The sequence below is a fragment of the Anastrepha obliqua genome, chromosome 1 (genome assembly GCF_027943255.1).
Source record: "Anastrepha obliqua isolate idAnaObli1 chromosome 1, idAnaObli1_1.0, whole genome shotgun sequence".
NCBI classification, from domain to species: Eukaryota; Metazoa; Arthropoda; class Insecta; order Diptera; family Tephritidae; genus Anastrepha; species Anastrepha obliqua.
In genome coordinates, this window is record NC_072892.1 from 41,112,824 (window position 1) to 41,238,411 (window position 125,588).

The 125,588-nt window shown below is 36.0% G+C and overlaps 1 protein-coding gene across 1 annotated transcript; it reads right to left on the reverse strand.

The window, feature by feature from the left end:
* Positions 1-941: 941 nt before the first annotated feature.
* Positions 942-109,837, reverse strand: LOC129248976 (uncharacterized). Its single transcript, XM_054888605.1, has 10 exons — positions 109,788-109,837; positions 106,278-106,459; positions 78,062-78,123; positions 57,023-57,112; positions 36,438-36,686; positions 13,388-13,572; positions 13,138-13,244; positions 10,085-10,238; positions 3,563-5,256; positions 942-1,467 (listed from the first exon to the last, which is right to left on the reverse strand). Exons 1-10 carry the CDS (start codon positions 109,835-109,837, stop codon positions 1,451-1,453), a joined length of 2,790 nt encoding a protein of 929 aa, XP_054744580.1. The 3' UTR covers positions 942-1,450.
* Positions 109,838-125,588: the final 15,751 nt, after the last annotated feature.

Below are 125,588 nucleotides of genomic sequence, written 5' to 3' on the forward strand. Positions count from 1 at the left end.
TTCTCATAATAGTAGTATACAATTACATAACTGTTCACTGCTTTCTTGAGATAAATAATTTATAATTACTTTTAATTATATAATTTATAGGGATATTATAAAAATGTAAAATATATATCATCATTCTCTTAAAAATAGCTACATTTTCTTAAAAATATATGGAAAAATCATGCACACGTACTTGTGTGCACACGCACACATCCGTATGCAGCTAACCGTAGATGTATGGAAGTACTAAGTAAATACATTTATGACATCGTAAAAAGACTACACACAAATTCGTCTCCATTAACACTTAAAGAAAATATTTATTTTCAAGTTTATAGCTTTCGGCATTTATTACTGCTTCACTTCTTATCGCCTAACTAAAATATTTTTCAGCTAACAAATACACAAACATACCCACATACTTACAAATGTATTATAAAATTGCACTAATTTTCAATTTTTTTATCTAATCTAAATTTAAATTGCAAAAATACTAAATTAGTGTTGTAATAAAGAGAAAAAAAGATATATGTATATTTATAGATATATATTACAAAGTAAACAATTCAAAAGTAAGTACCAAAGCTAAAAATAAATTAGTTCCATCTAAATGGCGCACAATAAAATCAGAGATATTTGCAAAAAGCGAGCTCAGCGCACAACGCAACAGCTTAGCGTTAGTACTTGACGATACTTTCAGATCGTCTTAGCGCTTGTAGTCAAATCACATACACCTCACACACACACGCCTATATATACATACACACATATACATATGTATTTGCATTGTTCGCCAACAGCCATTCACTTACCCACCCGCGTTTGACTTGCTAACGTTATTATAACAAAATAATTGGCAATAAAAATTTATTTACACTTTCATTATACCTACACACATATACATATATACGAGTACATACATGTATGCACATACATTACCTACAGTTATTACAAAAGTCTACGTTTCCAGCAACTCTTAAAAAACAGTAAATGCGCTGTTCTTGACACTTTGACGCTTTAACGCTTCGACGCTTCATATTTTGCTACTCCTTAAATTTTGCTTAGTTCGAGTATTCGTATTTGCTAATAGTATTATATGGTTATTAAAATTAACAGTTACATGTTTTGCCATCATTTACTAATACTTTTATAAGCTTGGCGTTAATTCTGTGGGTGTTTCCTACATTGGTTTTAGGCGTTGAATGTGATTTTGATTAAGTTGCTTCCAATTGTTGTTGTTTTATATTTTTTGTTCTTTATATTCTCATAAAATTTATGACAGCTTTACCATTAATTTTTATGGATTACAAAAAAGGAGAGATTTGAATAAATAAAGCCTTGATTTTGCTTAATTTTACTTTTATTAGTTAATGCTGTTATTATAACTGGATTAGATTAATTTCATTCGCTTGTGAGCTGCCGAACCCAATACCTGTATTGAATTCATCTTACTTCGACTGATTTACTTGCGTGGTGATTCTGAAAGTGAAGCAAATATAAGGTTTATTAAATTTTAGTTCGTTTTATGATTTTAAAAAATAAATTTTTTAATGTAAAAGGTCTCTTAAACTAAGCGCCTAGATGTTATTTTAAGAGAAATATGTAAAAATTTAGATTCTTTCCGGTTTCACTATTTTTATTCAAAATACGGCTCTTAAGAATCGTATGTGAAAAATCACATCACTGAAATGTCTACCATGAGAACGTCTGCTGGTAAAATCCGCCAAACAGGCGATTCATGAATGCCTAATTGTTGAAAACTTCGAGATATCGATGTTGCAGGTTGTACAGAAACACTTTGCGCTATAGCAGCAAAATTTTCAACAGAATATCGAGTTCCTGGTCTGCCGCTCATTTTTCTTTCCTCAGTTTCTTGAAATTTTTTTACTAACCTTTGAACTGTCGATTTTTCGGACGATTATTTATACCAAAAAAATCACGAATTTTGCGATATGTTGTTATTAAAGATCGGCCATCGTCTAGGAATCATTCATTACTGACATCAAGCAGTCACTTTTGAAAAACACTATTAAAAATGTATGCGTACGAGTATAATTTTTTAATGATAGAATCTGGGCAACATTTGACATGTTAGATTAGGTTGGGTTGTGGCGATTCTCCACTAGGGCACACACTCAGTCTACTAGTTCTGGAGAACTTGGTCTTATCTTTCTGGTGGCACAGAAGGCGCAAAATCGTCCCCCTCAACTAGGAAGCTTTAGCAGAAATCATGTATCTACGTGCCCGCGCTCGTCGGGCGATTCTGCACGCTAACTTTTGTTCGCTATTCTAACAAATTTCTTTAAAATAAGTAGCTCATATACATGCAAAAGTATTCCTCCGCTATTGTCTGTGTACTCATTAGTCAGTTTGGTGGCGATGGCGCAATGACCAGGAACCTACGTTACTTTTAATGGCTACTTGCAGGTTTTCGACTGCTTTGTGAGGGATTTTATCGCCGCCTGGCTGTCAGTGAAAATTTATACTTCATTACTTCAATTACTGCCATTAATTCAGTCTGAAAAACATTGCAGTAGTCGGGGAGCCAAGAGCTGAAAGAGATTGCCAGATGTTCGGAATATATGTAGTATACAGCAGTTGATTGAATTTTTTTCTATTTATTTAAAAATTTCGACATTTTAGGAACCAAAAGCAAGAAAAAAATGCTTTGCTTAGCTATCAAATAAATTGACCACAGCCAGTTGGAACTTGTCAAACTTAAGGACGGTTAGATATTTGCTGGTGATAAGCAACTTTTTATAAGCATAAATTGTTAAAGCAGCTGTCAAGTGTAAGCTGCCATTAGTCAAAATTGAGAACGATACGATTTCTCTTTAATACAAATAATTTCTTCCAGGCTTAAACTGTTAAGGTAGCTATTAGCCTACAACTATCAGTGACCAAAATTGAGGATAAAGAGGAGTCTGTGCGGCTAGAGAAATTCGGGCACCCAAATCCAGATTGTAGGTATCTTAAACATGCTTGAACACATTTTGAGTTATTCGCTACTGATCGAAGAGCATTGATTGCAGCCCAACTGCTTAAAAATAAATGGAGGGGTGGCCGATTATGTTTACACCTTTGCCGCCATGCCAAATGCATACGATTAGCTCTCAGCTTGAAAAATGCTGTTGATAGACCATTATTTAAGTTCATGGGAAGATTGCGATCTTCCAACCGCCTATAATGAAACCAGATTCCTTTCCAGGAAGTGAGCGTTGTCTGTTCTATTTGAGACAGAGGCATGAAGAATACTCGAAAATTAAGTATTTTGATACATTTCTGGATACTGTCACCTTTGCGTCTTGTAGTGAAATTGTCACTGAAGCTTGAAGGATAATTAATGATATCCAATCTATGCTACAAATCCAACAGTAGCGTAAGTTTTAGGTGGCTACTTTTCCTAGGGATCCAGTCAATTATGAAGCTCATGAAATCTCTCAGCTGTGCTAAAAGTGTTCGTCTTTTGAACATTTCCACTGAAATTGTTTTTGCCTTCTGGAGATGGCGCTATGCGATTACTACTGAGAATCTCCGCATCCTAACTTTATTCACTATTTACAAAAATACTCACCTTTTCGTGCCGCAACCTCCGGTGATTTCGTTTTCGCGTTCCCCGCATCTCTTCCACTCGTTACGCTAATAGCCTGTTGCATTGTGTCACCAGCACTGCTACTTGAAAGACTCAGCAAACGATGACCATGCGAGGCTAGATGTTGACTCAGATGTTGATGATGTTCCGATGGCGTGGCATTAGTAGGCCAATGCAATGAATGTTGCACTGCCGAGTGAGGATGATGAGTGACTACAAGAGGTACGCCATCGGGTGGCGTAATGCATGCAACATACGGATCTGCGACAGGTACCAAGGGATCAGACATCCATTCGAAAGAGAAGGCTGGACCCAAGGTTTGTAAGCCACTGCAATTGGTACCAAGTGGGCCGCTAGGGGGCGCACTTGTGGGTGTAGGTGGTGTGGTGGTGATGCAAGGACTTAGTTCCTGTTGCGTTGATGACGAACTGTCAAGTGAAAGCTTCTGTGCTGATTCCGACCAGGGTGGGCTGGGATTCCATTGATCGATAAAATCAGGTGGATCATTAGGTAATGATTTTTGTATAAAACGTGGGCGTGTAGGCACAACGGTAGCGAAGATTACAGAGGCATGTGACTCGGCCGGTGCAGAGATGAGCGAATGTGAATGCGAATGCAGGTGATAGGGTGTGTCGATTTCAGTTACTGTTGTAGGCGTTTCATCTGTGGCTTCGTCTGGAAGATAAAGTGGTTCCAGCTTGCCGATGGCACGACGCTTTGTTGGCGGTGAATTGAGACGTTGATGATGTGATGAGTTCGCACTACCATTTGAATTAATGTTGGAACCATTATTGTGGTTCAAATTGTGGGTGCTGTTGTGATTATTATTGGAGTTATTATGATTAGTGTTAGCATTGTTACTGCTGTTATGACTGCCGCTAGTGGTGTTGTTGGTGTGTGTGATATAGTGTGGGGTAGCGGCATTATGACTGGAGACAGAACTGTTGGCGCTACTGCAACGCATTTGCCCATCCGGTTGACCGTTCGCTGGAGAGCGCGCGCCATTCAGGCCAATCACAACTGCGGCACCGCTAGGTACTTGACTATAATCAACCGGTTCCAGACCGAGTCGATGGTGATAGATGTACTGACCGACGGATGTACCATTGATCATACCCGCATTCGTTGCATTTGTCATCGCCAATGTACCATTGCTTTGCAAGTGTTGTTGCGTCTGTTGACCACTCAAATGTGGCGCCGGAGAGCCTTCCGCGCTGCCGCCACTGCCACTTCCCACACTCATGCTACCACCGCTTGTCGCGCCAGCAGGCGTATGATATGTCCCATACGACGCCATGTGATGGTACTGATGATGCGGATGTTGGTGGGAATGCGGATGCGTGTGCTGATGTGGATGCAGGTGTTGGTGGTGTGGATGATGAACATGTGGATGTGATTGATGCGGATGCAAAGCGGTCGCATAACCAGCTGAAGGGGTAGCCGGAAGTGTGGCAGTTGTGGCGGCGGCGGCGGCTCCCGTGTGATGATGTGAATGCGGATGCGCTGCATGGTGCGCGTGATGATGATAGTAGACCGCAGCCGCGGCGGCGGCAGCCGGTGTTGTAGGTGGCACACGTGTAGGCGCATCGAAAGCGAGTCCAAATTGTATCTTCGATTGCACCGAATAGTAGTGGTAGAGCCACGAATTGGCAAGCATAACCGAAGCTTCGCGCTCGCTATTGATTGAAGTGGCGGGCAGTGTGGTGGAACGCGCGGAGAGAATGTAATTTTATTTTAGGTGGATTGCAAATTGGTGTTGGTGGTGTTGAGTGAGCAAATTGGCATCGCATAGTGGTGTGAAAAATGAAAGAAAAAAATTTGATTGCTTAGTTGGTACTATTTGGGTCTAAAAATAAATATTAGTTGCAGTTGGTTGTGTGGGTCGGCGAAGACGTGATGATTGCGTGAGAAACGGAAATGAGAAATAGAAATTGGTGCAATCGTCAACGACGTGATTTTATTAGTGCCGGTAAGAAAGGGAATAATAAGTAAAATAAAAATTGATGAGGGAAGATGCATAACAAGTAAAGAAGTAAAATTTTAGGTGCTACCATGCATCTCATACCCAACGCTTATTATGATATATTCTATTGCTTCCGGAAATATATCTATATATGCGGTTTTCGAAGATTTTTGTACATACGCCTCTCGGGATAGATATAGCGTCAGTCAGTTTTAAAGAAATGTACTAAATATCTTTTAGCGTACGTCTTGCGGTTTGGACCGTTATACACATTTTTTCACCACCTCCTAACAGTAGATTGTTTTTTATGAGGAATTGCTAATATTTTATTAAAAGATGAGAAGCTTTATCGCATAGTAGTGCTCGACTGCAGTAAAAAAAAAATTCCTTCTTGCCGAGGATTAGTGAATTTAGGAAAATTAATTATGATAATTAATCTGTGAAGAAAGAATTCATATTGTTGATCTTAAATACCAAAATACCTGAGATTTATTCACTAGCTCTTTTATTAACTTTTTTACAAGCATAAAATTTTAGTTGGTAGCCTTGCAGAGACCTACATAGTGGCAATGGAATGATATTTATGTGATCCAATCGGCTCTTATGAGAGAACATGGCAGCTTGGGGCTATGGGCAAAGTCTTCTATCACTATCTTACTGTTTTTTTATCACACTGAGCGCTCAAAATGAAGGACCACTGTGAGATTGCGAGGAAACTTCTGTTAAATCGACAAAATGGCACTTAGTTCAGCACTCACATCGAAACCAGACCACAACCACATGCACGGATTCTGGCCGACTTCTCCATTAATTGCAACTCTAGAATCTGACGTTTTAATAATTCTGCTGAGCCAGTGGAGCATTTTCAGTGGCTGTGGGAAATGTATAAGCACTTTTTGCAATTATGGAGCGACGAATATCTGGACTCCGTGCAGACTAGAAATAAGTGACAAGGATATATGTATATATATATATATATATTCATTGTCCAATGAAAGAACTTGCCACTTTCACATTGTCTGTTCGGAGGCGTTTCGGGGTTGCGCTTTGCTGATGTAGCGTGAAATGCCACATTTATGACTGTAGATGGGTTTTGCACTCCGGCACTACTAAAGCTTTCATCTTTCTGGAACAGGACTTCGAACCTAATTTTAAACCAGCCAGGATGCCTAGTTTCCTAAAATTTTGTGTATAAGTGCTTCATCTGAATCACAGTGTTTATGTTGTTCCTCGATATTCCTCTATATCCAACAGCAGGTACCGCATCGAATACATTCGGAGCTAGAGCGTTTGCCGTCGTCAAAGTGAAAAAGTCCAAAGATCTTCCCCAGAATATTTCTCTAACACTCCTCTAACACTGAGGCATACCTCATCGGATGATGTGGTTAGTCCAAAGTAGCAATTGCTGGCTAGAAATATTCTATTTGAAGACTGACATTGTATCGGTGTTTATGCTGGTTCCTAGATAAACGAAGTCTCTTACAACCCTTGTTTTGGGCTTCTACCACCTCGATAACCGAGTGCACCGTCTGTTTGTTTGATGACAGTTGATACTTCATCTCGCCTTCTTTATCCAATTCGGAAAAGGCAGAACTAACAGCGCGGTTGTGAAAGCCGATGATGTCAAAATTATTTTGTATACGCCAACAATTGTGCGTGCTTATAAAATATGGTGCATGAGCGATTAATCTCTGTGGCACGTTCTCGGCATGCGGTGAAAGGAGTGAAATGAAAGAGAGTCATCCTGTCTGAAACCTCATTTGGTATCGAAAGGCTCGGACAGGTTCTTCTTAATTCCGATGGCTGTGCGAGTATTTTTTTTTTGTCGGAACAGACTAGCAAGTACAGCTCAAACACAATTAAGTCTATTGTACTGCACTCGGATTCCCTTTTTAATTTTCTTTTAATCTACTTGACCTCCGAAGAAATTTGTGTAGATCTTGTGGTGCCAAGGAGCCAAGGTGGTGGCTTATTAACACATTAGTACCAAAGGCTTGAGGACCTGATACGAGCGAAGGCTGGGCAGACACACAGGAAGTGGTCCGCCGTCTCATCCCCTAGTCTACATGCTGGGCTGCTGGTATTACCAAGCAGAGACATCGCTGCTTATGAACAACTTCCCTTCATGCTGTCGAAAGCGGCTTTAAAGTCGACAAAAAGATGTTCTGGTTCGGTTTTCCTTTCATGCGTATTTTTCAGGACCTGGTGTATTGTGAATAGCTGGTCAATTGTCGACTTTTCAAGTATAAAGCCACATTGATAATGTCAAATATATTGAATTGTCATTTTTACTTAGATATGGAATAAAGCGGTTTTGTAATTTGATATCCACGTTTTTTACTAAAAACGCTTGGCGCCTCCTAGAATATTCTGCCACTTCATTAAATTTTGGAACGCTTTCTTTTAGAAGTAGTTTCAGTTTTTAATCATGGATAAGTGCAGATAATTCTGCGACCATGAATATCGCAGCCAACAAGTCCGAAATCAACCATTATACATTTCATGCGGCTATCGTTTAACTTCTGCAAGAGGAAACCCAGCTTATAAAGCTTAGAGAAGTGAGCGTCAGCAAGACTGATCAGCGTTTCGATTCTGCTAAATTCCATTTTGAACGCCTGCTTACCAAACATGAAGAGCTTATAAGATGGTTGGCCTTTTGAGACTCTTCTTTTCACTAAAGTTGTATGGGAGCACCTAATTAGTTTTGAAACTTGCGATCCGATACATGTAAGGGCCAAATACTTTTCATTAGTGGAAAAAAACCTGCCGTAGCTTCCGTTGGTCATTGTGCAAGAAAATAAGTTATAATAAATAAGCAGATCGCAGCATTATTTTATAAGGTGGTTGAACATTGGTTTGGATATGGTTGGGTTAAACTCGGTAAGACTAAGTGAGGTTAGGGTAAGTACTATAATCTAACTTCTAAACCAATTCTACATCACACCTTAGCTATAAATGGAAATTAATTTAAGTTATGCCATGTTTGAGATTAGTTTTCCGCAGTTTTCGAATGAAATAATTACTAAATAGCGGAGTTTTTCAAAATCTGGTATAGGTGTGTTCAAAAAGTATTGCGAGTTTTGTGTTGTTTTCAAAAATTATTTATTTATTCATTAATATCTATTTTGTCCCCTTCAAAGTAGTCCCCATGAGATATTATGCACTTGTGCCAACGTTTTTTTCGAAGCAATTCAAAAAATCATTTTTTTTTATCTTGTTCAGCCCCACCTTCGATTCCTTCTCGTATCTCGTCAATCTTAGCATAGCGTTGTCCTTTCATGGGTCTCTTCAGTTTCGGGAACAAGAAAAAGTCACAGGGGGCCAGATCTGGGGAATACGGTGGCTGTGGCATCATTAGTGTGTTGTTTTTGGCCAAAAAGTCGCGCACAAGCAACGATGTGTTAGCAGGAGCGTTATCGTGATGCAAGAGCCAATTTTTGTTCTTCCACAAATCCAGGCGTTTCTGGCGGATTGCTTCGCGCAAATTGCGCATAACCTGCAAGTAATATTCCTTATTGACCGTTTTACCCTGTGGCAAGAACTTATGATGCACAACGCCCCTGCAATCGAAGTAAACGGTAAGCAAACTTTTACATTCGAACGAACTTGGCGCGCTTCTTTCGGTCTTGGTTCGTGCGACAGCTTCCAATAAGATGAGTGAGCTTTGGTTCCACGTCATAACCTAAAACCCACGATTCGTCATCAGTTATGACCCTCTGGAGCAAATGTGGGTCGTCGCGGACAGAGTCCAACATCTCATTAACAATGTTCATGCGATGCTGCTTTTGGTCGAAATTGAGCAGTTTTGTTACGAATTTTGCGTTGACCGGTCTCATGTAAAAATCATTGAAAAAAATCGGAGGGCACGAACAAATCGATATGTTTAGGTCCTCAGCAACTTCTCTAACGGTGATTCGACGATTGGCCAATACCATTTTCTTCACTTTATCAATTTTTTCGTCTGTTGTTGAAGTGCTCGGGCGTCTGGCACGCCGGCACGATTTTCGTCGTTCACATATTCTCGGCCTTCTGAGAACAATTTGTGCCCCCAATAAACGTTGCTTTGGTCCAAAGTAGTTTCTCCGTATGACACAGTCAACATTCGGAATGCAGCCGCGCACTTAATTTCGTTCTTCACACAAAATTTGAAACAGGTTCTTTGATCCATCATTTTGAATAGGTAAAAATCGAGGACGAGCCGAAACTCGTGCAAGCAAAGCAGCTGTCAACAATTAACTGAACATTCAAAATGGCCGAACTCGTCAGCATGAGTGAAAGACATGAGCACCAACATATCGCCACAAAAAAAAACTCAAAACTCGCAATACGCTTTGAACACACCTCGTATATTCGCGCTATAGAAATAGTTGTATTTACAAGATATAGAGTTATAGACATGCATTGGGTATGTACATGGTGATGGTGCATTTTCAAATAAAGATTCGACTAAGCGAAAACAAATTTATGAAGAACATGTAAAAAATACTTATTTTTTTAATAAATTAAAGGTATTGAATTTACATAATTAAGTGGTCACTTACTTTAAAACCTGGTTTGTGCATACAATAACCGGCTGCTGGTTTGTGTCTTGGCTATCCCGCACTTGCAACACCACATGCACCCAAATGAAATCGCCTTGTCGCCGTTGCATGCGAACCAACAATATACAAGAGCGATCCTGCTCCGATTGAGTTACTAAAATTGAAAGTAATAGGGAAAATAGTAATTTTAATGAATGTCATGAATTTCTAAAATATTTTAATTAATTTGGCAAAATTCTCTAACTTTGAGTCATTTTTTACTCACTGATTTCTTTTAGTATCTATGCGTCAACATACATGTAAATACAGTGAAACCTCTCCTAACGGGCACCTCTTAGCCAGACGAAAAAAATTTGACACTAAAACCTTTATTGAGCGGACGCAATACATTTCGTAAAAGAAGCTTGGGCAAAAAAGAAGGTGCAAATGGAATCCATAGAGAACTGTTTTCAAAAAGGAGGGGTTGACAAAAATATATGTAACTGTGTCAAGTGAATTTGCGCTCGAAGGTGACTCACCCTAGCAACGCTGGCTTCGTTATTTAAGTTATAAAAAATCCTTTGGGAATCTAATCCAAATCCAAGTTGATTGGCGGTAAGTGTCCGCTCAAGGGAGGTTTCACTTTATGTAGTTCCGGTTAAAAGAGTTGTGACATTTAACGAAGAAAAGCTTTCTTCTGACAATCCATGTATGAATTTTAGAAAGAAAAGATTATTTCTTGCTCGCTGACCGAGTGGTTGGCTAAATTGCTGGGCCAGAAGAAGTTAAGTTTGTCAAAAGTCGAATGATTCGGGGTTCTTTTACTATCACCCTTTCCATGGATTCTTCATAAATAATTGACGAAAGTTTTAATACCTAAAATAAGTTGAATGAAAAAATAATTTTTTGATACTCGCAGTTGATCGGAACTTCTAAGATGACTCTGAGTTATGCCAAAATGCAGAGGTGCGTTATTTACGTTCGAGGATCCCAGCACTCAGCTTTTGACTAGGAAGTTCACTCAATTTAAGTCTAATAGAAGAAGTTCATAAGCCCGTTTTGATGTGTTTCCACAAATGGAGGGACCTACAGTTTTATGCCGTCTCGGAACGGCAGATGGTTTTATGAGAGGCTTTTTCATTTTGCATTGGGGGCAGATACATGTCAACCGATACGGCAAAGACACGTACATACATAGAGGTCTTCAATTAAGGAAGGTGGATGCTGGAATTAAATAAACCCGAAAAAATATCTCAGACAATAGCAGACCCACCCAAATCCTCTTGGTACTACACAATCGGCATTTCACGTCTACAACGAAAAGATCTTCCCGGTTTCCAACGGGTTCGCAAGGAGATAAATGTGATTAATATTCAAAAACAAAAATTGTGTACTTAAAAAAAAGTAAAAAGTTTTATCAACTAGGAATTGCAAAAACATGAACCTGTTATGAATCGATTGTGAATAGCTTGATTTAGGAACTTATACTCATTATCTCTGACAGACATAGACTCGGAACTAGTGCAGGGTGAGTAAACTTCAGTACATATTATCTATGATGCCTGCGTCTGGAATCGGAGCAAAAGCAGGAGAGAAACAAGAAGCAAGTCATTTTCATAACTCTTGATATCAAAGCAGCGTTTGATCATGCCTGGTGGCCAGCACTTCTGAACCTACCAGGAAATAAACGCCTTCGAATATAAAGGGTGGCGCAAAATTAATCGGGCGCCGCAAAATTAACCATTCAACTTTTTACTAAAAAAAAAAAATTATTTTGAATGACGGAAATCTTTATTTTGACCCTTACGTGCTCCATTGCTTGTCTGTTTGTATGTTGCAGCTGTCTAGCTCACAAGTGTCAAATATGATTGCCGTAGGACGATATTTGCAAATATTATAAATATTTCCATAATTGATTAATTTTGCGCCACCTGTTATATAAATCCATAAGAAATTACTTGCAGACCGATATGTCTCGTTAAACTACGCCGAAGCCAGCTCCTCCAAAATCATGACAAGAGGTTGCCTTCAAGGTTCAGTGTGTGGTCCAACTTTCTGGAACTTAATTATGGATGAACTGCTTTTAAGACTACTGCCTGAACTATGAGAATTTCAAGCTTTCGCCGACAATATCCTCCTCACAGTTAGTACCAAGTCATTACGGGAATTCGAAACATGCGCTAACGACGGTCTGCGACAAGTATACAAATGTGAAACTGGCGACTGTGGAACATCTTTTAATATTCGCCTCCATGGAGACTGGGAGTCACATAAGTTTACCCTTCAAATTTAATGTAGGCTCAATTGAAGCTGAAAACGCTTAAACTGTGCTTCTTTTAAGAAGGATCGAAGCAATCCTACGCCGTTGATTACATCAATTCATCAACACCTTCATTACCTTCATCAAAAACATTTTACCAATTTTTTCTGGGTAAGATCTCATATTGTAATCGAAGGCAATGAAGTCGCAGATCAACAGGAAAAATATGCTAGAAATCAGCACTCTGATTTGTAGTGCCCCCACTGAGCTACGCCAAGTGTCATATTCAGTCAGAAGTGTTTAAAGAGTGGCAATGGGAATATTAAGAAGAGAAGGTGTTCTTTCCTAGCGTTGCGAACGCACGACAATATATAAAAAAATTGGTACTTCCTTCGAGCTGATCTAAATCATCACTGGGCATAATTTTAATGAAACATTAATCGTTTCAAGATCATCATTGACGATCATTGTTCATGCAATTCACTCTTCGTACAAACAATGATAAATCTTCTCACGGACTGCCCTGAGCGCTCGAGAGCGATACAAAACATTCTATGTACAATACGATGTCCCGCCCTTTGACATAAAGGCTGTCACAACCACTTCAGAATTTTCAAACTATGTCAAATATATTGTTAATATTAACTTTTCTATTGTATTGTAACTTTAATGTGTTTGCTTTAACTTATATTAACATTGTGTCCAATGTGACTTGAATCCCTTTGCAAGCCTTGCATTTTTTCACTCAAATTATGTACAAATTTAGGCTTTAACGTGTCTGAGACAAGTTTTCCTCAGTATATTGGATACTTACTCAGCCTATGTTTACTTTGCGCCTCACGTAAGTTCTCCGAGTGCAGTAGATTGTACCACGAGAGGCCGTGTATATCACTTTTGTTGTAACCTAAATGAAATTCGCCACTGTAAAGTAAAATGGGAAATACGGACAGAATTAGTAAAAACGCAAAAAAAGAGTTTAATAAATAAAAAAACAAAAGTCCAATCATTTTATGTCATTACGGTTAGTAAATAATGTGCAACACTACTGCGCATGCGCTACTCACTTTTTATCGATATGCGCGATTTTCATATCCATTGAATGGATGGTGGTAAAAACATTGGTGGCGCCCTGCACCACACATTCGCGCGTCTCGGGCATGGCAATGGGCGTGCATGTGGCCAAAAAGACCGGCTCGTTGCGACTGCAGAGCGGCAAAAATGACAGATAATGACCCTGAACTAGCACAACCTGCAAGAGAAGCAAAACAAAATATAGCAACACAAAAATGAAAAATAAATATATTTGGATAATAAATCGAAAGCAAAGTGCCAAAGTAAACAAAGTCGAACAAAATTGCATTTAAAAATTATAATACAAGAAATATTGCAATTAAAATAAATAAAAAATAAAATGGATCTGATCGTAAACGAGTGTTGATTTTTTCATGCTGCCGAAGCATTTCATTAAAAAGCCACTAAAAAGTAATTTTGTATACTTCTTAAGCATATATGCGTGCGTGTGTGTGTGTGCATTGTAATTCTATATCTCTATGTACGATTTTATGCAACACACCCTTCCTGTGGCACAAGTGAATGTGTGCGAATGCGAATGTGAATGTCCGCGCCAAAATACACAGTTGGTGGCTTTTTGTTCGGCGGCTTGGCCGCCTGCCAGTTTCCGTCGATAGTTCATAATTCAAATTTGTTTGGCGGTTTTTAATTTTTGTGAATTACAGCAGAACGAATTACATTGAATTTATGTGCCTTTAACTTGGCAAATCCAATTTTTTACTTGCGTCTTTCTTGCATGAATTGCGTTTTAAGCTTACAAGAAAAAAATTTAAATTAAAAACAAATGTGTTAGATAGCAAGTGCAAAGCCTTTTAGAATTTGCGGTTTAGGGTCATGGCTGTACTCAGATTCAATTTTTTTCCAATGGACTTGGAACTGTAAACATTTTAGTTAACAGAAATAGATATAAATAATCATTTTCAAAAGATTTCTTGACTTAAGCGATCTTTTTGCTTCAATACTTACATAAATAAGTATGTCTTTCTTTAAATCTGAATATTTTGTGTTTTTGTGTTCCTTACAAAGGTCTTACTCATTGGTAGAATGACTTTATAATTTAAGGTGAAACAGGAGAAGATTGCTCAAAATTCATTCAAACCTAATTTATTTTTTTATTAATTATGTGGAGAAGAGCTTCTCAAACTACATTGGGGAAACTTTTTGTGAGTTGCAAAATAATGATTGTCTAAATTCCGGAACTAATCTCGAGATTCCGGGAATGCAATAATGAGACCCCAAAAATTCCGGGATCGTAACGATCCAAAAAATTACATCTCTAGTAACTAAAGGGTTTTCCAATAACAGGTGCTATTTTGAATAGCCCGCTATTTCGGTAGATGTCACTTTTGAAGCTGTCATTTTTTGATATTTGACAATTAGAAACTACGTCATTAATAAAAATGGAACGATACACGCTTAAACAACGCTTTCAAATTATTAAAATTCACTATAAAAATGGTGAAAATTTGGTAGAGACGGTTCGTAAAACTGGAACATTTTAGGGTCATCGTGAAGTAACTTGTCGGACCGAAATACAGATTTTGGTGAAAAAATTCGAGCTGTTGGGACAAGTTAGTGGTGTGAAGAATAAAACCCGTGCACGTTGCTCAAGAACATCAAGAACAGCAGAAAATATTGCTGTTGTAGCCGAAAGTGTTGAAGATAATATAGTTTGTCCAGGTTTGTCCATTCCTCGTCGTTCTTTGGAATTAGGCATTCCACAAACGTCATTACACCGTATTTTGCATTAAGATTTGGGGTTTTAGGCTTATAAAGACCAGTTAACACAAGAACTCAAGCCGGCCGATCATCAAGAACGTCGTCTCTTAGCTGATTGGGTCGTTGAAATGCAGAAAATGATCCGGAATTCCATCGAAAAATCATCTTGAGTGATGAGTCCGTCAACAAGCAAAATTGTCGGATCTGGGGCTTAGAAAATCCAAGAGCTATTATTGAAAAGCCTCTATATCCTCAACGTGTGACTGTTAGGTGCGGCTTACGGTCCGGCGGGATCATTTGATTTTACTTTTTCGGAAATGAAGATGGAGCAGCAGTCCATTCAGGATTGCGCTATCAAGAGATGATTAACGCTTTTTGTGATTTTTTTATTGATCTGGACAATGTTTATTTTCAACTGGACGGCGCTGCGTGCCACACAAGCAACGAAACCATTAATCTTTTATCAAAATAACACTTCTTATTGGAAAACCCTTTACATGTACGTGTACTTATATACATATAGAGGTTGAAAAAAATGAGCACCTGATTTATACACAATGAGTAAAGTATCGTTGATGTTTTCGATACGCATCAAATAGCAACCAAAGCATCACTAAAAAATGTGATGCAATATTTGTACAAGTAAAAATGAAAAATGAGAAAATGAATGAAAAGATAAAATGTTCCAAAACGTCAACAGGGTTGCAAGGCATAATTTTATAAAGTATCAATATTTTATGGTAGTAGTCCCTTTCCGCAGCCCGTAGAATACACAAAATTGAGCAAAACTTAGAAAACAAGTGTGTTCTTTTAGTTACATATTAACACAATACATCGGTTTGTATGTGTTTGGTTGTATCGACACAATGCTGCCATTGATATTTTTGCATAGACACTTTTTCATACATACATCCGCGTTATCAGTTACCATTTCTATGGTTAAGTTTGAAGGGCCGGCGTTGATTTTGAATAAAATACATTTTTTGTAGGAAATTATTATCATTTCTCTTTATTATGATAATATTGGTATGGTTCAATTACGTATGGAACAAAATATCGGCCAAATTTCCGTCGCAGCCTCGGCGGCACACCTCCAAAAACCACCAAATGCAAATAGTTCCTTATCTAAAGGGTGGTTAAGTTTCAAGAGCCGGTGTTGTTTTGAATAAAATACAATTTTTTTAGGAAATTATTGTAATTTTCATTATGGAACAAAATATCGGCCAAATGTTCGCCGCGGCCTCGGCGGCACACCTCAATTCGATGGTCCAAATTTTCGAAGAGGCTGAGCCATAATTGAGGTTCTATGCCCTTAATGTGCCGAATTATCTTATCCTTCAACTCAAAGAAAGAAGTCCAACGGTGTCGTTGACGTTTAGGTGTGGTTCACATGCAACATCGGCCCTTGAAATTTAACCTCCCTTTATAATAAACCAAAGCCAAAAACCAACAAATGCAAATAGTTCATTTATCTATAATTAACATTATTAAACACTGTTTTTAAGTTATTTTAACAAAAATTAAAATTTTTCCAAGTTTATTTTGTAAATGATTTCGAAATGTACTGTTTGGCAACGCTGTGTGATGAGAGAGCAATCAACTGACACGATTCTACGGAAACTATCCAAAACCCTACGATAAAATCTACGATACTACGGAACGGAAGGATGGTGAGAATTCATTTAAATGGGGCTCTCATTAGTTTCATCGTATCATCTGACATGGACCTGTGTTTACGTTGGTGACTGTGAGCACCATTATTACTGATACAATGTAGACATACGGTATTAATGCAATTGGTGCGATACTTTTATATTGTGTACATACGTTTTGGAAAACGCCCTATATTTATTAATTAATACGTAGTTGGACTAACATTTGCTTGCCGAAAAACAGCAATTCTGGTCACATTAGATTTGTGGAGTAATTAGAATAAAACATTTTCCAATTATTGCTCTGTATTATCTGAACATTTCTGCTATGATGCAAGAGGTGGAAATCTGCTTCTAATTCTCTGCTTTAAAATTACCAAAAACGGTTCAGTAATGTGAAGATCTGGCGATTGTGCTGGCCGGAGTAGGCGTATATATTTTTATGCTTTTCGAACCAAGACCGAACATTTTTGGCTCTGTGTATGGATGCATTATCATAATGGATGATGGCAATACTTGACAACTGTATGTATGTTAGTCAAATAAGCATTTCATTATTGAATTGGCGGAGATATCCCGTGATGTAGATGAGGGTGGCAGTGAAAAATATGAAAAAGCCACCCAAAACTTAACGACGTCTCCCGCATGCTTGACTGTAGGAAGCAGGCGGTCTAGACTGTAGCCTTTTTCTCCATGCCAACAGCCGGGTTGTTAGTCAGAAACAAAGTGAACGATCCAATTGTCAAGCGCCCAGGTTTTATGCTTATGGCATCTTTTCTTTCACATCTCAGCGTTTGTGTCTATTATGAGAGTTTTTATATTTCAGTCCTTATGTGAATGTAAATTTGTTATCTATGAAGTTGGAATTAGCTGAGTATAAGACCGACGTAGTCCTAATAAGCAGCAGAAAGATAGTAGAAACTATAAATGTAAATGTTGGGACTATAACTATTAGTTCAAAACCCGCTATTAAATACCTAGGAGTGATGATTGACAGCCGTTTAAACTTCAAAACGAATCTGGAATATGCTGCAAAGAAGGCATCGAGTGTGCAGTCCTGTCTATCGCGAATAATGCCAAACAACGACGGACCTAGCCACAGCAAAAGAATCCTATATAGCAGGCTTGTCAGCTCGGTTCTCTTATATGCACCGATCTGGGATGACGCACTGAACATAAGTAGCTACACAAAAAAACTGATAGCCGTCTATCGGCTAAGCGCTTTGAGGACTGTCTGCGACTTCCGTACAATTTCGGACGATGCTTCCTTCGTTATAGCCGGTCTAGTCCCCGTAGACATTTTGGCAAAAGAAATGCAGAGAGTGTATTTAAGGCTATCCGAGCCCGACGGTAGAGCAAGTCGTAAAAATATTCCAGAAGAAGAAAGGCGTCGTTCGATCGTCCACTGGCAAGACCGGTGGAACAGATCATCGAAAGATAAATGGAGGCATGGGCTAGTACCCATTCTTACGACGTGGTTAGAAAGGAACCATGGGGGAAAAACTCCCATCCAACCCAATTACTTTCAGGGCACGGGGTGTTTCGAAGATACCTCCATAAATTCGGCCATGATAGTTCACCGGTATAGCAGTACTCATGAGAGTTCCCTCTTCACGGGCGTCATCCCCCAAAAAACAAAAAAAAAAACACCATTGATGTTCGTATAACTTTGTCCAACCCCCCAATCTTTTGCTGGGTAGTGGGTCTTGTTTTATGTCACAAGGTACTTACATGTTTATGCCAATCCAGACGGGTTTTTATGAGAAGCCTTTTCAACATTTACATTTGAATTGTTTTTTTTATTGAGGCGCGACTATTAGAAATAACTTTTTCTATCATTTGGTTTTTGCACGCTCGGTAGTAGTAAAATAAGAAAAAGTATTTTGAAAAAGGGGCTTTATTTGAAATGCCATAAACTAAATAAATATTAGTTAGGGGAAAACGAAATACATTATTTTTGCGTAAAGTTTTTGCGCAAATGATTTAAAACTGTTTTATGGCCGAATATTAGCTCGTGGGCGGTGCTACAACTACTAACATGCCAGTCAACTTCGATTATTTCTGTGACTTTGTAGACTTTTTCGACAATTTCTTTAGCATCAAAAATACCCGAACAGAATCAATGAAACCAAAATTTCATGTAATGAGCTATTACAGTATCGACACCACAAACACCATTCACAATTTCAGCGGCTTGGCATTTTCGGCTTTATCAAAGAAAAATTGTAAAATCTACCGAATCTTCTCTTTCTTGGCTTCCATTGTTAATACTCTGCAGCTCATAACTGAATAGAGCCAACAAAAAGCAGCAAACCATTTTTGTTAGTGTGAAATGTCACCTGGACTACGAGCATGAACTTTAAATTGCTTGATCGAAACTTTATCACTACAGCGGAGCGTATGACAAATTCCATGACATTTGGTATGACAGAAGCTGAGCAGCTGTACACTTTAATTTTATCTTCGATTGGAAGAAAGAAAACGAGCAAAAAACAATTCAATTTTGCATAGCCGTTAATAACACAAATATCAGGCAAATTTAATTGATAGGCTTCGTTGGTGAGTAATGCTCAATTGCTTCATACGCATCACTTTTTATACAAATGTAACAAGTCATCTTATTCAATTACGCAATAGATGTAAGTGGGCAAATAATTGCAGTAATTAAAATTTGCGATTCACTTTTGCAAATGAAATCATCTGTTGACTAAATACTGTTGAGAAATAACAAACATTTAATATTAGTAGGAAAGCATTTGGCGAAAATCGTCGACCAGCAGAAGCATTGTATCTCCAAAGACGGGGTTTCAATCTTCGGCTAAGGGCCTCCAAAGTTCGTCTGCACATCATCAATTATACGATTCTGTAGTTTTTCGTTATTACTAATTTTTGGCAATGCTACAAGTTTGTTGATTGAATCTCACATGAATTAAATTAGGGACATTTTCTTCCGGCAAGTGTACCGACGGGAATAGTCCTACATAGTCGCCACTTAACAACTTCGATTAATGTGCCATACGGAGTTTTCTGATGTTGATTGCGAAGTGGAAGGTTTCTTCAAACTATTTGATTCCGTGTATAATGTAGACACATAGCAGAACTGGCAAACTGTACGTTATTGCGTGATATCTGATGTAGATATCGAAACTTTAGTTTTTCAAATTTCAAACTTTTTCTTTGAATTTTTCGAAAATTTCTTATAAACATAGCAAAGAAATAGGAAGTCAAATCCGTCGAGTCGTTTTGAAATGTGTTTTTCTAAAGGCTGTTTTTTCGATTCTGCTAACAACTACCGTTTTTCCAAAATGTTGGAAAACCGCTAAAATTTTGCTCATCCCTAAATTTTGCTCAATTTTACCAAATCTTTCGAAAGTATTCGAATTAGTCATGCATAGGCAGTTAAGCGCGTTTCTTTCTAAAAACTTCTTTTTACATAAACGGCAATCCGGGTCTCGAAAACGACATAATTTGTGCTGATTGACGTCATCGAAGATATTCATGAGTCACATTCTTTACACGACGTGATCACTTAAAGGCTTTCGATTCCGTTAAATCCAATATCTTATTGGCAAGACACTACACAGTTTTTGGTCTTTTCCCTATTTCTATGCTGCTAATTTCCCCTTTGTTAGAAACTAGGGAACAAGTTGTCTGTCATTCAAACGGACATTATTTGATTTAGAATAACAGGGGCGTTCCACAAGGATCTATTCTTGGACCTCTGTTCTGTTTTTTGTTCATCAACGATCTACCAGCAATTTTTGTCGAGATGCGCGCTCGTTTGCATGCAGATGATGTCTAGGTTTATCGATCTTGCAAGCTCAATGACATAAATCAACCAAAACTAACACAATGCACTAACTCGTAACCCTAAAAAGTCTTCGCTGCTTGTTCTTTCCAGGAAGCTCCTCGATACTTAAACTTTACCAAAACTCTTTCTTGGCGGCATTGCTATCAATTATGTGCATAAGGCTAGGAATCTGGGAATTATTTTCAGCCAAAGGGTAACTTGGGGTAGTCACATAGATTTAGTCGTACGTATGTTGTACGGAATGCGTCGCGCGCTAGGACTAGGCTGCACTTTACTCCTCTACACATTTTCAATTTAATGGTAAAAACATATCTTATGCGCTTGTGGTTATGCTAAAGCTTATGCAAAAGCTTAAAGTATTGTTTAATACAATTATTCATTATACGTTTGGGATCAAGGCAAATAGATCACGTTTCTCCTTTTGCTAACACTATGCACTCCATGTCCTTGAATAAGCTTCTTCAGTTCAGATCTCTCTTGCTGACTACGCGAAAGTACTATACCTGGGTACCTCGCTCTCAGAATGACTCCTGCGAAGCCAGTGAGAAAAACTAAGTTCTCGCTGCTAACATCAGCAATACAGTTCTTGGAATAAACTATAGTAAATACTGTTCTTTCTTCATTTCTCGGATAATGAAAATATAACATCAAATTCAAATCGCTTGGTAAGAATTCAAAACTTCAATAAAAAATTCATAAAAGCCTACACTCCCATTCAAAAGTTGTCGTTAAATGCGTGAATCATTACATGGCATGGTCGACTAAAATTTGTCTATACTTTTAGAAATATTATTGAATTTTACGATAGTAAAAGGCGGTTTTATTCAGATTTCTCAGACTGAACAGATTTTTAATCAGGGTGATCCGCTTTCCGAGGGACACATAAAACTGGTTTATCTAAGAAATAGTTACATAATAGGAGGTACATGTTTAGGATCAAATGAAAGGTAACATCCTGAGGTTATCAAAATTTGCAAGAAAATGTAACAGTTATCGGGCATTATGGTGAAAAAATCGTAAAACCTTAAGAAATTTCTTCCAATCTTTTTAATTACATGCCCTATAATTCCCGGAAGAAGAGAAGTCTCGAATTGACGAAGCATTTGTTGGAGAGCCTTTACTATCCTTAGAGATAAATAAAACCATCATAGAATCTACACCAAGAAAATTATAGGGTGTTAAGAAAAAAGGACCTAATATTACAAAGTCTCCACTGCCTCCAAAACAAAGCATTTCAACCCTTCCGCCCCCATACGATGGTTTGTTTCCATCGCCATTCCTTATCTTTCCACGCACGTGGTCCTACGAAAAGCGTAGCGGTAGGTAATGTGCTAACTCGACTTCAGCGCAAACTGGCAGGAAATTTTTTTTATACTAACCTTGTGCTGACAATTTCAAACACAAAAATCTGAAAAAACCCCAACAAATTTGCCAAATCGATCAAGCCGTTCTCCGTTGAAATGCTGATTTCATTTATTTCCAAACTCAATTGAGTGGATGTGTGAATGTGTGTCACAGCTTAACTTCCAATAGCGTCAAATTAAGATTTCATGTTCGCAATAAAATCCACACAGCACACACTTTTGACGATACATAAGTAAGGTACCTGTTATACATTTCAAAAATATTTGCATTCGACTTGTCACACACGCACACACACACTTATACGCTCGTACACAGTAAGCATCAGCATCAGCACCATGCAACAGGTGACTAATTTCAATTTCAACGCAATTCTAGCGTAAACTTCAACGTAAATTCTATAAATTTGAGTGACTAGTTGTTGTAGAGCTTTGGAAATTTATAACCCAGCTTACGCGCTTTGACTAAGATTTATGCGTAATTCAGGGTGGCAATGGCGTGAGACCTCAAGCTGTAGTAATGCCTGTAATAGATATGCATTTGTCATGAGTGCATGGCATACTTGTAAAAATATATCTAACTATATTTGTGTGCATGTGTTGTGGCAGGTGTAACATGCAACACGAACATTTTATGCAATGCGAAAAATTGAAAAAATATTTGTGTATCCATTTATACCCATATGGCTAACCAATTACGTGAAGCAGTGCATATTTTTACGTTCGACGAATTTGATTTGATGATTTATGGATTGTAGTTTATTTTGGAGTTTTAAGTTGCAGGCTGTGCTTTGCTCTAAATTAAATTAAATTCGAGTTTATCAAATTTTGCTTCAATTTATATTAATTTCGACATTATTGATGATATATGGAAATTTCCATTTTACTAAAACTTTACTAGAATTTTCGGAATTTAAAATATGAACCACTGATACGTTCCCTTCTGTTGCTGTATTGAAAAATTTACTATTTGGGAGGAAATCAGACAACTTTATTTATTTTTACTTATTTATTTATTCAACTATTAATAATCTAAAAATGCAGTAATTCTTGCAGACTATGAAAAAATAATGCTAAATAATTAAACCAAATTTCATTTTAATAAAGAAAATGCAATATTTCTTACAGTTTACAAAGGAATAATATTAAGGAATATTTAGAATTTGGTTCAACGATTCCTTCGTAAGATTTTGAGGCGGCACTTTGTGGAAGAAAAATCTAGGCCAATATGCTTTGAAAGCGAAATAAATTCTCTCAAAATACTAGTAATTGGAGCATTGAAAGCATAAATACTATAGTCTAACTATCTCTAAGCAAAAAATATTGTGATCTCGTAAGCTTCGCAACAGAGTGTAGTTGCACAATAATTTTACTTATATTTAGAGAAAATATTATTAAATATAAATATTATTATAATCTTTTAGAGAAAATATGTTTACATGCACTGTTTGGACAAGCGTGCATTTATATTAGGCAAGAAGAGAGCAGAAAAATGTAATTTTTTCAAAAATTGTAAAAGCAAAGTACCGCTATTGAAAAATGTAGAAATGTGAAGTTGTTTGGCCATCTTATATATAAAATTGCCCCGTGGTACGCAACTTATAGAAATGTGGAAAATGGAGTTTTAGCTTTTGCTTTCGTAAAAAATCATTTCAGGAAATAGGCCATGTAATAAGGAGAAGGGATTGCCATAAATAATCAGCGTGATTGAAAACAAATTTTAAACGTCTGTGAAGGGTGAAAAGTTATTCGCATGGTGCGAAACAGTACAAAGACCTTACGTGATATCAAGGCTGAATGTGACCTCAATGTTTCTCGATCTACGTTAAGTTGAGTTTTAAAGCGTTTGTGGAGTAGTAAGTTCTCGAGAATGAAAACACCTTCAAAACTTGCCGCTGACCGCAAAAAGAGACGGCCGTAATATAGTTTTGGGATCTGGTAGTTTAAAATAAATAAAACAACTTTTGAAAAATGTATAAGTTTTCTATATTGTATAGATTTTAGCGCCAATTATTAGTTAGCGCCAATTATAAAGGGTGATTAGATTGGATTGAATAGATTAAATTGAATAGATGCCAATAGGGGTTTTTGACAGATCACGCGTGACTACCGTCAAACTAAATACATAATTATAGAAAAGCTTGTGTCTCAACAAAGTTTAGAATCGTACAATTGTATTAAGAAAATCGACGCTCTGTGAAAAGTGTTCATCGCACGCTCAGACCAACTTATGGTGTTCAACGCTTGGACCCACTTTTGGCTTAATGGCTACGTCAGTAATTAAATTGCCATATTTGGGCCGAACAACAACCCGAAGTTATTCAAGAACAGCCATTACAACCATTAAAACAACCGTTTGGTGCGGGCTACGGCTAGAGGAATCATCAGCCCATATTTCTTCAGAGACGAGGCTGGCGCTAATGTATATACTAGTGAATGGCGCACGCTATCGCGCCATGATAGACGAAGTTTTGGTACCGAAAATTGAAGCACTTCATCCCCACAGCATGTGGCTCCAAGAAGAAGGCGCTGCCTGCCAGACAGCCCGTGAAACAATGGATTTACTGCACCGTCGTTTCGGTTAACAATTTATCGCTCGTTTCGGACCAGTGCAGTGGCCAGCAAAATAGAGTGATATCACACCTTTGGACTTTTATTTGTAGGGATTTGTAAAGTCTAAATTATTTCTGGATAAAACATCATTGATTAAAGCATTGGAAGCCAACATTACTGAAGTTATTCACGAGATAGCGACCTAAGTCCTCCAGGGAGTCATTCAAAATTTATGTTTACTGATGACCGGATGACGACGCAGTGGCGGCCAAGATTTGAAAGGGATTATATTTAAAAAATAAATGTTATGTAGATTTATATCATTTTTGTAAGGTTATTTTTGGGCCAGATGGATCAAGACCAAAGTGATTTAGTAGAAAACCAAAGTGAGGGCGTGAATAGGCCTTCTCCTATTTAATCATTTCAGGTCAATGAGCAAGCACCGACTTTTGTCGGGTGGAATTGGATTAGTGAAATTCAAAGAACGCAAAGAATAACACACAAAACCTTTATGGACACGTTCAAGCCTTCTAATATGATATGCGTAATATGGTCTCCAAATAGAGATGGCATATTCCAGCTTGAAACGCACCAGAGAGGCATATAACAGCTTTGGAGTTTATGGATAAAAAAATTCCGCAGTAAAACGTCGAATAAGAGCAAGTACGGAATATAACTTTGAAGTGGTGTAATTTAATGTCTTTAAAAAGAGAAACTATCAAATATCATATCAAGATCCAGAATTTCACTTGCCTTGGATAATCTAAAGCTACCCATGTGGCAGGAAGCAGGTACGAGATTTCAGATTTCATTTCATTTATTCTACAGATATGGGAAGTTCTATTGGATTATATTCCCCCTATTCAATCTACAGTCCCCTGTTAGAATTCTTATAATGATTCTTAAAGAATTCTAACACTCGCACGATGCGCGTATTGCGATTATTTTATTAACGCAAGTACTTAATGCATTTTAGGTTTTTAGATAGGTGGCAACCCAATTTGAAACAATTTCTACATTGAAGTGTTCTTAATCTTAAATACAAGTTGTGTGGGATCCGTACCGTGGTTTGAATTTGTAATCCATTTCAAAATGTGGCCTTCTGTCTATACTAAAGCGTTCTTAGGTACCTTTTATTTGATATCCATATTGTAGTAGCTTAATTAACTTAATCTACAAGGTGAAGTCCGAAATAAACAAGACTGGCATCATAAATTTGTTTTTGATGTCGCCATCTTCTAATGAGTTAGTGCGTTGGTAGTTACATGCCAAGCTGACTCCCAGTGAAAGTTTGGTGACATTCGGTTCAGTGGAAGTGAAGTTATTGCATCTAAACTATCAGTATGTTTGTGTCATCGGTACAAAAGTAAGTTTAGCACAAAGAGATAAGAACCGAAACGATTACTAAAACATTTGAATTGATGAAAAAGGTTTTTGGCGATGATTGTCTATCTCGTGCCAGAATTCATATGTGGTTTACACGTTTCAGAGAAGATTGTAAGGACATAAATGACAATGAACATGTGGGCCGCCCAAGGCAGTAATCACCGAAAACTCCATCGAATTGTTCGTAAATTTATCAAAAATGAACGGAAATCATCGTTGAAATTCATGGAATCGGAGTTGAATATCTCCAAAACATCGATTTATCGCATTTTAACCGATCGATTGGGCTTACGAAAGATCTGTGTACGTTTCGATCCGCACAAGTGAACTCAGGACCAAAAAATGCTCGGAATTCAACATTCGAAAGACCTCATTAAAGAGGCGAGAAAAGACGAGAACTTCCTTTACAACATTGTAACTGGCGATGAAACGTGGGGTTTCCAACATGAATTTGAAATTATGCGTCAAAGTGCCGAATGGAAGGCTCAACGGGCCAACCCGTCAATACAATTTTCTATTTTGGCGTTTCCAAGCGTTTGTTGCATCGCATTCGTCGAATTCGCGCTGAATATTGCGAAGGAGGAAGCTGGCGCTTATTGCATGATAATGCACCATCTCATCGATCCACTCTTGTGACTGATTTTTTTGACTAGAAATCGCATTTTAACCATCAATCACTCACCGTATTCGCCTTATATGGCTCCCTGTGACTTCTACCTATTCAGAAAATTGCATTTGGTTATGAAAGTAGAAACGTTTTGCGTCCGTAGAGGTCATCTGAAAGCCTTGTACCAACATCTTGAGGGACATTCCGGTTAATGACCTGAAGCACTCCTTTGAAAAGCTTTTAGATCGCAATAAAACAGTGTATCGAGGCCTGAGGGGAATATTTTGAATAAATAAACTCTAAGATATCAGAACAAAGCTCCAGTCTTGTTTATTTTGGATTTCACTTGTATAATTAGTATTTAATACATTTCTATTTTTTATAAATGTATCCAGGTGGGTGCCCCGCTCGGCAGATTTCTGCATAATTTTTTTTGTTAATAAAGCAATTCTATTCAAGCAGCATTCCTTTCACTTATTTTTCCACCTTATATAATTAATTTCATTTTTTATATGCATGGCAATCCTATTCAATAATAGGTGCAGATTAAAGCTTTCCCATACTTTCCTAATTAAATAATTGAAATATCTTTTGCGTGTTTTTATAATGTCTTCAAACAAAATTTTTTTAGAAAAAAGCACTTTCAGTTTTTTCGAAAACTACCAACATGCAGGAAAATTCATCAATCTTCTCTATCCTGTACTTGAATTATGACGACTGTTTTAGCAAACTTTCCAAATTATTCCAGGCAATCGCAAGTGATGCGCTTACCATTTCATTTCCATTTATATACATTTACATACATTTTGACACATTTTTATTCATTTATTAAAATTTATTATTATGTTTTAAAATTCTATTTATATTTTCGCCAATATTTTTGATTAAAAATATTTTCTCTGGAACTCAGCCAGTAGTCACTAGTTACGATAATGTCTAAGATTCACCAAAAATAATTATTGACTGCTCCCTGATTAGCGGTGTAGGAGTTAATACGAGAGGCGTATTATTTTATTTTCGTGTATGCTTGTTGTGCTTTTAGTGGGTATGAAAAAATATTCTCCAGAGGTAAACATTCAAATTTATGGTTTCAAAGTATTCACTCTTCATTATTTACTGACTAATATTTTTTTATTTTTCTATTTTGATGCCATTAATTTGATTTAAATTGCATTCAATTTTATATAAGCGAATGCACGCATAGCCGTCAAACGTTTCTTTCAAAATCTGCTATGCATGCGTGTATGCCCACCGACCAATAACGTGTGAAGCTCAATCAAAAGACTTAAGCAACAAACTTTATTGGCATAAAATACGCAACAAAGCCACCAATTCCCACTAGACACAAACTGCAACATAGATGAGGCTAAGAGGTGATTTGTAGTTTTTTTTATTACACCAGTGGGTATTCGCTGAGCCAGCTACGCGACTTTCTTTTTATTTTTGTTGCTACTACATTTTATTTATTTACTTATTGCATGTTTTTTATTCGCCTGTTTTTCCAACGCCTGCCAACATTGTAACCAATTTAATGCGAATGCGAAATGCGAATGTGAACGCGAATGCTCACCTGGCTTGTCAACGACATTTTCACCCAATTATTTTGACACCCACTTTTGATTTCAGCAAGACAGCGCAGTGCTACACATACAGGCACAAAAATAGCAAAACAACAGCATGCATCAAAGTGGCAGGCAGCAAAAACGATTGCAACGGCGGCTACTAACAAGGGAGATTGCGAGATCAAGAGCAAAAGGAGTAGAACAGCAGAATGGCACAGGAGTAGAGGAGTGCGGTGGGTAGGTGGGTAGGTGCAGAGGAGCCGCAGTCTACATAAAATGCCACAGACCGCTTGGCCTCTTTATCTTCAATAGAGTTTGTGTTGGCTGCTGCCCTTCTGTTTGTTATTTCTCTTATATTTTGCTGCTGCTGCCGCTGCTGTTGTTGTTGGTGATTTACTGCCAACGCAATGGTGAGCGTTGTTTGCTAGAAAATAGCTGAGCAAAAAGAAACAAAAATCAACAAAATGCTTTAACTGAAAACTGATTAAGTTATCCACCAGAACAGCGGCAACTTTAGCTGTCAGTTGGACGATTGTGATTTTTTCTTTCAATATTTTTATTTTTTTTTTGGTTTTTTTTTTGTTTTTGATTTTTTTGTTTGCTCGGTAATGGCGCATAATGTGTGTTTGTGTGTGCGTGTTTTCTTTGTTGAACTTTGCTGCAATGTGCGACATTTGGTTGAAGAATCTTAAGTGGAGTTTTCCATAGAAATTGTTGAGTGTTAATTGGAGCGATGTTGAAGATGATGCATCGTGTACTAGTATGCACACAAATATATATCATACGTGCATCCAAATACATTCTTATATATTATAACAAAAAAGTGTATACAATTTTGCATAAAGCTTAGTATTTTTGAATATTTGTGGATACGAAAATTCATTTAAATAATTCCAAATTTCTATTTATGCAATGAGAATTATTCGAGTCAACAAAGGACGTTTGAGTGACTGCCCCTTATAATGAGTGCACTTTTTGAAAATTAATGTGATTTTACTCAACGACTTTTGTCTATACAATATTTACGAATACGTTTTTTGGCTTTCTGACACGTGAAGATGCTACACACAACTGGCCATTTGAAAAACATGAATTTTCCTAATTCAATCCGCACCCTTGAAATGATGGTCCTTGTGCTTTGTTGATGGTCATTGAAAACGCACGTCGAACGAGGAACTGAGTCGCTTGTATTCTTTCAGTGCTTACTTTTTATTTGTTGTGTTCCCTTTACCCATTCCCGATCACTTTTTGGCAATATCAAGCCATTGATAGTGACTTGTTTCAAAATCACGCATTATTTAAAAATTGGTTTGTATGTTACAGACTTCCGAATGGTAGTCACGCACCAACCCATTCGGCTTTGTAATATCGTAGGAATCTAAAAGAGTCAAGATTTTTGTTAGTTATTCAAGTTTTCTTTTAACCTGCTTCCAAGATACTTATACAATTATGTTGTTTAAATGGATATAGAACAAAGCTACTCCTACATACCCAAATATACATACATATACATATATGTGCATATGATTTCCTTAAACCTTAAGTAGCTCCCAAGCATCTCTAAATAATGTGTGGCGCCAAATTGTAAGTAAGCAGGGCAGAAAGAAAGGAGTATGTACGTAAGTACGTTTATGGGCCATACTTGTAAGCCTGAGTCACAAATGCTACAAAACCATTTGCATATTTTATGAACTTATACCAGTTCAGAAAGATCTGGTCATCTAGTGCAAGAAAATATGTGTGCGTATTCAGATATATAGGTTGGTATATAGAGTAAGTCACACATTAGAGGGGACCATCTCGTGCGACAGCAACATTGGCTACGAGTACATTTTTTAACTTAAATTTGGCTGTAAGAGAATTTTGTAAGGCAAGTGTATGATTATATAAAAAAAGGTTTGAGCCTAAGAAATGACTGAAGAAATTTATGAAATTATATGAAGGATGCGTGAAGGTGCACAAGATTGCTGAGGCGCACTGTTCTACGCAGTGTTAGATTTGCCTGCAACTGCGGTGGTATATTGCAGCATTAAAAGGGGCTTCCCACCTTTTTGGAGCCAAGAAAAGTTCGATGAATTGGAACTTTGTTGAATATCTACCTATGCAGAAGTCAAATTGGAACCTTGTGAAGCCCATATGATTATCTCTTCATATATTTACTTTGTGCTGGCAAGCCCTTTCGCAGTTTCCTAAATTTTAAGCAATGATCATTTTTTGAGCCAATTCTCGTAACTATGTCAAATCTGTATTGTAAAAGCACCGATTTCTATATCAGCTACTTGATGGAATCTCTATTTTCCACTCTATTAAGTGGCTGAGGTACGAATTGAGTATTTATTTATTATTTATTTTACTAAAAAAATGTATTTATAATTTTTACAAATGGCGTCGTACGTTAATCATATTTGGCACTTGGGAAATAGACTGCTGCAGTATACAAACAGATAAGCAATGGACCGCGTAAAGGTCAAAATTAAGATTTCCTTCACATGAAATCATTTTTCTTTTTATCTTGTGAAAAAGTTTTTCAAGCAAAATTGATGATTAATTCTGAGTCACCTTGTACATTTAATGTATTAGATGGTTATGCATTTGTTATTTATTTAAATTTGTATAAAATTAATAGAATATTTCTAGAGTTGGGAACTGGTTGAATCTTGATATATCATCCGCGGAAGAGGTTTTAGTATCTTAACACCTTATTACGGCTGAAAGAACTTCCAACCTCCCGCAGGGTCTACAGGACTTTGTGTCTTTTATACAGCGTAAAAAGCTCTTTAGCCATTGTTACATACAGCATAACTCAAGTTGATGCTGTTATCTCCTAAGTAATAGACTAGATCGCTAAAGCAACGACCCGCCCTAATGTATCTACTTTTATTCATATTAATCGCTTTTGCCCTTTTTGGTTTTTTGTTTTGTTTTAGGGCGCGTGTGCTACTCACATAGACTCAATTTAATTGGCATAAAAGCTGCTGCAGTTTCGGGCTTAAAATTCACTTTCGTGATTTTTTCATGCACCTATAAAATCCAAAAAAAAGAAGAAAAGTAAATGCAAGTACATATCGTCCAGGTCTAGCGGCATTTATTAGTAACCCCAGACCTTTTCGAGTTGGCAAATATGCTGGGATTAGTCGCCACAATATTTTTGGTGCACTAAATAAGATTGCAAATGTAACAAAGCTTTAAGAACAATAACAATTTTCAGCATGAATGCAACCATTGTAGCATTCAGCTCCACAGCAATGGTGGGAAAGCCTATTGGCTAAACAATAGGTTAGTGAACGCGTGAACTTGTTACCCTTAAATAGGTAAAATAGGCGTTGTTTGTAAAAGGAAAATGAAAAAAGAGAAATGATTAAGAGGCAATATTTCATGCTATGGCAAATTTGAGCGCAATAATATATTTGGATAAGCTACGATTTTTTTGAGAATATTTGGGGGAAAAAATTAATAAAATATATGTGTGTATTAGGTAAAGGGAAATGAAGGAAAGGAGTGCTTCAGGTGGTTTGAAAAATTCCGAAGTGGTGATTTTAGCGTGGAGAACGAGGACCGTGGCCGGCCACCGAAAAAGTTTGAGGACGCCGAATTGCAAGCATTGTTGGATGAAGATGATGGTAAAATGCAAGAAATGATGGTAGAGCAGTTAGGAGCGATCAAAAAAACCGTTTCCAAACGTTTGAAAGACATGGGCATGATTTTAAAGGTCGGAAGATGGGTGCCGCATGAACTGACAATGTGACAATGCACCGCCACATCGAACAAGAGCGACCCGGGAATTGGTGGAGACGTACGATTGGGAACCGCTGGTGCATGCGGCTTACTCACCAGACTTCGCGGCTTTCGATTATTGTTTGTTTGCATCGATGGGCCACGAACTTTCCAAGCAGCACTTCAATCCTCACGAAGAAGCCAAAAAATGGCTCGATGATTGGTTTGCGGCCAAAGACGGCCAATTTTTTTGGTGCGGCATCCACAAATGCCTGAGAGATGGGAAAATGTGTCGCTAGCGATGGCTACTTTGAAGATTAAATTTGTAACTATTTTTTGTTAATAAACGTTTGAAATTGAAAAAAGTCTCATTTCATATATACATGAGATTTTCTGGGAATACGACTTGATCGCTCGTCATTACTTATGGTGTTTCCACTCAGTTTAAGCGATTTAGCGGTTGCTGTAGCAGAATGGATTTCTTGGCTACCGTTTGGGATTCGGAGTACATTGGTTCGAATCTCCATGAAGCACCAAAATTAAGAAAAAGTGCTTTCTAATAGCGGTCACCCCTTGGCAGGCAATGGCAAACCTCCGAGTGTATTTCTGCCATGAAAAAGCTCCTCATAAAAAATACCTGCCTTTCGGAATCGGCTTAAAACGACAGATCCCGCCATTTGTGGAATAACATCAATGCGCACGCCACAAATAGGAAGGGAGCTCGGCCAATCACCAAATAACGGGTGCAAGCCCGAATTATATAAATATTAGGGCGGGTTGATTTAAAAATCGCTCATTGCTCTGTGAAAATCGTATTCTAGGGATCAAAATAAGAAACTTTGCCGAAGAAACCATACCTCTAAAACGAATTCTGATGTCCCCCAATTTGGGTCGAACGAAAAATCCCACTTTGACCCATTTAGAGTGCTCCAATCGAGTCCAAATGTATGACTGACCCCCACTAACTTTGGACGGCCGATCCACCCATGCCAGTGGCACACCCTCTGGAACTCCCCTGGGGGGTTCCCCATACAATCATTTCAAAATATCACCATTTTTGGTCTTTCTTATTTTGATCCCTAGAATAGGATTTTCACAGAGCAATGGGCGATTTTTTTGCCTCCCCACAAATCGACCCGGCCTAATAAATATATATATTATATTATTATTATTTATATATACATATATATACAATATTATATACACATATATATGCTGCTAGGCAGGTCGCCAAATAATAGAGGTATATTTCAAAAGAGAGCTAAGAAAACCTATAAATAATCTCTAATGTGTATACGGATCCAAAAAATCTGAACTGTTTTGGGGCACAAATGTTAACATTTACTAGGGCTTTGGTGCAATATAATATACCCAAAATGTGTTCTTAAATCTTAAGTCGTAAGCAGCATATGTTTTTAATTAATTATTTCATAAACATATTGAGAATTGCAGGCTAGTGCGAATGAATTGATAGACAAATAGCGCAACTGTCGCTTGAACCCTTTAGATTAATTTTTGAATAATTACAAAATTTTTTCAATTTATTTGATTTAATTGCCTTTACCTCATTTTCCGAAGCCAAATAATGATTTTTTGTTAATTAATTACATAAATAATAACTTCAAACGATTTTATCAACAGAAGTTCGCTGCTTAAGTCTTTCGTTGACATACTCGTATCATAACAGGCCAGATTGAGCAGCAGCAGCAGCAGCAGATAAATTCATAAATATGCAAAACGCCCACATATTGTCAACAAGCAGAGCAACGATAGCTAGTAGTGAGGCAGCCGCAATAAATAATACAATAACAACAACAACAACTGTTTCGACTAACTGATACAGTAGCAATCACGTTGGTTGACGCCGCATACATAAATTCCCAAGCGCCCAACTTGAAACCAAGCAGAAACGATTGCAAGGAGGTGGAAGGAGAGAATGGGTTTTTTTTTGTGATTCTCTTGCCATATGTGGCAAATATTCACAACTTCATTGACGAGGTTTATGGAGCTATGTAAATATATACAAAAAGGCACAAGTGCGTGTTTGTTGCTGCCGAGGAATCGCACTAGCGCTGACAATCGCTCATAAAGTGAATCGAGTGACAGACGGTAAGGTAAAAGTATGCTACTGAAGGATGACTAAATGAGTGCGCGCATACACATCTATGCATGCCGGCTTACATACACTAACACATTTACATATACACGAGCAAGCGTGCGTGTGCCCGTTTGCTGCTTGCCAGTGAGTGGCAACAGCTAGTAAGCCATGTTTTGCAACAAAAGGTGGCAAGCGAACCACAACAACAACAACAACGGTGGCACTTGTAAATATGTCAGCACACATCAGTCATCGTAGCAATGAAAGCAAAGGCGCGCAAGCTGTGTGTGGAGTAAAACTGACAGCGGCAGGCACAGCAACAATGACTACTGTCATCGTTTGTCAGTTTATAAATCACTTTGTTGTGGCAACAAACGAAGCGTTCGCTTTATTATACAAACGTGTGTCTGTATGTATGCATGTATGTGTTATTTAAGCTCGTTTTTGCGACGAACGCACGCCTCATGCATAATTCATTTTCAACGCGCGTGCGCTGACGACTTTTTATGTCCATGCGCGCGCGCACCTATCCATTTGAGTGAGTGTGCGTGTGTATGTGTGACTGAGAGTGCCAACACGCAACTCTGCACTATCCTTGCCATTTGCTTTTTTGTTATTGTTATTATAGCTTTTGTTGCCATCTATATTCGCGCACACACACATATTTGCTAAGTTTTTCTGTTCATTTATTCATTCATTTATTCGAGGTTCGCAGTCTGACAGCTCTGTTGTCTCCGCAATCGGCTGGCTGTGTATTTGCGCACCGCAACTGATCGTTTGTCTTTGTGATTCATTCATCAATTTTATTTGTTAACACTGAGAGCATTGACAGAGTCACAATGCCCGTGGCGCGAACAACAAGGCAAAAACAAAAATAAAACAAGGACGAGGTGGAGTGCATATTGTATTAAGTGGGAGAGGAAGGAAAAAACTATAAGAACAGTATTTTTAGCACATTGACACGCGTACTCGCATGTTGCTCTGCCACTCACTTACTCACTCGTACAACACTTAGTGACTCGCTCGCTCGCTCATCGGCTTATTGATTAAGTGATTTATACGGTTCACCCTAGTGATTTAAATTTAAGCCATGCCTGATCACTTTTCAGGACCACCGCACAGCCACTTTTTTTCAGCTTGCCTCAAATCACATCATCACATGCTTTTCTTTATTTTTCATATACTTAGTTGCCTTCAAACAGAGTCGCCTTTGCCATAAGTCGTGTGATGTGTTCTAATTCGATATTTTCAAAGTTTTGTATTTTTTAGCATAAACTTATATACAACGTTTTCACTCACGAGCTTTATTTGTTCTCTTTCCAGTGAATTGAAAAATTGTAAAATTTTTTCTGCGATGATTTATCACTATTTTCGATGTAGGAGGTCTTTGATCAAATTACTTGGCCACTGTGAAATGCTGGTATAATGAGTTTCAATGTGGCCGTCAATCCTTGCAGGATGAATTTCTTGAAGGTTCTGTAAAGCCAGAAACTATAGATGCTGTACGTGAATTCATAACGCAAGATCATCATGTGACATATCGCGAGATAGAAGCGTCCTTGCACATAAGCAGGACCAGCGTACATTCAATATTACATAAATCTTCGATATTGCGTAATTTACGATTTCCGAATAAAGTGGCACTCCTGCTTACAAAGGTGCAAAAATGGTTAAGAAATTCCACAGCGGTGATTCAAAACACGTCTACGACATCGTAACAAGTGACGAATCTTGAACCTATACATATGAAAATGTAAGCATGTTCTCACAGCAAATCGTCGCCTGTTTTTTGCATAAACTGAAAAATCTGGTTATGTCGCAACAGTTTCACTACAGAAACTTAAAATAGTAAATTCTGAGTGGTACATCACCATTTTTTTGTTAGGAGTCTTCGAAGAATTCAGCAAAACTAACGACTGAAGGCGGTCGTCGTAGTCGAATGCGCTCATGCGTGGCTATCATTCGAAAGTGCACGGGCTTGAATTGATAGAAAAAGGTTTTTTTAATAGTGGTCGCTCCTCCGCAGATGATGGTACTTGGAGGCTTACAAAATGCAATTAAAATGGAGTTAAATTAGACCTATACAAATTAATAAATCAAGTAAACTAAAATAAAGGCAGCCGCCGTAGCCGAATGGGCTGCTGCGTGACTACCATTCGAAATTCAGAGAGAACGTAGGTCCGAATCTCGGTGAAAGACCAAAATGAAGAAAACATTTTTTCCAATAGCGGTCGCCCCTCGGCAGGCAATGACGCACCTCCGAGGGTATTTCTGCCACAAAAAGCTCGTCATAAAAAAATCTGCCGTTTGGAGTCGGCTCGAAACTGTAGGTCCCTCAACATCAAGACGTGCACCACCAGAAGTAGGAGTTCAACCAAATATCCAAAATGGTGTGGCATATTTAACCAAAAAAAAAAAAAATACAAATATAATAATAGAGTTTTTGAAATTTCCGAAACGGAATAACTCATTCATCATTTAAAAATGTAAGTATTTACTTGTGTATCCATATTACAAATATAGGTGTATTTTATCAACTTTAAATATACATTAACAAATTACATTCCACACCTCACTCACCTTCTGATCGCCGAAACGCATTTGTCGTCGCGCATTTCGACTGACATTCATGCGACACAGAAACATACGATGCTCCCCTTCCAGACTTGAGATCGCCGCTGCTGCTGCGGCTGCTGCTGAGGCGGCGCTTGCATGCTGACTATGGCCTGGCTGTGGTGGCACATTGCGATTCAGTTCGGCTTGTATGGCTGCGTGATCCTGTTTGTCAATGATATCGTAAACAGAATCACCGTGAATGAGGAGATCTTCCTGTGTGGCGTTTGCGATTGTTGGTCAAAGTGGATCGATGTGAACGTGATAGTGTTGTTGTTGTTGTGGTTGGCGTGGTGCGATTGACATGAAATGAAGAGAGGAAGAAAAAATATATATTATAAAATAAAAATAACAAGACATCTAAATGAGATATTAGGTAATGTTGTTATAATGGTGCTTAATCACTTCGAATTTTTCTTGAAGTTATATTAACCTTGACGTTGGCAATATTTATATGCCAATATTTATATACAGGGTGGCTGGTGAAAGCCGCTACCAAAAAAAAATTGAATAACTTTTTTTCTTTTTAAGTTATCTGTTCCATTTTTGTTTTAATTTGCAGATTGATCTTTAAAATTTATTAAAATGGATAACTGGGACACGCAAACAAGAATTTGGATAGTCCGCCGCTATCACGCACTGGAGTCCGTAGTTTTGGTACAGAGAGAGTACAGGCGGATGTTTGGCGGCGATCCCCCGAGCAGATGGACCATAATGAGACTGGTGAATAATTTTGCTGAGCAAGGAACAGTCGCAAGAAAGTCTTATCATCGAAACCCACCAGTTCGGACGGAGGAAACGATTGCTGCTGTAGCTGCAGCTATACAAAGCAATCCAAGGGTTTCAACAAGAAGCTTATCTCCTCAACTTGGTGTCAGCCGACAGTCTTTGCAAACAATAATGCACAAAGATTTAGACTTATTTCCCTACAAAATTCAAATGGTTAACAAACTGAATGCAGCAGACTTGCCGATTCGTTTGGAATTTTGCCAGAAGATCCTGCAAATGGTGGAAGAAGACCAAAACATGTTAAACTGCCTTTTCATGTCTGATGAGGCCCATTTCGATTTAAACGGCAATGTGAACAAACAAAATTGTCGAATATGGAGTACTTCTAACCCACAGATACTCCACGAGACGGAATTGCATCCTCTTCGCGTGACAGTGTGGTGTGCGGTTTCTTCACGCTGTATTGTCGGGCCTTATTTTTTTGAAATGAAAATGGTCACACCGTTACGCTTACTGGAGACCGTTATTTGAAAATGCTGAAAGAATTTTTCTATCCAGAACTACGCCGAAAGAGAATTCCTTTCAACTCTGTGTGGTTTCAACAAGATGGGGCAACGTCTCACATAGCCCAGACTGTTATGACAGAGTTGCGACGAAAATTTCCCAATAAACTGATTTCAAGAAACTCCGAATTTCGTTGGCCCCCCAGGTCGCCTGACCTTATTGCACCTGACTTTTTCTTGTGGGGTTTATGTAAACAAGAAGTTTATAAAACAAAGCCAACAAATTTGGGTGAACTAAAACAATCCATTCGGGCAACAATTGCGGCTATTTTTGTCGCAACTCTCAAAGCAGCAATGAACAACTTTTTACTAAGATGCCGCACTTGTGTCAACGATCATGAGGGGCATTTAAATTCAATTATTTTTAAAACTAGTTAAGCTACATGTAATAAAATTTAATGACCTTCAAGTTGAAAAAAAAAAAATAAATGAATTCCATACACTAAAAAAAAAGTTATTTGAGTTTCTTAATGTAGCAAACCACCCTGTATATGAGAAAAATGCGAAACAGCGTCGGGGGGCGGGGGTGGGGGTAATACACCATATAATAAATCAACGGAATTTTTAGCAGCTTCAAATTCGCAGAATTTGAGAAGTTTGTAGCAAATTTTAAAATTTGATTTATGTATGTATGCAAAATTTTAAAATTAGATTTAGTTATGAAAAACATAAAAGAAAGCAAATGAAATAAAAGAAAAACATAAAAAAAATAAAAATTGTGAAAACTGACAAAGACTTTGAGTTACGGGGATTACATACAAATTTCAGCTAATTTTTAGCAGCTTCAAATTCGCACTTTATTATACAAAAATTTAATAAGTCAAAAGAAAAAAACGTACCAAAACTCTTTCTAGAAATTCCGTAGAATTGGGATGAGAAGTTTGTAGCAAATTTAAAAATTTGATTTATGTATGTATGCAAAATTTTAAAATTAGATTTAGTTATGAAAAACATAAAAGAAAGCAAATGAAATAAAAGAAAAACAAAAAAAAAATAAAAATTGTGAAAACTGACAAAGACTTTGATGTTACGGGGATTACATACAAATTTCAGCTAAAGAAGTCCAATGTCTGGGAATATCTTTTAATAATATTCGAACATAATTATAGCCACACTAAAGACTTAACTTATTTATATATACAATAACATTAAATGATAAAAAGGTGTTTTCTAATAGCTGCCGCCCCTCAATAAGCAAACCTCCAGATGTATTTTTGCCATGAAAAAATATCCTCATAAGGAAAGGGTGCCATGAAAAAAAGAAAAAAATGGCCTGCTTGAACATAGTATTTATGTAGCAACAGTTGAAAGTATTAATTCTTATTTTTGAGTTGTCAGTGATCTTATTTGCTATAATTTTTCATATAACAATGACACCCCCAAGAATTATTCATTGCGTAAATAAGTGCTGACTAACTGTCTAGAGCTATATTTAGCAATCTTTGTAATTGATGCAATTAAATGAATTTCAATATTTGAGTACGTTTGTTTTTATATAGAATTCAAAGCCTCTTCGGGGAAAATACGTGTGAATGTTCGTATGTGTAGGGGGTGTTCCACCTAGTATTTGAAATTTAATTTGCTGGATAAAAACCGGATGCACAGTTGTCATTGAATTTCTTTATTGGAAAGAAAAACATATTTCTGAAAATTAGTTTATTTTTAGGTTTTAAAATAAAAAAAGGGAAGCTGATAAGATGTTGGACAAAATTTAATAATTTTGAGATTTATCCAGCGTTGAAGTGAAATATCTTCGTTTTTTTAAGATTTTGATACATCTATTATTTTTTTAGAATAAAATATACTTAAAAATTCTTTTTGTTTTTATGAAATAAATTACAAAGTAAATTTTTTAGAGTAAAGTTATCTTCGTTTGTTTTTAAGAATTCATACACTTTTTTTAACCTTTTAGAAAAAGCTAAATTTTTAGAAAAAAATTATCTTCGAGTATTTTGAACAACGTTTTGGTTTTTCTGATGTTTTTTTTTAATTTATTAGAATGAAACGTAAATTCAAACAAAAAAAATTTTGATTAAAGTTTTAGGAAAAAATAATAAAAAATATGTTAAAAGGTAAGCTGATAACATATAAAAAAAAATTTATTGTAATATTGTGATTTATTCAATATTGAAGTGAAATATCTTCGCTTTATAACATTTTTATATAGCTGTTTTTTTATTGTTTTTAGGATAAAATTTAATTTAAAAAAAGTACAAAAAATATCCTTGTTTGCATTATTCTTATTTTTTTACGATAAAATATACTTTCTAAAAAAATTGCTGTTAGAAAAAAGTTAAATTTTTAGTAAATAATTATAATTTTTCTTTAAAAATTTTATACGCTTGCTTAAATATTTTAGGATGAAACCTAAATTCTGACATAATTTTGTTTTAATTAAATTTTTAGAAAAAAGTAATAAGGCTTAAATATGATAAAATTTTTTTTAATATTTATATTTATTCAATGTTGAAGTGAAACATCTGCGTTTTTGAACATTTTTATGCATGTTTTTTATTTTTTTAGGATGAAATATGCTTATGAAAATGTTTTGGAAAACACTTCTATTTTTAGAAAGCAATTATCTTGTGTTTGAACTTAAGATAAATTCTAAATAACAATTGAAATTTTTTTGAATGTAAGCGCTTTTTAATTTTTAGGATAAAACATAAATTCTAAAAAAAAATTTTTTTTTTCCAAATTAAAAAAAAAAATATTTTTTTTCAGTTTTTGGTTCGTTGTACGTATTGGAATATAACTCAAGAAGTTGATGGGATTCTAATATACTATAACAATTTCAGTGATTACTGGGCACGGTCTACTAATGAAAAACTAAGAAAAAAACATGCGAAATTAAGAAAAAATCTTTTTTTCCTAAACAAAAAATTAAAATTGTTAAAAATGTCCAAAAGAACCGAAGTTACTTCACTTAAAAAATTCTGTACTAAAATATTCAACATTGAATAATTGTCAGAATTATAACTTTTTCCAAAATTTTTGGATCAATGTTTTTTGTGCGCTAATTAAGTTAGGGTTGTATTGTATATATTTCCTATAAATAATAATAATAATAATAAATCAATTTTCTGAAACAAAAAGAAAAAATATGATAATGCCCGAAATATTCGGATCATTTGATATGGAATCGGTCTACGAAAGAATTTCAGATTGGCTAACTGAGTATTACTTAGTATTACATGAAGGCACAGGTTTAAAAACATTTAAAGAGCTTATCGTACATTTAAAAAATATTTTTCGTAACTGTCTTTATCTTTTACCATGCGAATAAGGACTCCATGGTAACCATAATAAAGATGTCGTATAAATACTATATAATCTAACTTAGAACGAACTAATGCAGTTGAAAGTAATTTAGAGTTACGGTTCAGAGAAATCAGTACGAAAACGGCGTATGAGGCTAACATGGAACATGATTTGGAAATATGTATAGTTATTTATGTGACTATGAAATAAGAACTTCGAGACAAGGATTAGTTCTAAGTCGGAAACTTCATACTTGGGTATTAAACTTAGTGCTATCCATATAGTAAGTGGTATGTATCTGTGTATGAAATTCAGAAAAGATACATAAAAAGATTACTAATACCAAGTTCTAGACGTTTTTTCTTATACCATTAGTTACCTTGGTAAGGTCATTTCAGAGACTTATGGAATCGGATGGACAAGACATGGTTGTGAAGATTTTCAAATCATTTGCATGAATTAGATATTGAGAAGAGAAAAAGTAAAAAGGCATATCACTGATAAAGATTACAAATAGCATTTGATTTAAGATGCTGCTTTAGGAAAAACTATGTAGATAAACCAATGAATGGAAGGGAGGTAGAGCCATTGACAACGACTTTACACTTACCAGAAGAGAGGTAATATCCAACCCAATGTGAAAAGGTTGAATGAAATCCTAGACTTGAAAATTTGCATAATAAAAATGAGTTACTTACTCTATCAAAAGCTTCAGATAGAATCAACTTGACGATCATTGAAAGTAGTCATACAGAGTTCAGAGAAGGCTGCTTAATTCGAAACAGTTGATCCGCCAGGCATGAAACCATATACCATAGTTTAATATTTCGCAATTTTTTTGTAAAAGTATAGCCATAAACCAAATGGCTCATAACATGTCGTTCATTTGCGGCAAGAATGTCATATATATATATATAAATGGCGCGTTCACCCTTTTGGGTGTTTGGCCGAGCTCCTCCTCCTATTTGTGGTGTGCGTCTTGATGTTGTTACACATATGGAGGGACCTACAGTTTCAAGCCGACTCCGAACGGCAGATATTTTTATGATGAGCTTTTTCATGGCAGAAATACACTCGGAGGCTTGCCATTGCCTGTCATAATCCAATATTATTTTAGCTGTCAAAGTGCGAAAAATCGAAATTTCAAGTTCCAAACTCGAGACTGACCACCCTGTACAATTATTTGCATCTCCTTATACCTCCGTGAATTTGACGTCAATGGTAAGTAGGTGTGTGTTTTTGTCTACATATTTTTGTATTGAAAGTCTAGCGTGATTCAGAAAAAAAGTCCAAAAGGTTTTTAAAATTTTCTATAGTTTTTTTATTCAGTAGTAAGCAGCATTGCTAATTATTTATTTTATTTTAAAATAGCTGCGGTTGATTTCACAAGTAAATCTATTTAAAAGTGCATGACTTTCGAACAGCTGCGGCAAAAAAATATAAAAGCTCCTGCAATGGAATAACTAATGCTTATACTTAGCAATGAGAGACAACGACGTCATCAACTAATTGCGATGAAAAGAAAATCTCTAGAATTATTGACAGCGTAAAATTTCCCATCGATTGTCATCAGAGCCAAGTAATTTTTTTTTTGCATTCGAAGCAGTTGCAGTTGTTGTGAAGCTGTTAGCGCGCGCAGCTGCAAATGGGCGGTGATTCATCAGTGAACAGAAAAAATAAATGCACACACACACACACAAAGCGCAGGTAATAAATGGTAATAACTAGCAGCTGGGGCAATAATAATAATGTTGTCGTCAGTTGTGTGTGATGTTGATGGTGGCGAAAGCGCAGTGGTTGCCACCACAACTGATGCCATTGTACAAGTAGTTACAACAAAATGCCGCTTTTGCGCTGCGGTGCTGGCCAATTGATGCCGACTAATGACGACATTTGCCTATAATTAGCCACCATTACTGCAATGCTATTTAATTTCTATGAGGTTTCAATAAAATCCGAAAGCGACAACAGCAAGAATAACAACAGCCACTATGAATTAATGCCGCATTGGGGGAAAAAATTATAATACTCGTAATGGAAAGATAAGCGAAATGTGAGTTGTACGAGGAAAAAATAAGTTTTTTGTGGGTGTGTTGTTTTTGTTAGTGATTTTTTTCCTCATGCTTTCATGTTTTGCATGTGATGTTCGCTCGATGTTGTTCGATGTTTAGCATTCATTTGTTCATTCAACAATTATGGCCTTAATCAATGAGCAATTGGCGCAACCAGCAAAATAAGTGGCGGTTAATAGAAAAAAAAAAACATAAAAAACAATAACACCAATAAAAGCTTGCCAGCTTAGCGTAAAATAACAATTGCCATTTATATATTTATACACGACAGCTGACAGCGGCGTAAAGCAACAACAATTATCGATGACAATTACTTACATATTTATGTATGTCTAAAGTGAGATTTGCACCCGCGCAATTACCCCTCTCCTTGAATTTGACTGCTTGTTATTAATACTGGCAGCTAAGCACACCTATCGCAGATATTTATGTATATATGCGCAAATAATGACATATACATTTATGCACATTAGGGTGGTTTCTGTAAGAAATATGTTTTTATAATATCGAATATTTGGATTCAGGTTAGCAGTATTTTGCAATTATAATCAATTGGAAAGAATTGTTTGCGTACACTCCATTGCAAAATTATAAAAGCACTGCTATTTTTATTTTTCTACAAAAATGTAGTTCAAAGTAGAGGCGACTTTTTCGTTAAATCTACGAAAATCGTCCTACGATGGCTTCAGTGATAGGACTAAATAAGAAATCAGTAGATATAGAATTCAAATAGCATACATCTTTCATCTTTGCTTCGTCTCATTATTTCCGCTAAGTGGAGATAAATTAGTACACAAAATTACATTTTTCAAAAAATAGTTAGGTTTGCTTTTTGAAATATTTTTTTTAACAATTGTAGAAAACAATAGAAAGTTTTAAAGCTACAAACCCGTATTCGAATCAGTTGAGCCCCTTTTGATTTGTTAACGTCTGAAATTTAAATTAATTATTTTGAACATAGTTTTGTGTACAGACACGTCGAGGTGAGGTTAGTTTCAAAATGCTAAAAAAATGATGCAAAACGAAGCATTCTGTGACTATTTATTAGCGCACAAACGAGTACATATTTTAGAAGGACTTAGATATTCAAAACATTTTCTAAATTCTAAAATTTCGAATATAGAGTTTATTCAAAAAGTCTCATAATATTGTACAAATTCATTTAGTTAAAAAAAATGCACAAAAAAGTCCCAATCTGTCGCAATGTGAATAAAAAATCTTCTACATCTTTAGCTGCTCTTTAATGCACAAATTCATTTATTTTATAAAGTTACGCAAAAGAGTTTTATAAATGTAAATACGGCTATGAGAATAAAAAATTTTTGATAGTGTAAATTAGGTGTCACCCTAAAGCACAATTGCATTTATTTTATATAGTTTTATATAGTTACTCAAAAGATTTCCAAAAATTTAAATATGGGTACGCGAATAAAATGTATTTAATATTGTAAATTAAGTGCCACCCTAATGTACAAATGCATTTAATTTATAAAGTTACTAAGAGAGTTTGAAAAATTTAAATATGGTCATGTAAAACAAAAAAAAATACATCAAAAATTAGGTGCCACCCTAATATAGAAATGGAATATTTTTATATAGTTACATAAAAGATTTCCAAGTGCCACCCTTATATTTGTACATATATTTTTTTTTAAAGTTACTCAAAAGAGGTCCAAAAATTTAAATATTTTTTGGTATTAATAAAAAAATGTTAATATCTTGAAATAAGTGTCACCCTAATGCACAAATGCATTTATTTTATAAATTTGCTCAAAACAGTTTGAAACCTTTAAATATGCTCATGTGAGTAAAGAAAAGAAAATGTACATTGAAAATTAGGCGCCACCTTAATGCAAAAGTACATTATTTTTATATAATTACACAAAAGAGTTCCAAAAATTTAAATACGGTTAAGTGAATAGCAAATTTTTTATATCTTAAATTGGGTGCCACCCTAATGCACAAATGAATTTTTTTATGTAGTTACGCAACAGTTTCAAAAATTTACAAATGGTCACATTAATCATATTAAATTTTGATATCGTAAATTTACTGCCACTCTAATGTACAACTGCATTTACTTAAATTTTAAATATATTGTGGTAAAATATAATAATAAAAAATGTGAATATCTTGAAATAAGTGCCACACTAATGCACAAATCTTTTATATATAAAATTTTAAAGACGGTGGTGTTAATAAAAATACATGTTGAATAATTTAGTGCCACCCTAATGTACAGCTGCATTTACTTTACAAGAATAACAAGAACATCATCAGCTACACAGCTGAGAACTGCAACATGCAACATATCATCGTCCGCGACTAGTGACAGCAAACAGATATGCAAAATTTGCTCAAAATTATGATGCTCCGCCACAATTAGGTTGACCATTTGTGGCTGATGTACAAGCCACAAAAAAAAACATTTTGTGCTAGTAACAAACCAACTGAAGAGATAGGGGCTGCATCAATCGAGCAACTATAAGAAATTAAAAAGGTGAATTGAAAAAAACAAAAAAAAAATGCTGAAAATCCAACGCGGATCGGCGGTGAACAGTTGTTGCGCTTCCACTGTCATAGCCACTTATATGTGTTGCTATTGTAGTTGTCAATTTTTATTGCTACTACCGCTGCTGCTGCCATTGCCAGAGTGCTGTCAATACTCCCCAATCCAGTAGCCACTAATATTGCATTCAAAAATGCTTGTCATTATTATTATTGCTGTTGCTTTTGCTATTGTTATTTGTTGTTGCCGTTGTTTATTGTTGCTCTCATAGTTGCTGCTTGCTGTTGTTTTTATGTCCGCTGTGGCATTTACCGCCATTGTTGCCATTATTGGCAGTTTGTTAATTAACTTTGCTTGCTAAATGTCTACTGTTGTCTGCCAGCCCAAAAAGCATTTGCCCTGCATTACTGCCGCCTCTCCCCTATCCTACACTTTAGTTCATCGCTTGCTACCAAGAAGCGTGTTGTGGCAGTGTGTCGCGTTTTCTAATTTGTTTGCAACGCGCTGCCATGCAACGTATGCACTTATGTATGCAACATGAGGAGCAACAGCGGCGAGCGACAATACGGAGCAACCGTGAAAATGGCAGGGGCATTAAAATATAGGAAAAAAATGAAATAATAAAGTATGCATGTATTTATTCAGACTTATTGAAGCACGTAGTACATATTTATGCATATATAAATACATGAGTAAGTAGCAGCAATCCATGTTTGTATATTTGTAGCTTAACGCTCCAGCCAACAGCTGTCCAATTTGCCTATAACAGGCAACGTTTGCTGCCACTTTTGCTGCTCAAGCTTGACTTTTTCATATTAAGGAGCAGACAATATTTTCGTTTGTTTTTTTGTATCTCGCTTTAATTCGCCTCAGTGACACCATTCTTGCTGACTATTTGGCGGCTGGTTGTCATGGCCATTCCCAGATCCTTCATTTGAGTTAAATTAATCCGATCTTCGATTTTTTTTTCTCATTTTTTTATTTCAACTTGTACTTTTTGCTTTTCGTATCATTACTTTTTGATACCAAGCAGTTTTTCATTTCGTTTTTGGAATCGCTGCTTCACTCTATTCCATTCAATGCAAATGGTCTACCGTTTGCTTAATCACATTTGCAGTGTACAGTTTGCAGTTTTTCGGCTAACCTCTGGACGAAGAACTGATTTTTCCAGCGCTGGTTGGCGACTTAATACAACAAATACATAGGTATAGTCACTAAGTATCTAGCAAATACTTTCTCAATCGGTTTTCAAAAATGGAAGACAGTCTGACAGCGCTAAAAGGCCTAAAATTTTTATTTTTATTTGTATTTTTACTTTTTTTATTATTATAAAAAAATATATTCAAATCGATGTCTCGTCGACTTCAAGTAGTTGTAATCAAGGGAGGATAAATCACAAGTCACTAAGTTCCAAATTATAAACTATTACCAATAATTATATTTGTTTTCTTTTTTAATATAATACCGAGACTATATATGCTACGATGTTTGAATTGGGTATCCCCGCAAAACTAATACGGCTATGCAAGATGACGTTGCTCAATACCAGCCTCGTCGTCAGAATTGGGAAGGACCCTTCCAAGCCGTTTGATACCAATCGAGTTTTCAGACAGGGTGATTCGCTGTCCTGTGACTCCTTTAACCTGATGTTCGGAAAGATCGTACGAACCGCAGATCTTAATCGCTCAGGCACAACATTTTATACGAGCGTACAATTGTTGGCGCATGCCGATGATATTGACATCATGGGTCTTAACCGCGCTGTTAGTTCTGCCTTCTCCAAACAGGATAAAGAGGCAAAGCGAATGGATCTGGTGATGAACGAGGACAAAACGAAGTACCTCCTGTCTTCAAACAAACAGTCGGCGCACTCGCGTATCGGCACCCACGTCACTGTTGACAGTTAAAATTTCGAGGTTGTAAAAGATCTCGTTTATTTAGGAACCAGCATTAACACCTATAACAATGTCGGTCTTGAATTCTAACGAAGAATCTCTCTTACCAACAAGTGCTACTTTCGACTAAGTAGGCAATTGAGTAGTAAAGTCCTCTCTCGACGAAAAAAACTAACACTCTATAAGACTCTCATCATGCCCGTCCTAACGTATGGCGCAGAAGCGTGGACGATGATAACATCCGATGAAGCGACGCTTGGAGTGTTTGAGAGAAAGATTTTGCGGAAGATTTTTGGACCTTTGCACGTTGGCAATGGCGAATATCGCAGACGATGGAACAATGAGTTGTATGAACTTTGCGACGATAGAGATATAGCGCAGTGAATAAAGATCCAGGGACTATATTAGTTGAGTCATATCGTCCGAATGGGTACAAACGCTCCGACTTTGAAAGTAATCGATGCTGTACCAGCTGGTGGTAGCAGATGAAGAGAAAGTCCTCTTTTGCGTTGGAAAGATCAGGCGGAGTAGGACTTGGCGTATCCAACTGGAACCGGCTAGCTCGAGACTGGCGCGTAAAGCGGCTATCACGCCAATTAGAAAGAATACTTTTAGAATAATATTGGTTTTATACTTTTTCATTCCATATATTTTACTTTTCATAATAATTAATTTTAATTTTGTGAATTGTGCGCTCATTTTAATTTGTAAAATATTTATTATTAAAATATAACAAAAAAATACTTGAATTGCTAGTTCTAAACTGATAATGAAAGTTTAAGAAATTTATACTTTTGTGTGCATAACGGGCATTTAGATCGGGGCAAAATTTATGTTATTTGGCTACTCTACATTTCAAAGTGGTTAATGTAGACCACCTTCTGCATTGAGCCCTATTGCTGCAGTCCTATGCCCATATACCTTCATCTTAAGCTAATCGTGAAGGCTCAATTGAAGTCTGGGTTCAAGTCAAAGATCTCTGACATAATGACCTACCATCGCTTAAAGTGATACCCGTACGTATCCGAATGTTGAGCTGCTCCTATAGAAAATTTAAATGGAATAATAAAAATAAAATAAATTAAAGAAAAAAATCCACAACTTAATTTAAGTAACAAAAAAGAACCATAACAACCTTTAATGATGATTAATCAAAATCCGAGTCGACATTTGCAAGCAACGAACAGTCAATTGGGTATTACGCTTTATTACTTGAAGGATGGAAATAACAAAAAAAGGTATATCGATTAAACAACACGGATAAATAAAGGTAATAATAATTGATAATTGGCAAAAAGCGCTATATAAAAAGTGGCATTAAAACAATCAAAATTTGGGCAAAAAAATCAGACTGAGTATCAGCATTTGCCCATTACCAGACATGATATCCGTCGGCCAAAAGCCACCTTCAATTACCCGCTGGTGGCACGCTGGCTAGCTGCCTGTCCGAATAACTAACTGTATTTGCTTGTGGAGCGCAGCATGAGTGACGGGCATGCGTCAGCAACTAATAAAAGAAGGTGTCAAAAGTCAAATTCTGCAAGCAAAAGCCGACGGGGCAAATATACAAATAAATTCACATTAATATCGAATGCAATATAAAGCATAGAAAATCATTTGAACTGCAGGGTCTTTGAGCAATGGAATGCCACATTTCTAAAACGAGCAAACATCTAAGCATGTAAGATTGTCTGCATGTAGATGTGTGCGTGTGTAATGCGCAAGCGCGCATAAATTACCACTTAGCGCAGCTTCTGGCAATTAACCGACACACCCACCAAACGCCACCCATTTTTTTTAGTTTTCTTGTCGATTTCGTTGTGGCGCATGAAGTAAGAAATATACCGCATATACATACATATTTTATACTAAATTGAATGGAAAAGTCATAGCATTTTAATTTAAGCTGGGCGGGTGGAGTTCATATCATAATTCCTATTTTTTTGTTAATTTTCATTGCAAGAAATATATTGAAATATGCAAAAATGGGCTGAGTGCGCGTTCTGACGATCGATTGATCTACACATACACACACACGTCTTTAGAGAATGCAAATGCAAAGCTGCTGGGTAATCAAAGTCTTGTCTGCCAAACTGTTGTTACTTTAAGACTACCGTTTACACGCCTGTCGACGCTGACTAATTGAAGTTTCGACATTTCAGCCGCTTTCGAGAGTATTAATGGGATTTTTTTCTAAGGAGTCGCCGAAGCTGTAGCCAGCTAAGAGGTGTTTGAAGTGATTTGTAGGCACTTGAGTGCATACGATTTTAGGTGTATCACTCTTTTTAATTTCCACATTCTTAGTTTTGCACTCGTATGTATGTGTGTGGAGCTATATTTTTTACTTCAAATCAACGCTCCCAGTCATGCGCGCATAACTAATAGTTTGTCAAATTTTTCATATTCATTGGACATAATGAAATTGCTTGATTAAATGTTAGCCTGTAGTTAGATATGATTTAAAATCAAATTAATTGGGTAAACGCATACATATATGTATGTATATGCATATATAATATGTAGCCATTGCACCATATGTATGAAAGTTAGATTGTCTACGGAGTGTATGGGATTTGCAAAGTGTTACATTGTTTTGGGCCCCGCGCATTTAGGAAAAAACTTGTAACAGGAAAGCTGGCGTAGTGGACTTGAAAGAATTTTTACCGCCTTCTGGAATGAAATCAGACATTTAGTGGCTGATGGAAATCGGTGCAGAGCCTTTGTTTCCGGTTTACCGCCCTATGCTCCGACTCGAAGCAAAAAATTTATTTTTATAGTATTTCTAAGTTCTTGTTGATAATGGCAACTAAAAATATATATTATCAAGGAATAAAAAAAATATATTTTCAACCGCCAATGTCCTTCACTTTTCCATTGGGGGGTCATAAATAAAAAGTATCAACTCCCGTAGCAGAAATTGAATGGTCTTATAACCGTTTAACTTTAATTCTGCAGCTTGAGCCAATACCTTCAATATAAGATTAAAGAATTTGGTTATAGAGAGTCAGTTTCTCTTAAATTTCCATTGATTCATGAAAAACCTTTTCTACTCTGATGTTGGCATACGATGCTCGTTTGAAAAGTCCGCGCAAAGTCAGATATATGGCACTACTGGCGCGTATCGAAGTTGTTTTTAATTAGTTGCAAACACAAGCCAAGTTTCAGCCAGATTGGTCTATTAGTTTGTGTTTGGCATTCGTTTGAATCGAGGAAGTCGAGTGACTTTCCTTACCCATCACTACAGCGCACCAGCTAACGCTTCAGCAGTTGTAGTCGCGAAATTAATGGAAATAGGGTTCCAATTCGTTTCACATCCCGTCCATTCCCCAAATTTGGCTTTCTCGGATCTCTCGGACTCCAATTTGAAGAAATTGCTGAAGGAAAGATTCTATTCAAACGAGGAGGTGACTGAAGAAACGAATGGCTATATTTCAGACTAGGACAAATCCTATTATTCGGCAGGGGCCGACAAACTAGAATAGTGTATAAACTTAAAAATCAACCTTTTTTTATTTTCACAACACCACTTTAAGAACATACCAATTTCTGACTTGGTGGCAAGTGAACAGATGAGAATTTCTTTTTAAGTGACCTTAAAATCGATTAAGCTTGGGATTCTCTCTAAAATTTGCTATCCAGTCAAATAGTGAATAGCTAACCTTGAGAATAAACTCAAATACTCAGTTGTGCTGGCCACTTAAATGTGAAGTTACCAAAGTCTAAATGCATAAAGTCTCGTTTGAAAGTTAGTTTTTGACTTGCTGACAAAGAAATTCTAGCCAACTTACCAACCTCTATAGAGTTCATGCAATCCGCTGTTTGTATAAAGTGAAAGTGCACCAGCCAGTGCAAATGGCTGCTAGCAGCTAAGTTTTTCCAAACAAAGTTAAGCAAACAATTCCACTAAGCCAGATTAAATTGTAAAACACATGACTTGGAATTATTATTATTTTATCAACCGTTTTCTCAGTGCACACAGTTGGCGCAAAACTGTTGTGTACCAGCATTTAATAGTCTGTACATTTTTTTGCGCATGCGCCCATGTTGCGCGTGATGACTGACAACAACATGGGTTTGCCAATGGGGAAAAAATGAAATAGGCAAGTGAGTAGAGTGCTGGAAAAAAATAAAATACCGTCGTAGAAAAAACAAAAAAATTGAAAATACCGAGGAAAAACCAACATGAAGGGAGGCGAAAAAGAAATATTTGAGAAAAAATTAAAAAATTTAAAAATAATAAAAATAGAAATTGAAGTTAAAAAATTGAAATGTTTGCGCTCAACAACAAAAATGGCGCTTTTAGTAGTAGTACAAGAACAATTTTTGTATCAAAACCTAAGTTTGTTACTTTTCGGTTTGTCTTAAGACGCAGCAGCTAACAGCTCAGTTTGCCACCGAAAATTAATCAAACCTCAGTAAACAACGCTTGGGAGCAACCACAAGTGAGTTGCAACTACATACAGCTGCTGCCAGTCCAAATAATTGCAACTCTGTGCCACTTAATACTCATGCGGCTACTGCTCTGTTCGGTTTGACTGCTTTTGCAGTTTTTGTGAAATTTTTTTGTGTGTTGCTGTTGTTGTTTTTACAACTGACGGCTCGCAGAGCAAACAACCTGTGACATGCGCGTTGTAATGTTAAATCCGTCGTCAGTTGTCAAAGATTAGCATCACTTTTTTGTAACATTACACAGCAGCAACTCAACTGTTGCGATGTTGTTGTTATTGCCACTGCTGTGATTTCGACTGTATGTAATGCTGCCACTGCTGCGAATGCTGCTGGTGGTAATGGTTGTAATGTGGCTTAAAAAGTGGTGATCACCAAAAAGCACTGGTGCGCAGTTTTTAAAATGTATGTTTAGCTTAAGTAGCTTGTAAACTGTTGTTGTTGCTTGTGCCTTTGCTGATGATAGTTGTTGTGGCAGCTGTTGGTTCTCGGCTGCTGTTGGTGCTTTGATTTTTCGCTGTCACTTATAGGTTTTCCGCTGCAGTTTTCGTTGAATTCACCAAAAGGTTGCAATTTTTGTACTCAGTAAAAGCAAAAACAAAAACAAAACAAAAAAACAAAAATTCAAAATGCTTAAAAGCTAAAGACTTTCAAAAAACTTAAACAAAATGTATATTGGTATGTATTTTTTTGAAACTCATCAGATTAAATGTTGACACCGACGTTTGACATGCCTTTCACAAGTGCAGACATGACCATACACACATACACATACACATATGTATATGAAAATGTATAAATGAGCAAATATATATATGTACGGACATACTAGGGTTGTTTTTATTAATGTGCATTTTAAAGCTTTTTTATAAAAGGAAAGAAAACGTTTTATGTATAAAAAGCTGTGCACTATTTTGACTAAGGCAATTTGCTGTACATGTAATATATATTCTATAAATATAAGTATATGTATATATCGAAGCTCCTATGGTTCCGTGAGGAACAAAGGGGTCCACAACAAGCTTCCTACATTCGCTTCTGTTTTTAAGGCTCTTCTCCAGGTTGTTGGTCTGACTATGCGTCGACTTCCTTGGGGGTTCCAATCGACTCAGTCCCGGATGATGTCGTTCGGCTCTCTTCTTAAAACGTGACGAAGCTACCACCACTTACTCTTGAGTATTTCCGTTCGTATTTGAGTTTTGTTTGTGCTAACCCTTAGGTTTTGTGTTGGGCCAGAAGACGCGAAATACTATGCGGAGGCAATGGTTAACAAAAACTTATAATCTCTGTAAGTTTGTGGCTGCAAGATTCCATGTCTCACACCCATACAGTAGGGTACACTTGAAATTCGAAATTGAACACACAGGGTTGCTTGAAGACAGCCAAAGGCGGGATTTGCTTTATATATGCGGCTGGTTAAATCTTCTTTTGAGCCATCGCTTGAAGATATAAGGAAACCAAAGTAGCAAATGGAGCTGACTTCTTTAATTGCACATTAAGCTGTATACGTTTTTTTTTTTGTTTTTTTTTGTCAAAGTAGTTTAAAAGTAACTTTTCTTATACGATTTATTTCTGCCATGAAAAAGCTCCTCATAAAAATATCTGCCGTTCGGAGTCACCAATTATTTTTTTTTTATTTGCAAAACCGGCGCATTTTAAAATGCTCAGAATAAATAAATAAAAATTATAATAATTTGTGTAGTATATAAAAAAAAAATTCATCCATACTTCCATACTTAATCTAATTGTAAATGTATCGTTAAAATTGCGAGTTATGAGTACAGCCAACTTGGAGTGTTTCAAGAAAAATGCGATTAAAACTTTCGGTACTACTCCCATCGGGCCGAGAAGGGCTGTGCCAAAGATGAAAATAAATTTATGAGAAAGTATTTAAGTTGAAGTTCAACCAATATCCAACTAATCGGTATAACTTCTATATTGTAACTGTTATCTATAAGCTTGCCAAAATTTGTTAATTTGGAATAGAATCTGTACAGTGGAGAAAATGTACAACATTTCTCAAACGAATTTGCGGACTGTGCTTTTCCGAACGTCAAAGGCTTGCTAGTGAATATGTCATTAGAGACTTTCTGCAGGCTTACAAAATGCTTATTGATTCTAGCTAAATAAGGGCATTCCTTACAGTAGGTTAATGTGCCTGTATTAATAAAAAAAATCGATATTACAAAATTTATTATATTTTAAGAATTTCTTGAATATATTTAAGAAAATGTGTTAAAATTTATATCGATTTGAAAGTGCTTCCAAACGAAATAGAAATTATGGCGTGAATGGCTTAATTTTCGTAGAAAAGGAAAAGGTGGAAAACACCTTTCCAAAACGACATTAAAAATCTAAACCTTTCAATATTTGGCTCAGTTACGCGAGTTTTCCTTGATTCTGTCTTCCGCAAAAAGTTAAAAACAGTATCAAGGATTTCATTATTTTGATTTCGTTGGAATTGATAAAGATTTTCATACAGACCTTTTAATATTGTACTCTTTTATCTTCTGAGGGGATTTTGGCTAACCATTTTTTAATATTAATTTTATTAAATAAACTCGATTTCTTGAGGGGCAGCTCCTGTAAATTTTATTATTTTACAGAAATATTTGGCGAAAGTCTTACAGTATAACACATTTTATAATTCTGGTAGAAAAAACTTAACTTTTTTTGGCGAGACACCCTAATATTTACACACATATGCATATGTACAAGGATACAGAAGATTGACCAGCACCTATAATAAATTTAACCACCAATTAACCACAGAAAAATATCAAAATAAAAATTGAACGCAGCTGAATAGTACATTGTTTAAAACCATCCTTTTTCTATTTTTTCAATATTTTTTAACAATAGTAGCGAAAAAGTAATTAAGAATAAAGTCACTTCTTTTTCTTCCATGTAACGGGATCCAATGTTGATATTAAGTTTAAAGATACAAAAAAGGTACCAATACTTAGAGTGGCTGCCCTTACAGTCAACAATCAGTTTTGCCCTCCTTGACATTAAATCAACCAACAAAATCAAAGATTGGAATGCATACTTATCATATATATACATAGTAGGTTTCTCAGACTGCTCAGTCTTGCGGTATTCAATGCCTCCAATTTGCATTAACTCCAATTCATAGTTGAGAGCAATGCAGCCTTTTTAAACGGTTAAGGCATTTTAGCACAGGAATAAAATGTTTCGAGAAATTGAAAAAATACATTTACCTTGTTGTGATCAAAATCAAATTGACTTTCCAATTTAAATTTCTCGAGTATATCGATAAGGCAAACAATTTTGTTCTTTTTTTCGGTTCATAGTAATTTGATTATCTTATATGACTGTGATGCATCGCATAGAGCAGTTGTGTAGGCGACTATTTTAGTTTGCGATATGACAACATCACTGTGATTATTGCAAATATAAAATTGTTATCCTAAAGCTTGACATTTTTAGCGGTAATAGTACACAGAAAGTCTTGCCTAGGATTGAAATTTGTCAAGCTTGCAGAAACTTTACAGGTTCAGCGAAAGGGAAAAAATTCGTGAATATTTTCATGTAATGATATTTTGCTTTCGCTTTAGGTATTTAACTATGAAACATTATTTCCAGCTACATTGTTTCACTGGCTTTTGAATTTAGTCGGGATATCACATCTCTACAGGACAAATTTTGTGAAATTCGTTCAAAATCTGTTGTTCTGCCAAAAAAATTTGATGCAGTACATAAACGGATGTTGCAAGATCGTAAAGTGAGATATTGTGAAATTGTAACATGCTTGAATATTCATGTGAGCTAGATGATGATTAATATTACATGAAAATTTAATCCTAAAAAAATATTTGCTACAAAATAATTCGCTTGTCGATTGGGGCAAAGAAATGATGACAAAAAATATATTTGAGGTCAGAACAGTTGACAGGTGACAGTTGAGTCTGAAATTCAACAACGATCGACTGTGTGGGTATTTGAAAGATATCCAATAAAAGTGGTTCGCCTGCTTGAATTGGTGGTCGTCTGTTCTTTCATAATCATTAATAATGTCGCTACAGTGCCATCACAGCAAAGTAGAGCAGACTATTTTGAATGATACACCAGCTTCCTTTATCAGAAATATTAAAAAAATGGAAACAAATCATAGAAGAGGAATCATTTTTTTATACATGTCGATTCTACTTTACTGAAACGACCTGAATTCATAACAGACCAGCATCCTTCCCCATACATATATAGCGAATTTTTATGCTGCTACAACTACAATCATTCTTCATTATGATGATGCAAGCTTTCTAATATCGGCTCAAAACAAGTGATATTTTGAGCATACGAAATATTGAGTTGTTGTGTAGTCCACCGTATTGTCCTCATTTGAGAGCTAATGATTTATTTTCATTCCGGCACATACAAAATAAAAATTGAAGCCAACGTACTTCGACGCCGGTAGATACGATTAGTGTGTCAAAGTTGCACTTTTTATAATCACCTCAACTGGAGTGGAAAAAGTGCTTCGGAAATTCGGTCAAATGCATTTAAAAGTATATTTCATAATACTACTATTTATTAATTATTTAAAAAATTTGTATTGATGTTCATAAACCATGTTTTGAAAACCAATAAAGCCATTTCCAATTATAAATATTTATTTTTACTTGTCGATCTCAAAATATAATATAAGTAGCGGCCCTCGTGCTTAGAAACAGTTGTTGTTGGCAAAAATGCATTTTGTGGAGGCTTGCGACTGCCTGGGTAGTATTGCTCGCTCTCAGACATCTTTTTTCACGACACCAGAAGATTTTTAATACTCACAAGTACCACATAGTAGTTACCTACCTTATCGTCAAAAGAAAGTGTATACCACATATTGATAAGTTTTGGCTATTTCCTTATAAAAATATAGCTCATACTACAACAACAACAATGTGAAGCAATGTTTCGAAAATTGTATAAAATTTGCAAAAAATTCGGCAAATTTTTATAAAACTTCAAACTTTTTACTTTGTTTTCTTTCTCATTTTTAATTACCCAAATTTCGTATTGAAATTCTCTTAAATCAAATATCATTTCTTCTTGGATTTCTACTTACCATTGAATGCCCCAAATATTCGGCTGCATTGTCTGAAATGTACAGCAATTTACCATTTTGTGTGAGCATCATAAGAAAACCTGAGAGAGCCTGCAAAAGTGAGAAGCACAAATTATTACAAACAAGCCATGAAAAAGTCAAAGTAAATAAGAGGTGTGAATTACAAAAAATCAACCAATTTTAAGTGGAAATAAATTTTTTAAAATCCTACAGAAAGTGTCAAAACCATGTCGCATTAAAGCAAATAATTCAAATTTGCCATTTTTTCCTCCTTTGTGAGTTAAGCTTTAATGAGCTTAATATGCGAGTGCGCGAGAATGGGAGCGGAAAACAGGTTGTTGCATTTAAATTTTAAGTGCCTTAATTATGTGGCCAACTGCATAGCTAATAATACAGGGTGGAACAACTGAATTGTAACTTTTTTAAATGTCTGTATCTATTTAGAGGAAATGTAATTTTAGATTTTGATGTAACGGAGAAAGTTGATGGGACTTAGGGTGAAGCACTGCCCCAGTCTGTCAAAAAATGGAGCACTCATCAACCTTTTCCGTTATATCAACAGCTCTGGTTGGATGTGAATAGATGCCAGTTGGAGGTCTCATAATTGTATCAAAACGGCGCTTTATTACTACTTGGAGAGTACCAGACTGGTACTTCAACCATTTCTACTACCTATTTTCAACCTACCTAATTCCAACTGGATGGATTTGACTTTATATTGAGTGGCGTTCTTCCATTTTGTTTACTTGGTCTTCCGCGTAATCGATTTCTTACTTTCGTGCATATTATGCGTTTGGCTTTCAAGACAGTGCCTTGAACTGCAATATGACTGAGCCCATGCAGCTTTTTAGTTTGAGCCTTTGGGTGAGCCTGATGGGTGTTCAGAAACTTTCACGTAAGGTTTTTTGGACTAAAAAGTCAGCTAAAGAATTACTTGCGGAATGACCTATTAAATTCACTGTTAAGTGAGTTTTGGAATCAGCTGCGAAATGCCAATACCAAAATGCAATTGAATCGAAAGTAAAAATGCTTTTAATTTGGCTATAAAGCTATTGGAGCACCATTTGTCTGCTAAGTGTTTTAAGTGCACACAAATACTGGGTATTAAGTTGTGCCCATAAGCACAAAAAATATATACATAAATACATATATGTACATAGAAGAGTTGCAAAGAACAACAAAATGTAAGAATTGTGAGAAAATTTTATGTTGCATACAAAACCTGAACGAAAAAACAAACTTTTATCAAGTCGTTCGCACACAAGTATAGAGCATTGGTTTTGTGACACAAATTGTGGCAGCAAAGCACCTGAACGCCAAAAAGTAGAAATAGAAGAAATATTAAAATAGAATTGAAAAACTTGGAGCAAAAATTTTATCGCTTGCCTGAAAAGTTGGTAGCGCAAATATCTGCTTAATTCAGTCACGAATATAGATCAATCTGTTGAAAATGGACTAACAATGCCAATGCAAAGCGTCAGTGTCAAGTGCGCGACAAACAACAACAGCAACAATGCAGAAATAGTAACAGTCTTTGAGGCAGGCGGAGCAAAAAACTAACTGCATTCAAATTCATAGATATTTGTGAGGGTAAAAATTAAACAGAAGCAAAAACAAAAAAAAAAAATTACAACACCGAAATCAACTCAGTTTCCGAAAAGCTATTAGAGCTAAGCCAGCTCAGCAGCAGTTTTAGAGGCAAACAGTAGCTATCGGTAAAAATGTATTTCTTGCAAATAAAAAAAGCAGTAGTATACCCAACTGCATGTGCGCATGTGTGTATGTATGTATATATGCATGTAGGTATGTACATATGTGTGTGTGTGAAAAGCAACCAGCAAGTGGCAAATGGCAAGTGGCAAGTATGCTTGTACTTCAACGCCTTTTGATTACTGCGTCTGTGTGTATGAGTATGTGTTTGTGTGTGTGTGTGAAGAACTGCCGCAGCCGCATTCAAGTCAAACCCTCTACATACAACCAAATTCCATTCCAGCAATTCCTTTGCATCCTACGAGATTCAGCGATTCCAAAGCCACTTGAGCCAGCTAGTTGAGTCAGCTTGGCCAGTAGTAGCTAGTCCAAATAGAGACACAATAGTTACTTGTTGATTTGGATTTTCATTTCAATTTCCTAGGAACTCTGTGGATTTCTTCAGCCAGCAACATATAAGTGAACTGCTGCTATGCAATCAATGTGTCTTGTGGTAAGCAGCAGCAACAGCAACAGAAGCACCAATAACAACAGCAAGATGCGCAACAACAAAGTCACAGTAGTCAACTAGCGACCATTTTGCGCGATAACAGCAGCATTTCACATTTAATAGAGTTGTTTCCGATGAAGACATTTCATTAGTGTCGCTGCCATCAGTTATTGGCCTCCAGCTATGTGGATGCATGGCTGTGCTGAGGAGTGATATTTGATATAAGGCTACATACATACTTGCAAATATACAAATATATACTGATATGTATGCCCTGTATTGCTGTATTTGATGCATTGCTGCTGTACTGGCGCGCCCCCGACTTACGTCACTTAGTCGAAGTAGGAATGATGATGACTCCCGATGAGCCGATGCGCCGCTGACAATTGGACACTTTCTGCTCAATTTATGCATACCACTGCAGTATCGCCACCGTATGTGCTTCAATGCCCGTTGGTATGCTCATTTAAATACAATTTATTGATTTAATTTAGTCGGGTGTGTCTGTGTCGGATGAATGAACTGTTGTGGCTGACAAGTTGATTGGGAGGTGTTCTTTGAATTTGCCTCGAAAGTGGTTGTGTGGCACTTTTTGTGCATTTGCTTAATATGTTAAATTCTATGTATGTATGCATTTTGCATACTTACATACATACATAACAGTATATTTATAAAATTAAAATAAGTGAAGTAACAGTAAAACTGAATTAATTGAACAAAATTTTAAGACTTTATTCTAATAATTATTTGAATGAATTTAAATACGAAATCAATCAGTTTTATCTAAGTATGCGAATGACCGTCGAAGTAAATCAGTAAAACATTTAGATAACCCTGGAGTAAAAGCTTCCTCAAGCGTGTTCCAGGGAATATCATTGGACATTTACCACGGGTGCATACGGTATTTCAGGACATGCATATGCATGGCTAGAATTTCGTGAAACTATTATTTTTCTTTTTGCTCTTTTTCAGATAAGACATGGATGAAATTGAGTTGCAAATTCAAATTTGAATAGGTCGAGCCAAGGAGCAGCAGGAGATTTGGTGGCTCCTAATTGTATTTAGCGCTCTAGAAAGAGGGTAGATAGTCATGGAAGGAAGGAGAAAAGTATCAGAGAAAGAGATAGGAAAGAATAGAGACAGAGATAAAGGTAGTTAGTGCTGTTAGAATTTTCCAGATTCTTTGGCAAATCTGTGAATATCCTCCAGTTTAGAGAACGAATATTACTCATTCTCACAATATCGGAACCCAAAACTCGTAGCCGTGCTCTAGCAAAGGCAGGACACTCACAGAGAAAGTGCTGAGTGATATCCGCCTCCTCCAAGCACGACAGGCACATTGGTTTCTCAATGATTCCAATGCTGGTCCTATGCTGACCCCATGGGTTTGTGTCCTGTAATGATACCGACCATCAACCGAGCGTCTTTCCTTCCAAGTTTTAGTAGAAAGCTTGACAGTTTTCTGTTCGGTTGGTCAATTCATCGGCAATTTTATTTTCTTGAACGCCGGAGCGTCCTGTAATCCAAATAAGTACAAGCCTGTTCTGCTAGCGGCGGAATTAAGCTTCTTCTTACATTCTTGAACAATCTTTGAGGTTTGCTTCGCGTTCTCCAGGGTCTTCAGTACAGCCTCACTGTCACTGAAGACTCCAATCTGTTTCCCGCTCCATCTCCTCTCGATTATCCATTCGGCTAATTTCAGGATGGCAAAAATTTCCGTTTGGAAAACAATTGCCATTTCCCCTATAGTATAGTGATTTAAGTACCATCCGGCTCCAGACCTTATTTCATTCTTGGACCCATCGCTAAAGAAAATATCCGTCAAACCTGCCTGCCTGCATTCTGGATTTCTCCATTGCGTGAGCAATCTGACATCAAATTTCCTTCCTAATGAAACTGTGGGTATCAGGTGGTCTTTAGGTGCCAAAAACAGTGGATACTGCTCAGATAGCAACTTAAAGATTTCTCTCTGTCCCGAAGTTCCATCTTGGTGCCAGAAATCTTATTTATGGAGTCTATCTTAAGATCCAAGGGGAGCAAATCAAACATAGCATTTAGCGCATCGCCAAAGGTTGTACTCATGGCACCTGTAATGCATAAACATACGCTTCTTTGTATAGCTCGTCGCCACCAGACCACAGAGGCGTAAGCGATGATTGGTTTAATAAGTGTTGTGTATATCTACGGGACCACAGCAGATTTCAGACCCAAAGTCTCTGCGGCATTGCTGAAAAATCCTTCAGTGAAATGTGTGTCTCCCAAGTCAGCTTCTTATCCAAGATTACTCCTATATATTTAACTTCATCGGAAAGACCAAGTGCCACACCTTTCAGTGTTGGAAGACTGAGTCCATCCAATTTCGGTTTTCTCGTAAATAAGACTATGGTGGTTTTGTTCGGATTTAAGACATGGATGACTGCAACTTAACTCAAGAAATGAAGATATATGCAGTTATCGTCCTTATATTTGCAAATCGCACAGATTTAGAAATCTCTAATTTTCTTAAGTGCGCCCATTCATTCGTTCATACGGTGCGCCGGGAATTGGATGCATCAGGCGGCAGTGCAGAATCTGTTGGAAAACGGGAAAAATACGTGCAAGCGATCTTGGATGAGAACCCTTCAAAATCAATGAGGGCCCTTGCGAGGGAGCTCAATGTTTTTCTCGGAGCCAATACGAGAACAATACGAGAACATCCGATTAAATCGCCTTCTAAACCAAATTAAACTCCCTGAAGCGGCTGAGATTTTATGGTTTTTTTTGTTGACGAAAAAAATGTTGACCAAGGCCAAAAGACCAGCGACAGAAACTACCATAATGTTAGATGGCTATGTTCCGATTCTACAAAAGTTCCTGCTGTCATGCCCACAAAGTTTCAAGCAACCACTTCTTTACTCAGCGATTTTGAGTGAATTCTGCTGCATATATCGAGGCTCTAGAGACAGTAGTGAAACCCTGGATTGATCGTGTACGCGGTGACAGCCCAAACATCCATAAGCAAGACTGTAATCCTTCACACAAAGCGATGGCGATACAAGATGGGATGACGGCAATTTCCATGATCGCATACAACCGAATTTATGGCCGTCTAACTTCGCAAAACTTAATCCATTGGATCACTACGTATGGGGTGGGGTTGAGCGTGAGATCAATAAGCACCTCATAACACCAATTTTCTCTGAAGTCTGCAGTTAATACCGCTATGTTCAATAAGAGAAGAATAAGGAGCATTTGATTCGGGCAAGCAATCGTTTCCAGACAGGGAACAAGCAGGTTATTGCAGCAAATTTAAATTTTATTGAATGATTTCATAGATTTATAATATGTTATTTTGTGCAAAAAACTCGCGAAGTTTCGTTGAATTTTTGTCAAAATAAAAGCGAATTAGTTTTATTCTCAAGTTGCCATCTAATCCTCCCAACCCGAAGGACGATTTCCTCTTCCTCGGCTACCATCAGTAAGTACCGTATCGAATACCTTTAGAGCTGGAGGATTTGCAACAATTCGGACGCCATGACATGGATAGCAAAGTCATTGGATCTTTATTCAACGGTCTATATCTATGTATGTCGACGTAAAGCTCATACAGATCCTTGTTCCATCATCTGCGTTATTCGTGGCCGCCAACATGCAAAGGTCCGAAAATCTTCCCCATAATCTTTCTTTCGAACACTCAAAGAGACGAATAGTTTCATCGTCTAAACTTCCGCGCCCCGCTTATTGACGGACAAGATGAGAGCCTTATAAAGTGTGATTTCGATTGTGTTCTTCGAAAGGGGGCTTTACTGCTCAATTGCACATTTAGGCCAGAGTATCACTTGTTGGGAAGAGAGATTTTCTGCTGCATTTCAAGGCTGACATTATTATCGGTAGTTCTTAAATAAAGCACATTTCTTACTACTTCATATGTTCTTAGTTCCCATCTATCCCTATAAATTCCTTCCCCTTTTAGCTAAGCTAAAGCCCCTAGACTATGCTCTCGCTGCCTTTTGTGATTAACGTGGTAAATGGGGATATTGATTGCCCTTCGCTACTGCTTGCTATTCAATATCTTATTCCCTCCACGACTCATAAGTAATCTTTAAAGTATTTCAAAGAAAGATTATCGCCTTTTTAAAGATTTTCGATAGATTTTCGGACATTTATGTCTTGTTGAAGATGAATATCGCCAGACTATGAAATTTTTATGTCTATGAGCTTTGCAGGGATATTGACATAATGCAGTAAATAAGAAACCAGGAATGATTGTGGATATTTTAATACTTGTTATTATTCCACTGATGGCACCGAGTTCAAGATGTTTGGAAAAAAGCGATTGGGTCCAATCTGTTCTATGTATTGAATAAATGTTACGTATGTGGAAATAGAAAACTGCAATTAAATTGGTTAACATTTATTCATTTTTTTGTTACTAGGTAGGCATAATAATTTTTTATTTCAGACATTACCAAGTAAAGTGAAATTGCATTAAAGGTTATCATTTATTATTCATAAAATATCTTATTCAAATGCCTGAGGGAGAAACTTCAATTCATTAAATTATATTTACTACGGCCACAAGTCATCCCTACAGGACTTCCGGTAGTAGTTGTTCCGTAATTTTGTGATTATAATTGTATGTATGCAAATACTTAAAAATGTTAAATAAAACAATGTGAGCACATATGTATACAGGTATATATATAATTGGCGCGTACACCCTTTTTGGCTGTTTGGCCGAGCTTCTCCTCCTATTTGTGGTGTGCGTCTTGATGTTGTTCCACAAATGGAGGGGCCCACAGTTTCAAACCGACTCCGAATGGCCGATATTTTTATGTGGAGCTTTTTCATGGCAGAAATACACTCGGAGGTTTGCCATTGCCTGCCGAGGGGCGACCGCTATTAAAAACAACTTTTTCTTAATTTTGATCTTTTACCGAGATTCGAACCGACGTTCTCTCTCTGAATTCCGAATGGTAGTCACGCACCAACCCATTCGGCCACGGCGGCCGCCAATGTGAGCACATACAAAAGATTATTTACATAAGCCCCCACAAGGCGTTAATTTGCGGTGGCACAGCACTTACCGATCACAATGTGGCTAATGTAACTCAATAATTCCCAGAGAATTGCTGCTGTTATCAAAGCAGAGGGTGGATCCACTGAATATCAATGTTTTTATCACTAATTCCTTTTATTTGTACTGATTTCTTAATAAAAGATTATTACTTCAATTTTAAAAACGAAAAATTCAGTAACTAATGGGGTGCCTAATACTTTTGGCCAAGGCTGCATATTTCAGGAAACGACTGAAGAGTAGTTTCCTCGAAGATCTCCGGCCACTCGCTTGCAAAATCTAGTTGATTCCGCAATTAAGGACAAAATAACATCTATTTATTATTGCTTCTCAGTATGGGACTTACAGCAGTTTATAATAAAGTTTGAATTTGGCCGAAAAATAAAATATTCCGCAGATACGTGTTTTTTTCTCGGTGCAAAGTTAGCAGATATAAAAATTATCGCGCATCGGTCCGAAAAACTGCAAGTAATCGGCGAGAAGCTGCTGAATTCGCACAGTAACAGATTAGAATGGGTAAAGAATGCCGATATTATTGGGCCTTTTTTAAAAACATGGAAACGCCATCTGGGTGGAATACCCTTAGTTATACATTATTATTATATGAATACATACAGAAGTTTGGATGATACAAGTTCCAACAGGGTGCGACACAACTTTTAAAATAATCGACTCTTTACAGGTTAAGTTCGGTGATCTGCTATCAACACTCTTGGCAACGTCAACTGGCAGCCACGAATGTAAAATTTTACCACTTTTGTGTTTTGTGTGCGGTGCCCAAAGCTTTGCTGCCAATTCAGTTAGGATCTAAATCCTAAGTTGAATATCACGCGAGGAAAAATAATAAGAGTTTTGTGGTTTTTTGAGTCCATTTTTAGAAAGATACTTGTTTTTCAAACAGCCGTTATTTGACCTATATAGCCATTGTAGTTGTGGAAGTAGCTATATTTTTTATGTATTGTATGATGGTAAGTGTAAGCAATTCTCACCTCTTTAGAGCTCATAACTCACAGCCTTAAAACGTTCACTGAATTTTGAGCTTTTGGCTATTTTATGTATTTGACCTGACCCGACTTTGCCCAGTTGCAATAAACCTATTAGCGATTGCCACACAAGTATTGGCATACATACCACATTTGTGCAAATAAATATTCTACGTTCAAAAACTCAAAGGCTGACAAATATTTTATACAAAAAACGAGTTTGGAAGCCAAGTAAAATAAGTGAAAGGTACAAAAATGTAAAGTGAGAGGAATTAAAAAAATGTACAGCAAAAACACATAAGAAAATAAAAAAGTCGTAATAAAAGAACTCAACGTATTAGCAGAGAATGTTAATGCAATGAGAAGGTGCAAATGTTACTGTAAGCTTTTTTTAGTACAATTGAGATCTGAAAGATTTGTAATAAGGTCATTTAGCACACCGAGTTTATAGACACCTCACTGACTTTTGCCCACACAAAAATTAGAAACACCACACATCTTTCACCTCAACACACAACACATTTCTCACCTCGACATTATACCAATTAAATTTGTACTATTTTCGTATTTTTGAAATAATAAGCGAATACGTAAAATTTATTACATAATTTTTTTTTTTTCAATTACATTAAAAAAAAAAAACGATTTTAAAAAATAAAATTTATAAAAAAAAGTTTGCACCGGGAATTGAACTCGAGTCTAACATGTGGCGAGAAAAAATAGGCGGTGCGTTTATTTCTTCGACTGCTTATTTTTTGACCATTTTGTTACTTTTGAAATGATAAGCGTATACATAAAATTTATTAAAAATTTTTTTACGATTACATTAAAAAAAAAAATTTAAAAACGAAAAAAAAAAATTTGCACCGAGAATTGATGCCGAGTCACGAGGGGAGGATAAATACATTAAACTAATTAAATTTTTACTATTTTCGTATTTTTTTGAAATAATAAGCGAATACGTAAAATTTATTACATAATTTTTTTTTTCAATTACATTAAAAAAAAAAAACGATTTTAAAAAATAAAATTTATAAAAAAAAGTTTGCACCGGGAATTGAACTCGAGTCTAACATGTGGCGAGGAAAAATAGGCGGTGCGTTTATTTCTTCGACTGCTTATTTTTTGACCATTTTGTTATTTTTGAAATGATAAGCGGATATATAAAATTTATTAAAAATTTTTTTACGATTACATTAAAAAAAAAAATTTAAAAACGAAAAAAAAAAAATTTCCACCGAGAATTGATGCCGAGTCACGTGGGGAGGATAAATACATTAAACTAATTAAATTTTTACTATTTTCGTATTTTTTGAAATAATAAGCGAATACGTAAAATTTATTACATAATTTTTTTTAATTACATAAAAAAAACGAATTTAAAAAAAAAAAATTTATAAAAAAAGGTTTGCACTGGGAATTGAAATCGAGTCTAACATGTGGCGAGGAAAAATAGGCGGTGCATTTATTTCTTCGACTGCTTTTTTTTTACCATTTTGTTACTTTTGAAATGATAAGCGGATACATAAAATTTATTAAAAATTTTTTACGATTACATTAAAAAAACACATTTAAAAAAAAAAAAAAATTGGCGCCGAGAATTGATGCCGAGTCACATGGGGAGGATAAATATGCAGTGCGTTTATTTCTGCGCCTGCGTTGTGAACCAAGGTTTTGTGCATGCGCGCGACGCGAACTAATTTTAATAAAGTTCTGAAAGTAATTCATGAAGTTTTTCATTACATACATTCATAAATGAACGTATACTCTATATGTACATAAATGATGGTATATGACAATATACATACATAATATGTATGTACATGTCAATAGGAGGTATTTGCATTAAGAAAAAAAAACGGTTTAAGATAAATCAACACTTATTTTATATTGTATGTCAATTTATAGTTTATGTATTCGACAGCATTTACATACATATGTGGGTATGTACATTTGTATATGAAAAACAATAATGCACAAGCGCAAGAACATCATCTTCCTTTCATACATATGTACATATGCATGTATGCCCAAATAACCTTGACTTATGTATGTACACAAGGCACAGCACATCACATTCTTACAAGACAAATACACATACGCACTAGCGAGTTTCTTCCTAACAAGTGCAAAAACAATTCTGCTCTATGTATGTATTATGTCCTAGCATATATACATACATATATACCTACTTGCCTTCTAAACTTCCTACAAAATAATTGTATTCATATGTTACTACATCCATGCACGTTCATACATTCATGCATATGTATATGCGCGAGCACAGCGCTCCCTTCTTGCTTCCGTGTACTTTTGTCTTTCACCAGTCGATATTCCTAATATTGTACTTACAAAAACACGATATGTACTTTGATAGACGCAAAAGCAACAGCAAGCGCAACGCCATGGCCGCTTTGCCACCGCACATTCTAAAATGTTCTAGAACACAACAAAAACACATACCTCACATGCGCATGTCGCCCAAAGCTAAAATCTAAGCCTAGCGACTACAAAAACAAAATACATTCGTAGATGCAGTCGCAGCGGCCATGACGGCGCTGAACAATTTAGAACAAAACAAAAAGTTCATTCATAAGTTAGAGCTCATATTTCAATTTCATTCATAAAACGAGCCGCCCATATGCCAATTTTCGCGACCATTCGAAAATAGTCAATATTGGAATATTTCGCGGGAATTATTTGCCAATATTTGATAAATCTTAAATTTTTGTCATGTCGAGTGGCCGCGGCTCCGTATGTATGTATGCACCCTTATATGTATGTAAATATGTCTTCTAACTGTGCGACAGTCGCGAGTTAATGCGACTTCCAGCGAATCACATATTGCTGTCCGCAAAGCCGCATATATGTACCTTATGATCAGAAAGTACCGGGAATGTTTAAATTAAACAAAACAGAGTTAAATTTAAGGCAAATTTATAGTATCTCCTTCAAAATATGACCCGTCTGAAGCAACACACATGTGCCAACGTTTAACCCAGTCCTCCAAACACCCCCGGCAGGCCGATTTGTATTCTCTTTGATCAGTGCGATGGCGCGTTATCATCATGCAAAATCTGAGAATTGTTTGCTCACATTTCCGGCGGTTTGCAACACACAGCATCTCTCTAAGGTTTCAAAACGGATAAATAATATTCTCTATTGACTGTCTGGCCCGATGGAAGGTACTCATGGTGGACTATGCCTTGGCAATCGAAGGAAGCAGTCAACATCACCTTCCCGGTTCTTTTTGCTCATAGGGTATACATATCCCATGTGTCAAGTGTGCGCAGAAGCTTGTGTTCTGGGTTTGTTAGAATGGTGGTAGTTTGTACATATATTTAAACACATATGTGAGTATGCGCGTTAGGCTTCCTGGATGGATATTAGAATATTTTCTCATCAATATGTGTATGTAAGTAGTTCAGATTTGACTGAAGAGATTCAATATAGGAATGCATATTCATATGATTGACTTTATGGCTGTTTTACATATAAATCAATTCAAATCAATAATGTTATATAGAAAATAAATTTCTAAATAAATTTCTAAATAACTGGTATTAGAAAAACCTGAATACACTATTTTAAATCAATTTCAATTAAACCAAATATAAAAAATGAAATAAAAATATTGAACAAAAAACTGTGCACAGGATTTGAACCTGAGTCAAATATGAGACGATGTACTGCATATACGACACGTCTTTCACGATTGCGCTAATCTACAATTATTAATGATCTTTTCTAAATCACTCATTTATTCGATTCGCAGTTTTATTTGTACATATTCTGCGTTAGTTGAAAGTTTGTATGCGTAATTATATGAATATGCATCTGTGTATGCGCGTTTGGCTTTCTGGACGGATATTAGAATGATATTTTCTCATCAATATAATTTGGATTTGATGAAATAGATTATAGACATATGTACATATTTTCTGTTTTGATTGATTTATATAAAAATCAGGTCATATCCAGTATGAACTATTTTATACCGAAAAGAAATTTCCATTTATAAAATACAAAAAACAGTATTTTAAAGAAATTTTAATTAAAATAAACTCAAAAATTTTACCAAACTTTCCTGGTTTGAATTGTAAAAAAAAAATGTGCAAGAAAAAAAATATGACTTCAGGATTTGAACCTGAATTATATACGTGCCAAAAAACAAAACGAATAATTCCGCCGACTTTAGCTTCTGCACCACAAACTAACTACCGCGCGGCCTTCTTAATCGCAATTTTATTCGCTTCGATTTCCTTAGTAGTGTGCCGAAAAATCTTATGAACGTCCTCAATAGTATGGTAAACGCAGAAAATATCTGAATTCTTGGCCTAGCGTGGTAAGTAAATATAGAAACCCTCCACTCGCGTCACTCGCGTGGTAAATATCTGCAATTCCGACCTCTTCAGGAAAGTTGAATTTGAAATGACCTTATTATGAATCTATAAATTAGAACTCGAAAAAAGCTCTTTTAACATTTGCTCCTTCTCATTGCATTAACATTCTCTGGTATTAGAGCCTTTCTCAAAATAATTGAGTAATACTAAGCCGCGTAAGAGAGTAAAGAGTACAGTTGAGAGCTGCATGTTGTAGGCTGTTAGGCTGTTATACTATAAACTAAATTTGGCATTGCAATGTAATAATTTTCGATAAATTCAAAATTTCATGTCGTTTCACTTTTTTCATTTCATATAATTTGATTTCTTTCCATTTCATTTCGATTTATTTAGTCTATGACATGACTGGTATATCTAACAGACTGCAGGTACACAATGTTTCTTAAAACTAATGTAAATATTAATAACATCTTCCGTAAAAGGGAAATAGAAACTAACAGTACAGTGCGAAAGAGGAACACTTAAAAGCAAATCTCGGAAATCGAAAGTAAATATTTATTGCATTTTTTTGAGACAAGTAACGGGTGATTTTGATGTCGGAACTGCGGCCGCCGTAGCCGAATGGGTTGGTGCGTGACTACCATTCGGAATTCAGAGAGAGAACGTCGGTTCGAATCTCGGTGAAACACCAAAAATTAAGAAAAACATTTTTCTAATAGCGGTCGCCCCTCGGCAGTCAATGGCAAACCTCCGAGTGTATTTCTGCCATGAAAAAGCTCCTCATAAAAATATTTGCCCTTCGGAGTCGGCTTGAAACTGTAGGTCCCTCCATTTGTGGAACAGCATCAAGACGCACACCACATATAGGTCGGAGAAGCTCGGCCAAACACCCAAAAAGGGTATACGCGCCAATTATATATATATATATATATAACGGGTGATTTTTTAGCTATTATCTTTTTAAACAGTTGGTTCAAACAGCTGACGCACGTTTCGTGTTTTGTTTCACTGTCAAACATCTTCAGTTAGGTCTATACTTTAACCATGCATCGTCTTACAAACGAACAACGCTTGCAAATCATTGAATTTTATTATAAAAATGCGTGTTCTGTTAAGAAAATTTATCGCGCGAGTTATGTAATATATATAAAACCATGCACTAACACTTACATTAGGAACGACCCTATAGATAAATTTATTGCAAATATAATTAAAGACAAAGTGTAATAATAAACCCATTTCCAATTTGTTTAAAGAAATTACGATTAAATTCATAAATCATAATTATTTTCAAACAAATTTAGTTTTTTTTTATAACAACCGCGATCCGGTAACGAAATTCGCGCTTCTTCCATTTTATGGTCATTTTAATCGACTCACTGAAGCGGCTATTCGAGCTATTGTGACTAAATTTAGAACTAAATTTACATTATTGTACATCAAACCACCAAGACGCTTATGTAGAGTGCGAACTGAAGAAAATATCGCAGCTGTATCGGCCAGTGTTAATGATGACCATCAATTATCGATTCGTCGCCGTTCGCAGCGATTGGGCCTCTGTTACTCAACAACGTGGAATATTTTGCGAAAGGATTTAGTTATGAAGCCTTTCAAAATACAGCTGGTGCAAGAATTGAAGCCGAACGACCTACCGCAGCGCGGAATTATTTTTTGTGAATGGGCTCTTGGAAAGTTGGTGGAAGATCCACTTTTTCATCGAAATATTGTGTTCAGCGACGAAGCTCATTTTTGGATCAATGGGTACGTAAATAAGCAGAATTGTCGATTTTGGAGTGAAAATCAGCCAGAAGAATTGCAAGAGCTACCAATGTATCCAAAAAAAGTCACAGTTTGGTGCGGTTTATGGGCTGGAGGTATCATTCGACCGTACTTCTTCAAAGATGCTGTGAATCGTTACGTAACTGTGAATGGTGAGCGCTACCGTGAAATTATATCCAACTTTTTTTTGCCCAAAATGCAAGAGTTTGACTTGCATGGCATGTGGTTTCAGCAAGACGGTGATACATGCCACACAGCACGCGTAGCAATGGACTTGTTGAGAGGTGAGTTGGGTCAACATTTTATTTCACTTTCGGGACATATCAAATTGCCACCCAGATCGTGCGATATAACGCCTTTAGATTATTTTTTGTGGGGCTATGTTAAAGCTCATATCTATTCAGACAAGCCTGCTTCAATTAACGCATTGGAAGACAACATTAAAGCATTTATATGTGAGATACCGGCCGAAACATTGGAAAGATTATGCCAAAATTGGACTAAGCGGATGGACCATTTGAAGCGCAGTCGCGGTCAACATTTGCATGAAATAATCCTCAAATATTAAATTATATGGAATGTACAATCGAATTAAATAAAAATTGGATGGATTTTTCTGAATTTTACGCGTGTTGCTTTGAAAAAATTTCCTATAGCTCTAAAAAATCACCCTTTACTTCGGTATAAGGTACAAAAAGCCCAGCGAGAAATGCTTACTTGTACTCGCACACTCACCTGTTTCATTATTTCCAGGGAAACTACTTTGTTCTTTTTTATATTTGGTACCCAATATATTTTTCTGGTTCCAAACAGAGATTGACGCTTTGCTACCGAAGGAAATGCTTTTTTAAAGTAAAGTGTCAATAGTTTTTTTTTTTTGGATTGATTTCTTAAAATTAAAATTAAATCGTCGCTAGTTTAGTGATCTTCTAGTTTAGATGCATTCGTATACCATACTTTCAGCCCAGGATTAGTTTCGAACGTAGAAAATATTTGGCGGAGCTAGTGCTACAAACGATTCTTGAAAGTTCTTTAAAATCATTGTTGTTTTAATTATATCGGTAAGAATCACTCCCAGTTTTTGAGAAATATTGCTGAAGTGATTAACCTTCGCTTAAGTAGCTTGGATCTGTCCTTAATGGGAACGAGTTTTCTAGTTATATAATATTATATTTTCATTGAAAACTTTTTCGTCATTCTTTTTTTAAAACAAATGTAGCATAATGCGCTTCCAAAAAAACAATTTTATTTATTTTAATTTAATTTAATCTCAAATGCTTGATTTTCCCTGTTAGATAATTATGCAAAATGTCCACAAACTTTTAAATGCAATTTGTTTTCCCTCTTGCCATCACCATTCCCTAGCAATTGTGGGAATAACCTTAGTGGTACTGCTGCGCCCTAATTGTGAAAAATGTGTGTACTCGCGCACACTCCGAAAAGCAACATACATATATACATTTTTGCCAAAGTGTACCAAGAAATTTGTTGCAGTTAACAACAAACAAATGCGCAGAATGCCTCACTCCCCTACGAACAAATCCACAATTTGTTGCAATCCATACATATGCCAGTATATATATATATGTGTGTGTATGTATATATGTATATTTATAAAGAGACATACATATTTGTAAGCTTATGCATGTACTATACTCGTGGAAGTAGGAAGTTGTTGCAACAGATGTGCAATATGTTGAACGCAGCTTGAGCTGTGAACGCGCCTGCGTCTGCAAATGGCAATGTGAACGCAATAAACTCTGATCTAAAATAGGCTAGGTGTCTGCACAGGGATACATACCAATATATATTCACACAAACATATTCATTTCCCTGTGTACTTTTGTGCATATATGTATGTATAAATGTAATAGTATATAATTGCCTTTTTGTGCGCGATTTCAAAGCAATAAACTGCGACGAGGTTAGTTGACTGCGTGGCAACTATGTATTGGGTGCATTTTATTCGTAGTAGGGCAGTGGTTCTCAAATTGAAAGTTGCTGGAGATACTGCAGAAAGTATTAAATATTTTGAGAAAAATATCATAAATTGGTGGTAGTAAATTTAATGGAACCTGAAAACTCTGCTTTCAAATTGTTATTAAAGCTTGTTAAATACTTTTCCAATCTAGATACTCTAGCCTTAACCTCTTCTACGATTTTTTTTCATATACACCCCATTCAAATTATAAAAATATATTTCATATTACAACAAAAACTATGAAGCGCAAAGTTTCAAACTTTACACAAAACACAAATTAAGAAAAAAATGGTACATTAAAATAAAAAAAAAAAAAATACTAATGATAGAAGTTTATTTCAATAACTATTTCAAAGAAGACTCTAAATGTTGACCAGTAAGTCGTATACACTCTTGGCATCTGGCCTCCTTACTCCGAGCTACTCGCTGGTGATGTCGAGATGGTCGCTGCATTTATTTCACAGACTTTACTTTTAAGGTACCCCTACGGAAAAAATTTCATAGTGATAAGAGCCCCTGGATGGTCACAATATGTCACCGAAACGGTTTATCAGTTTGTTAGGGAAGAAACCATAGAGGCATCTTTGGCGACATGGCATCTTTGGCCGCGTGTAGCATGGCACCATCTTGCTGAAATCATGTGTGTGTCCTGAAGGAAGAATGTTCTTTAATTATAGGCAGAAAATGATCGTTCAACATTTGCTTTTGCCGATTTTCAAAAAACTATGGTTTTATTATTTCACGTTGACAGTGCACACCAAATCGTCACTTTGGGCCCGTGAAGCGGCTGTTATGTCCTTTGGGTGATGGTAATGTTGCTTATTTACAATTCAATTTACATGGAAATAAGTTTCATCACTCCAAAAAATAGTGTTTACTATACGAAATCGTTCCCACATTGTCTCGCAGAAATTTGTACGAAAATTGTAATCGTTGAGCTTAAATGCTTGCACGATTTCAATTTTGAAGGGGTGAGGCCCAAGATCTTTCCTTAATATTTCCTGCATAATAAGTTTTGGAAGTACCAGGGCAGTCGCTCTCTTGCGCACGGGCTGATGCGGATTACCGTGTAAACTTGTAGCGACGAGTTGAATATTATCGTTTGTTCTTGTCGTGCCACCGAACTTATTGCCAGGAACCCTCGCAACCATGAACAAATCCATCATTTGCGCCATCAAGTAAACGTTTAATATTGTGACGGCCTGCAGTCGCATACGAATCATTGGCTTTGAAATACGCTACGATTGCGAACACTCGTTGTTCATCGGTCCACTAAGGCATTGTGACTAAATAACGTGCACGGATAGCGAGGCTAACGCAATCCGCTCTTCGCTCATATATTCAGCGGTTAGGGAGAAACTTTAAATCTAAAACCAAGTTCCGTCATCGGACACCCTGTACTTTGTGTGGAAGAAAAGGCATGTCAACTACCGCAAAATATTGTCAAAAATCGACGGTATTCTTTTGCCACCTAAAACTTGCATGTTTTTATACCAGAATTCAATGGGCTATAAAACTGCATATCTAGAAAAATTCCGAAAATTCTGTTTGCAAGCTTGTCAGTATAACATTTTGGGCAAAGTTTGGTCGCCATATACGCAAATTCGTACTTTTGATTTGCCTATGCAAATACCATTTTTATAACAACCTTTCTTTCAAACATTTTACTGATGGTATTGGCAGGGGCCGAGCGAATAACAAGGTGGCTTATACTCAGTCCACTCATTCAATCCATAAATTAAAATTTTTTAGAGTGGCACCACAGATTAAAAATTTGTTACGGCGTGTTTTGGTTGTCAGATAAAAGTTTATTTTGAGAATTTATAAAAATAGAATAAATTTGAAGTACTAAGTTTAACATACGAGTTTACGTTCTTTATTGTAATTAATTATCCAATTTGGTTCTTTGAATAACTTTTTGAAGAATTAAAAAATATTAACTCGAGTGATGGAAATTTTTATACGGACCATTACGCGCTCCATTGCTTATTTGCTATATTACATCTGTCCAGTTCGCAAGTCTCAAATATTAGTTTGGGCAAAAGAAAATTCATTACTTTTCGTAGAATTTTTGCGTAAATGGGGGGAGGTACCGATTACTACAGCCATCTACTGACAGCTATCTGCTCTCCCAACCTACTATGATGAGCGTATGACGCTATGCTGGGTTCTAGGCCACAGGGATATATCAGGGAACTGTAGGGCTGACCTGTATGGCAAACATAAATAATTTTATAGGGGTATCTCTCGCAACTTGTATGCTGCTTGTTATGGGCACACTAACCAGTTCTGTAAATCAAAGATGGGTTAGTGCCAACACCTGTGACGTTGCTAGGCAAACATGGCCAAGGCTAAATCTACTACTGTCCAAGAATGTTATAAAAATAAGTAGACTTCAAATTAGAACCTTAGTAGGGGTCCTCACAGGGCATTGTCTCATAGGAAAGCACGCACAGAGATTAGGCGTTTACATGCATGATTTCTGTCGTAGCTGTAGGAATGAGGAGGAGTTGGAAACAATTCAACACCTTTTTGCACATGCCAGAAGCAGGAACCGATATTTAAGATCCTACTTCTTAACGAATATAGATAATCTATCTTTTACGCTTTGTCTAAAGCTCAGGATTGTTCAACCTGGAAGGTTAAATGTAGCCTAGCCTTTGCGGCTCACAACGGACCCATTTCGTGGTCTAAGTGGCATCGTTGTCTCTATGTGCGATGCGGCTGCCAAACCTATCCTATGACGCTATTAGGAGAAATTATATTTAAGTCTTCCCATAGGGTGATCTTAGCACAGAAGTCAATTTATGAATCTCATTCAAGATTTGAACTTTCCTCTTTTAGCACCTCAAACACATGCATAAACGCTAATTTGATTAATTAAAAATTAAAAAAAAATCTTACAACTTGTGAAATTATTTATTTTCGCAACCAAGATTTTTCCCCACAAAGCACAATTCATTTCCAAGGGAATCAAAATGGAAAATCAACAAAACAAAAAAAAAATTGAATGTTTTCCGCTACATTTGAAGTGCACATTTTTCCTTGCTTCATTTAAAGACCTTTGATCGCATTATAAACATAATTCATTTTATATGCAACGAAAGGAAAATAACTACAAAATACCTCTTAACAAATATTTTTTTTAAGGTAAAAAGAATGAATAAAAAATAAAGAGAATTGTAAGACTAAATCCTATCAAATGTAACTAGTTATGGAATAGACTCTTTGTGTACGTGCGACATATGTTCCCTGTATTCTGCTTATAATTTAAAACTTGGGGAGCACTGCAAACTTAAAGCGCTTATTGTAGCAATTCACTATAACTCCAATATCCTCACTATGCCAACTTCTTCCTTCGTGGATGTATTAAGGTAAGCGAAAAAAATCACAAATCTCATACAATGTAACATTTGCGCGAAATGAAAATTACTGATTAGAAAATTCATATAATTTCGCAAACGATTTACGTAGTTTAATGGATTCTTAGAGGCGGATTATTGAGATTGAAGTACCCATTCAACATTCTTAGCCAAAAATCAAAATGTTCATATGTGTGTGCGTATGTGTGTAAGTTGCTTGGTAGGTATTAAAGAATGGCAATTGCAAATAGTTGCTCCCTAGCGTACACACACACGGCAACTCAGTGTGAAAGTGAGGGTGAGAAAAGGCAGACAGTGACTGGTGATGGACAGCAGTTGAATAGGAACAAGCAAAGAAAGAAAACCAAAACAAACTGCCTGCAATGTGGATACTATGAAGTGAAGGTGTAATAATAGGGAGGTACGCGGGTATGACGAGCGGAAATTAAAGGTGAGGAAATAAACTTATAACCGCATAGGACAATACTACATACATATATGGTAAACAACATTATACACATGCATGCATAGAACATGTTGCCAGGAGCTGCAGCTGGAGGAATAGTAACGTGGTAATAGTTGTTATTGAAATTATTTTTTTGTTTGTTTTTGTTGTGTTGCTGGTGTTGATAGTGGGTGCTGTTCAACTGTGATAGTTATTAAATCAAAAGCATAGACTTACACACACACACAGGCATGCCTACATGCACATACTTACATCCAATACACTGGGTTTTGGTGCGAGTGAAATATTCCAAAGCTCCGAACGCAAGCCGACAGCTGGGTGGATGTTGTAACATAAATGCTGAAGATTATGGAGTAGATGTTTATTATACGCATTCTCGAATGAAGAACGAATGATTTGCGGTGCATTGCTTGCTAACTTTTCCTTGTATGAGTCCAAGCGTACAAGCAATGAATGGCTTCTTTCGATCTCTACTCGTCTATTTTGATTGTTTGTGCGATGTGTCTTGTTGGTTGCTTAGTAAACTGAATAGTAAACTGCAACTATATATCACACGACTGTTCTGCTATATTTTGAGCTGAGGTGAGGTCAAGTAGGGGTTAAAGGCTGCACTTGGCCATAACTGCCATGCCACTACTGGATTGGCGTTTGGTTGTAAATGCACGCGTGTTTCGAACGTAACATCGAAATTGGAATATTTTCAATGACAGCAGCAAGTTAGAGAAGGGAAAATGAGGTACAAAGAAGAAGAAGAAAATTCATTTGCCCACTATTGCTGATGAAATCAAGTTTGGGAGGAAAATATATATAATTTTTGGTATAGATTTGCTTCTTGTTTCTGCTGAAGTTTTAAACATTCGTGTACTCACCTTGGAAAAGCCTATATTTGGTGTTGGCGCATGATGTATTGAAATGTCATGCCGTTTGAAAACTAAAATGAATGAAAAGAAAAACAAAGCAAAAAATTAAGTCATGAAATTAATAAATAAAAAAATCAATAAATTAAAAATATGAAACAAACAAGTAAATAAAGTATTTTATGTACAATAACAAAATCATAAACAAACGCCTATAAGTTCAATGACTATTTTAGTGTGCATTTGTAAGCGCATACACAGTATTTTTCGCAGATTCGCTATGCCGTGAAAGTTTCATAGGAGCTCCACTAATTTTTCAAATTAAAATAAAATTCACGAAATTAAATTCCATTAATTTTTCGAATTTATTAAAATTCGCGAATTTAAATTTTAGTAAACGCGAAAAATTAATTTCGCGAATTTTAATAAATTTTAATAAATTCGAAAAATTAATGGAACCCCTAAAATTAAATTTTAATAAGCTCGAAAAATTAATGAAACCCCTATGAAACTTTCACGAATTCAACCAAGAATGTTTGGCATGACTGCTCCTAACTTCTAATAAAATGCATTTAATTTTGAGTTTGTAAAAAAATCGAGCTTTGGCGGGCCTGCACAATAAAATAAGTAAGTGATAGAAAGCTAACAATTAAAACAAAAACCAAATACTGTACATAGGAATTGGGAATATATGTGGCTGAAACAATACTTAATCGAAAAAAATACAAAAAATGATTACTACAAAAAAAAATATATATATATTTACCTACAACAAGTCAACGAAACCGATAAGAAATACTGAATAAATAACTATAATTGAGCAAAAGCCAATTAAATGCTTGTCAAGTGCTGTAATGCGAAATATTGAGAATTATAATCATTTTTTGTCACTAGATAAGTTTTCAATGAAACAAATATTCATGATTGAAAAACGAATAAAATCTGGCTTTACATGTGTAAATTTTATGCTCGAACGGAAACAAAAAAATATTAAATTAATATATTTTTTAATACTAAACAAAACATAAACATACATACATAAATATAAATTCTAAAACAAAGGCCATGCTGTCGACAACAATACCAACAACAATGACAATGACAATCATAGTAATAAAACTCTGTGTTCAACATAGTAATAATAGCAAAGTTGGCAAAACGAAAGCGTTCTGTCAATAATTTATTACTTATGCACAGATGTTTGACAAAACAAAAAAATTGTTGTTGGTATTTTGTGAAACAAACGTAGTAAGCACGCCACAGATGTTAAGCAGCGTCTCTAGATTATTGTTATTGGTGACGGTCGGCCATTGCTGCTGTAAGCGAACAGCGGCAAATGTTCGTCCGACTCCATAACTCAAAAAAACGAAGCAAAAATAAATACAAAAAACAGATATACATAAATGTAGTAAAAAAATAAACGTAATAAAAAGTGTTGAAAATACTAAAACTATAAACGGATTACTCAAAAAATAATAAATAAATACTTACAAAGTGCATAAAATTATTAAACAAACATCGCTGACCACAACAACATCCGTTTGAGCATGCACCCTGCTGCTGTGGTTAGATTTCATAAATTATTACAATGTGCAATGTAATCGTAGTTTTTTCTTTCAAACTAACATAGTTCCACCCACGGAATACTTTAAATAGGTCTAAGAAATTACAAGGTGAAGTCCAAAATAAACAAGACTGAGCTAAAATAGAAGGACAGGAGCTTTGTTCTGATAACTTCCAGTTTATTTACTCAACTTACAAATCAAAAGAGAGAATGGAGCGGTATTCGAAATACAATACCAACTGTTGCGAAAATGGCATTCGAGTGGAATACACAAGGGAAAAAAGCGGGTGGTCGACCAAAACTGGCATGGGTGCGAACGGTGTTTTGGTTCCACGAGTCAAATAAGGAGTTATGTATATGACAGAAGGCGTTGGAAGAGGTTAGTCGCCGCCCAATTCTCTGACTAAGAGCGGAACATTTTTCAATTGGCACACCAATTTTAAGCCACACGTTGTAATTAATTATTGGACGTATTACTTTAAATTGTTCGAAGGAATAAGGAATAACAATATTTCTAATTTATATGTATTCATTTTAGAATCATTCCCAACTACTTTGGGCTATAACAAGTTGTAGGATTTATACTTCCGCTTCAGAAGTGTGAAATCTCAGCAAATATACACAAGAAGAAGTCCACACTTTACAAATTTATTAGCAGCGGCATAGTGAATATCGCAAATTGCTGATAAGACTCCGATCGGCTTGCGTGCACACATTTTCTTGAACAAGCAAGGCAAGTAAGTCAACACAGCAGCTTCAGGGCACTCACACTTTGAGACCAGCACATGCAGGTCTAACACTTTATCACTTACTATTTTCCTAACCGCAAGTGCAGTTTATTTGTTTTAGAGGTTCGAAAGCCTTTACCAGCAACGACAACTCATCAAAGCAAATTTGGAGCAAAAACTTCCGCTATTTAACTAAGCAGCTAAGTTTAGCCACTTGCCAATATGGACAGACTCAGAGATACGATTTTTGCACCAACACTTTTGTTAACTTTTCGCTGATTTGTGAATTTTCTGGCTCACTTGTTGGACAAATAATTTGCTACGTATGCGATTTTCACGCACAAATGCTAGCCGCAAAAGAGGTGCAAAGCATTTTAGCTGCAAAAAAAGAACTGTATTTGCCACAAAAGTAAAGCATGTGTTAGTTGCAAACAAAACAAGGGCAAATATTTGCAAAAATACCCTCCAAATAAGAACAAAACCAAATAAACTGTGTGCACTTTCATGCAGCATTTCTGTTAGTTTTCTTGAGCCATCTGTTGGCCGCCTGCGTTCACAGCTTTTACAGCAATTTTCGCTTGTAAACACAAATTTTCGCAAGCATATTAAATTTTCCCAGCTGTGCTTCGGCGGCCACCGCCAATATTTGTGCTTCCTTGTGTAACCAACAGCAGTCGGCGAGGACTGGCTTGATCTGCGCGCAATGCACACAATTCCAATTGGAGTGACCAGCAGTGATAGTTGGCAAATATTAGCAACAGTTGCCGTTGCCAGTTGCTGTAGCCGTTCATTGCCTACGTCCGCGTCTACGTCCATCGCCCTCACACTTTCCTTTAGCCAGCATAGCACATTGCACCTTTTCTTGTAGCCTTCTTAGGCTGGTGGTTGTGATTTCTGTTTATTTGTAGGGTGAATGTTCTGTGCTGCTTTGGCGCGCAGCCGCCGAACGTTTGCTGAATGACTCTCCACCAGCTGCCTTGCAGTTTTACAATATTTACTTTGTGCGAGCTGATTTTGGGCTCGAATCTTCTGCTTTGTATATTCGAGTGCATTAGGCCGAATCGACGCATTTATTATCCAACTGTATGACTTATAATTCTTCTAAGCAAAAGTGGCTGATAAGGCTTACAAAAGTGGGGTAAGTAGGGCAAGGTCTAAAATAAAATGCAAAACTGCTTATAAATTTTAATAAAGGGAAAATATATAATATATTCACTCGATAAGTTAGATTAGGGCGAATAAGTGTATCTTAAAAGGAGTTAAATCGGCGGCTTAGTGGCCAGAAAAGATTTTCGGATTCCAATTTTTATAAGTCCTTAAACCAATAAGCGACTCCAGTGAGACGGTGCCTAAACTACCCATATACTCGAAGTTCATGGTAATCTACAACACATCTGAAGCGGATTCTTCAAACTACAAATAAGTCACAAGGAGAGTGCTGAATGCACTCTCCTCCTAATCAAATCTTCTACTCAACTCGTCACTTGTGCCATGTATACATAATGGAAGTCTCAGACAGTTTTATTCTTAATGATTCCCTACTCGTTAGTATTGAGAGAATGTTTACTGAGATCCCCTGGTATCAAGGTGTATAAAGAACAAAAATGAAGATATCAACGCAAAGGGAGTCAAATTCTAAATAAACATTTTCTCGGCGAAAGTCACTTTTGAGTTAGGTCTTTTTACAGCTTTTCCTTTTCTTCTTCCTGATTAGTGCCACATCTGCTTAAGCAATTTGGATGAGGGTGTGAATAAGCCAAATCTATTCTAGGCATTTAGAAAAAAATAGCGCTTTTATACCAACAAATTTTTCAATAAAAAATGATTATTTTTTTATAAAAATCGTGTTTTTCGTAGTCATTAAAAATAAAACAAAGCAATGGTGAATTGAAAGTATGAAAACAGAGAATATAAGTTTTAAGAAATTTTGGACTTTTTTTAAACTCTTATCATCAAACTCTTAACATCATCCCTGCTATCAACATCACTCTCAGTGTGAATTTCCATAAATGACATATCAGAAGTAACGAATTCTTCATCGATATTTCTAGTTCTTTCTCATCATCAGTATCCTCTTTAAAGGTGGCTCTTTTTAATCCCCAACATCGATTTCTTAATACTGGATCAAGTTTCTTTTCTTTCCTTTTTCGTCTAGGAAGCAGACATTTATCTGAATTTCGACGCCTTAAAAATATTTTTTTTTTCAAAAAGTAAAATGAAATACATAAATATGCATAAAAAAAATTGTACCACGCGCTACCTAATAGTAAGCCTTGGAATAAAAATAATCGTCGAAATTGACTTCCTCGACCCAAACAACAGTAAGACACCATAACTTTTCAGAAAAGTGCTTGCTTTACTTGATACAATTTTACTAAGTTTTTGCTGTGGAGAGTGTATCGAAAATCACTATCGAAAATCACCAGCTTTAAATATGTATGAAAATAAAAAGATCTATCATCCATGTTGGTTGGACAACCCTGGTTGGGTTTTCGCCTGCTGCAGCGTATGCCTCCTCAGTTTTCTGCCTACGTTTTCCATGCCCGTAATCCCAAAAAATCTGCATCTTATTCCACACCCTCAATCCATTTGAGCCGCGGGCGGCCTTTTCTGCTATATCTGTAGCTCTTTCCAAAGAGTATTTGTTGGGGTGGGTAATCGGTATTAGTCCGTAATATTATATGGACCTGCCCATTTCAATCAGTTGGTCATTATTGTGATTATTACAGAGTTTTTTCGAGTTTATGAGTGTAGAGCCTCTGCCATTCACCTTTAGCACATATCGCGCCAAAGATTTTTCGCAAAACTTTCCTTGCAAAGATCAGCAGCTTCTGTTTATCCGCATCTCTGAGTGACCATGTTTTACTGCCATATAGCAAGGTGGGAATAATAATTGAGTAGTATAGTTAAATCTTCGTTCTCCTGTATAGAAGGAGGCTCTTTAAGTGATTGCACAAAGAGAAATAGCAGCGGTTCGCCATAAGGATACTGAATGCCATTTCTGCAGAAACTTTGTTGTCATTATTTATGGTTTCTCTTAGGTACTTAAGTCCTTTTACTATTTCGAAAGCATAATCAGCGATTTTGAATATTTGACCGACATTGTGTCTAACATAGTCCAAAGAAGTTGAAAAAATCGCTTTAGTTTGGGTCCCTATAGTTTGCCCTATCTATAATTTCGAAGGCTTCTTTCAAACCAGATTTATAGCCCAACCATTTTTTTGGGATTTTGTTATAGGAGATTTTTATTTACTCTTTGCTTCATATCCCTATTCCAAAAGAACTGGTTTCCTAAAAACTAATCCGCTCTAATATATGGGCACACATTCATACATAATATAACAAATATATTACTTTTTTTTTAATTTTAGTTTTGCTCGTTTTTCTGAATTTTCTATTATTTATTTGTGCGATCTTCTTACTCGACTGTCGGTAATTACGAAAATTGTTTTTCAAATTAGTGTGTGGCTTATAACTTAGTGATATTCGCTTGAGCAGCCACACAATCCTGCATATGTATGTATGTGTGTACTTTTATGTCTATGCAACCTCGTTTTATGTATGTATGTTTGTAAAAGTGTGCATTTTAGCTAGTTTACTTTTCAGTTGTTGTTTTTTATACCTTTTGTTGTTGTAACAAACATTTATTCTTAGGAATGCACATTTGCAGATGTTTTTTTTGGTGTTGTGATAGTTAGCAAGTACATATACATACGGCTGGGCACTAACAGTCAAAGTACTATAAATTATCAAATGAACAAGAAAATGTTTGAAGATACATACTAACATACATATATATGAGTTTTCTCTAACAAAAATTGCAGGCAACTAAAGCTTATTAGCTGAAAATGCTGGGTAATGAGCGCCCAAGTGCTTAGATCACACGCTGCTGATCTTTACCTTAAGCTTCATGCCACATATGCACATGTGTGTGTATGTATGAGCACGCATATGTATAGAACTAGTGAAGTTTTTGGTTATTTACAGCATGATTGGCTTAAATTAGTAAAATTCTCATAATTTTTGGCCAATTACATTTCCAATTACTGTTAGGCAGATTATGTAAGGAGGAAAAAATGTAAAAAAAGAGCAAAGAAAATGTGTTGCTTTAATATAAACAACCTCTCTCTTGATGTTATTATTTATCAAAATTTTCTTCTAACTGACATTTATTTAATTGTTGAAATTTGATAATCTCTCTTTTTCGTACGAAAGCACAAAACAAGCAAAAAAAAGAACAAAAAACGCAGCTTGACAACATACAGTGACTACTCCTGATTTTAATACACAAGAGAGAAAAATCCATTATACAGTTACTTGCATGCTCTTAAACTAGAACTTCATATCACTCGTACCTGCAACTGCAAGGTGGCGCAAAATTAATCTCCCTATCGGAAAATGTATAATTTTTGCCAATGGCGTCGTACGTCAATCATATATGACACTTGCGAACTAGCCAGTTGAAGTATACAAACAGAAAAGCAATGGAGCGCGTAAAGGTCTAAATAAAGATGTCCATCACTCAAAATCATTTGTTTATTAAAATAATAATTCAAAAACAAAATTGATGATTAATTTTGCGCCATTTTGTATATGAAAATACCTCCAAGACCGAAGTTGAAATTGCACAGAACGTCAGAAAGTAGCCTAATTTTCTGCTATTTAAAGGCTTTTCAGAAGTTGGTGACAAACAGCTGGTGCGAGTGAATACGGTAACGATGTAATCGATAGTTCTTCCCACAATTTGTATAAAGTTTTGCATAAAATTAGGGTAATCAATCGAAATATGAGCGATAATATGTTTAAAAAGATGTTTTTTTTTTCTCTGTTACTCAACAACTTGGAAAATTTTGCGAAAGGATTTAGGTGTGAAGCCTTTCAAAATATAGCTGGTGCAAGAGTTGAAGCCGAACGACCTACCGCAACGCAGAATTTTTGGTGAATGAGCTCTTGGAAAGTTGGCGGAAGATCCAATTTTTTATCGAAATATTGTGTTCAGCGACGAAGCTCATTTTTGGATCAATGGGTACGTAAATAAGCAGAATTGTCGATTTTGGAGTGAAGATCAGCCAGACGAATTGCAAGAGCTACCAATGTATCCAGAAAAGGTCACAGTTTGGTGCGGTTTATGGGCTGGAGGTATCATTGGACCGTACTTCTTCAAAGAAGAGAAATGATATCCAACTTTTTTTTGCCCAAAATGCAAGAGCTTGACTTGCATGACATGTGGTTTCAGCAAGACGGTGCCACATGCCACACAGCTCGCGTACCAACGGACTTGTTGAGAGGCGAGTTCGGTGAACATTTTATTTCACGTTCGGGTCCTGTCAATTGGCCACCCAGATCATGCGATAGAACCCTTTTAGATTATTTTTTGTGGGGCTATGTTAAAGCTCATGTCTATTCAGACAAGCCTGCTTCAATTAACGCATTGGAAGACAACATTAAAGCATTTATATGTGAGATACCGGCCGAAACATTGGAAGGAGTATGCCAAAATTGTTCTAAGCGGATGGACCATTTGAAGCGCAGTCGCGGTCAACATTTGCATGAAATAATCCTCAAACATTAAATTATATGGACTGTACTATCGATTTAAATAAAAAATTCATGCATTTTCTGAATTTTACGCATGTTTTTTTGAAAAACTTTCCTATAGCTTTTAAAAAATTACCCTTTATTTCTTTAGCCGATAAATTACTTGCTTGAACTTCTTTACACTTTTATATTTTACTCTGCATGCACATTTTAGTTACTTCTACGCTTCAGTATTTTATTTTACATCTAAGCGTTGAAAAAGGAATATCTTATTGGAACAAAAGGTCGTCGATATATAGCTGATTAGTTTTTGGAAACAAGATTTAAGTCAGCATGGCTCGATAGCGCGCGGCCTGCCTTGTAACAGCAGCTCCTTTCTCATTTCGAAGGAAATAAGGACCGAAGATGCCGACAACGTTTAAATTGCGCGTAAAATGGACGAAGTGCACTCTGAACTTTGCGAGCAGATATATTTTTTTCAAAGTAAATTTCTGTAATTTGGAAGCGTTTTTCTGGCGTGAACTTAGTTTGTCATTCTCAGCTGTCAAACCATATTTATCGATATACATTCTGTCAAAAAATATCGGGAATTGTTCGTTTAAAAAGCGCGCCTTATACGTATATCTAATTTTCTTTTTGCTGGAATGTTGGTACAACTGCCCTCTATAGTATCGGAGAGTTTGAGCGTGATCTGTCAATTAGCTTGTGTTTGGCATTTAATTGCATCAGTCAACCGCAAGTGTGCTCTGCGATTTTCGCTATGGATAAAAATATCGAAAAAAGAAATTTATTTAATTGTTTTGTTTTGAAGGGGATTTCGTATGCCGAATCATTGAAAATGTAGCAGAAACCTATGGCGAGTGTGCTTTATCAAAAACACGGGTCTACGAGTGGTATAAGGCTTTTGTAGAGGGCTGAGAAGTCGTGGAAGAATTGCCCGGATCTGGTCGCCCATCAACGTCTTCAACGGATGAAAACGTCGACAAAGTCATGGAAATGGTACTGGAAAGCCATCGTTTAAATTTGAGGGAGGTAGCCCGTGACCTTAGCGTGTCTCACGAATCAATCCGCAAGAATTTAAACAATCAATTGGGCATGAGACGCGTGGCTGCTAGACTCGTTCCAAGAGAGTTGAATTTCATTCAAAAAAATCCACGCTAAAGGGGCTGAAGACATGCTTGAGCTAGTGACTTCGGAAACACGGAAACGTTTATCCAGCGCATAATAACAGGTGATGGGACGGGAGTATATGAGTTTGGCATGCAAACCAGTCAACAGGCGGCTGAATGGCGCTATCCACATGAGCAGAAACTGAAAAAACCACGTCAAAGTCGGTCAAAAGTGAAAGTCACGCTACTCGTTTTTTTATTATCATGGTGTTGTACACTCGGAAGTCATTCCAAATGGTTCTACGGCAAATAAAGATGTTATTTGAAAGTTATGCGACGTTTGAGAGAGAAACGACCCAATTTGTGTAAAGAAAACTCATGAATATTGCAATATGATAACACACCGTCTCACAAGGCTCACATTGTGAACACTTTTTTGACTAAAAACTCGACAAATACCATCGAAAAACCACCGTATTCACCGGGATTGGCCCACTGTGACTTTCTCTTTTTCCCAAAACTTAAATTGCCATTACGCGGACGCCGCTTAGAGTCGATGGAGGCCATTAAAGAGGATTCGCTGAAGGAACTGAAGAAGATCTCTCAAATGCGTTTAAAAGATGCTTTGGTGACTGGACTAATAGTTGGCATTTGTGTACTGCCTAAATTCTGATGATACAATAATTACTTTGCGTTTTATTGAGCAATTCTCGGTACTTTTTTGACAGAATATAGACAATTCCCATTTATCTAAAAGCACGCGATTCACCGAAAGAATTGTATGAATGGGTGACAACAGCATTACATATTTTTGTTTTATAATTTTTTTTCTCCAGGAATATATTAAGCACAAAGAGATTCAGGGTTTTCCATTTTCAACAGCAAATGTTATCAATCAAATTCGTGGGCTCCATTCTTACAAGCCAGTCGACATTAGTAAGATCGAATGTAAAATATTCTCTGATGACGAAAATAGCATTTTGCAAAAGACAGTTAAGTGATTGAAAGTAGAAATTTTATATAATTGGCTATGAAGAATCTGTTAGCACAAAAGAAAAATTGTTAAGCCGTGTGTGTGTGTTTTCACGCGCTACAATAAAAAATGCCAGCTGCCCAACCCAAAAAAAAAATTCTTTAATTAGGAAACAAAGTGTGTGTCTTGTTTTTTTATTGAGCCCAAAAAATTTTTTTTACTACCTAAATAATATATTACAATTTATTGTTGACATTAAATAATATTTTTTATCTTGGCTTGAAATTAGTGGGTTTTTTCATGGCTCCTATGAAGAATACCTTAAGGTTTAAATGTTTTTAATAATGCATGGGGTAAATATTTTTGATCCCCTCGGCAGGCAATGTCAAACCTCCGAGTGTATTTCTGCCATGAAAAAGCTCCTCATAAAAATATCTGCCGTTCGGAGTCGGCTTGAAACTGTAGGTCCCTCCATTTGTGGAACAACATCAAGACGCACACCACAAATAGGAGGAGAAGCTCGGCCAAGCACCTAACAGAAGTGTACGCGCCAATTATTTATTTATTTAAATATTTTTTATCACTTGAGAACAGCAATTCAAAATGAAATTAAATAATATCGACTTGCAATCATTTCAAACCAAATTTACTGTTATCCATTTTCTCATGGAAGGTCAAAGATAATATTCAAGGCGTTGGTTGAAGGCACGTGAAAATATTAAAAGAAATATAAAAATAAAAATAGGTGATTATTTTTTGTTCATAGCAAAAATGTGGTTGGTAGCATTAGGAAAAACATTTTTGTTTTGTTTTTTGAGTATCCTTCTAGCATACAAGGTGGCGCAAAATTAATCACTCTGTCGGAAGATTTATAGTTTTAGCAAGTATACGTCAATCATATGTGACACTAGTGAACTAGCCAGCTGCAGTAAACCAGCAGACAAGCTTAAAATAAAGCTTTGCATCACTCAAAATCATTTTCCTTGATTAGTGAAAAAGTTACTCAAAAACAAAGTAGGATGCTTTATAAATTAGGGATTTCAACTTGAAACTTACTTCCCATTTTTACAGCTCTGCAGAAAATCTACTAACTAAGAGAATTTCAATAGTATGGTAATTATTGCATGGCACCCATTCTGATAATACCAAGTATTGCATGCAACTAATTGCCACAGGTAATGCCCGTGAAATTTATTCCAAATCAGATATTAACTGATACAGATATTTATGAATGCACGCAGTTAAAATGTTTAAATATTTTGTAAAGCTTAGCAAATTATTTTTATTATGCTTATTTAGCGCCAAAATGAATTGCTTGACATGCCCAAGTACACATATATATATATATGCATACATACATGCATACATACATATAAAAACAGAGTACGACCGTGGACTTAAAAATATTTAATTGAAGTATTTATGCGAAATGCCGTATTACCACCCGCTTGACGAAGCAGTAACCACTTTTTTAATGGATTGCATTTTATGCTATACATTTTACAGATATCATAATATATTTATATTCACTTGTTACTTTTATTTCTGCTGCCAGGTGTTTGCATTTATTTGGGTGCGCCCAAGTACGCCACATAGAACTTAACATTGAAAACTAACAAATTTCCAATTCAAATTTTGTAGGAAAAAATTTGCTTAGATTTGCCTTAATAACAGGCGACAGCAGCGAAATTCACATTGACAGCAGCATTTAATTATAGTTCTGTTGCGATTTCGTCGCAATATCAGACAGAGTCACACACCCATGCACATTGGTGGGACATGGCCAAGCTGCTGCTAGTGAAAATTATGGCTTTCGGCATGCTTTCTGCTGTCAGCAGCGTTAGGTGTTATTTATTGTAGCGATTTTTTGTTTTTACAATTTATTTTAAACGCTTTGATGCGCTGGCATTGTTATGCATGCAATTGGAAAATTTCCAGTTTTTGCGCATCAATTTCAGATAAATCACAATTTGACTACCTTCAGTAGGGCATCTGTGGGTGTATGTGCATGCATGTAAGCCTTTTACATTTGTGGTTACATCTTATTTGCGCAATCAATGACGAACTTAGTGATGCATTTAGACGTTGCAAATAAATTAGTATAATTTTTGTAAGGAGCCTCGTCATACATATCTCTCACAAATTTCATTATGTATGGGTAAGTGAAGTTAAATATTTGTGAAATACGTCACACTCAAGGAGTTAAACCTTGAAAGAGTAACGCCTTATATACCATAAAGAAACTGCAGAGCCGCCGTGTGTAAGCGTTGAAAATTTTAGTATAGAACTTAGCTTCCATTGTTTTTCGGTAGAAGGCTGCAGTGATAATCGCTAGTTGCGTTGGAAGAAGCTCAACTATTACAGACAAAGACGGCAATCTTATGACTGACATCCAGAGCATACTTATGTTAGGAGCAGAAAACTTCTCACATCTGCTGAATGGTGACAGCAGTGAATGCCACAAAGATTGACCGACGCGTTTGTCTGTCCCTGCTTGCATTGCTGTCTATTGGAAATTGAGTGCGCTTTACCGAATCTATAAGACGGGTGATCTTGCAGTCCGCGCAAACTATCCAGTAATTAGTTTTTTAAACATCGCCAACAAGGTCCATATTAAGGAGCATATTAAGTGAAAGGCCGTATTTGATCATCAACCAACTGATTGGACCTTATCTGTGTGGCTTCAGATCTGGAAAATCAGCATTCAACGAGATATTCACAATACACCATCCGTGAAATGAATATTAGGATGAGGCCAAGGTTGGGCCATCCGAAGTAAAATTGTGAGAGTAGCTTCTGCTGCCACGCCATCGGGAACTCGGCAACAGAATTCTGCCCGTTTATTTCACTCGTCTCCACACATTAGTCCAGAAAACATAAAGGAACTTGGCTCTTGGAGTTAATTAGATCATCTTTCCATTAAGAGGCTTTTCAGATTGAGTCGAGGTTCTTGCAAAACTCTGACAATGAGGTTATTTTCATGTCCGTTTGGTGTTTTTTGTAAGAGGTTTGCTCTACTAAAAATGATCTATTGTATTTGCTGTCTTTAGCAAACTTAACTCCTTATCACTTTGTTTTGTATTTGTTCACTTTTCTATCGGGTTGGCATCCACAAACGACGAACGAGTGCTGTCCCTCCATTAGACGAACGAGTGCTGTCCCTAGCTAGAAAGTAGGTACACAATAAAAAATGTTCAACCAAGTGACTATCGTTTTGCCTGACCCATAAACAGTTTTTTCGAGTGTTTGAGGTAAACCAATTGTTTGAGGTAATTTGCTAGCTGCCAAACGGTGCTAACCATTGTATTTATTCACTTCAAAATTCCACATTCAAAAGTATGAAGTACCACTTCCATTGCAAAATTTACTCATTCACTTATACAAATTCGTTTTAAAGGAAACCATATGTTCAAACGACTACACTTAACTCGAGCAACTTCAAATATGCAAATTTCCAACGTAGATCTGAGAATTAAGGAGACACGCTTCAAATTAAATGAAAAAACAACAATACACGCACATACCAAAGCCCTGCTCCATCCCTATGCCAAATGCCAACTGACGGCATTTCAGTATTTACTTCGAAAAAGACGTCAAGGACAAATAAAGTGACATCTGCTGTTCTAATTATTAAAATAAATATGAACGAGTCCAAGGAAATAACAAACTAAAAATATCCAATTCGACTTAGCAACGACATAAGTGAGCTGTCAAACTTTGTTAGATAAACAACAACAATCCGCTGAATGTGTGAATGACTTCGTAAATATGTGATGAAATGGTAGCTTATGACGCGGATTTGGTGGTGGATTGATTGTTTGCATTTTATGTCGCGTGCGCACAGCCGTTAGAAGTAGCGGGGTAAGTAGGAACAAAAAGTCAAAATTACAGTAACTTCGGAGGTGAATGTGAAATACTTGGAATAACATTGACAGTGCATTTTGAACGAAACACACGTGGTATTCAACACGAAAAAAATCAAATAAAAAACATGTGAAATAAGTTTGCATACCAACATACCAAAAGTAATTTTATAGTCATACACACGTATGTATGTACATATTTATGTGCTTAATTTGATGTCGACCGTGGGCGTAATAATTATGTTATTTATTTGCTCACTTATAATTGCTTTTCAGCATATACATACATACATAAATTTATACAATACCCCGGCAAACAGAAAACTTGAGTGACGAACTCGAGACCGGTGCTAATGCTGTCGCGTGATTAGCTGAGAATTTGTGTTTGCCTTTTTTCGAGTAATCAAATTATTTTGCTCATGCAAATAAGACGATGACTTGGAATGTAGTTATACGAGGGGGGTTCAATAAGTACCCATGTTAGAAATAAAGACACCATTTTCCAATACATTTTTTTTAACATAGCCCCCTTTTAGAAAGATACACTTATTCCAACGCTCCGGCCATTATACAGCATCAGTCTGCATAGTCAGCATCCAAATTTGCTTTTGTTTCCTCGTAGTTTTTCCCATCCCAAAAAAACGAGAAGCTCACTTTCCATCTTAGCAAAAATCCCGAAACACGTATTACTCTAATAGCTGCCAAATCCAAACTAACTTATCAATTTGTATAAAATTTGTTTAGCCGAAGTGCGATAGATGGCAGCATACGATACTAATACCAACTTCCTTCAGGAACGCCCTCTGTCATCAAACCCGAGTACTTATTGAACTGCTCTCGTACAAATCCATAATCTCCGAAAATATTTAGCCTTTTGGCGGTCGCCATAGCCGAATGAGTTGGGGCGGAAGTGCAGGGGCTCGAGGACACCGTACATGAAACAGCAAAATGAGGAAAATGTTTTTTCTAATAGCGGTCGTCCCTCGGCAGGCAATGGCAAACATCCGAGTGTATTTTTGCATGAAAAAGCTCCACATAATTAAAAAATATCTGCCGTTCGGAGTCGGCTTGAAACTGAAGGTTCCCCCATTTGTGGAACAACACCTAGACGCCCACCACAAATAGGAGGAGGAGCTTGACCAAACACCCAAAAAAAAGTGTGAAGCTCGATTATATATTATATATAAATGTATACGTTCTCTCTGAATTCCGAATGGTAGTCACGCACCAACCCATTCGGCTACACCGGCCGCCGATTAATATTATTATGATTATTATTATTATTAGGTTTGCTAGGTGTCTTGTGTGCCGCATACGCTTATGCTCTTATATATGCCGTTCGTTCGTTCCAGGCCTGAAAATCTATCCTTTATCTCGCCTCTATACTCTGCATATTATGTTACAATGATTATGGGGATCTAGAAAGTACTCTTACGATTCGAGCTGCGTAATGTACACTTTCCAGATCCCGTCCGCGTCTATGAATCTATATGCTTATTAATAAGTGTAAAATTTCTTTAGAGTAGAAAAATAATCATTTCCTTGCCTTTCGTCTTCGACACACTAGGTTTTTGTTGATTCTCACGCGCTCCTTGAGAAGATTTTCCTTAATATTCACACTACATCCCTGCATTGGTCAGAGTTATCTATGTGGGCCTTCTTATTTCTCTGCGGGCTCATAATGCTCCAATCGAGTTCAATAAAATCTTAAAATAAAATGTGGTTCCTGGTTCAGCTGAAATACATTCTATATATATTACATTCTAGCCTAAAACAATTTTTTATATTGTATTTATTGGCTAAGTAAATAAATAAATAAATAAATTATCTGGAAATAGGCTTGCCTTTATTACGAGTTGCAATAGATTTTCGATCTTCGCTGTTTATCGAAAGTCGAAGATAGAATTTTAAGTTGATATTATGAGTGGCGCAACCTTGTCGAAATTTTCGTTGAGTACTGGTTTTTCTGGTGAACAGAACTTTGATCTCTATGCTGCTTTGATCTAGTATGCGTAAATCGCAGAAAATGTAAGTATTTTGTGTTTGTTTCTGGCAACTTGGAAATAATTTTAAGCCATTTATGCAGGTCTTGTAAGTACCCGTGTCGCTATTGCAAGAAAATCCGCAATTTGCAAAAGGAATTTATTGAAAGTTTCAGTCATCAAAAAAATTGCACGAATTTATGCAGAAATTCAATTGTTTAGGAGTACTTATAAGGGCGATAGCAAAAGTTTTTTTTTTTGGCCAGTTCCACTAATCTCTCAACGTCATTCTCGTTGAATCGAAACTTCGTCCTACTTATTATCACGAATTTTTTAAAAACTTGATTTAATTTTCTTAATTTTTATCTTTAAATATTTTTAAATAAACTTGTAATGAAATCGTTTTTTCTTTCATTTAAATTTTTCCTGTCAGCAGTTAGAAGTAATCTACTGTGTGAGCGAAATTCAATTCCAAATGATAAATTCGACCACAGTCGAAGATTGCACGTGGCTTATAATTTACGCGTATACCTTTTTTTGGCCCTTAGTTAGACCGCAACTCCTCCTTCTATTTGTGGTGTGCGTCTTGATGTCGTTCCACAAATGGAGTGATTTAAAGTTTTATGTCGCTTATGGTGTTTCATGTCCCTAGTGGGTTTTGAACTCGGACCGTCCCGACTGGCAGTTACGCCGCGGCGACTTTGACTACATAAGGTGTTCAGTAATACTTCCATCTAAATTTTACATTTAAATGTTGCCACTTTTTGAATAAAAATTTTTATTCTTATATTTCGTTATTGTGATAATATATTAATATTTAAAAAAAGTCACAAAGGAAAGAAACTTCAAGCAGCTTGCTTTATCTAAAATCCATCATGCTTGCTTACTTCTTACAGAATCTCAATGAACGAACGAGCAGAAATAAATTTGCCTTTTATCAGAATTTTTTTTATATAGATACAAGCTCAAGTACAAAGCAGAAAATTCGACTCTACAAACGCGCAGCATAAAATTGCTAAGATCAAAAAACCATCTAGGCCAATGCTGGCGTATCAAATCATAAAAATTCTAAATAAATCAAAGTTCTGCCTTAACCAAAATCTACCAACGCAACCACACCTTTGTTGTTGATTTGCTATTATTTTTGATTCTTTTTTTAATTTCTATTATTTTTCTGCATATATTTGCTATATCCTTCTTCCCTTTTATTTATTTTAAACTCTATGTTCCATCCTCTTTTTTCATTTCAGTTTTTGCAACATCTTAAAATTCAATCTCTATTCCATTTTCCTCAAGCTGCTCTACACACCTCCAACTTATGCAAGACAGCAATTAGTTAGACGTTCTTACACCCGCAACTCAGTTCGCGGTTGCGGCTCTTCTTTTTTGTTGTCATTGTTTTTGTAGTGCGGTTTTTCTAGCGTGCGCGCCGAGTCACACACTTATACATACAAATATTGTAATTACCGTGAATTTTCGATTATGAACGGTGTCGTTGATTCGTTGATTCGTTCATTTGTTTTATTGTGGTTTTGTGGAAGCATTTATTATTGTAATTATTTTGTTTTATTACTTTTTTGTATTTAATTTTACTTGCATAACATTTTCTTAATAGTAAGTTGCATAAAAATTGTCGTTCAAGGTGATGCACTTGAATTTTGAGACTATGAATGTGTTGTTGGGGTAGCGTGGAATACTCGCTAAGAGTTGGATGTTATGCTTCGGCTGAAGATATTCAATTTCTATTGCATATTACATATCTGCCTTTTTTTTTTCTTATCGAAAGTGCTTTAAAAAACCATAAAATCACTATTTTATTGGGCCGAGATTTTGCTGACCGAATCATCTCAAGAAATGTGTCTATCAGTAGGCCGTCTAAGTACCTTTAATAACTGGCTTTTGCTAATGGTTCAGCTGCGGTTAACGACTTGAAGCCAAACATACAGTGCGTTAGTAGAGAGAAAATGCTAGTTATTCTGAAAAAAGCTAAGAATGAGAATGTCCGGTAGGTTGCCCAGCGAGTGTTATGCTCAAAAATATTTATTAGCACTGAATGCCATTCAAAATTTCGCAATGTTTTCTCCTTTTTTATAAAAGCTAAACCTGCCTATTTATTTTGAAATCTCATTCAGAGAAGTGATATCGAAGCAGTTGAAGACGTCAGACGACTTTAATTTCTGAGCCAGTTGAACTTTTTAAGTGAGTCGGGATATAACAGTATTTTAGAATTCTGCTCAGGCTTATACGAGCAGTATTCAATTGTTACCCCGCTGCTGCTTGTATTCTCAATCCATTTATCGAACTTTCCTTACAAATTTAAGTGTCCAAGGCTGGGCTGATACCGAAATTATTAAAGTTCGTATCGTTTCAGCAACTCAACATTCAATTCGGAAGTAATTATTCAGTATTTTGAAACGTTGTTCAAGAATAAAATAATCCTTTGAGTTACTATAACTTTTTTGAAGGAAGCAGCTTTACGGCTCAAATAATTATTATAACTGATTTAAAAAGAAACCAACTGATGGCAGCCTTCTTATAAGTGGAATACAAGACCTATTGCAGCGGGGGCATGCGAAAAAACCTATGCAGAATGTTTTTTGACAAAACATTAAATTTACAACGAGATTTTAAATTGCTGGATTCCTATTTAGTTCAAAATTTTGTTTGTACACAGAGATTTAATTTTTTTTACAACGCCGTTTACGATGCCTCACATATCGTCTATAAGGAGGTAGGTGGAAAAAAGTCATGGTGACAGTTGACAGAAAAAACCCGTTTAGATTCGGAAGGAAAAGTAAAAATCGTAAACATAAAGATTTACATCATTTACTCGTCCTCTCTCCCAACGACCGGTCAAAGAAGCAAAACAATCGGCGCGATTATCAACTAATCAGTTGAAACACTCTGAACTGTTCAATACCAAGTGCTAGTTTTTTAACTCCAATCAGTTCTACAAGTCTCATAGAACTTTTACGTGAAATTATTTATCAATTATTTTGTCCTTTTTTCTTTTATTCATCAAAAACTAGATTTATACATGTACATACTTGAGATTATTGCTCACAGGAATTGGGAATGAGGTTTTGAAATAAGGTGCATATTTTTTTGTTTCATTTCTGGAGAATACATACTTTTAGATGACATTTTTAAAAAGAATTAAAGAACTACTATACAAAACAAAAAAAAAAAAAATCTCTGCACATATAATGGTTCTGAGTTGGTTCAAAGTGTGGAAAGAAAGGCTCTCCAACGATTTCTGTCAGCCGCTAAATACCTGATTTTATTTCATGTGGCGGTGGAAATGCTCTCATGGAAGGTTGCGAACATCGTGGGCTTTCTCTGTACCGGCTTCCTCATTAGTTGGCTTCCATTGAAAAGCGATTTTGGCAACAGTTCCATTATCGTCTTTGGTTTGATTGGGTAGCGAGTGCAGTAAATGAGCGAAGGAAGGTCAGCATTGGAGACTGTTCTTGGTCAAAATATGCGGCAAATAATCTTAAGGCATTTGTTGATAAACGTTTGAAAGCATCTGCTTATGTGTTCAGATATAAGCCAGGACTCTGATCCACATAGGAGAACTATGTTAATTTTACGCTGGTATTGAAAGTTACCAGCTAAGTTTTGTTCCTAGCGGCAGGTTACGAGAGCTCCACAGGCGGTTTAGCTTATGGAACGCAATTTAAAGTTTCCAAATATAAAGGGTGGTTAAGTTTTAAGGGCTCAACACCGGCCCTTATTTTCCTTTTTCTTAATGATGATAATATTGGTATAGATGAATTCTGTATAGAACAAAATATTGGCCAAATGGTCGCCGCGGCCTCGGTGGCACACCTTCATCCGATGGTCCAAATTTTCGATGACGCTGATGCATAATTGAGGTTCTATGCCATTAATGTTCCGAATTATCTCATCCTTTAGCTCTTGAACTATTGCTGGCTTATCGACGTGCACCTTTTCTTTCAAATAACCCCGAAAAAAGAAGTTCGATTTGCGCGATATGTATTTTGATTTGGTTCACACTCGACATCGGCTCTTAAAATTTAATCACCCTTTATAATTTGATCTCTTCGCGCGACTTTGCAAATATATATAATTTAAAATTTTCTATATTCTTCGATTTTTAATTTCTGTTTACATAACTGCGCAAAAATAATTTTTTGAACAAAGGAAAACTCACTCCGAAAATGAGAAAAATGGGAATATTTACATTTATGTAATATTTGGGTATAATTTTAACATTTCCAATAATTTAAGGCCAAAAGTTGTATTTTATTTTTCTATCCAACCGTGTCTAATACAGATATTGATATATCGAAACGGTTCGAAATCATTTCCTAATTCAATATTAAAGGAAAGCTTCCTATAGTAAAACCACTGTGCGCCAACACGATTTTTTATATAGATGGGTGTAGAAAGAAGACGGCGCCATTCCGTGCTTTATCAAAAGCTTGGATAGTAAATTTTCCTTAGCAGGTGAGTAATTTTGATTGCTGATCTTTGGCTAATTGAAAGCTAAAATTGCTCTGCCTTTAATAGGAAAATTTATGACATAAAAGACTCATTGTAAATTGGCATTTCAATGCACTGTTGGCAACTAAATCAATCACACAAAGCAAAAACACAATTTCCACTCTTTGGAAATCTGATTAAATTTATTAATAAAAAAATTGAGTGCAGTGTAAGCGGGATCGCATTATAAATCGAGATTTAACTAATTCGAGTTTCTGGGAGGTTTACAACTCCGTCCACAAACTGGTCAATAACAATTCTGGGAACTAGTGGGACTTTCAGCGCTTTTCACTCATTTTTTTCCAAAAAAAGAGCAAAACTTACGGAGATATGGACATTTAACTAAAAGAATTGGGTAAGGGCAACTTGGGACTAGTGCGGCAAAAATCGATTTTTAAGATTTTTAAAAAAGTCTGTAAAATGTGCTGAAAGCCGCACTAGTTCCGAATAAACCAATAAAAGGAGGAGATTCTAATCGAAAGTTATGATAAGTCACTAGGTTCAATATGCACCAGCTGCATTTCTGTTCATGGCACAGTAGTCTGTGCTCGCAAATTGTTAATTAACATGTAAATATACAGATTCCTGTTACCAGTCGCTGCTATAAGCGCTGTTGCGTCCACATCACTGATAAAGCGTATGCAACGCTACAGTGACAAATAACTTCTGCCTTTCTTGCTAAAACTGTCAATATTTTAATGTTTATGTGTGTCAATTATAAAGATTTAGTGCCTAATTAAATAAATATTGTAGGCATGCAGAGTTTTCGCACTTTGCTCTCTGTTATGCAAGTAGATTAAATTAAATAATTTCATTTGCACAAACCGCTAATTGTCATTGTGATTTACAAAGGCTTTGTTATGTAATAAACTGATTTGCAGTAGATATTTAATATATTTTTTAAACTACTCTAATATATAAAAGTAGTTGTTTCACATTCCTTGATAAGGCATTTGCTGCCAAGTACTCCAAATGTAAAATGAATCCTAATACCATAATTGTTGGCATGAGGGAATAAACAATTTGCATTTGTAGTTATTTTGAAGCAAATCAGTTACTTCAAAGAGAAGGTTACTGTATCAAATGCCATTACACAATTATCATTTACAACATCCGGCTCATTTGAATATTTTCCCATATGCAGTGAAATAAATCAACTTCCAACAGTTACGAGTAATAATTAAGACTACAAGTAAATAGTATATATTTTAAACAACTAAATACATATGCACACTATTACATATGATGGTATAAATGTGCGTCTGTACATACCCTGTTGGGAATTTTGTAGTCGACCTATTAAAATAGCTGAAACATTATTGCTAATTTTTAATTGGTTTCAAAATAATTAAGAGTGAATGGAATAAAATAAGCATAAAGTACTAACACTTTTTGCACAATATAATAGCAAACATTTCTCGGAAAAAATAACAAACCTGCGCTCGTTCATTTTGCAATATATAGATGACGTAAGTAGGCTGCTTTCCTTTTCTATGATATTTTCTTGTAGTCGACTGCCTTATAGAAATGATGTTGCTTATTGAAGTTTTACTGACCTATGTTGCTTTTGGATGAATTTAAATGTATTAAAATGGAAATTTCGCTATTTTTTTCAAATAATTTAGATCTTACATTTATCGCTTTCTTAATATTTATTTGTGTACTGAACAGTGAAATATATCAGTAGAATAAAATTGTATTACATAGAGATTGCGGGATGTTATTTAAGCTGCATTAACTCCCAACTCCATTTATGAAAACGAAATTAAAAATCACAATCTATACATAGGTGTATAATAAAGGGGAAAAACTACAGTAAAAGCCGTCATGAGAAAAGAAACAAAAAAACAGCAGATATTCGTAAAGTTAAAATCTTGAGAAATATAATTGGAATTCAATGGACGCTCAATTAATTTGAACGATATTCATTATTAATTTTGAATTAAAATAAAAATAATTCTCTTCACTCTTAATAAATTTTAAAATTCTTAAGTGGGTCCGCGACCAGCGAGATGCTATCGCTATTGTAAACATATTATTATTATTATTATTGGTTGACTGTTTGTGCACTGCGACCAGAATAGATATATTGTACAGCAATTTAGCCTACTTGAACAGTTTTAGGCTATTAATAAATCCTAAAACTGCTGTAGGCTTAATTTTTACCAGGACGTTTTACTATTTTCTAGGTAATTTAGTCGGTAATCGCTTAGACTTCGTTGTTCCTGCTCACGCAGAAAGGCACTTTTGAAGTTGTTATTTACCCCGCAGAAAGGTTGAGGATCTATGAAGGGTGTGTTTGGAACCCACATAAAGGAAACAAAGTTTCTTGACGCTAGAGGTTTGAGGATTTTAAATCATTCTCAGACCAACCTTGATTGGAATGAGAAGTTATCCAGCGATTTTAGAGCTGCTTGTCTATCAGAGAGAATGTTAATATTGGCACCGCGCGTGCCTCTCCGTAGACATTCTCTGGCACACAGCTCTAAAGCGTGAACCTCCGCCTGAAAATTTGAAGTGGTTTTTCCCATTGCAATTGCTTTTTTGAAATGTGGTCCGACAATTCCAGCCTCGGCACTACCGTCTTCCATTTTGGACCCATCAGTAAACCACACCTGTGCGCCCTATTTGAAGAGTATTTCATTGTTTCTCCACGCTGAGCGGTCACTAATGACCACTTTGAATTTCTTGGAGAATTATAGTTTCTTTTCCATCTTGTCGTGAACTGTGAGTCACGGAGAGATGAGGATTGAACCCAGAATTCTGACATGTACTGCCTTATTTGAGTTGGAATAGATTAGAAAGCCTTAGACCTGCACTAGTCCCTTTGGCTACAAGATATAGTGGAATTAGTCCAGTGACCATTCCTAAAGCCGCTGTGTAAACACAAGCCTTAAGCCTTTAAGATCCTTAAATCCGCAATTTTGATATGGGCAGAAAGAAGGCGTCAGTTGAAAATTTTTCTCTGTGTGTGCACTTAGTTTTTGATGAATATGAACAACTCTGCAGTGAGGCTTTAGAAGTTGGTAAGATTAGCTGCATCAACTATTTGATAAAGTATTGTGGTAAAGATCAGAGCCAGGGTTGAACACTCTGCACTACCACTAAATTGCATTACCAATACATTTTTAGTGATGGGGAACATAAGGATATGCACCTCCACTCATTATGTATAATTCGTATCAATAAGATTTTGTCATGTGCAGGAGCTGATAGACTTTAGACTGGAATGCATGCGGCGTGATTTTGGTAAGCCAAAGGGTATCGTTGCTCGTGTCCGTATCGGTCAACTCATAATATCAGTCCGGTCAAGGGATCGCTGTAAAGCTCAAGTGGTCGAGCTACGTTTAAAGTCCCAGGAGGTCAAAAGATATGCGGTTCAAATATATGGGGATTTACCAAATAGGACCGTGACAGCTATGATCAGCTCCGTAATATGCAGCCGTGGGATTGAAATGTGAAATATATCCGCACTGTTGGTGAAAGCACAGACGTTTAAGCTTAAATAAATTTATGTGTTAAGTCTTAGAGTTTTTATGAGTTCGAATCAAATTTATAGTCAATTTGGTCCCAATATGAGTTGAATATCATTTTCAAAAGCTTATTTTCTTATTTTGGATATGATTTTTAAGCATGTAATGGTGAATTGAGCTTTTTATAAAAAAATATTTGTCGTTCGGAGTCGGCTTAAAATTGTAGGCCCCTCTATTTGTGGAACAACACCAACACGTACACCACAAATAGGAGGAAGAGCTCAGCCGAACATCCAAAAGAGGTATCAGCTCCAATTAATTTTTTTTTATTGGTAAATAATTTCTAACAGCAAAAACCTCTCTCAGAAAATATTAATCCACAGAAGACAGAGAAGTTGAACTTCCAATTGTTTTTTTTTTTAATTACAAGCATTTTCGGAATAAATGAAGTAATGTGTGTGCGTTTTTATTGAAATTGATATTTTGAATTATGGCAACTCTAATAATTGCTTCTGCATTATCATGATGAAAGGTACAGCTGATATCGTAATCTTTTATTCTATGAAGCTCGTGCTGCACTTGCATAGGGAATTCAAAAATATATTTATAAAAAGTGATTTCTTTCTTGTTAGAAAAGGTATATCGACTTTTGATTGCCACTTTGTTTAAAATGGCGATTGAAAAGTTTACTTTTAAAAATCTATTGTAGTATATTGAATTTTGAGAATTCAGTTTTATTAAAATATGGTATACCTCTTTTGCCTTAAACTTTGGTAGATTACTTTTGCGGCATGTGATTGAGCTATAAATTAACGCAACCGTCTAATCTAAAATATATTGATATATTTAGATAGTTTATAAGTATTTGCAAACATGCACGCAGTGAACGACAAAATCCCCTAGACAGCAAGTCGACGTTTTAACAGGTTGTCAAGTGCACAATTTTACATGTAAACTACATTCGCACTTACATACTTAAGTGTCAATATTATAGCAAGTGGCATGATTTACTTTGGTTAATAACGGTAAGTTTATGTAAATGGAATAAAAAAATAATGTATAAATAAATGACAATTGGCTGCGTTCAATTTTTTTTTATTTTGACTGGCGCCTAGCACCGTTCATGAGAATGTTGTAAGTGCTGCGTAGACAGAGTATTAGTCGCTGATGGAAATGAACGATAATCGAAATCGAAATTGATTTCTCTAGTCATTCTAAACACTTTGATATGCATACTTAGGCGTATGTAACATTCTTTACAAACTGGATCGATTTGGGCTGCTACATTTTTGACGTGGTTGATTGTATTACGTTTTTTGATAAATTGGGCTTTTTTTAGAATTCAAAATGATAATATAATACGAAACTGAAATATTGCTGAAACAAATTTTTTTTTAAGGGGACCGGTACCTGTAAACGGCCACATTTCCCCTGATTTTCATTAGAATTATTTAAAATGAAGAAGTCAATATATTTTTTTTCAAAATTGGCATATCGTTTATTTATACATTAAAATAATATACATTTGTTTTTTTTTTTAATCATTTAAAATGGCGGATGTACACTCAATTCTTCCATGAAGGTCGCAGCGGGGCTTCTCAATAGTGACCCGAATACAAAAAACCATAATCATAATTTCTATGTAAATTAAACAAAAATGAAAAAACAAAAAATGCGCGGAATAAAATGCTTAAAAAAAAATTAAAGTTTCAGGGAGATCGGAATATCTTTTCGAGTTATCGTGTACGCCAATTCGAAAAATATAGTTTTGAGAAAAACGAGTCTAAAGTTGGTATACATAACTATACTTCTCCCAGCGCTCGAACGCAAAGAATAGAGTCGTCACGGTTGACGATCTGTAATATAAGAAATACTTAAATTTACGTTCTAAAATTTTTTTAGCATATTCTTAAAGGATTATATTAACATTTTATGAAAATTTTTGTTTCGAAATTTTACAGGTATCTGCCCCCTTAATAAGGTAGATTATTTCATGGCATTTATTTTTTGATTATGATATCCGGCATATGTCCGCCGTGGATGCTAGTTCATGGTCCATACGATCAGCCCAATTTATAACTTGTTTCCAATTAATCTGAATAATAGATCTAAATGAGCCCAATCAGCAAAAATGCGATGCAAACGATGGTCTTTTGGCTTCAATTCTTTTACGAGCTGTATTTTATAGACACTTAAGACAAGATCCTTACGTAAATTTTCCAACAAAAGGCCAACAAGTTGAGAACGACAATGAATCCACATTTCGGCGTCTTCTTCAACACTTCGCTCTAAGAACTTCGCGAAAATATTTGTTTTTTTTTTTTCAAAGTAAATTTTCACAATTTGGAAGCGTTGCTCTGGCGCTGAACGATTCATGATGATTAGTCAAACATTACTGAACAGAACTGTCAACATAGTTCGTTATTCTTAGCTGTCAACCCATAGTCCTCGATATGGATAGTTCTTATGCAGCTAAAAAAACAGCCGATATGTATATATATTTATGGAAATAGAGAGAATAAATTCGTAAATCCCTAATTTTGTCCTTTTAGCTTAGATACTCTTTTTCAAGAATGTATCAATGCAGTTACACATATTGGAGCTAGGAGCTTCCTTCATACTTTATTTTGAAATTAAAGGAATTACTAAAAGTAATAAAAATAATCAATACCATCAAACATAAAAAAAATAATTATTATTAATAAATTACTAAAAAAATACTCTTCTTATAAGTCTATTTTTTAGTTATTAAGCCCACTAATTAAATCAATTAAAAAGTAATAATTAATTAAAAAACAAATTTCAGTTAATGGAGAGATTATTATTACTATGAGCAAAAGTGTATCTCGCCAGATCAAAAGTTTTACTGTTTCAGTTTTTTTCCTGAATGCACGCCACTTGCGTTAAATTTCCATAAATAGGTGTTATGTGGGAATTCTTGAGCATCAGAAAGTCCAATTTTAAAATCTTTATTATTATATTAAATAAAAAAAGGTTTTTTTTCCTTTTAACTTCATTCAGTGCAATTTTTCTTCATGAATTTTGTTTTACTTTGTATTTTTACTAAGAAATTTTTGGCCAAATATTAAAATTTTTCACATATACCATAAGTAAATTGTAAACACTTTTTTTCGGATTTAAATTTTAAATTCAATGTTTTCCCATCTAAATTAATATATGAGTCACATTTTTTCTTACACATCCGAAATTTATGTTTTTACATCAAAATTCAAAATTAATGTTTCTTGTATTTTTTCAAGATATGATTCTTTTTGTAAGCCGCGGTGAGAACTCTTGTCCTTTAGGAAGTCTGACATTTCGCTCAGCATCATTTCCAAATGAATGTATTTTTGTTTCATTACTCCAAAGTTTCTTACACTATTTTTTCCTAACCACACCTGGTAAACATCATGACTTGCGGTTTTCAGCAAAACTTTTCCTCTTCTTTAAATTTGCTTGTTTCAACAGAGGAATTTTACCAGTTATTCTGCCTGGCAAGTTCGTGTTGTACAATCGACGCTGTACAGTTCTCGCTGACACTACGTTGTTGATGTCAGCGGCAATGGTATTTCATTACTTAAAAGGATCCCTCTTGGCAAGAGTCACAATTAAATTATTAGAACGACTTGCAGGTTTTCTTTTTACCATCACGTCGTTATGTAGATTTTTTAGGCTTAAGGGCGTTCACAACGAAATTTTTGGACCGTCCAAGCGAATCAGCGCTAAATTTGTACGATTTTTTTTTGTTTTCGAAGATTAACAACAAGCCTCCACTCCTCATTTGTGCAATGCTGCGCGTGACCCATCTTTGAAAGGAGTTCATATTAATTATTAATTATTAAATGACCTATCTCTTCCACTATTTACGTTGCATTAAATTTTTTTTTTCACTTAATTAGTTAAAATGCAAGAGTTATCTGCAAAGTACTTATTTTAGTGGCCACGCAAAATTAAATTTTGTAAAAATAACAGAATCTGTGCAACCAATAACGCAACTTAATATTAATAATGGGCCTTTTACATTCGCAACGAAGCAGTGATGCCAGTTGTGGAAGGAAGCGGCGAAATTTTAATAATGGCTTTAAATTGTTCGGAGCGGCACAAGAAAATCGATAGATAAAGGCAGCGTAGCTATTTTAATGACCATATGAGCGTATAAATTTTAAAAACTTTTTCTTCATATTTACATTTGAAACTAAATTTTATGCAAATTGAATTTTTAATTAAGTTCTTTTCTAATCTAAAATTTAAAATATTTTTTTTCTTTAATTTTAATTTTAAATTACATTTTTTCAAACAAAATATTTTTGCACAGATACCTTGTAAAATAAAAAACGACTACTCACTACATTTTAAATTTTGTTTAAAATTTTCCTTCTGCAAATTTGACTTTACATATTTAAATTTGAAATTAAGTTGCTTTTTTTACACATTTTTTATTTACATTCCTATTAAGTATTATTATATTTAATTTTATTTAGTCACTTACCTTGCTGGAAATAGTTAGCCTTGCGCACATACACACACACCAGCGCCATCAGTTGTAGTTGTGACAGCCGTTGACGCGTCGATTGAGGCAGCGGCAATAAGTCGCGTAAATTGGCGATTTCAGCATTGATCAGATCGCGGCGCAGCTTCGAGGCGCCCTTTGTCGATTTATTGGCGTCGAATCTGTTGAGGAAAAAACAATTTAAACACATGAAAAATATGGAAAGAATAAACATGCGCATGTATTTATACATAATAAAGATGATAGAGCTAGAGTTTTACGAAATCAAGAAAACAAAGAGTACATAATATAATACATACTATACTACAGGGTAGGCCATTTAAAGCGGGCCCATTTGTTTCTGAAAAAAAACATTGAAAAAAACATTTTTTTTTGTGTTGATATGAAAAATCATTTATTTTGATTCAAGGAGATTTGTTCCAGCTAGTTTTTGAAAATGATATCCTTCAAATGTTTGCCTCTGGCCTTGATGGCCAAATGTGTCCTTTTTTCGGCGTTTTCCATCGTTTTGGCCAATATTTCGGCCGGTATGGCGGCGATTTCGCGTCGGATATTGTTTTTAAGTTGAGTTAGAGTCCTTGGCTTGTTGATGTATACCTTGGATTTCAGATAACCCCACAAATAAAAGTCCGGTGGCGTCAAATCTGGTGATCTCGGTGGCCACGGAAAATCACCATTTTTCGAAATCAACCTTCCAGGGAACAATGGCTTCAAAAAATCGATTGCCGGGTTTAATTTTTGTGCCATTTGAATTTTGTACGGAAACATTTTCAAATCGATGCGAATTATGCGCCTGAGTGTTGTCCTGGCGATGCCTAATTCCTGAGAACGACGATAACTCGATGTTCGCGGAGCCTCCTCAACACTGGCTCGTACAGCCTCGATATTTTCAGCAGAACGTCGTGTACGTTGTCTGGATGCGTGGCTGGTATTGCTGAGACTACCGTGGTTAATAAATTTTGCGTATAATGGCGCACTTTTAACTTTATTTTTTTTTTTAAACGCACGTTGAGTTTTCACAATTGAGAAGTTATTTTGGATGTAAAGCTGAATTATTTCAGCGCGTTCTTTTGGAGTGTACTGCTCCATGGTAAAAATTGTCTTGGACTGACGCTTCCAACGCGCTATGTCATTAGTCGATCTGACGTTCCTGTCAAAAGTTATAGGGTTGCCCGATGGGCCCGCTTTAAATGGCCTACCCTGTACTTTACGATCCCCGAGGACGCCATATGTACATACTATAACGCAGAGGACAGAGACAGACAGGATAAGATAAATGTATATTACAACAACAGCATGAGAAATCGTGTCTTATCCTCATATTTTATACCGCTCAGCGAAAATGATAGAAACAAGTTTTCGCCTACCAGAGAGTGTGTGACGTCACACTAGCCTAGTTGCGCAGTGTTGCCAACCCTTTGCTCTTCGCAATAAATATATTGCTTTCTTATATCCAAAATGCGAGCATTTTGATTTTGTTGTTGTTTTTTTTTACTAATTTGAAGCTACCAAAATTTGAAGAAATTTGAGACTTTGTAAGAATATTGAATCCACTTCTCTCAACTCTTCTTAACACTTAACATCTTTATATACATTTTCAGAAATCTTTGAATGTACTAAATACGAATTAAAACCATTGAGGTGTAATTATATCAAAAAAAACAAATACCAGATAATATTTACTGAAGAAACCATAGACTTTTTGAAAAGGGTGTACCTTATCTTGTTACATAACCTCAAATATCGCAAACAATTGTTTTTTCGGCCTAAGGTTGGATTTTTAAAACTCTGTTTTTTCCGTAGAGTCAATTGTGCATAACCATACCAAATTTGTTTTAAAAAGCACATTGGAGAGTTGTCACGCATACAAAGTTCTTTAAGTAATTCAATAAAAATTTGATATTTTCTTTTCTTTAAATAGGCATTTTATTGCTTTTCTATATCAAAAACTAGGCAACAGTGCTAAATAATTTAAAGAAAATGTATACTTTATATAATTATAGACATCACATTTAATTAGAAGAGCCTAGAGAAATGTCAGGAAGAAAGAACATAAACTCCGAGACTAGAGAACAAAAACAACATACAAAATTAATTTACGAAAATGATAATCTGGTCACACTGATCACCAATTGGGCTAGTATGATGTCGCGAAAATCAGCTGATATTGCCAATTCGCTGAGAACAAAGTAAAGGGACCAGGATAGGCTTCATCTCATTACTCTCTCCATCGTGGCATCGTACAGTGCCTATGCTTGCTTATTAAGAATTGTGAGGTCAGTCATCTTTTTTAGAGAGCACACACCGCGTGCAACTCATAATTTTCGAAGAAGTTCCTTTTGTCCACTCTTTCGTTTCTTAGTTATAAAAAATGGATTAATAACATTTAATGATTTTTTTTGAAGTGAAACTTCTTAGGCGTCGATGGACGAGCGAGAATGGAGAATAAAATTTCAAGGCTATGCAACGTTTTGGGCATTTTCGTTCTGCGAGAGAGAAAAAAGATATAACGTAGAGGAAAAGGAGAGAGAGAGCTATACCTTATATATATCTTAGATACACTTTAGGCTATTTTTCCTTGTGGTTGCTAATTTCTAGTGAGAAATAACACTGCCTACTTTTTAGCGCTTGTTTGTTGGTGGAAACTTGTAGAAAATACATTTTGGTGCTTACTTTTTCGTATTATATTTCCTTGGTGCCTACTTTTTGGCGCTTATTTTCGTTTACTGGCTAGTGCTGGTGCGTACTATAAAGTGCTATCCATTCCAGCGTCGGATTTATTGGTATTGACCCTTCTCGGTTTTTTTCGGCAAATTTTGTCTATTCGTATTCTCTGCAAATGTTGTGAATTTAATTAGATATATATTCTTTCTCTCTCTCTCTCTCTCTCTCATTTTCTCTCTGGTCTTTCTCCTTTTCTATATCTGCCTTGAAAGTCTCACTTTTCACGTTATGTGTACTACGCTACACGCACTTTTTGTTTTTCTTTAATTACAAAACTAAACAACACTTCTGAAACCAAATTTGAATTGCACCGAAAATAACTAGTCGTTCATTAGTTAAATATATGATGTTGTATAGTGTAATCGATAGTACTTTAGAATTGTATGTAAAATATATATTTCTGAGTAAAGTAGGACTTGGAAAAATTTAAATAAAATTTATTTGCATTGTGTGGTTAGTGTGCAAGTTAACACAAACACAAGTTATTCACGAAAAAAGTATAGAAAAATAAATTGCTATTTTATTCCTAACAAAAAACCAATTAAGTGAAAGTTTATGTTTTCACTCGGCAATAAATCTATGAGCAAATTAATAGTGTAGTTTCCCCATTTTAATTATTCTCTGTTTGTTGTATTCTTTTTGTTTGTTGTTTTTTGTTGTTCCAAATATAGCATTTTAAATAATATAATTAAATAAATGCAAATTGTTTGCTTTTTTACACTACGAAAGTGAGATTTGCTGCTAACGGGATTTTTCTCGACCTACCGCTCGTTATCGTAATTTATAAGAATGTAATTAATAACCACAACTTGCATGGATTTACTTGCACCGAATGCACAGCAGCAGATAAGGTTAATACAATATATGCATGCAAATAAGTATATTATTATTATTTCTAATTATTTTTAGCCAGTTACATTCTTAGTTATAATTACAGTGCTCGTTCAATGATTCGAACTCTTAACTATATGTACATAGTAAAAATCGAATTTTTTATTCATTTATGATTCGAAAATCTGTTTGCACAGAAGCACATGCAGTCTGTCTAATGAAAGCATGATCGCCATAACTTGGAAACTATTTGACCAATTCGATTCTAACAAATTTTATAATATTTATTATATGCAATATAGCACATGGGGTGAAAATTCTCGGGTCTAACAAAGAAAACACGTTTTTTTTTTCAAAATTAGCTTTATTCATTTCTATCAAGAACAACGCCATCATTCCAACGCCGCTCTAACATTTCAAAACCACTTTTGTAGAACGATTTATCTTTTGGCTCAACTTAGGCCTCAGTTTCAGCGATAACCTCTTCATTCGAGCGAAATTTCTTACCTGCGAGCATTTGCTTTAGGCCTGCGAACAGCCAGTAGTCGCTGGGAGCCAAGTCTGGCAAATACTGTGGATGTGGGAGTAACTCGAAGTATAATTCATGTAAACTAACTGCCATTGTTTTAATTGCCTCAGAATCATCAACACTATCTTGTTTTTTGCCAACCGTGAGCAAACGCCGCACCCTCTTTGAGCAGAGCTTTCTCATAGTGAAATGCTCATGCAATATAAAGCCAACACGTTCGTTTGATATCTTTAGGATGTCAGCTAACTCATACAACATCACTTTCCGACACTCAAAATGACTTTGTGTTTTTTTTTTGTTTTCTGGTGTTGCCGCCTCGTTTGGACGTTCACTGCGTTGTGCATCATCGGTTATATAATTATATAATTTCTTTAAATTGCTGACTTAGACCACTTTCATAATTAACACTAAATACATTCTATATAATATTGAGATTACAACCACTATCTAATGGCTCATTTTTGACGATATCGTAAAAATTACATTGACTAAATTTGGTTTAAAATAATGTGATGTGAAATAACTTTTTTTTAATTTTGCCTTAGACCACTTTCACAGTCATGGGCACAAATAAAATATTTATCGCCTAGATGTCAGTAGTTAGTAATTCCTAGACGTACCTTTTTTACGTCATCTTTGATTAAAGAATGGTCGGTCCATGAAAATGGTTGACCTTTAAGAACAGCATATCGCAAAATTTGAAATTTGGTGAAACATTTTCAAGAAACTGTTTCTGGCGAGGTTGGGAAAAGAACTGACAGACCAAAAACTGGACGTTCTGTTGGAAATATTGCTACTATAGCGCAAAGTTTTGCTGAACAACCCTCAACATCGATATCTTGACGATTTCAACATTTAGGTATTCATGAATCGACTGTTTGGGGGATTTTACCTGTAGACGTGATGGACATTTCATTTGTTTATGGCGACTATGATAACATATCATAAAATTAACATATCATAACTATTTTCAATGCTGCCAATTATGTTTTCTGTTATTTGGTAAGTTTTATTAGGCCGCGCTCACACAAGGTAACTTTTTTTGCTTCAACTTTGCTTATTCTTTTCTCATGCTCCCGTGGTGTCCACACACCCTGCAATTGTTAGTTTTTAGTCCACACTTGACAAACAACATTGAGAAGAACAAGAACACATAGAGTATTGGCAAAGCACGAGCATCACAAGTAACGAGTTGAGTCCATAAATGGACTAAGGGTGAGCGAAACACTTCAAGAAGGGGGTATATAAATCGGCTACCTATTGAGACCTCGCTATTGAAGTATGAACCCGAGTCCAGTGAACAATGTCAGCAATGAAAAAAAATATGGTGAGCGGGCATTGAAAGCGAGGAAGTCCTTATCGCGACTGAAGGTAGAGACAATGCTGATTATTGTTTTCGGTACATATGGACAGGAAAGTTTTATATTGCTGTCCGAAACTTGCCGTGAATGACTGGATCTTACACTATAACAATATGTAGGCCTACTCCACGTTCATTGAGCAAGATTTTTTAGCCAACGTTGCCGTACCCACTCTTTAGCGATATTAGGGCTCTCTGCGACTTTTTCTTATTCTCTGAGTTGAATTGGCACCTCGAGTGAACAATTTATCATGGTGGCGTGCAGGAGGTCAAAGGAGCTGTTACCGTGGTACTGAACAGTGCTGAACTTAGGAGGAAGATTAGGCTGCTTTCAATCGTTGGAACCCTGATGCAGAATTAGAGAGAAGTCGATACCAGCATATAAAGAAATGAGTATGTAAACAATTCTGACGAGCGCTGCTAGATATTAATTACACATAGCAATTACGCATTTTTGTTTCATTGAAACATCCATCGCACTTAATTGTCACACACCTCGTATGGGTACAAGCAACCCACCTATATCGCTTTGACTACTTGGTCGATTTCGTTTACTGGACAGTACCAGTAAGAAAAACAACTTCTAATGAGAAAGCAAATTTTAATTAAAAAAAGAAGGAACTAAGTATCTACACATATATGTATGCTTTCTAACCAAACTGATTCCAACTACTTTTTATCTAAATTGATTACAGCCCCATTAAAGCGACCTCTTGACATGGGCCGCTAGATGAAGCCAATTTACGAAGCTTTCCCCAATAAACTTAGTTCACTAACTGTGGCTAATTTACATATTTGCGATGGCAATTTTCGCTCAGCCAAACAAGAAGACAAATGAGAAATTAACTTCAAACACATTAAAATCGTAAATGCGCAAATTTGCGAAGTACGACAATTCGACAACAGCATTTGACAAATCGCTAACATTGTGCGGTGCAGTACAGTGCAGTAAATAACTAGGCAAAAAAAAAAAATAGTAGTGAAAAAAGCAGTGAAAAACAACTAAAATGTATGGAAAAAGTTTGGTAAAAATCGGTTAAAATTGTAAGCTACAAAAACAAAGACGAACAACAAGTGTATATGTAAATAACATTTATTAGTGTTAGTGGGTAAAAAAAAAAATTAAATAAAAAGTAGTACAAAACAACCGCCACATAAAGAGACCAACAGATAGACAAAGCTTATAGCGCCAGTTGCATACATACATACATATGTAGACTTAGGCCAGCTTGCGATTTAAGTCATTGCAGCAGCAGCAGGACGAGAGGATTAGTGCGCTGAGAGAGGGTGGCTGTTGGAAAATTGTGCGCATCTCTGGGAGTAGATTTTCACTTGAAGATTGAATTGCAATTCCGAGAAATTTGCGCAGCAGCAATCGCCAAATCGCGCAACAATAACAACAACAACAAAAGTATCAAGAAACACACAGTCGAATCAAAAATGAAAACAAAATAAAACGAAGAACAAAACCAAATAAAAAACAACAATCATTTTGAAAAGTGGAGAATGGGCTGTTAAGAGGCAGATGAGTAACAACTTAAGTGCAGCAAATGCATTATTTGTTTAAGAAGCAGCATCAACAGCAGCAACAACAACAACAACTCACACCACACCATATCCCTACACCCATTACAACAATAGTATAGTAGCAAAAGCAACCGTAAAGGCAGCATAAGTGCTGGAGGAGTGGAGCTGCTGACTGTGTGGAAGCTCGCACACACCCGCTGCCGCTGCTGTGGGTAATTGTAGTTGTGCACACACATACATGTACTGTATATACATTTGTTTGAGTGTGCTCCTTGACATGGCTCGCCTGTTGACTGACCTGTGTGTTTATTTGTTGTTATTGCTAAATATCTACTGCCTCACCACTGCACAGCTGTGGATAGATAATCCAGCTGATGGAAATGGGCATGAAGATGATGATAATGATGAAGATGATGGGCGAACAGTTGATGGTGATCTATGCGTTGCTGCCGCTGCGGCTGTTGCTGCTGCTGTTGTTGATGTGCAGCATGCGGTACATCAGTGTACAATTCTGATTAAGATCTTCAAATGGGCACCTCTTCTTCAGGAAAGAGAATAGTGAAAAAATTTATGTTGAGAAAATTACAATAAAAACAAACAAGAGCCCTTCAAGAAAACATAAAATTAGAGCACATTTTTGCATCAGGCTATTGATATTTTTTTTGTATAAACAAATCTGCTAAAAGTCAAATTAAATATAACTATATATAACTATAGGCTGACCCGCCAAAGACAAGGCGGTTTTCCCACTGGAATAAAATGTATTATGCTTTGAAACTTTGAGACTTCTGCCGAATATTTAAAAAAAAAAAAAAAATCTACGTGAGCGGACTGATTTGAAAGTACCTACACAAATCGAGGTTTTCATAAAAAAATTAGTTTTTAAAAACTTTTATTTTACAACAATAATATGAGCATATTCCATACGCTTTACTTTAATGATGCGAAACAATGTAGTAACCCTCGTACTCTAAAATATTTTTTTTTTACTCACGCTAGCTACTTTCCTACCCAAGAACGCTTTGCGGGTGTTTTGCGTTGCTTGTCGCTGTTAATTAGCCGCTACAGCAACTGATAACAACATCAGCAACAGTAAACTACAAACACATTGGCAGTAACGACAACATTTTTACAGCCACAGTGGCAACAACAAGTTGACTAACATATCGCACGCATTTAAGATATTAATCTGTAATGAAGGGATGAGAGAATGAGAGAATGACGCTACAATTTAAAGCGTTGTATTCACGCTTATCTTCATTCGCAGTATTTAGCAGCAAAAGACTACCAGAAAAAACCAACACTTTGTGTAAAATATTTGTATAGCCTTACGATTTTAAAGAAACATTCATACTGGAGTTATGTGGCAGTTGGGTGCCTGCAATAAACGGTTTGCCAAGAGAAACAAAACTAGAAATATTCATGAGACATCAAGATTTTTGAAACTTATTAAACAATTTCTTTGAAGAACTGAAACCAAGGGAAGCCTAAATATTTTATAAAAAATTTCTGTGTTTGACTCTTCAATTTTCAACGCAAAGAGCCACTGCTTGAAGAATATTCACACACCAAAGTGTATATTAAATATCTAGTACTCGTATAGTTTTAATTCGTCAGATTTACTGTGCAGTATAGGGTGTTTTTTTTAGAGGTTAGGTTTTCAAGTTGGCACTACTTTTTTCGTAGATGGTCTTTTTGACAGCTGTCACTTGATTTATGCTCAGTTTGGTTTGCCATTTCATAATGAATAGACTTACACCTGAACAACGTTTGCAAATTGTGCAAATTTATTACGAAAATAATGGTTCGGTTCGCGCGACGCATCGAAGAAAATTTTGTTCAGCGATGAAGCTCACTTTTGGTTGAATGGGTATGTCAATAAGCAAAATTGTCGCATTTGGAGGGAACATTATCCACAAGCCATTGCTGAGACGCCGTTACATCCTCAAAAAGTCACTGCTCTATGGGCAGAGGGAATCATTGGTCCATATTTCTTTAAAAATGAAGCCGGCCATAATGTTACAGTCAATGGAGAGCTCTATAGAGCCATGATTAATGACTTTTTCGTGTCTGAATTGGACGATGTTGATGTGGACGACCTTTGGTTCCAACAAGACGGCGCTACATGCCATACAGCCAACGCAACAATCGATTTATTGAAGGAAACTGTTGGTGAGCGCATTATCTCGCGCCGTGGACCTGTGGCGTGGCCTCCAAGATCGTGCGATATAACACCGCTGGACTATTTCTTGTGGGGCTATGTGAAGTCGCTTGTCTACGCAGATAAGCCCGAGACGATTGACGTCTTGGAAGAGAATATTCGGCGCGTTATTGCTGACATACGGCCCCAATTGCTGCAAAAAGTGGTTGAAAATTGGGCCTCTCGGCTGGAATTTATTCGAGCCAGCCGCGGCGGCCACTTGCCCGAAATCATTTTTAAAACATAATGGCAAACCCTTATCTTTATAATAAAGCTAAATTCTTGGCCATAACATTAAATTATATACGTTTTATTTCATCTTGAAAACCTAACCTCTAAAAAAAACACCCTTTATAAGCGTATAATTGGATAAAATGGCCGATTTAGTTTTCGAACAAAAAATTTTAATGCTACTCCACAAACTTATTTAACTGAATGAATATTTTTTAAAAAGCAATCGACATTTACTCAAACACAACAAACTTAATTACTGTCACTTGTCCAGTCTATTGTAAGTTGTCAGATCTTAGGTATACTATTCATTGCGTATTACGCATCAGTTTCTGAACTAAAGTCCTCAAAGGAGGAACTTATAACTGATGCAAAGAGTTGCACACTATAATCTGTTTCCTAATTTTCAGCAATGTATTGCTTAATAACATTTGGAATTTAGAGAGAACGTAGGCTCAAATCTCGGTGAAACACCAGAATGAAGAAAAAGTTTTTCTAATAGCGGTCACCCCTCGGCAGGCATTGTAAACATCCAAGTGTATTTCTTCATAAAAAAGTTCCTCATAAAATATCTGCCGTTCGGAGTCGGTTTGAAACTGTAGGTCTCTCCTTTTGTGGAACAACATCAAAACGCACGCCACAAATAGGGGGGCGAAGCTCGGCCGAACACCAATTTTTATATCATGTGCAAAGAAGTTACGGGAGCAGAATAACTTTCTACTGGATATCAAGATTTATTCGAAACAGAAAATCTGAATGAACTACTGGGGGCAGATAAAACTAAAAAATCTACAAGAAAATTGGATTCTGCAACGAAAATAAAATCACTCATTTCTGTGTTGGCTGCAAACAAATGTTTGGGGGAAATGTGCTTTACAAAGATTACATTTTGCATAAATTGTGATAGTAAAAATGAAATTACTATTAATGAAATTCTTCATAAAATATAGAAAAATTCTGTAAACAGGAAATAAGAAATGGATTATGTGATTCTAAAAAACTCAGTCAATCTAAATAATAAATATTTTATTTCAAATGGCGTCTAGGTCAAAACTACCATTTGGTAGAGTAGCTCAACGCTGGTATACCTAGTTTTAATGTATTTAAAAAAAAATTTGTTAGCACAACTACTTTTATAATGGGCTGTACTAATTACTTGTAATGTGAGCGGATATATAAAGCTTAAGCTCTATTTTATCAGAAAATGTGTTCGATATTTTTCTTAACTGGAGTTTTAGTTTTCAAATGATACCAAAAAGTCCAAGCTCCAAGACTTTCGATTTTTGCATTTTTGTCCCCGTTCCAAGCGTTGTATACTTTTCCAGAGTTATGCGGTTTATTATAGCTGAGTGCTCATTTTTCGCGTTACTATACATACATACTTTATAAATATATGTAAATCGATCGCTATCGTGAGTTTTTCTATTTGAAAGCAGTCTTCGTCTGAAGAAACTTCAAAGAGTAGTTTCCTATATATTATAAGGCGATTCCAACACTTTTTCAATTCAAGTGGCAAGGCCATTATTGTCAATCATAATTTGCACGATCTCCACATCCAAACTTAATTCATCTGAACTATTACCTACATAACGTAATCCACTCAAAATAATTCCCTACATTGTTTGTTACAGTCTTCCGACTTGGGTACATAGTCAACTTTGAAATAAATAAACTTCTATGCACATATACATACATAATACATAAAATTACTCAACAATACAATTAAGGTATGGGTGTCGCAATGGATAAATAAGTTCATTAACATTATCACTTATACTCTTACGGATGCACATACGAGTACAAGAGTTGTTTTGTATTGCACACCGTTTGCTGTTAATGCATATGGGCGCTCTCGTGTTAAATTTTCAGGTGAGCTGCGCTGTTATGTTGTCGTTAGATTCTATAGGATTTTCAAAGCTCTGGAGTGCCGTTTTTAAGAAAAATATAATGTATATAACTTTAGGAAACAAATTTTGTCTACTTAAAACAATGAGGTCCATATCCAGAATGCATAGCCAAAATTTCAAAAAAATCGGTACAGCCGAAAATCGGTTTCCGAATTGCACGGAAAACGGCTTTCAAAAAAGGTCTCTTCTTTATATACACTTTCATCACGTGGAAATATTTGGCTCAAATATATGACAATTAGACAATATAGACAATTCATTATGGATAACTATATAAATTGTATTCCGTCTCTATGTTGCTTAAATTATTTAATAGTTACTTATCAAAAAAATTCTATCACAGAGCATCACATGGACAAGTTAACGATGCGGCACCCTAATGGGCTATGAGTCTGAATATGACCCATAGTGGATAATCCTTACAACGTAGCCTAACCTAGCCTATCACATGCCTACACCGAAGCATTCCTTTTGCACTTGCATACAAGCACTATGTAAACTCTTATTAAGAGTACGATGCTAATAAAATATTAAATATCCAGTTTGATCACATATTTTTCTACGAATCAATTTTCGTTCATTTAATATTTTTCAATTTTTCAAAAGCTGCAAGCCTCCGCTGGAGTTTCAGGTAACCACCCACAAGTGGCCTAATTACACAAATTTGTGCTTACATCCCATAAAATAAAGTAATTTAAAATGCTGCTGCAGGGCGAACAAAGGCAGCAAAAGCAGCGGCAATAATAACAAAAACAATAACAACTAGAGTACATCTGCCTTCAGCAAAAATAATTTCCAAAGCATTCTGTACAAATTGTGAATAATAAGCAAAATATGCAACGTCTACATGCAGACATACATACAAACATATGAATGCGACTATGCAAAACGAATATATGAGTGCAATATGCCCAACTATCATTGGCAGAGTTGCAGGCGGCTTCAAGGCAGCCAAACAACTAAAGAGCCAGCCAGCAAGCCAGAAACCCAGAAACCGATACCACCCTCTATGAGGAAGCAAAATACCATTAAGTTACCGAACAGGCACTAACAATGCCAAGGGCAAATTTGCAAGCAGCGAAAGGAACAAAAAAATATCTACGTATAATAAAATGTGCAAAAGAGAAAAATTGAAAATTTGCCTCACTAAAAAATCTGTAGCGTGGGAAAGTTGCTAATAAATTTCCCATTATCAGTGAAGAAATGAAATCACTGCCAAGGGAAAAATGTAAATAGCGGATGCAAAGATCTCGGAGGAGAAAAGAGAGTAGGCAAAAACCATAGTGAGCTTGCTGTTGCTGGTGCACTGGGAAAAATTGTGCAGTTATTTAATTATTGCATAGCAGACTAGCAATTTTGAGAGAGCTAGCATTCAAACTGAGGATGGAATTAAGATACCCTTTTGATGAAACACCACCAAAGCTTTTCACACGCTGAGTTAAACTTTGCATAGCCTAATTAGCTTTTATTTTGTTTAACCGAGCGTTTCTCGAAAAAGTGGAAAAGCCGTTGTAACACGCAACCGAGCGAAATACTTCATAGAAAATTTTCATGAGGAACAAATTTCTTTCATGTATTTATGTACTTGTATTTTAACTTAATTTTACCAAATTTGCCCAAATCTCCTTTTCATGAAACAATTAATTGTACAACAAAGAAACTTCATGTTTTTCCAAACTAGTTCTAGCGGGTGTTTTTTTAGCTGAACGAGAACTATGGTTTGAGAGCTGAGAATAGGAAGCTGTGTTGATATTTCTGTTCAGCCAGAACAACGTTCCCAAATTGTGGAAATTTGCTCTGAAAAGTAAATCTGTTCGCTAAGTTAATAAAGCGAAGTGTTGAAAAAGACATGAAGAAATTTCGATTCGTTATCGTTCGCAACTAATGCAAGAATTTAAGCCAAATAAGCTGATTGGGCTCAATTAGATTTATTGTTAAGATTAATTGGAAAAAGTAGTCAAAAATCGGAGTATTAGAATGGACCATGCATAACGGACATATGCCGCATATCATATTCAAAATATAATTGCCATGAATGATCTACAAGATTATAAAAAAATAAAAAATACCTTTTTTGTATCATCATTTTAAGTTTTCAAGCTCTTAAAAAAGAACCCGATATTACATGCTCACTATTGATAAATATTTCCTTTAAACGCCCGATCAAGGGCTGCGGCCATTTTGTTACTTCTTTAGGCAACCAACTGCCTTGATCCGCCACTGTACATGCAATGCCCTCAGGCAGCTGAATTTAAAAATCACAAGAAGAGGAAGAAGAAGAACAACAACAGTAGATACAGCAAAAACACCAATAAGCGCCAAAGAAATGCAAAGCATATAAAAAATATATATCACGGCAAAGAAATCGAACCATATTCAAATACCAAGTAACACAGCGCGTCATGAGTAGAATTTATGCGGCATGTATGTATGTGTGTGTGCATACCGTACAAATCGCATGGAAAGCGTAACGGCCGCAGGGCGCCTAAATTTCATAAAAACCTCACTTTTACTACACCACAGCGCATATTTTTCAGAATTATGATGCCAAAGAGAAGAATGCAGCAGCAGCAGCAGCAGGTTCGTTTCGTGAAGATGCAGAACCAAAAATAAGCAAAAGTAAAAGCACAAGCAGACTAAGCCAAGCAACCCAATTTGGTGGGCGGTTGAGTGTTCGAGTTTCCCTGTGAACACCTTCTGCATATTCTTAGTGATGTGTTCTGATGATTTATTTTTTATGCTGATTTTATTTTACTCTAGTTTTCAAAACCATGGAGTCCAAAGCTAATACTGCAGCGCTTACTGCTTAGAAGAAGTAGAAGTGCGTCGACTTTTGCGCAGAGTACTTTGGACCTTTGTGTACATGTGTACTTGTGTGTATGTGTGGCTATGTGTGCAGTATCAATACTGGCAATAGCTTGTGGCGCTCTTCTTCTAGAAAAAATTTGATTGATTTTCGCCCATTGCGCAATACTCGTGGTTTTAGCTGTGCTGGTAAGCATTTTTATTACTCTGGCTGTTCTTTTTTGTTGTTGTTTATTGTATTATAAGCTATCATAAGTATATGCATATAGTATACCCTGTATTGTGACTGCCGGTGTTTGTGAGAAATGTTTATGTAACCTTAAATCATGCGGCAGTTAACTTACGCTCTCTCCCTCTACTTATGCTGCTGTTCATCGCCTGCTAACTGCTGGCTGCTGTTCTGCTTAAAACTATCTCTGCTTCTTTTTTATTCTTATTTTCCTTCATTTTCACCGCCATAGCCGTAAGACGGTAGCAATATTGCCAAATAATTGATACTTGCGCTGACCCTCCCCTTTCCACTGCAATGGTTTCGATTTCACGTCGCTTGTTTGCTGCCTTAGTGTCTCTTTTGCCTACGTTGCGGTCTTACAATTTTTGTTATTGTTTTTTTTCTTGTTTTAGCTGCGCTGCCTTTGTTTACTGCTGCATATTCCCTGGAATTTAGCCAAGTTTATGACTCATAAAATCCTTTCAACGGTTCTCATATATTTTTGCCACCGTGTTGCTAAATAAATTGCGTAGTTGGTAGTGGAAATGTTGCTCGATGTGTGTGTAAATGAAAGCATTTTTTTTCTTGGGCACATCTTTATTTCACACTTTTTATGTGCGACTAATTTGTACTTCTTGCGATTGTTAATTCATTGGTTTTATTGCCGTAAATTGACCCCCTTTTGGTTAAAACTAATTTACTACTGTTTTTGTGTGTGGAAGATATTTTTTATTTATTTTATCTTTTATTTTTTTGCACTTGCCTTATGGAAATTCTTAAGCAATATCCTTCTGTGTTAATGGAAGTTTAAATATTTACGTAGTAGGTGGTAAGACTTTGTTTCCATTGGCTGCCAAAGTAAATGCTATATGATATGAATAGATGGAAATACTCATATTTATACATATACATATATCGAATATTTGTTTAAGACTTTGAGCATTTAAAATTATAATAGAAAGCAGTTATTATTGGAATGAATTGTTATTTTTTTATAATCTGGTAGATACTTTTATGGCACTTAAAGTATATTTTGAGTAGCATATCCAGTATACGACCGCCGTTGCTACGAGTTACATATTCCATTTGATCAACCCAAATTTTTTGACTACTTCTCCAATAACTCTGAATAATATGTGAATCTAAATAAGCCCAATTAGCAAAAATGCGACACAAACGATGGTCATTTGGCTTAAACTCTTGGACGAGCTGTATTTTTAGCACTTAAGCCAAGATCCTTACGTATAATTTTTCCACGTAGTCGATGGACAAAGGCCAACAAGTTGAGAACGGCGACTAATCGAAATTTCGGCGTCTTCTTCAACCAATCGTTCTATGAACTTAGCGAACAGATAATTTTAATTTTATTTTTTCAAAATAAATTTCCACAATTTGGAAGCGTTGTATGGTGTTAAACGATTTACGAAGACTTGCCGAACCTTACTGAACAGAAATGCCAGCACCGCTTGCCATTTTCAACTGTCAAGCTATTGTTATCGATATCGATGTCATGCAACTAAAAAAAATATATATAATTAGAGCGCCCATTCTTCATTAGATGTTTGGCCGAGCTCCACCTCCTATTTGTGGTGCTCGTTTTGATAATTCTCCTCGAATGAAAGGACCTATAATTATTCGTATGCCGCTTTCGAACGGCGGATGGTTTTTATGAATAGATTTTGCATGACAGAAATTCACTAGGAGGTTTACCATTGAATGACGATGGGCGAGCGCTATTAGAAAAATCCTTCAAATATGTATATAGACGTGAGCTACATACAGTGAGTCAGGAAATCTGTGGACATAAATACGACCCTTAATCGCAAATAAAATTATGCTCCAGCATAAGATACTCCTTAGCAATAGGTGGTAAGAATATACTGAAAAGCATGGGAGGTCTTACTAAACGTTGCTTCGTCCGAATATCAGTTCTTACAAGTATAATCGATAGCGCATGCTTTGCTTGATAAGTCACTCTCTTGAAGAATATGAAAAATGGATGAATTCACAGAGCGTCTCCGAAGGCAAGGAATTTTTTCCAGTAAGGAATTGAGGAGCTACTGTAAAGGTGGGAGAAAGTAGTGGGAACAACGAAAAGTACTTAGAAATGTACTTACACGTATGTATGTATTTTCTTAAAATAATGATTGAATTTTTGAAGAAACTCCACTTGAGAAAAGTGGTATAATTAATAAATACATATATACAAGATCTTTCAAAACACGCGCCTAGATGTTGGTTTAAAATAAAAATAATAAAATAATATAATCCTGTAAATATTTAGATTCTTTAAAGTTTTACTATTTTTATTCCACTCTTAAGAATTATATGTAAAAAATGATATCATTTAAATGTCCACTATGAGAACGTCTAGAAGTAAAACCCGGCAAACACTCGATTCTTGAATGCCTAACTGTTGGCCACATCGAGATATCGATGTTGAAAGTGGTTCAGCAACGCTTTGTGCTACAATGGCAATATTCTCAACAAAGCGTCCAGTTTTGACAGAACGTCAGTCCATTTTATATCCTCGACAGAAACAGTTTCCTGAAAATTGTTCACCAATATTTGAATTGCCGACTCATTCCGTCGATTGTTTCCACCAAAAAAGTCCCGAATCCTGCGACTATTTTTATAATAAGTTTCAATATTTGTAACGCGTTGTTCCATCGTGAAAAATGTCTACCTACTTGACAAATGACATAAAACGGCACCTTCCGTCTAGAAATTACCATATTCACTACTGACATCTTTCAGTCACTTTTGAAAGACCTTTTAATTATTGAAAAGAGAATGCTTTCTGGAATTTTATAATTCAAATATTTTCAAAAAATATTCAACTGATTGTAGCAGCTTATTTCTTCTGTAATAGAGATACACATGTAGATTTACAAATGGATGGATGAGATTTTGTGTTAAGTGTTGGAGAACATTGCCTTCTAAATCCTTGTCTATTGCGTTAAATCTCCCCTAATTTTGTAAAGATCTTCAGGCTGCCCAATGAATGCTAATAAATATTATATCTTTGATAGACGAATTGCCAACGCTTAGTCGTTCTAATATACAGGAGTTGAAATAAGCCTCTGCGTGAAAAAGTTCCTCATACAAAACCATTGCCGTTCGGAGTTGCAGTAAAACTGTGGGTGCCTCAATTTGCAGAACAACAGTGAGATGAATACCACAAATTGAAGAAGAATGATGTACGGGCCAATTAGACATCTTCAAGACAATGACAGCCATGCATTTCATTGGCATTTCAATGCATCGGAAAAACAACCAATTCAGATTCGTTAAACAGTAGTGTATAATTTAAGGGCGACTTAAAGTCCATCTGAGGAGTTTGAAGAATTATAAATTAATAATTAAATTTTCTCAAGATTGATTATTTATAAAGAGTTCGGTATTATGTGCCATAAATAAAAATCTTCACTTTTGATACAATTTCTTGACAAATGAAAGGTTTTTTGTACGCTTTGATGATGACACTGAGCGACAAAAATTAATTTTTAATTGAAGTGACTTTAAATATAGTTATTTGCAAGACCTGTACAACCACAGATTTCACCAGATTCTCAATATCATCGTTTTTAAACAATCATATGAGTCATAGGTTCTAGCAAGCGTACTATGTAAAAGGCTAAAGCCCAACATCAACGAATTGATTGGATCCTATCAGTGTGGCTTTGGACTAGAAAATCCATCATCGATCAGATATTTACAATACACCAAGTCTTGGAAAATACCCATGAAAGGCGAATTGACACTCACCATCTTTTTGTCGATTCAAGATTCATGAAAAGGAGTTGCTTATATGCCGCGATGACTGAATTTTTTATTCCTCACTAATACGGCTATGCAAGATGATATTAATCTGATATCAAACAAGGTTTCAGACAAAGTGCGACTTCTTTAGCCTGATGCTGGAAAAAATCGTGCGAGCCGCAGAATTTAATCGCTCTAACACAATTTATTATAAAAGTGTACAATTCCTGGCGTAACATCGGCATCGGCCTTAACAACCGCGGCCTCCTCTGTGTTGGAAAGATTAGATGGAGAAGGACTTGGCTTCACTTTGTGTGTTCAACTGGTGCCAGTTACCACGAGAAGGAAAATATTGTCGCGCTTTATGAAATTCGGCCAAAATTGCGTAAGTGTTATCGCGCCAATCAAGAAGAAGAATATGAGCCCTATGCATCGAAATTGTACATTGATTATATTTTACTTCCGCATTTTGTATCTTTGCTTCCATCTAAACCAACACTAACCCTAACCTGTAGCCTTTTTCGTCCTGATTTACATTTCATTTATGGCCAAAGTGCAATGCTTGTGAATTAGACATTCGTAGTTTCGATGATTAGTTTTACAATACAATTCCTGATACCGCTAGATCATTCTCTAGCATAATCTAACGTGATTAATTAAAACAGCTTATGAGTCTCAAAGAGGTTTGACCGGGCTCAGATGCGCCGTATATAGACGTACCAAAAGCAACTCTGGATCCAGCTAGAGAAATGGGTCCAGTTGTAGAAAGTGGATTGACATTTTCAGTTTAATTAAGATTGAGCAACTACGCACTAAAACTCACTTGAATGGGCTCTTATCGTATCAAGAATAAGTCTTTTGTTTCAGAATAAACTTCCGCTCAAATTAAGGCTTCGATTGCCTACGTCTCTGAATCTCTCCATGGGCATAAGCAATTTATCGTTCATTTAACCTTCAGTAGGTGGTTGTGGTTGAGCCGCTGCCGCTGCTGCTGCTGCTGTTGTTATTTCACTTTCGAAAAGAACGCAGCATTAAATGGAATGCAATGAAATTCCATGAAACGTAGCATTCCAAGAATACTTAAATGCTCGAACAGCAACAAAAATGCAGTAAAGCACACGCGCAGCACATGTAGCACAACAACAACACAAATTATAAACAATGCACAAAAAACAGAAATTACAACAACGTAAAGTAATAATA

What these genes read in the sequence shown, in the direction of transcription:
- LOC129248976 (XM_054888605.1), bottom strand. Translation starts at nt 109,837, where the DNA reads ATGCAAGTTGTGGTTATTAATTACATTCTTATAAATTACGATAACGAG. An exon ending in AATATTTGGGGCATTCAATG is followed by an intron (nt 36,687 to 57,022) that starts GTAAGTAGAAAT and finishes AACGCCACACAG; the next exon opens with GAAGATCTCCTCATTCACGG. An exon ending in TGCGTTTCGGCGATCAGAAG is followed by an intron (nt 13,573 to 36,437) that starts GTGAGTGAGGTG and finishes CTTCTCTTGCAG; the next exon opens with GTTGTGCTAGTTCAGGGTCA.